The 144,179-nt window shown below is 36.8% G+C and overlaps 7 protein-coding genes, 1 long non-coding RNA gene and 2 other non-coding genes across 14 annotated transcripts; 4 read left to right on the forward strand and 6 right to left on the reverse strand.

Annotated features, from left to right (window-relative positions):
• Nucleotides 1–21,409: 21,409 nt before the first annotated feature.
• On the forward strand, nucleotides 21,410–26,809 carry LOC126689152 (potassium transporter 1). 3 transcript variants are annotated; one of them, XM_050384208.1, is made up of 9 exons: nucleotides 21,410–21,628; nucleotides 22,238–22,481; nucleotides 23,048–23,293; nucleotides 23,819–23,869; nucleotides 23,959–24,219; nucleotides 24,319–24,371; nucleotides 24,470–24,584; nucleotides 24,666–24,920; nucleotides 25,018–26,809. In XM_050384208.1, exons 1-9 carry the CDS (start codon nucleotides 21,584–21,586, stop codon nucleotides 26,022–26,024), a joined length of 2,277 nt encoding a protein of 758 aa, XP_050240165.1. In that variant the 5' UTR covers nucleotides 21,410–21,583; the 3' UTR covers nucleotides 26,025–26,809. The 3 variants fall into 3 exon arrangements, with proteins under 3 accessions (XP_050240165.1, XP_050240172.1, XP_050240179.1); XM_050384215.1 differs by having other exon boundaries at nucleotides 23,992–24,219; XM_050384222.1 differs by having other exon boundaries at nucleotides 23,090–23,293.
• Nucleotides 26,810–41,151: 14,342 nt separating this feature from the next.
• LOC126689169 (protein CHUP1, chloroplastic) lies at nucleotides 41,152–44,720 on the forward strand. Of its 2 annotated transcripts, none has more exons than XM_050384242.1 (5): nucleotides 41,152–41,956; nucleotides 42,053–42,369; nucleotides 42,457–42,568; nucleotides 44,233–44,364; nucleotides 44,441–44,720. In XM_050384242.1, the coding sequence occupies exons 1-5, from the start codon at nucleotides 41,330–41,332 to the stop codon at nucleotides 44,480–44,482; spliced, it is 1,230 nt and encodes a 409-aa protein (XP_050240199.1). In that variant the 5' UTR covers nucleotides 41,152–41,329; the 3' UTR covers nucleotides 44,483–44,720. The 2 variants fall into 2 exon arrangements, with proteins under 2 accessions (XP_050240199.1, XP_050240193.1); XM_050384236.1 differs by having other exon boundaries at nucleotides 41,166–41,956; nucleotides 44,434–44,720.
• Nucleotides 44,721–45,623: 903 nt separating this feature from the next.
• On the reverse strand, nucleotides 45,624–46,196 carry LOC126689179 (uncharacterized). Its single transcript, XR_007644442.1, has 2 exons — nucleotides 46,024–46,196; nucleotides 45,624–45,921 (listed from the first exon to the last, which is right to left on the reverse strand). It is a non-coding gene; the product is annotated as an uncharacterized LOC126689179 (long non-coding RNA).
• A 7,221-nt stretch (nucleotides 46,197–53,417) lies between these two features.
• LOC126689183 (6-phosphofructo-2-kinase/fructose-2,6-bisphosphatase) lies at nucleotides 53,418–67,686 on the forward strand. Of its 2 annotated transcripts, none has more exons than XM_050384265.1 (23): nucleotides 53,418–54,013; nucleotides 54,115–54,178; nucleotides 54,535–54,830; nucleotides 55,059–55,277; nucleotides 55,582–55,791; nucleotides 55,901–55,996; nucleotides 56,239–56,337; nucleotides 56,453–56,482; nucleotides 57,699–57,752; nucleotides 60,927–60,980; nucleotides 61,076–61,153; nucleotides 61,251–61,342; nucleotides 61,419–61,476; nucleotides 61,578–61,652; nucleotides 62,197–62,244; nucleotides 63,097–63,194; nucleotides 64,573–64,648; nucleotides 65,137–65,199; nucleotides 65,348–65,439; nucleotides 65,604–65,675; nucleotides 65,783–65,846; nucleotides 65,932–65,997; nucleotides 67,446–67,686. In XM_050384265.1, the coding sequence occupies exons 1-23, from the start codon at nucleotides 53,822–53,824 to the stop codon at nucleotides 67,521–67,523; spliced, it is 2,274 nt and encodes a 757-aa protein (XP_050240222.1). In that variant the 5' UTR covers nucleotides 53,418–53,821; the 3' UTR covers nucleotides 67,524–67,686. The 2 variants fall into 2 exon arrangements, with proteins under 2 accessions (XP_050240222.1, XP_050240229.1); XM_050384272.1 differs by having other exon boundaries at nucleotides 53,419–54,013; nucleotides 65,607–65,675.
• A 1,067-nt stretch (nucleotides 67,687–68,753) lies between these two features.
• LOC126707828 (RING-H2 finger protein ATL63) lies at nucleotides 68,754–70,066 on the forward strand. Its single transcript, XM_050407619.1, has 2 exons — nucleotides 68,754–68,857; nucleotides 68,953–70,066. Exons 1-2 carry the CDS (start codon nucleotides 68,754–68,756, stop codon nucleotides 69,893–69,895), a joined length of 1,047 nt encoding a protein of 348 aa, XP_050263576.1. The 3' UTR covers nucleotides 69,896–70,066.
• Nucleotides 70,067–78,591: 8,525 nt separating this feature from the next.
• Nucleotides 78,592–78,665, reverse strand: TRNAI-UAU (transfer RNA isoleucine (anticodon UAU)). The gene has a single exon. It is a non-coding gene; the product is annotated as a tRNA-Ile (tRNA).
• Nucleotides 78,666–87,731: 9,066 nt separating this feature from the next.
• Nucleotides 87,732–87,840, reverse strand: LOC126693253 (small nucleolar RNA R71). The gene has a single exon (XR_007645247.1). It is a non-coding gene; the product is annotated as a small nucleolar RNA R71 (small nucleolar RNA).
• A 13,183-nt stretch (nucleotides 87,841–101,023) lies between these two features.
• LOC126689198 (zinc transporter 6, chloroplastic) lies at nucleotides 101,024–107,066 on the reverse strand. Its single transcript, XM_050384285.1, has 2 exons — nucleotides 106,154–107,066; nucleotides 101,024–101,631 (listed from the first exon to the last, which is right to left on the reverse strand). The coding sequence occupies exons 1-2, from the start codon at nucleotides 106,865–106,867 to the stop codon at nucleotides 101,317–101,319; spliced, it is 1,029 nt and encodes a 342-aa protein (XP_050240242.1). The 5' UTR covers nucleotides 106,868–107,066; the 3' UTR covers nucleotides 101,024–101,316.
• An 8,076-nt stretch (nucleotides 107,067–115,142) lies between these two features.
• Nucleotides 115,143–116,171, reverse strand: LOC126708012 (uncharacterized). The gene has a single exon (XM_050407851.1). The coding sequence runs from the start codon at nucleotides 116,169–116,171 to the stop codon at nucleotides 115,143–115,145; it is 1,029 nt and encodes a 342-aa protein (XP_050263808.1).
• Nucleotides 116,172–141,428: 25,257 nt separating this feature from the next.
• On the reverse strand, nucleotides 141,429–143,458 carry LOC126689204 (probable N-acetyltransferase HLS1). The gene is made up of 2 exons (XM_050384298.1): nucleotides 142,985–143,458; nucleotides 141,429–142,836 (listed from the first exon to the last, which is right to left on the reverse strand). The coding sequence occupies exons 1-2, from the start codon at nucleotides 143,156–143,158 to the stop codon at nucleotides 141,853–141,855; spliced, it is 1,158 nt and encodes a 385-aa protein (XP_050240255.1). The 5' UTR covers nucleotides 143,159–143,458; the 3' UTR covers nucleotides 141,429–141,852.
• Between the last annotated feature and the right edge of the window lie 721 nt (nucleotides 143,459–144,179).

The following is a 144,179-nucleotide window of genomic DNA, read 5'->3' on the forward strand; positions in this document are numbered from 1 at the left end:
CGATCCGTCCGTCTTGTGGACTTTCGATTGTATCCGTCCACATTGTGGACTTGAGTCATCATCCCTATGGGATGGTCCGTCCATCTTGTGGACTTTATTTTATGTCCGTCCATTTAAGGACTCAGTGATCGTCCTTGTAGGACGATCCGTCCGTCTTGTGGACTTTCGATTGTATCCGTCCACCTTGTGGACTTGAGTCATCATCCCTGTGGGATGGTCCGTCCATCTTGTGGACTTTATTTTGGGTCTGTCCATTTTATGGACTGACAGTGATCGTCCTTGTAGGGTGATCCGTCCATCTTGTGGACATTTTGTGTCCGTCAATTTTGTGGATTGAGGGCGATCGTCCTTGTAGGGCGATCCGTCCATCTTGTGGACTGCATTTATATCCGTCCATCTTGTGGACTTGAATGATTATTCCTGTAGTATCTTATCATCCCCGTAGAATGATCCGTCCATCTTGTGGACTGCATTTGTATCCGTCCATCTTGTGGACTTTATTTAGTTTCTGTTAATTTTGTAGACAATTATAATGACATCCAAGTAGAAGATCAAAGTAATATCTGATTATAGAAATGCGTAAAGGAAAAAGTGCCTTCCCCCCTTTGGGCTTAAAAAGGGCACAACAAAATTGTAGCAAAAAGACAGTTAAAAGAGAAACTTATAAAAAGCTCAAACAAAAACTGGTTGCCGTGTCACTACTACTGGTAGTATTTCCTCAAATGCTCGGCATTCCATGGATGTGGCAGCTTCTCTCCATCTGTTGTCTCCAGGTGGTACGTTCCTTTCCTTTTCCATGACGTAACTCTATAAGGTCCTTCCCAGTTGGGGCCGAGTTTTCCCTGTGCAGGGTCTTTAGTTGCACCCATGACCTTCCTGAGTATGAGTTCTCCAACTTGGAAGTTTCTATGTCAGACCCGGGTGTTGTAATGTCTGGACATGCGATCCTTGTACCTAGCGATCCTTTGCTCCGCCACCGACCTAACCTCATCTATCAGGTCCAGCTGTAGCCTCAGGGATTCGTCATTCCTGCATTCGTCATGGTTGTGAACCCTGTAACTTGTGAGTCCAACTTCTGCTGGGATGACCGCCTCGCTCCCGTATGACAGTCGAAATGGCGTCTCTCCTGTCGGAGTCCTCGCCGTTGTCCTGTATGCCCATAATATGCTCGGCAATTCTTCGGGCCATATGCCCTTTGCCCCCTCGAGCCGAGTCTTGATAATCTTTAACAGGGATCGGTTCGTGACTTCAACCTGGCCATTAGCCTGAGGATGGGCGGGTGATGAGTAATGGTTTTTTATTCCTAGCTGAGTGCAGAAATCCCGGAAGTGGCCGTTGTCGAACTGCCTCCCGTTATCTGAGACAAGAACTCTTGGAATACCGAACCTGCATACGATGCACCGCCAGACAAAACTTCTAATGTTTTTTTCTGTAATGGTGGCCAAGGCTTCCGCCTCTACCCATTTTGTGAAGTAGTCGATACCCACTACCAAGAACTTCAGCTGCCTTACCGCCGTTGGGAAGGGTCCCATGATATCTAGTCCCCACTGAGCGAACGGCCATGGAGCCGTTATAGGGGTTAGCTCCTCAGCTGGTTGTCCGATGAAATTGTTGAACCTTTGGCATTTGTCGCAGCTTTTAACGTAAGACTCGGCATCCTTCTGCATGGTTGGCCAGTAATACCCAGCTCGTACCAGTTTGTGCACTAACGAGCGCGATCCGGAATGGTTCCCGCATATTCCTTCGTGTACTTCCCTCATTACGTAGTCTGCCTCTTCAACCCTGAGACATCTTAGATAAGGACGGGAGAAACCTCTCTTGTAAAGAATGTCTTTTATCAAGACGAACCTTGCCGCTTGGACTTTTAGCTTTCTCGCTACCTCCTTCTCTTCTGGCAATATCCCGTCCTTTAAGTATGAAGTTATCTGCGTAGTCCAGTTTCTTTCGGAGCGTATCTCCTGCATGTTGTCGGGGTCTATTAGCGGAAAGATTTGAACAAAGGAAAGTACATTACCCGGTGTCATCATATGTTCTGCTGAAGCGGCTTTGGCTAGCCGATCGGCGAGCTCATTTTCTCCCCTGGGGATCTGGACGAACATTGCTTTTAACCCGTCGACTCTCGCCCTTACTTGATCAAGATATCTCTTCAACCTTTCCCCTTTGCATTCATAATCTCCGTTTACTTGATTGGTCACGACTTGAGAGTCGCAATGCACGACCACGCTTTCAGCTCCGGCGGCCTTGGCTAGGTCGAGTCCTGCTGCCACCGCTTCGTATTATGCCTCATTGTTGGTAATGGGGAAGTCGAGACGGACCATACATTCAATCTTGTCTCCTTCAGGTGACAGCAATACCATGCCGGCTCCTCCAACTCGCTTATTGGATGATCCGTCGGTGTAGATGTTCCACTGGGGGGGTTCTTCTGCCCCCTTGTCCGCGTCACGCGTAAACTCTGCTATGAAGTCGGCTACAGCTTGTCCTTTGATGGTCACACGTGGACGGTACTTGATGTCAAACTCACTCAATTCTATTGCCCACATCGTCAGTCGACCCGCGGCTTCAGGATTACTCAGTGCCCTTCGCAAGGGCTTGTCGGTCATTACGTTCACGGTATGGGCTTGAAAGTAGGGTTTGAGCTTGCGAGCCGCCGTGACCAACGCAAAAGCGAGTTTCTCCATAGCTTGGTATCTTTCCTCGGCACCGCGGAGCGCCCGGCTGGCGTAGTACACGGGCTTCTGTGCCCTGTCCTCCTCTCTGATTAAGGCCACGCTGACGGCCACCGGGGAGACAGCCAAATAGAGGAAGAGTTCTTCACCTGGTTGCGAGGGGCTCAGTAGAGGTGGTGAAGATAGATAGGTTTTTAACTCCTCGAAGGCTCGCTGACACTCGTCCGTCCACTCGAATGACTTTTTCAATGTTCGAAAGAAGGGTAAACACTTGTCTGTCGCTCTCGACACGAATCTATTCAATGCCGCTACCTTGTCGTTAAGGCTCTGTACTTCCTTCACGTTTCTCGGGGGGGCCATCTCCATTATGGCTCGGATTTTGTCCGGGTTAGCTTCAATCCCCCTTTGAGATACCATGAATCCTAGGAATTTGCCTGCCGTTACACCGAATGCGCACTTTCCCGGATTGAGTTTCATGTTGTAGGATCGAAGTGTGCCGAATGTTTCCTTGAGATCTTCCAAGTGGTCTTCCTCCTTCCGGCTCTTCACCAGCATGTCGTCGACATAGACTTGGACATTCCTCCCGATTTGCTGTGCAAACATTTTGTTCATTAGTCTCTGGTATGTTGCCCCTGCATTCTTCAGTCCGAATGGCATTACTTTGTAACAGAAGAGTCCTTGACTGGTTACAAACGAAGTCTTCTCCTGATCGTCCTCGTGCATGCGGATCTGGTTATAACCCGAGGAAGCATCCATGAAGCTTAGCAATTGGTGTTGAGCCGTCGAGTCTACTAGGATGTCGACCCTTGGAAGGGGATAGCTATCTTTGGGGCATGCTTTGTTAAGATCGGTGAAGTCCACGCACATCCGCCATTTGCCGCTCGTTTTCTTCACCATTACCACATTTGCCAGCCAATCGGGGTAGTAGACTTCCCTGATGAAGCTTGCCTCTTGGAGTTTGCGGACCTCTTCCGCTATTGCTTGGTCTCGTTCCGGGGCGAATACTCTCTTCTTTTGTCGGACGGGTGGAAACGAGGGCAACACATTCAACTTGTGTACCATGACCGAGGGATCGATTCCTGGCATATCGTCATGGCTCCAGGCGAACACATCCTTATTGCTTCTCAAGAAAGCTACGAGCTCTTGACGGATTGCGGGTTTGGCAAGCGTTCCGATCTTGGTGGTTCGATCTGGATTGGAACTGTCGAGAGTTATCTCCTCTAGCTACTCTGTAGGTTCTGCCGTCGTTCGGTGTTCTTCTATGTTCAAGGCCTGGATCTGGTCTTCCACCTCCATCATAGCTATGTAGCATTCTCGTGCGGCAATCTGACTTCCGCGTAGCTCTCCTACCCCATACTCCGTTGGGAACTTGATCATCAGGTGGTAAGTTGATGTTGCCGCCTTCCACGAGTTGAGCGTGGGTCGTCCAATAATAGCATTGTAGGCTGACGAGCAATCGACCACCAAGAATGTTACGTCCTTGGTGATTTGTTGGGGGTAATCTCCTACTGTCACCGATAACGTGACGGCGCCCAAAGGGAATATTCTACTCCCTCCGAAACCAACGAGCGGGGCGTTTGTCGGTATTAGCTGCTCCCTGTCAATCCTCATTTGTTGGAACGCCGGATAATACAAGATGTCGGCCGAACTTCCGTTGTCGACCAACACTCGGTGGATATTGTAGTCGCCTGCCCGCAAGGTGACGACGAGGGCATCGTCGTGTGGATGGTGTAGGCGTCTTGCATCCTCTTCCGAGAACCCGATAATGGGGCCTTCCCTTCTTGCCATCTTTGGCACTGTACCCGCCAACTGGACATTCTGTACCATCCGAAGGTATGTTTTGCGAGCCTTTTTCGACGATCCGGCCGCGGCTGTTCCTCCAATTATCATCCTTATGTCCCCTAATGGAGGTCTTGGTCGCTCGTTTTCTCGACGGGGGTGTTGTTCTTGTGGGGGTTGATCCGTTCTCTCCTTGCTAACGAACTTCTTCAGCTTCCCTTGTCGGATAAGGGCTTCGATTTGTTGCTTCAAGTCGTAGCAATCGGCCGTGTCGTGACCATGGTCACGATGGAAGCGGCAATATTTGTCTCTGGACCTTTTGTTGGGATCACTCTTCAGCTTTCCCGGAAACGTCAGGGATCCTTCGTCCTTAATCTGCATTAGGACTTGGTCTATCGGAGCGGTCAACGGGGTGAAACTTGTGAACCTTGCGCCCATGGGTTTTGGACGTCTCTCCTCCCTCCGATCTCCCATTCTTCCTTTCTTCCGCCCCTGGTCCTGTCGGGGATCCTCTTGTCTGTCTCTTTTCTTGGGTCTATCTTCTCGGGCTAATAGTGCGTCTTCAGCGTTCATATACTTGGTGGCCCTGTAAAGCACTTCCGACATGGTCTTTGGGTCGTTTTTGTATAGGGAGAACAAAAACTTACCCCCCTTCAGTCCGTTTGTGAACGCTGTCACTAGTATCTTGTCGTCGGCTTCGTCGATCGAGAGCGCTTCTTTATTGAAGCGTGATATGTAGGCCCGTAACGTCTCCTCCTCTCTCTGCTTGATATTCATTAAACAAGCCGTGGATTTCTTATACCGATGTCCTCCGATGAAGTGCGTAGTGAATTGAGCGCTCAGCTCCTTGAAGGTGCCGATAGAGTTTGGTGTTAGCCGGCTGAACCAAATCCTTACTGCGCCCTTTAGGGTTGTAGGGAACGCCCTGCACATAATTGCGTCTGCCACTCCCTAAAGGTGCATCAGGGTCTTGAAGGTCTCTAGGTGATCGAGAGGGTCCTTGATTCCGTCATAACTATCCATACTTGGCATGCGGAATTTACTTGGCAGGGGGAAGGAATTGACGGTTGCCGTAAATGGCGAGTCAGTCCGGTTGACAAGGTCGTTAAGATCATTGGACACTCGCCCCTTGAGAGCGTTCATCAGTACTTCCATCTGTTCCTTCATCGCCTGCATCTCCGCGATGATGGGTTGTGGAGCTGTATCCGTCACTGAAGGGATGCTAGCGTCCCGCCGCACTTGTTTGCTCGGGGCGTTACTCTCCTGTGGTCCGTCATGATTCCTCCTTTCAGCGCTGGTTCCTTCTTGATCCGCTCCTTGATTATTGACCGCCGCACTCTTTTGGTTTAGCTGCTCTTCTAGGTCGTGGTTTTGTTTGGTGAAGCGCTCCACGGCTGCGGCGAGCGTCCTGACCTGTCTCTCAAGGGCAGTCGTAGGGGCTTCCTCTTCTTGAGCGTCGTTAGTGGTTGCCATCGAGCGTGTGAGTACCATGTAACTCTTTTGTCTAAGAAGCGATAATGTGTTATGACGATCGTTGCTTCCCACAGACGGCGCCAACTGATGGCGACGAAAATTGTCACCAGTGGGTCACACCGTACTCGCGACTCGAAGCGAACCTGCACGACAGAAGCAATCGAAAGAAGTCCTTCAGAGAGCACCGGTGTGGTGCCGGCCAAAAGCTCTCCGACGGTCAAGTTAGATTTCTTCTGTTTACTTAGAGCGTTAGACAGGGTCCATTAAAGCGTACCTCGATTTCTGAGGGTGGCAGGCCTTTTATAGTGGCAAAGGGTTGACTTTTCTTCTTGGTTTCCAAATCTTTTCAATGTGGGACTCTAATACAAATTCCTCTGAGCGTGGTGAGCAAGGATTTCCATTTTTGGTTCTTAAGGCTTTTCTAGGCGATATGGACCTCGGATCATGGGCCCTTACTATGTCTGTCAGCAATGGGCCTTCAAAGTGCAGGGGATCATCTTTATACAGGCCCACTAGTTCTGATCCATCAGGCCCATTAAGGTAGGCCCATCAACTCTATATTTTACCATCTTCAAGGTTGTTAGTTGTACTTTAAGTAGCAATGATGTAATATCTCCTAACTTTATTTATGTTTTTGTGGTGAAATCTAATTTAAGTGAAATGTTATTAATTAAACGATAATTTGAAGATTATTTATTTATTGATTATTGTTCATAGGAACAACATCTTGTACACTCTTGCTAATTCGCAATCAGCAAAGGGGAAACAGTATCAACTTCTCAGCAATGGCATGCCTGTTCAACATTTGCAGAGGCAGCATACCAATGGTCCTGCCAGGTTCCAACTTTTAGTTCTCACCATTACAGGCTTACAAGTTACAACGCTCTAATATCTGCCGGCTAATAAGACTTGAGGCCTAAAAGTGATTAGTTTTAGAGATATTTTTGTGTTTATATATCAATTGACTAATATATATATATATATATATATATATATATATATATATAGGGGCTAAAAATCCGAAGGCCCAAAAAGGTATTGGACTTGGATCAAGTTCTACAACAATTTATTTATAGAGATGGGCTTCTTCACCTACGGTTGAACTTTAAACAATAATTCCGATCTAATGATTGATATCAAACAGGGAATTGGATAAAAATTAACAACGAGATAAGTTTGAATTATATTTTTACTTCCTCGGAATGACCGAGGATCCTTTACACTTAGTAAAAAAGTAGGGCTAAGTTCAAGTTGATTATGTTCTTTCTTCTCTCTTTTTCAGGATCCGGTCCTTGTATGTGGAGGATCTCTTTCCTTTTATAGTCCCACTACTTTGATCCTGGCCCTCCTCTTGGATGGTGGACGGTCTTTTTTTGGATACTTGTCCCATCCTACTTTTCCCTTCCTTTTGAGGCGGTGTTGGGTAGATAACAGGCTGTAAGACATTGTTCAGGTGTCATTTGGCCATTAATGCAACATGTTTAGTTGGTGAAGTGCATTTAATAAGGAGGTGATGGTAGCTTTTTTGGGAAGTTACTCCTTCTGCTTAACCAAGCTGGCTACTGCTACCTTCCTCAGATCAATATCCTTGGCTTGAAGTGGATCCTTTCCCAACTTTTTCACATTGTTCCTTTCCTAGCACCTTCCTCGGACTAGTTGCTTCTTTGGCCAAATCTTCTTTTCAGTCAATTTGGGCCCACTTGGGTTAGGTGAGTTGATGGTTGGGCCTTTAGGCTCCTCGGCTCAAGCCCAATGGGATCAATCTTTTTGACCTCCCACAATATATAGAGGGTTGGGTTTAAGTTACACTTGGTGCATGAGGAGGTGTCAATTCAACTATAAGGCCTTTGGCAATTGAGCTCCAAGTTAGTGTGGAGTTATTTCCTTTAATCCATTACGTAACAATTTATAAGATTATCCATACATTTAATTTAAACAAGATTCATGATTCATTAAAAAGTTCATATGATTAAAACTATAAATAAATAATCTCTTCAATTGTCACATGGTGAGTTAGAAGAAGATAAATTTTAGGGGTAATTACATGTAACCTACCTGTGGTTTGGGCAAAAATCACCTTACCAATCCGTGGTTTAAAAAGTGTCACTTAACCCACCTGTGGTATGTTTCCATCAATCTCCGTAACCCATCTTAAGCCCAGCCGTTACAAAAACACCTCTTAAACTCAAAACACAACATAACTTGAATCAAAACACCCAAAACTCAGAAACTTTTCGAGAGAGAGACCTGTGATGAGATCAACGTGTTCTTCGTGGTTTGGAGTGTCAGGAGGGGGAGAAAACGCAAGTTTTGCAACATTGAAGCTAGGGAAGGTAGTTTTGGTAAAGAAAATCAAGGTACTTGCGTCTGTTCTCAATTTTGGATTTTAGATTTTGTTCAAATGCCAACTTACTGTGTGAAACTCTAAATTTGTACTTCCCAAGAATCGTGTTTTGTTGATATGTCTTCATCAAGTGGTATTTTCTTGGGTTCATGTGGGCATATGTGCAATGAGCAGACTTGTATTTTGAGAATAAGTTTGAGTTTGTATAATTTTGGGAGGAGGTTCTTGGGTTGTAGCCGTTATAAGGTTGGTCCTAAGTGTCCTTTCTTTGTTTGGTTGATAACCCAACTTTTCCTCGTGGGAATGAAACTGCACCTTTGGCTCTAGAGAGGATGTCTAGGCTTCAGAGTGCTCTCCAACTTGCCAATGAGAGGGAAAGGATAGCTCTGGAAACAACGAATGCAGCAAGGCAAATGGCAGAAAAGGCTCTTGAAGAGGAAGCCAAAACCAAAGAGAGGGAGAGAAAGGCTTGAACTGTTTATGCAAAAGCTAAGGAAAAGGCCATGTTTGCTGAAGAGAAGCAGAGAATGTGGAAGTTTGCATGCATTTTGTCATGGATCTTTTTATTGTTGTTGTGTTTTGGCTTAATTGAGTTCTATGGAGTGAAGAGACTGAGGTTATTTCCCTGAAGTAGTTAATTGGTTAGTAGAGATAGTTATGGCAATGGTGTTAATGAATTTGCATTGTAATAGCACTAGCCTACTGATGTAATGTTTTGATGTGTCAATGAGTGAAGAATTGGTCAATTATTGAGTATTTTGTGCATACCATAACAACCATTCAATGAAAGAAGTATTGGTCTTGCCACTAGTCTCTGGGCATATAATAATGAAAGAAGTATTGGTCAATTATCAATGACCTGCGCATACCATAACAATCATTCCACAATCACAACTTCCATACACTCTGTATTGGAAAAATCTACTTGGACACAATCTGTAGCAGCAATAAATAAACTTCCATATAATCCGGTTTGGACAAATAATGTTCCATATAAACTGAATTGAATAGATACCACAACTTCCATACGATAATATCACAACTTCCAAATAATACCACAACTTCCATATAATACCACAAAATTTCATACCATAATAACAACTTGGAGTGTATTGTACCTTAACTTCTAATAAATTACAAAAAAACACATTCCAGGGTCAACTACACACACACACACACACACACACACACACACACACACATATATATATAAAATTACTCAAAACAAGGTGATTGTTTTTTACACTAATTGATAATTACAAAAAGTCAACAGTGGTCTTCACAAAAAACACTAGCTGCAGGCCCACATGTTCTCCTGCCCCTGCCTTTACTACCAATGCTGGCATGCGTACCCACTAGCTTCATTTCTTGTCTTCACTCTTTCCACCTACTGTATTCATTTTTGGTGGCCTTTGTGCAGCAAGTTGTCCTCTAGTCTTCGCACCACCAATGCTCCTATTTGCATGTGAAGGCTACAAAATAAAAAATAGATCCACTTGTTAAAAAATATCCTAGTCTACACAGCCATCCAGGAAAGAAGCAACTCAACTAAGTTACCTGTGAAAAACTTGGTAGGGTATCCCAGGTCTCCCTAGGTGTGTGAACCTTTGGCTGTGAGGAAGAGAACCATTCTGCTCTCCTGTGAGATGGCCTAGCTTGATTTCCTTGCTGTGAGGATGAAGGCTGAGTGGCAGACCTTATGTTGTAAATCTGGGTAGGTTGCTGGGATGGTGGCTAGGGTGCAGGTTGAGGTGTAGATCCAGATCTGGTACTAGGTGCAGGCACCCCTCCCCTTGCCTGCAACAAAACCCAGTTTCAGTACATGAATACCTTTGTAAGTTTAAAAACATGTTTTTTTTTTTTTTTTTTTGCCATTTAAATCCCAATTACTTACAGCTTTTTCTCTTTGATGCCTTTGTCTCGTTTGCCATGGTGTCTCCCCTGTGATGCCAACCTTGTACTCTCTTGAGTTATGCCATTTCTTTTTGCATTTCCTATACCTTATAGGTCTGTTCAGCCTACTTGCTTTGTAAGGGTTCCTAGGCTCATCAGGAGCCCTTTTTCTTTGCTTGGGTGGCTTGCCTGGTGGTTTGTATATGTGAGGTGCTAAAGGAGCAAACTGTCCAGTCTCAGCCCATTCTGACTGGCCAGACATGGGAGGAAGTACCTCATTGTATATCTCCATGTAAGTTTCTTTGTGGCAGCACAGGTGGGCGTAGTCTTATGGTGTTTCAATGTTTGTATAAATGGCTGTTATGGAATGTTTGCATGGAATGCCATTTAAATCCCAAGACCTACAGCTGCATGTCTTGTTGCTAAGATCAACTACATGATTCTCATACTAACAGGCTACCTCATAAAGGAAACTGCCAGCTGGGCTAGAACTAAATGGCTTGCTTTCAAGCTTTAATTTCTCCTACTTATCTTGTATGCTTGGACACAACTTTCCAGCATACTTCTCTATCCCTTTCCTTTTTGTGTAAAGCCTAGTCATAAGTCTAACCCTAATCCACTCCAACATTACCAAGATAGGATTGTCCCTAGACTTCAATAGAGTTAAAAGACTCACTCAAGTTATTTACCAAACAATCTGTTAAGGCCCTAGGAGTGAAGTGTGACCTTGTCCATCGTACAGGTGCAATGTTTGCAAGATACTAATATGCCTTTTCATTAAAATCCTTTATGTACTGCATGCCTCTCTCAAACTCCCTTACTGTTGTGGCAGCAACACACCTCCATAGTGCATCCTTTAGCTCTAATCCCTTGTGATCGACTTTGAAATTGTTATAGATGTGTTTCATATAGTATCTATGCTCCACAGTAGGGAATAGTGCCTCTATTGTAGGTATAAGCCCTTGCAAATAACCAAACATACAAACAAAACATGTTAGTTCAACAAACGAAGTAAACCATTCAAGTATAACTGAACAAAACTTTCATATCTTCTACCTATCAGAAATGAAGACCAACTGAAACTCCTCTGGCCTCCCTATGTCATCAGCAAATATTTCCAAAAACCATATCCAAGACTCCTTGTTTTCTTGTTCCACAACAGCCATGACTACTGGAAAAATGTTGTCATTTGCATCCTTGGCAATGGCAGATAATATTTTCCCACCAAATCTGTGCTTTATGTGACAACCATCTAAACTTATAAATGGCTTGCAGCCACCTAAAATTCCTATCGCATTGAACCTAACATACATCCTTTTAAATTTTGGTTGGGAAGTCTCATTAGCCATTTTTGTCTGTAGTATAACCCTACTCCCTTTGTCTACAGTGTTTATCATTTGTGCATAATCCCTAAGGACATCATATTGCAGTTGCTCATCTCCATTGATCAAATCCTTTGCCTTTCTCTTTGACCTATACACTTAGTTTACACTTAGGTCAACAGATAAATTTTGCATCAGATAGTTGTGTACACCACTCACCTCCCAATTTGGATTTTTGCTAAAATCCTTAATGAACTTCTTAGCAACATAAGCTGATGTTGCTTGGCTATTTTTAAAAGACTTGGGGCAAGTACACTCATCAGTCAATGTCTTAATCTGAAATGTTAGCTCTCCACTTATCTAAGATGCATAACATCTCCACCCACACTCATTCTTGCAATAAGCTGATATCTTGGTCCTCTTATTCAGCTTGAATTTGATATCAACTGGTTTTTTAATTGCATACTCCCTTAAGGCAGTTCTGAACACCTTTGCATTAGGAAACTTCATCTCCTTCTTTAGTACAACATTTCTCATGTCACTCTTAGCATTAAACTCTGGCTGCTTAGGTACCTGCTCATCATCAGATCCATCCATGCTTACCAGGTCATCCTCAAGAGCTGGCTCAGCCTACTCGGTTTCATCCCCACTATCTAAACCAGTCATGCCACTAGTCTCTGGGGCTACATGGGGTGCATTGCTTGATTCTGTGGCTGTATTGGGAGCATTGCCTGATGCTTGGGCTGTATTAGGAGCATCACTTGATTCTAGAGCAGAACCTTGTGGAGTTGAGTTTGGAGCAGCAAATATGTCATCACCAAAGCCCTCCCCCTCTAGGCCTTCATATAGTCAATCATCATTATCATCTCCTTCAACATTCTGTTCTTCAACCCTTGCACCAACCTCAACATCCTGTTCTTCAACTTTTGCACCATCCTCAACATTCTCAACATCTTCTTCTTCCTCCAATACAACTTCATCATAATCACTCTCCAAATCTATTTCATCCATTCCTTCATCACAACCTACACCACCCACATCACCACCTATTTCTGCCACTCCCTATCCATCACCACCTACACCATCATCTGCCACTTCCCCTTCATCAGGATGCTCAACTGCCAATGGCTCCATATCTATGTCAGTATAGATTATGATTTTGTTAGCTAGCCATGCCCTATGAAGGGTAGTCATGTTCACCACATCTGGATCTGTTTTTATATCTCTTAAATCATCCTCTAGATCACCTTCAGGAAGTAAATACCTATATCTATTGTGTTCTTTAAGAGCACCAACTAGATGGTATAAATCTTGAATTTCAAAGAAACTCAACTTGTCAGGATCAATCTCTGTCAATGTATGTACAGACCCACCCACATATCGTAGGGTTGGGTCCTCCACAAAACATCCCCCAACATGAATTTCAATGTCAAATGTGAAGTCAACCATTTGCAATTAAAATAAGTAGTTTGTTTACATACTAACATGCAGAAAACGACAACAAGCCAAAAGAAATAACAAGCCAAACATAGTGCTGTTTTGTTTTCATATAAAATTTATTTTGTTGTTGAGAGACAACACACGGACAAGGGACCACATATAGCACATGCAAAACCAGATTCCTAACAAATTCATAGGGACCACACTACCCATAGTTCACAAACAAGTGTAATCATTGACAAATAAACTTGATTCTTTTAGGTATACGCATTATATAAACAACCATAACAATACATTAGCTACATCCTAAGTGATTCTACATATAAATAGCAAAATGCACATTTAACATACACCCATTTTGAGAAAATTTTACAAACCCTATCTATGTGGGTGGGTCGCAATAAAAAAAATGCCATCAAGAACCCAAATGCAGATCAACAACAGTTACACATACCTTCCCTGGCTTCGATGTTGTGAAAGTTGTGTTTTCTATCCCTCCAGACACTCCAAACCACGAAGAACACGTTGGTCTCACCACAGGTCTCTCTCTCAAAAAGTTTTTGAGTTTTGGGTATTTTGATTTGCGTTATGTTGTGTTTTGGGGATAAGAGGTTTTTTTTTTTGGTAACAGCTGGGCTTGAGGTAGGTTACAGAGATTGAAGGAAATATACCACAGGTGGGTTAAATGACACTTTTCAAACCACGAATAGGCAAGGTGATTTTTGTCCAAACTACATGTGGGTTATGTGTAATTACCCCTAAATTTAAATTGGTTTGGAACTAAACCTTTTCATTTAAGTTTTCCTTTTTGATGTGTGCAGCATCATCTAGGGTCAGAAACGGCAAACATGAACGATGTCCTAATTCTTAATAGATAGCCGAGCAAACCAAGTTGGAGCAAGTGTCCTTCCTTTTCTTTTTTCTGGTCCATGAAAGCAATTGTTGGATATAAGTTTTCACAATCACTTTCCAATCTTGGAAGGCCAAGCATTAAATCAAAATGGGGACAATATATAAAAGACCTATAAATATTTGACGTAGAAAGGACACCTAACGTCACATCTCATGAGTTCTCACTCCTATACTTTCTTAATAAAAATACCGTAGGTTGGATCCCAATTCCCAATAATACCGGGAGTTGAGAAAAATAAACAAAGGTTTTTAAAGGCTTAGGATCCGTTTGGAATTCACTTAATTTGCTGAAATTGAAAACTTTTTGCTGAAAATACTGTAAATAAAAGTAAAAGTTAGTTGAAATAGTATAGCGAGACCCATGAATAGTACCAAAAAGTGTAGTGAGACTTATAAATAGTAGCAAAAATAATCTGAATAGCAAAATAAGTTGGCAAAAATAATCTTTAACAAACGGACACTTAAGATAGATAACCTTCCCTTATTCTAATCATGCATCTTGTAATTCAATCTCATTACCAATCATTATGCCTGTAATGATATGTGATAGCCGATAATTGTACTACTGCTAGAACCCAATGATACGTAAAACCTGGTTGTTAAGGATGATTTTTTTTAGCTCCTAATATATATCTTCTTATTATAATCTAAATTCAAAACAATTATATATTTTGCTCATATATTATTATGTAAACTCCTACCCAACCAGCTTCCAATATTTGTTAGGCTGATGAGTAATTTTATTGAGAAGAGAAGACACCATTGAGAGAGAGAGAGAGAGAGAGAGAGAGAGAGAGAGAGAGAGAGAGAGATTAGTCATAAGTTAACATCATATCTTTGGGACATGTTGGCATCATATCTTTCTCTTTCTTTCATTCTAATTTGATAGGTAACATCAAATTCTAGCATCTTAGAGCTTCTGCATCAATTGATGCATAATTTTTGCCATTTTGTAAGAAAAAAAATGTTTTTTCTATTTTACACACCCATTTTTACAAAACATCAACAGTAGTTTGTCTATTCTACACATTTATTCAATAAAATATTCTAAATCCATCCACCATTAACCTGATCAATACCCAACCACCATCAATGATCAATACCCAACCCTCCATCATCAACCCACACAGCTACCATCATCAAGTCAACCTCCATCATCAACCCATCCATCAAAATCCCAGCCACCATCAACCCCATCATGCCTACTCATCAAAACCATCAAAACTCACGGATCAAAATCATCAAAACCCACTCATCAAATTCATCAAATCTAATAGTCAAAACCATCAAACAAAGAAAAAGGATAGTGTGAAAGACCGCGCCCTTGGCCCGTTTTTTATGGTGTGTTGGGCCAAACTCACGTGAATGGGTGGAGTCATGTTATTACTTCTCAAAATGGAGGTTCAATTGATTATATTTTCCCCTTTAGATTAAGGTTTTTACAATAGAGTCGTCACTTATTTAATTGGTGGAATAAATAAGAAAATCATAATTGAAAAATTCCTCATTTTATTAATTTGAAATTGAATTTACATTGATCATAGGAAATTACATGACTTTGGTCCTAGATACAATCTAAGATAAAGTACATGATTTTGTTTATTAGTTACAATCTAGAAATTGAAAATTATAAGGATAAACATTGATTTATCAACCCTTGATCTAAGCTTGGAGGTTATGTTACAAGATAATAGGCACCCACCTTGCCTGGTGAAACCAATCTTCTAAATTATGGTGGCCAACATTCATATCACATCATCCAATATGTTATCAATCAATTTGCATGTTGAATTTAATGCGTGTGCATGTGATAAACCCTAATTCAATTTATTAAGCATTGCATTTGGATTTGAAAAATAAATTCTAGTGAATGTGTGCGGATGGTGATATTCTAGATTTAAGGATTTGAAAGAATTATTAAACAAACATCTTTTTCACGTTTTTGATGTGGTTTAAGATCAAAACTAGTATTATGCATGAACATGTGATGAGCAATCAAGAACATGTGAAGAACACATAAGAATATTCAAACATATTCAATAAAATTTAAATAATTACTATCATACTTTAATCTTAAATTCTCATCATGCAACATAAAAAAACAAGTTAGGAAAAAAGATTATACCTTCATGCAAGATTCATACGATGAAGGAGGAGACTCTTGATGAAGGTCCTAAGGGTGGAGGAAAAGAAGAGGCAGGAGAGGGAGAGTGAGTCTCACTCAATACCTTGAGTCTCAAGAAGACCAAGATATGACAAGACTATTCTATTTCACTAGAACTCAAGAGAGGAGAAGAGAGGGGGCATTTGTGTGCTTTGAAATGGAGGAGAGGGGGGTTTATATAGTAGTGGTGGAGAAAATATGAATGAAATGTCATTTAATGAGGGTTGACAAAGAATCATGAACTTAGACCTTATTTTAGCCTTTGGGGAAATCGAGTGCATTAAATGTAGAGATTGATAGGAGTGAGGAGCAAGCAAAATTCGGTTTTCCCGTAACTAGTGAAACAACTTGTAAATCTAATTTCAACAAATCATATCTTACTCAATTCTGATTGGAATTGTCTCATTCTTGTGCTCAAATTGAAGCCCCAGGAGTCTAGTTTCTGGAAAAATTAACCTCATTCACAGATTCAAAACATTCTGAGAGATATCAACAAAATGGTGAGCAGAGGTCATTTGTTAGAAAATAATTTCAGCACAATTAACATTAATAGATTCCAAATTAGTTTTCAATTAACATTAATAGGCTCCAATCACTCCCATTTCATACTTAATTAGTTTCAAATTTACCCTAATTAAAAGATAATTGTAGAAATTACTCATTGAATAATTAATGTTTGATTATCTAATTAATTAAGTATGTGCAACCTTACCATAAAATGTAGTCTTAACCAATCAAATTATGACACGCCATTAATCTCAAATTGATTATAATTATAACCAATTGGAATCAATTATTCATAATCACATATAGTTGGACTCAATTTGTGATATTGCATCTCGGCCATTAAAACTTGATTTGATAATAACTTTCAATCTAATGATCCGATTAGGGCTTATGACTATTCGATTTGATCGTTACAATATTAAAATCATTTTGGTGAAATGAGATTAAGGATCTAATGACCATAATCAAAATGCATATTTTCAAGGTGAAATTACCCTTTTTATCCTCCATGTGAGGTTAAATGCAGGTTACAAAATGGGGTGTCAACAGATAGGCGAGAGATCATGGCGATTTGATGAGCCAGAGAAATCCATCAAACAACGAGAACTCTAGATCGACGAGAGATCGAACGATTTGATGAGCCAACGAGAAATCCACTAATCAAAACCATCAAACAACGAGAAATCCAGAGACAATATCCACGCTTTGATTGGTGGTGGTGGTGAGATCCACGCTTTGATCAGCGAAAGATTAGATGGTTTGATGATTTGATGAAATGAGAAAAAGGGAGAGTGAGGTGAGAGTGAGCAACCAGAGACAAGGAGAGAGAAAAAATTACTAAAATATTAAATGCAAGTACTACATTAACCGTGCATATATGCATGGTTACTGTAGCAATTGTGCATTTATGCACAATTTTACATCCATTGATGTGGGTGTTTTTTGGGTCAAAATGTGTAAAATAAAGGATTTTTTGCATTTTGCAAGATTTTGCATCTACTGATGTGGATGCTCTTATACTGTGCCAAATAATGCATATCAATCACCTTTGCATTTTGAAGTTGCTTTTAGAGTTTAATGACCAAATCAGGAGGTTAGAAGTCCACACCAGAACTTTCTAAGCCTTCTTTAATTTCCATTATTATATTTTTGAAAAAAAAAATTAGAAACAAACACAAACATAGGGAGAGAGAATTTAATTCTAGCACAAAATCACATCACAAACTCTACTCAAAAGTTATAGCATATAAAATGCATGTGATACACAAAAAATAAAGCTCTTCTTTTGAAATTGTTTTATTCACAGGCGGAACCAAGGAGGCGCAATTGCCTCTCATATGTAATTATTATTTATGGTTGCCACATCAATAAGTAGAAAATTTTGCAATAGAAATGATAGTTATATATATATATATATATATATATATATATATGTGTGTGTGTGTTATTTTTTTACTAAGAATCAAAGTCTTTCCTTTTAATTGAAATCCAATATTCCATATACTATATCACATATCATAGCACTTTTTCAATCCAAAGTAAACAATTTTTTCCTCGTCACTTGAAACTCAAAATAGTGGATTCTATATTTTAAAACTTAAGATAATTAAATAAGAAAATTACTATTTTTGTCTTATTTCTTATGGCATTAGATCCCTATTGCTTCCAGCCCTACACTAACCTTTTTTCAATTAATTTATTGACTTTTTGGCTATTTCAAATTTTAGGTTTTTGCTATAAATCCAAAATTTTCAAGTAATTATAAAAAAATACAAAAAGAAAGATTGAATTCTACATATTTTTTTAAAGCAATCAAGACACCAAGTATGCATCTTTCAAAGCATATTGTGATGCTTTTAAAACTTTTACATTGATTTATTTTCCTAATTTATTTAAAATAATCAAATTAACGGGAATGAAAAAATATAAAACGAATTTAAAAATATGTAAAATTGCCAAGGGCAATGAAGTAAATCAAACTAGGTATGGAAAATAAATTACAAATACAATTACAATTTTTATTTTATTTTGTATGAAAATTACATTATTATATTACTCCATTTTTTATTTTTTTTATTAATACAGATGAATATTTTTAAGTTTAATTGCACTTTCAATTTTATCTTTTACTTTTTTTCCCCCTAAACTAAAGTCCTAACTCAGACACAAATTCTATTCCATATAATTCGGATTAAATATTATAAATTTAAAATTGGATCTAAAATTTTAATTTTAAATGACATATCACTAACAGGAAATAAAACTTTAAACGTGAAATGGACTATGTTCTCTCAAATTTTAGTGAAATGGAGAGGAGGTTAATATTATGTGTGTTATTCCTTGTAACAAATGTCCAAACACATATAATCACCAGCAATGTAAAAGTGAAAGTCTAAAAGATTGATACATGAAGTGAAAATTTAGCTCAGCTCACCTCAAAATAATACTAACTAAATAATAACAACATTAATTAATAATAATAATACACAAAAACAATCAGCTAAAAATAGTTTCAAGCAATTTAGAAAGGGTTATATTATTATATGCAAGGACACTTCGCTGCAACTTTAGGAGAGACGACAGATCTATCTGGTGGTCCTTACGTTTAGTTAACAAATAATTTTCTCTTACTCACACACACACACACAAAACCTAATAATTTTATTTCTTTCACCAAGAGCTGAGCAGGACTGTTGTAACTTGTAACACCCTCTTATTTTAATAACTAATCCTTTATTTTTGTTCCCTTTAATTTTCTTCTTAATCCCTGGCTCTTCACTGCAAAAATGAATTCGATATTATATTTGTATTTTTTAGTTTACTTTAAAAAAATTATTTTCCAAAATCATTCAAAATAAACATAAATTAATCAAGAATGTCCACAAAAGTAGTAGAGATTTGAGTTAAGAACGCCAAACTTCATCTACTTTGTATGTGAACTTGTGTATGAGTGTGATATTGCCACGTCCAATCTTTTGGCATCTATAGTTTGGTATAATTTTCAAGTGGGTTATTCATGGCAAACAGGATAAAAGTTATTACACATACTATTGCACACACATTTTAACTTGAAAATTCTGACTTTAGGTCATAATTTCAATTTTTTTCTTTTTCTTTTTTGGGTGTGTAAATGTGCGTATAATAAACACCACTCTATAATATATCTACTAATATTACTTGCACACATGATTTACATGACAGGTCAGTAGGTATGATTGAGGAGTAGGTTAGGACTTAGGAGTTAGGATGCCTGGTGCAGAAGAAGCTTGCAGCCATTTCGCATTTGTTTGCATACAGCTTGGTCAGTCAAATTTAACTAGAGTTCCTAAACTGAATGGAACATAGAGCTAAGAACTCAGAAAGATAATTGTTTTCTTTTCCTTCCCGGGAAGTTGGCTCTTTCTCCAAACTCCAGAATAAGAAAAGAAAATTTAACCATTCTAATGTTTCCACCAAATTGCTAAAATTTTAGATGAAAAATGCCCAAAATAATTTGAACCGGTTCTGTTACATGCCAAAGTTTTTGATATAGATCACAAGTCATGGTTTCAGCACGATCTCTCCTACATTAGAGAATAGTAAACTGTTGCACACTTCATTTCACATCCTTTTCATTTTCTACTTCTATCATATAGCATTAAGCAAGAAATTACTGATACATTAAAATAAATGAGAATGAGACGGCCATTTGTCATTGAAATGAAAAGTACTCATCATAAGTAAGATTATACACCAACATCAAGTGATTTTACTTGTATAATTAATATAAATATAAGCTCTTCCAAGCTCTTGTAGGAGTTGAGGTTGCTAGAAACCTAAAGTTTAACGAGTGATGTTATTACAAATTTTGCTGTTTGAAGCTTACAAACTAATGTATTAACTTTTAGAATGCAAACAAAAAGTAATTACAAATCTTATTTATTATGTTGTTGATATAGCACCAATCAAATTCATTAACACTTTAATTTGTAAGTTTTTATAAAAATTGATAACTTTTGGTAGTTGATTCACCCATGTTAGCTAGATTTTTTTTTTTTTTTTTTTTTTTTTAAACACAAGATAGAAATTTTATTCTAGTATAATTTAAGTACACATGTTGTGAAACTCCCTCTGAGAAACTTAAAATCCAACCCTTACCCCACCCCCACCTCATAAGAACTACTTCATACTTGTAGAGATGTTAGCTAGATAATAATGCCCAAGAGATGGTATGGAGAATTAAAGAAGCATATGAAGCAGGTGGATATGCACAATGGTTAATGATTAATGAGTTATTTACATTTTATGGATATGGGTGCTAATGATATCATTTTTTTTAAGTATGTTCTCATTTTGTTCAAATTGATTATTGACTCGTGTTCTCGTTTTAGGAGGATTCCTCTTATTATCATTTATTTTATTTTATTTTATAAAAGTCTTATTATCACTTTATAGAAGGCTTTTAACTTTTCCCTCAAAAAAAAAGAAGGCTTTTAACTTTATGATGCGATTGTTTTTCAATCATTTTTGTAAGGGCTATTAATAAATAAATAAATAAAACACAACAAACGAAATGGGGGAGACAGCTCCTGCCGCTCATATAGGTAGATTTTGGTCTTAAAAATCTGCAGTACTAATAAAATTTGCAAATAATAAAAAGACAGTAGTTATTACACAAAGTAAAAATATATATTCAATTAAAATGGTGAAATCAAAACATGATTTCACACTCAGAAAAAAAAAAAAAAAATTGTAATTTAAACTAAAATCATGTTTTAAAAATACAATTTCACAAGAAATATACACAGCCACATATGTATGGGACAAGATTTACATAATTAAAAAAAAAAAAAAAAAAACAAAAAGTCATATACCACTGCTAAAAAAGTACTACAATTTCCAAGATTAAAAAGGCATTGACTCATTCAAAGATTAGCAACCTCTTGGTCACAGACTTGCGCACACGCATCACTTGCCTCTTTGACTACTCACTGCTCCTCACTTCCTACATTCTCTACTTCTTCTCTCTCTCATCACTGTTTATATTCTCATTCTCATCCTTCTTCTTTGCCATTATTATTCTCTCTTTATCTCTCTAAAAGCCATGAACCCCTCTGAAGAATTTGTAGAACAGGGAACATCTCAACAGGTATGCATCTTTTCGTGCCCACTGAGCTATTAAAGCAGTAATGATATTTCAATGTCAGTGTCAATTTTTTTTTTCCTCTGGGATATTTTCTTTTTTGGGGTTGAAAAACTATATAGTTACTATCTTGGGTTTGTTTATTTATTATTTTTCTTATGAGGTCGGCATTTAACGAACCTTGTGATGGGTGGTTATTTCTGGAAACTTTGAACGCTTGGAAAGAGTTTCTGGGTCAAATGATTCTGTGCTAGAATTAATGGGGTTGTTTGAAATGATCATGTTTATGGATAATGTGGGTGGAAAACTAATAGAAGAATGGGATTATCATATTAAAATTGAGTCCTATTTTAAATGTGGTTCTAACAAGAGTTTAATTGCTGAGTTATATAGTATGAACTGGTGAATGTAGAAGGAGGAATACTGTATTCTGCAGCATTTACTGAACTTAGTTCAGGATTTTAGGACGTTGTTGGCTGTTTCAGTTAATATCTGATGATGCTGATCCATAAAGAAGAAAATTTGATGTGAACACTATTGCCTTTGCCTAATCATTTTCTTTCTTCTAACTAAGTTTATCGCTTATATTTTAATGAATTGAATGTCTTGAACCAGAACTTGAGAAGGGTGTCCTCTACAACAGTGCTTGCATTGGCTTATCAAAGTCTTGGAGTGGTATATGGCGATCTCTGTATCTCCCCTCTCTATGTTTACAAGACCACATTCTCTGGGAAATTAAGCCTGCATGAGAATGATGAAGAGATTTATGGGGTGCTTTCCTTTATCTTCTGGACAATTACACTTATTGCTCTCTTCAAATATGTATTCATAGTGATGTTGGCTGATGACAATGGTGAAGGTATAACTTTGTCATTCGTTCAATAATCAATTACTTAAATTTGATAATACGATTGAATTCATGACTCAAAAATTTACTCCTAGTCCCTCAACTTTACCTCACATACCAACAATTGTCAAGGACTGAAGGATATAAAAGATGTTATGACACCATTATCTGGGAAGGTTCACTTCTGGACCTGATTCTGGTGACCACTACATGTATGGAGAACTTGCATATTGCTTTGCCAAGCCCTGAAAATGAGTGATTTACTTTAATGTTCTAATTTTTCTTTAATCTTTTTTCTCTTATAAATTTGGGGTGGTACATAGCATGCTGTTAAAATTGATATATAGCAAGCTAACTGCTGCTTATTTATATGACAGCCTTCTCAACACTGAACAGAAGCACCATGTGCTTTTGATGCATTACCAAAAAATTGTGGCTGAGAATTTTCTCCTGTATGGTAGATTTAAACCTCAATAAGGAAAGCTGTAATCAGTTAGATATTATTGTTTGAAACGCGATAGCAATTTTTAGGCAAAAAAAGAAAGTTTATCTTTGTCAACTTTTAACTAATGATGCAGGTGGTACATTTGCATTGTACTCTCTTCTCTGCCGACATGCAGGACTAAGCATTCTACCCAATCAACAAGCTGCAGATGAGAAGTTGTCTGAGTATGTAACAGACAGATCTGCAGACACCTGGCAGAGTTCTGCTCTGAAGTCATTCTTTGAGAAGCACCCAAGGTTTTGCAAAGGGCTGTTGATTTTTGTACTGCTTGGAACCTGCATGGCTATTGCTGATGGAGTACTCACTCCTGCAATATCAGGTAGCTGGATTTAGTGTAGCTGCTCAGCCTCTAGTGCTTTTTACTGCATTACTGTTATTTGCTCCATCATTTGAATTTTCTGACTACCCAGCATTATTCATATCAATTCTTCAATTTTTTTTTTATCCATATTCATATCAATTCTTTAATATGTGGATTATTCTTAGTTGCATATTGTAAATATGTTCCAGATTTTGAGTAATGAATTTATTAGCTTTTCGTGTACCAATTTTATTGTTGCTTTGTTTTAAGACTGCATGATATCTTTATTATCTTCATTTCATTAAATAAAATGTGCATGTACGCTCTTAATAAATCCAGCTCTAAAGCACATACTTCTTTCTAAAACATGTCATGTAACTGTGATAGATCTTGCTACTATATTTCATTGTGTGATATTTTGTATCTACATCTTGAAATGTACATTTTATATGAGAGTCGAATACGTGCAGGTCTTTCAGTTTCATTTCTGCTTTACTTTCCATAAATGCTCTTATAGAGATTTGTGTGTGTTTCCCCTTTCAGTTCTTTCAGCAGTTTCAGGCATCAAACTGAAGATCACAGAACTCCATGAGAGTGAGTCCAGCTCAATACATTGCTATCTTCCTGTTCCCTTTAAAAACTTCCACTGTCTATCAATTCTATTTGAATTTCTTTTCTTTCAGATCACATTGTTATTATCTCGTGTGTCATTTTAGTGGGGCTTTTCTCCCTTCAGCACTACGGAACACACAAAGTTGCTTTCATGTTTGCTCCAATTGTCACAGCATGGCTTCTTTGTCTTACTGGCATTGGGGTATACAACATATTTCGGTGGAATTCTCATATATTTCATGCACTTTCTCCAATTTACATGTTAAAGTTCCTTAAAAGCACAGGCATTGAAGGATGGGTATCATTAGGAGGAGTGGTTCTTGCCATCACAGGTAACTCTTTCACACTTCGAATATGGCTATTGCCATGTATTCGTAGTGAAAAGAACTACTGGAACTATTTTTAAACTTTTACTTGGAATATCATCTCAGGTGTGGAGACAATGTTTGCTAATTTGGGCCATTTCTCTTCACTCTCAATTAGGGTAAACCCAGACTCTAGTTATTGTATGGGACATGAACACCTTTGCTCATTAAGTTATTGTGAAATTCATTGTCTTAACACTTGGTTTTCTAATCCCAGATAGCCTTCACATTTCTAGTATATCCCTCTTTGCTTCTTACGTATATGGGTGAGGCTGCATTCCTTTCTAAGCACCATGAAGATATTGAGAGAAGCTTCTATAAAGCCATACCAGGCAAGAACATCTTAATGTGCCAATTAGTTTAATGTGATTCTTTCCCCATCTCTTGTGTAAATACCATTATCTTCTATGCAGAAACTGTCTTTTGGCCAGTGTTCATAGTAGCTACTTTTGCGGCTGTGATAGGGAGTCAGGCTGTAATATCAGCTACTTTCTCCATTATAAGCCAGTGCTGTGCATTGAATTGCTTTCCCCATGTTAGAATCATCCATACTTCCAGTAAAATATATGGGCAAATATACATACCTGAGGTCAATTGGATGCTAATGTGCCTTTCTTTAGCTGTGACAATCGGATTGAGGGACACAGGCATGATGGGTCATGCATATGGTATAAACCTAAACCACTGAGTATACTTGCAAGTTGCTGATGCTCTTTAGGCCTTTTGTGTACATGAATGAATGTGGTTGTTTTCCTGACTATACAGGGCTAGCAGTGACTACCGTTATGTTTGTGACAACTTGCTTGATGGCAATGGTGATGATAATAGTGTGGAAGCAAAAGACAGTTACTGCTGTTGCATTTCTGTTGGTGTTTGGATCAATGGAACTACTTTACATCTCTGCATGTATTTTCAAGGTACCTGAGGGTGCATGGATTGCGCTTACAGTGTCTTCTATCTTTATGGCTGTAATGTACATATGGAATTATGGAACAATGAAGAAACACCAGTTTGATGTGGAGAACAAGGTTTCAATGAATAGGATAGTGTCTTTAGGGCCAAGCTTAGGAATGGTCCGGGTCCCTGGAATTGGACTTGTATACACTAATCTGGTAACAGGGGTACCAGCTGTTTTTGGACATTTTGTGACTAATTTACCTGCATTCCATCAAGTGCTTGTTTTTGTTTGCATAAAATCTGTTCAAGTTCCCTATGTTTGTGAAAAGGAACGAATTCTCATTAGTAGGGTAGGCCCAAAGGAGTGTGGCATGTTCAGATGCATTCTGAGGTATGGTTACAAGGATCTGCAACAAGAAAATTACAATTTCGAAAACAGATTGGTGTCTGGACTTGTACAATTTGTAGAAACTGAGGACGAAACTGCATCAAAAGCAACTGATTTTTGTGGAGAGTTTGGAAACTCAGATATTGAAGCCTTTGATTCTTCAGTGCATACCATCTCAATTTCATATCCTGAAGAGGACAGAGTGAGATGTTCATGTGATATTCAAGTGATGACATCTGATATTGGTCGTGTGGAAAGTTTTCTTCTTAAAGATGAGTCTCTGCAGATTTTAAAAGCCAAAGAATCTGGCGTCACTTATGTTTTGGGGCATTCCTATGCAAAGTCAAAGAAACCATCTTCCATTTTTAAGAAATTTGCCATTGATGTAGTATATGCTTTTTTAAGCAAGAATGGTACAGAGCCTAATATTCTCATGAAGGTGTCCCCTACTTCTTTGCTGGAAGTTGGTATGATTTACTATGTCTAAGTTCTAAAGAAAAAGTTCACTTCTTGCCAGAGGATCTTCCCCACAAGTGTTATTTCTTTTCTGTTAGATTATCTGTTACTGATCTTTAGGTTGACATGCTACACTCTATCTCAGGATGTAAATTATGTATATAATTTTATCTTTTTGATAAATGAACACCACATAGCAGAACTGGCACTTTAAGAAAAAATTGTACATGATTCTTTTAGGGACAAGGAAACAGAAACGAAGTAGTCCCATAGTGATGGTTGTCGGGGTCAAGTTTTGGAAAGGCTAAGTAAAGCAGAAATTGGTCCAATCAGCCCCAGGTTCAATAAATGTAAAGAATAAGAGAGACATGCCCAAAATTCACATTACTTGCTGATTAGAAGCTAGTGGTGCATCACAAAGAAATACCCAGAGGTGCTACCTCAAAAGGGAGAAAAATACATGAAAATTCCTCATCTTTTCAAGAATGGTTAATTTAGCAGAATGGGAAAATAAAATTAAGGGAGGTAGTAAGGGAGTTAATATAGCTGATGACAACTGCAATTTGGAAGAGTTTGTGGCGAAGGTGATACAACTTAACCTACACCTTCAAGAATGGTTACTGACACTGATTGCTCAAGACAAGATGGAGATAACTTTATGGATTTCATTGGTCTACATGGAGGCATGGAGCACAATCAACCAATATCACAAGAACAAGAACAAGTTTTAATTTAGATCCTTAGTTGTATTTGACTATATGATTTGGGGCCCTTGGGTAAGAGATTTCTAGTAATATTGTTTAAGTGTTGTGAAAATTTTTGTTAGTACGACTAAAATTTTAAGTTTTTTTCTCAAAAAAATATATTAAGTTTCAAATTTATTTTTCAAATTTTTATATCTCTTAAGGTAAAAATTTTGCATCACAAAATTACTTTAATATATTACTCAAAAAATTGATTGGTACATTCAAATACATAGTAATCGCCATTAATATGAAATTAACCAACTCATATCAATTTCAAAAAGGCAAAGATATGTTAGAATTATTTTTTATTTTTTATAAATCAATTAGAAATTTTATTGATAAAAAAAAAAATAGTATTTCGTTTATACAACATCACTAGGAAATGCTTGGGTCTCCTCTAACCATACGTGATCGTTATTACAATAACTTACAAACTATGCCTACCAATGAATTTATGAATCATAGATAGTTTTTTTTGTAGAGAAAAATAAAGTGAATAGTTGAAAGTTTCTACTATCCCTATAAATATGTTGTTGGGTAGTTATTATGAGAAACTATATTGTATATAAAAATAAAATAAAATAAAAAAGGCGAAAATATTTTTGGATAGTTTTTTAGTATAAAAAAATAATCTTTTTAAGAGTGTTAAATAAATTGATTAAACCAAATTAAACTAAAGTGATGAAAAGAGAGTATCAGGAATTAAAACAGAAAACCACCAAACCACATAAACTAATACAGATCTACCAAAATAAAGAAAAAAAAATCAGCCCAAAACATAATTGAATTGTATAACATATTAAAATTGATGGTAATTTTTTGTAACACTATTGTTTAAAAATCAAATTTGATGTGGCAACCAAAAAACACTAACAAAAATATCCATCAAAATATCTATTAAACCAAATAAAACTAAAGTGATGAAAAGAGAGTAGTAGAAATTAAGTAGAAAACCACCAATACACATCAACCAATACAGATCTGTCAAAAAAAAAAAAAAAAGAATTAAAAAAATCTGCCCAAAACATATTGAATTGTATATCATATTAAAATTAATAGTAATTTTTGGTAACACTATATTCTTTACAAATCAAATTTGATGCAGCAATAAAAAAAAAACACTAACAAAAATATCCATCAACATAGTCTATTCGTATGTTCATACAGTGGTGTGGTTTTAATATTCAAAAAATTTAAATAACTCAGTACAATCTATAAAGGCTATAGTTTGTATTACGCAATTAATCAAATAATTAGAATGTATAGCAAAATACATATTCAAATAGTGTGAGAAACTCCAAGCCACTTCCAAAACTCAAAATAAACCAAAGTAATGATGTGAGAGACCACACCTCTAGTGTAGATATTTTATTTTGTAGCCATTAATAACATTTGGTCATCGACCCTAATAATGAGCTTGACATATGTCAACCAAGGGTAATTGAAGAGTACTCATTAGTTTGGAGGTAATCATAACTTAAAAGTGTTCAAATAGCTTTGAAAACGATACGGAAAAATGACATTTTCTCTTTTCTTTTTTTTTTTTTTTTTTTTTTTTTTTTTTTTTTTATATCATAAATTTTGATCTACAATGAATTGTTGAGTGATGTTTGTTACATTGGAAAGAAAATATCCTTGGATTCAATTTGAATATAAATTATGTGCATTTTGGATTGAAAATGAGGGAGTTATGGTTGTTTTAAGTCGGACCAGCAATGCAGTCAAATTTAGGGTTTTGTGTGTGTGCGTGTTAGGAACCATGTGCGTGCACCCACTCTAGAACTTTATATCTTCATTTTTAGGGGCCCAAAGCTTCAATATTCAGGTTGGGCCGCCCCCCTAGACCCTTAGGAATGTCCAAAATCCTTTAAAAAGCTTCAGCAACACTAGTTTACTCATATAAATAATTATCTTATGTTTCCAAACCAAACCCTAGTTAGATAGAGTTTATTTTTTTCCTCCATGTTTTCTAAAACCCTATTTCATCTTTTCAAAACCAACACAACACACTTGCACATTAATGTATTCAAAACCTCTCTCAAGTAGTATTCTAAGGCAGAAACTTGTTTTTCAATTCGTTTTTTAAAACTTTTTCAATTATAATCTTGTTCTTAAGTTGTGATTAACTAAGTTCTATTGTGTTCTTTATTTTCTCTTGTAATTGACTAAGTTCTCGTGATCCTAAGTAAGGTGAGTATTCTTCCCAAGAATTCTTTCTTTATTTAATAAGATTCACATGAATTTCTTAACATAGTTTTTCAAATTATTATATTTGATATGCTTGATTTTTTTTTTAATTCATTTTGATATGTATTAATATGATTTTGGGTTGATGTAATTTGTTCTATTTGTTCTTGTGTCTTTATTTTGTTCTTATGTTAGATTAACATGTTCTTGGTGTGATGTTAGTTTGAATATTCACATTTGTTTTGTTTAATGATTGTTATGATCTTTGTTTGATGTCTTAACATGATTACAAATTAGTTATATTCGGTTCTTAGTTTAGTACTTAGGGTTTCTAACATGTTTCTTTAGTTTTTTGTATTAAGTTGTTTGATTAGATGCAATAAAATGTGATTTTCCAGATTCTGTGCTAAAGGATGCACTCGCATCATCGAGCATGTGCGCGCAGGGTTACAACCCTGCATACACATGGTTAAGTATATGTACGCACCCCTGTAGACACCATATTTTGTATCCCTTACAACTTAGGCCCCCGTTCCCCAATGATGCCCAAACTCTAAGGCCCAAGGCCAATTTAGAACCCAATCAAATATCAAATTGACTTGAGGAGTATTAAAATGGAAAATATAACCTTTTAAATGAGCAAAAATCTATTTTTGGAAATAAAATGACTAAAGTGACTCTCAGCCCATGTACGTTGGCAGTAGCTTGCGTACGTGAGCCAAAGCATGCGTACGCAGGCACACTTCTACATACGTAGCTAGGGTTTCAGAGACATAAAAAAGACAAGTTTTTTGCAATAATAGCTAAGGTTTGGAATGAATCCCACATCGCCTGGGAGCTGTTCCAAACCCCTTTGTTTTCTACTATATAAAGCCTTACATGATATATTTTCAAAACACACAAAAATCCCACAGGAAAAATTATAAGATTCACTAGAAAATAGTGAATCAAAAGGGTGTTTTTCACAAAACACTCTCAAGTCAATTTTGTTTTATTGGGACCTTTTCTAGCCCCAATCCTTTTAGTTTAACGTTGCTAATCACTTTCTTATTGGTTTGTGAATAGACTTGACTGAAGGGAACAGTCAAAATCAAGCTTGAAGAGTTTTTCTTTGAGGTATTAGTTCAAACATTGCTTTTTCCTTTTCGTTCCTTTTTATACTTTTAATTCTTCTGTTTGTCTTGTTTTCTTGTTCTAACATGTTTTGATATGTTTTTTTTTTTAGTCTAGCTATACGTTTTTATATGTTTAAAATGTATGTCAGGGTGTTAGATTTAGTGTTTTAAGCTTGGTTGCACTTTTAGGGTTTTCTGGGCAAGAACTTCTTTTTTTTTTTTTTTTGCTGAATTTCTAGGCAAGAACTTGTGTATGCATAATCTTGCCTTCGCACGCAGGCTTGATTATACTCATTCAGGCTTGTTCTTGTGTGCGCAGGCCGCTGCCCAGAAACCCTAATTTTTATTTTGTTAATTCGTTTCTGCTTTCACATGTTTGTTTGTTTAGCTTCTTTTCCCATGCCTTTATGCTTTCAATGTCTATGTTTCACATGTTTAATTGCTTGCTTTGTCTCACATGTCAAAATTAGGGTTTAATTTGTATTTTCTTTGTTTCAATGCCATGATCATTCATTCACATGCCCATGCATGATGCCATAGGTGTTGAGTTGCTTCAAGGTGAGTAAAGGTAAGTCATACATTCACATTCACATGCATATGTGTTGTTAAGTTTTGTTTGATGAACATGTACATGTGTTGTTGTGTTGTGTTTAGTGTTTAATTGATAAATGATGTACTTGCTGCCATGAACACGTATGCATGCTTTGCCTAACGTACGCAAGCTGCTGTCCATGTACGTGAGCTGAAGGTCATTTATTTCCAAAAATAGATTTTTGCATATTTAAAAAGTTATATTTTCCATTTTAACACTTTCCAAGTCAATTTGATATCTAATTGGGCTCTAAATTGGCCTTGGGCCTTAGAGCTTAAGCATTATTTGGAAACGGGGGCTCGAGTCGTAAGGCGTACAAAATGTAGTGTCTACAGATGCCCCTCTTTTGATTCGTGAGCTTCGTTAACGAAATCAAAAGAATAAGAGACAAAATATTTTGTTTCGTCGTACGGCTCGAGCCAAACCCATGCCCACGACACACATCACGCTTACATGGGGCGGGGTGCAACTTCGAAGAGCTGTGTGGGATTCGTATGTTCGAAATCCCACCTTTGTTGCTCAAGAAACAAGCAACGACAGGTTCACTGTCCCAAAACCTGTTTTGTCACTTGCAAGCAAATGGTGAGTGACTCGCTATCCTAGAGTCACAAAAAAAGAAAAAAGAAAAACAAACAAAAGTGCTTTTATGAGCTAATCCAACAAACAACAAAAGGTTATAGTCTCTGTGTTGTCCATCCAAGGCTCTTGCCTCAAACTTCTCCGGGTGACTTGTGCCTCTTGTTTTCTTCACTTATTTCTCTACCTTTTTTGGTGAGGCTCTTGCCTCAAGTTGACCTTGGCCTCTTTCTCTATCACTACCTCTACCTTTTTTTTATCGTGCCTACATGTTCAACTCCCGCAGGATATGTGCACAAGTAGTCTTGATTGTTGGATCTACTAGGGATGGTGAAAACTCGCTGAGGAGTAGGTGTGCATAGGGAGGAATCTTCTGCCTCTTTCATGACTTACTTGGGGATGAGAAACTCACTGAGGAGTAGTAGGAATGGACTCGCTGAGGAGTAGTGTAGATGTGTGATCCACTGAGGAAGAATCTTCTACTTCCTTCATGGTTTACTAAGGACTTTGAGGAAGAATCTTCTACTTCTTCGCTGGGGATATTTTTTAGGTGTATTGGACTCATTGGGGAATAATATTCTGCTTCCTCACAGGGGATACTTTAGCTGTACCTTATTTACTAGGGATACTTTGGGGAAGAATCTTCTGCTTCCTCACTAGGGATTGTTTAAATGTGCTTGGTTCCATCGGGGAAGAATCTTCTGCCTCCTCCATGGGGATGATGCTTGATACTTAAACCATTGAGGAAAAGTCTTCTACTTCCTTACTGAGGATAGTGTTCTTGATATGCTTGATCCATTAGGGAAGAATCTTTTGCTTCCTTATTGGAGATAGTGTTCTTGATTTTGTGTGATCTGCTGGAAATGGTTTTGGGATGTACATGCTTCATTGGAGGAAGAGTCTTCTGCTTCCTTTACTGCTCACTGGGGAGTCCTTTGATGATTTTGTGTCTAATTGGGGCAATCTTGAGATTTTTTTTTTTTTATTTACACCATTCATGACTAAACTACACGTAGTTTAGCCATCAAATGTGTTCCCACCTTTTCATTTTTTCTCCAACGGTTACCAACCGTTTCTTTTTCTTCTTCATTCTCTTCATCTCCCTCATCTTTTCACCTTTTCCATAACTCTTTTCTTTTTTCTCTCTACAAAAACCTCCCACTCCTCTCTTTTCCTCTCACTTTTTGACTCTTTCAAACTCCCTCATTCTCTCGTTTTATCTCCAAACTCTCTTCATCTCCTCCAATGACACCCAAGGCCAAAAAGACCTCCTACATCCTTTCCTCTGATGCATTCCACCTCACCTGTTGGAGTGGGGCAACGAGGTTAATGGGGCCTCCACCGTTGACATGATGGCCAGAGAATCACATTCCCATGGTTGAATTTGTAAGTTTTCAATTTTTTTTTCATTTTCAAGTTTCTCTTTGATCTTTCATTTTAACGTGCTTTTGGCCATGTAAATGCTTGGGTTTTGCTATGGGATGGGTTTAGATGAAAACCTGACACCTTAGGAGGGGTAGGAACATGTTTAGGATTGATTTTGGATGATGTATGTGTGAAAATGTCGAAAAATTGCTTTTGTCTGTGCTTCTACGTGCGTGGGCTCGGGCCTGCGTATGTAGCTTGGATTCATGCGTACGTAGATCTGTTCTTGCATTCGCAGTCTGTTCTTAAGGCTTTGTGTACATGGGAATGGGCCTACGTACGCGGGGTTCTGTCTGCATACGTAGGCTTTGACCCGCGTATGTGGGGCACCTGGCAGAAGCCCTACTCTGCTCATTTTCACTCATTTTTCAACCGTTTACTTCCATATGCAATCCTAACACCTTTTTTGTCATTTTTGCACCTAAATATCATTGTATCCTTCTTTTTTATCTTCATTCTTGCATCAAAAACACCATTTTTCATCAATTCTACTTGAATCAAGAATCTAATGTCATCCTCTTCTTCTTCTTCTTCTTCTTCTTCTTTTTTGGCAGTCAGCATCCCCTTTTGCTAGTAGGGGAAGCACGAATAAGGTGGTAGAATGGTACTACCTTCTCATCCCTGAAACTAGGGCCTACATCTAGGAAGCGGGCTTCGAGCCTATCATCGGTCTTTTTCCAGAGAGGTCTGCGAATGCTACCTTGGTGTAGTGACTCATTGACAGATGGTGGGATACTACCCACACCTTTCATATTGCTAAGCGGGAGATAACGATGACTCCCTATGACTTCTACCACATGACCGGCCTTAGCTTCGAAGGGGCCATCATTAACTTGGATGATGTGTCAAGCATCTAGCTAGGTCTCGACATGTTGGGGAGGAATTACTCCACTGAGACCATCCGCTACTTTGACTTGGTGTTGGATTACATGCTTTTCCTACAGAGGACTACGAAAGAGCGTGTCCATATGGCTAGGGCTTTCCTTCTTCACTTGTTGGGGGCTTACCTCTTTGCCAATGGTGGGCAAACGGTGTCTTTGAGGTGGTTGACTCTCTTTCAGGACTTTGGAGAGGCATGGAGGGCTAACTGGGAGCAAGCATGTCTTACCTATCTTTAGTCCACCTTCGACACTCTCAGCCGGGACACATTGCGGCAGCTTGTGAGGCCTTGGAAGCTCCTTGAGGTTAGTTCTCTTCCTATTCCTTGCATTTTCCTTTGTAGTTTGTAGTCTTGCGAATTGTATCATCTTGCAAACTATACCATTTTGTATTTAACCTGTGGCTTGTACTTCTTTTTGCAGCGGTAGGTTGTTAGGTATGGCCTCATAACTCTGGGCACCGATCTAATTCTGAGGGAGTTCCCTCGAGTGAGGGCCCACCTTGCTAGGTTGACTTCAGATGAGATAAGTTTGTTCATGCTTCTTCATGCATTTCCCTTAGGATGCTTTTCTTCTAACCTTGTATCATTATAGGTTAACTGGACTCCATGGGTTGGCTAGCCCATTCCTGCTTCTCGAGACTTAGAGCCTGCCACTCTCATTGCTTCAGAGATTACCCGTCCCTTTAAAGGAGCGGGCTTAAGGGCATTATACCTGGTGAAAAGGGTGCAGTGCCAGTTGGTGGGTAGGGATGACCCACAGATTCCAATGGACCCTCCTGAGTTCATGCTTGCCCCACACTCCATGACCAATGCTAAGTACGACTCATGGGGGAGCAATGTTCCTAATGCCAAGCGGCTTCTTTAGGGGTTGGACTATGAGGAGTTCAACTTCACCCGTCTTATGCCTTCCCTTACTACTTAGGTATATGTTCGATCTCTTCTTCTTTTCTTCTTTACCTTGTTTATTGTGACTTTTAATGGTGGAAATCTGTAACAAGAGGAGCTTGCTGCCAGTGAGCTCATTGACCCTCCACATCTCCCTTGGACGGTCTATGCTTATGGCCCTAATGGCTTTGCTCGGGAGCATGCCGTGTCCCATAATCCTAATGTCATAGGTTATCATTTTCCTCCCAACAATTAGGCGGTGAGTTCTTCATTCCCTTTGTTCTTTCTCTTTTTTCCATTTCTCTCTTTCTGGTTCGGTCACTAACCCTTCTCTCTTTGAATTGCAGTCCACTATCCAAGAGCACGAGGAGTTGGTATGGCTAGCTAGGAATCTCAAGCTAGAGGTAACCAACTATTTAAGGAACTCGTACGGTCTTGGAAGGGTAGCCTATCCAGGTAGTGGTGGTGATGATGATGATGATGGAGGTGATGAGGAGGATTCGGAGGCGACTCCTAACTATCAGTCAAGGAAGAGACGACACCATTGATTACCTGTAGTCAAGACATATAGGCATACAACACACAGCTTTCTTTTTTGCTTTTATTTTATTTTATTTTATTTTTTATTTTTTTGTTATTTCCCTTTAGCAAACATTTGGATTTAGTTTGAGACAAAGGATTGTACTTAAGAACATCTTTTTACACTTATGCCTTTAATTGGGACTAGCACTTAATTTACAAAGATATATGACTAATTGTATGTTTCTATACAACTTTGCTTCTTAGATGCTTGAATCTTGTGCTTGGAATATGTCTTGGATGATCCCTTAGGTCATAGGAACCCTAGGAATGCTTTGAAGTAAAAATTATGCTCAAAACAAGGGAGAATGAGTTTCTACCAAGTGCCATGCATACATGAGGATGGGCCTGCATACGCAGCTTTGACTTTGCGTACGTAGGGTTGACCTTGCATATGTGGGCCGCGAAACAGAGGAAACCCTAATCGCCTTACTTGAGTATAAAAGTAGCTATTTGAGTCTCAAAACCCTCACCAACGTATTTTCAACCCAGAAAGCCCCTTTTTTGAGGTCCCCTAATGGCAGAAAACTCTCCACTTGATGTCTCGGCTTGGATTAGGAGGCTTGGTCCCTATTTCAAGGATTCCATCGCCCCCTATGGTTTTTCTTGTGTCTTTCCATACCATTAGGGTGGATGAGCCTCTTCTTCGTGCTGCTGCCAACTATTGGGTTCCTTCTCGACATGTGTCAACACACCTCCTCAAGACTTTTATAAATAAAGGCCCTCCTTAGTCTTATGGAACAAATTCAAGCACATTCATAAGTCTCGAAACTCTACTAAAATCAAGCTCTAAAACCTCTCAAGAACTTCAACTTTCGAATATGAAGAACGTTCGAAACAAAATCATTCAAGTCATCCTTCTAGAAGTTCACTGGTATCAAGCTCAAAAGACTTCATAAACACTAAAAGACTACAAATTAGTAAAGCTCTATGAACCCAAGCCTCTAAAGCCCCAAAAAATTTCCACTACAAATATTCAAAAGAGATAGAACATTTGAAGAACATTCATCCAAATCATTCTTCCAAGTCTCAAAGTTCTACTGGAATCAAGCTTTCAAAGCCTCCAGAAACTTCAAAGACTTTGATCTTTTGAAACTTCATTGGATTTAAGCTCTGAAGTTTTGAAGAACTTTCACCACAAAATTTTGAAGATCAATAACATTCGAAGAACACGAAGAACACAAAGAACCTGAAGAACAAAAATTCTCTAACAAGCACACAACTAAAGATTCATCGCAACTTCATTCCAAACACCTTTCAATCCACTTTCCAATGCAAGTGGAGGACAAATTGTGTTCAAGTCAAGATTACATCAATGCAATACTTAAATTGAAGGCTTTTCCAAACAGATTGAATCAAAAGGTTATTCTATTCGTATTAGACTCTTAATATAAAGAATTATACTACAAATTTGTCAATACAAAAATACATTTGTGAAACTATTTTGATTGTTTGATTTCTAAACGTGAGATTTTGTGTTTCCAGTGCTACCAACTTCTCCTAGGCTATGGAATCTTTTTTCCTACTCTTGAAGGCAATTTTGGCCCCTTAGATAAACATTGTTTATCTGTAGGGCTTGTAGGTTTATTTGTTGGGTCTAGGGAAACACTTTCTTCTTTTTTTCATGGACGATTTAACAAGAGATTGGGGCCGCTTGCCCCTTTCAAATCAAGAGGGTAGTGGTTTTTGTCTTCGCAAGGATTTGGGTTCGGATGAGTTCATTGTTGCTGCTAAATTCTTCACTAAGTGAATCTTGAATACTGAGGCGATTGCTAGGACTCTCAAACAATTGTGGAGTTCTAGGAATGGCTTCAAGATTAATGATTTAGTTAATCATATAGTCCTTTTTTATGTTTGATAACAAACTCGAAACTGATCAGGTTTTATCGAGTGAACCTTGGAGTTTTGATAAACGCCCAATGGTTATTCAAAGCTATGATAAGGATATGAATATTTGGGTTTCGGGACTTACTGTGGTGCGGTGAGCACTTCCTTCTTTGCTGAGATTGTGCATTCCGCTGATGCATACTTGTTTGCTGGCCCAATCTTTAACGACTACAGTTCTGTTGGGTATTCCCTTCTCCTTGTTGAGGAGAAGGTAATCATTGTGCATCCTGATCTTATGATAGTCGCTAATGGTCCTAACGAAGGACTTCTTCAGGCACTTGCAAAGAGGCCTGACCGCAACACAACTGCATTCAAAAACAACAGCCGCATCCACATTCCTGATGGACTTCCCCTAAAAACCAGGCTAAGCAACCATTGAGGGTCAATGTTCTCTTTCAGCATATACAGAATATGCTCTCAAGTGACACTGCTGTGATTGTTTAAACAAGAGACTCCTGGTTTAATTGCCAGAAACTCAAATTACCAGAAAGATGTGGGTAAGCAACAAAGTCAAAACTCTAGCATAGTATATTATATTTGTATTAGTTAAATTATAGCTACACGATCAGAAGATGAAATAAATGTTGGTGTTGCAGGTATGAATTCCAGATGCAGTATTGCTCAATCGGTTGGTCAGTTGGTGCAACCCTTGGCTATGCTCAATCAGTACCAAATAAGTGCGTCATTGCTTGCATTGGCGATGGGAGTTTCCAGGTTAGCATGGTTCCAATATGCTTCTTAAGTAGGAATATAAAAAGGACAAGCAATGTTACCTATCTATTATTTTACCGAATCTTAAAGAATTATATTTTAGAAAAAAAAGGCCAATGTACTGGGAAATTCATATGCTTAATAAATTATCTACTATTGTTGTTAACTGGTGGTTCCAAAACCAATATGTTCTGGCCGATAGATGACAGCACAAGATGTCTAAACAATGTTACAATGTGGGCAAAAGAGCATCATCTTCCTAATAAACAATGGTGGATACACCATGGAAGTTAAAATCCATGATGGGCCATACAATGTGATCAAGAACTGGAACTACACTAGGACTGGGTTGGTGGATGCACTCCACAATGGTCAAGGATAGTGCTGGACAACAAAGTTCAGCATGTGTTTTAAATAATGCTCATAAGTTTGGCTTAGTTAATGTTTGAATGGTCACATGGGAAGTCATCTGACATTGAGTCGTTGTGAAGAGGAGCTTATTGAAGCAATTGAAACAGCTAATGGGGAGAAGAAGGACTGCCTCTGCTTCATAGAAGTGATTTTTCATACCAGTAAAGAGTTGCTTGAATGGGGTCCAGGGTCTCTGCAGCCAATAGCCGCCCACCAATTCCTCAGTGAGAGAACTATGTTTCAGCTGATTTAAGTCTTTTTCTTTTTTTTTTTTTTTCTTTTTTTTCTTTTTTGAGAAACTGCTGATTTAAGTCTTGAAGTTAGAATACGTGCATATTAGGTATTTTAACATTTTGTCACAAACAAGTCTTTTAGACTTTAGTACAAGTTTTCATTTTACGGGTAGTTGAGGATAGATAATATATGCTGAAATGTTATTGAATGAATGAGATAGTGTATGGTTATTTCTCTATTTTGAGCATATTCAATGTGAGAACCGTTTGCATAATTTGTGTGGCTTTTTTAATTGGAATTGAGAACACCTTTTTTTTTTTTTTTGGAGAATCTAATCAGAATTGAGAACCTAATTACAATTAAGTCTTACATTAGAGACTGTCCTGAGATTTTACCAAGGTATACTGTTTGATGTATATTCTGTGTTCTTGCCTCAAGTTCTGTTATCTTGCTGAGGGGCCAAGTAGTTTCGGGCCCGTACTCCTTAGTTAGCCCAGTTTCTTACACTTTTTAATGAATCCAAGCTTTGCACTAAGCCCTGTTATATCAGGTCCATGACTTTAGACGGGTTTTGTAAAACTTCTGTGATTTTTAACTTCCCAGAGTTACGAGACTGAACCAAAAAAAATATTTCCTTAGCTGCAAGCAAGGAGGCTTTTGTGATGGAGGTGCAGGTAAGGGGTGGTGGAATCCTAAAATATATGCTGTGTTGGAGTCCATCTTACTTGGATTCTCCTAACACACAATTGAGCACCCAGATTTTATGGGATTCATAGGTCTCTTCCAATGGAATAGTACTTAAACAGAGATTTATATGTATGCATGATCACTATTCAAGGGATTAACATGCTTGGTTGGAGAAATGTTTCATAGGTTTCAACCTAAGGATTCAATGAAGCATGCATGCTGGGTGTTTCTCACAATTGGAAGTGAGCATGTTCAAAACATCACATGATCGAGACTGGCACAGGTAGGCATGATTGTCTGTGGAAGCATTTCTTAGATTCTAACTTTTTTCAGTTTCTTAGTATTTCCAATTTTAACTCCCAGATTCTTTTTAAACTATATTGGCTTAGATGTGACTATGCCAAGGTTTGCACTTTCATGCTATGAGGCAATATGTATGCAGGTTTAGGGATAGCGGGCTTTTAGACTAGTAAAAGCAGTGCAATCAATAATGAACTAGGCAAGCTTACGCTTGGGGAGTTGGAGGCAACGACCTCAATAAATATCACAGCCTTGAATTGTCGAAACTTTATTAGAAGAAGTACGACCTCATGAACAGCATTTTTCTCTGATTAAATCTTGACAGACGATTTCCCTATGTCTTGGGGCATAGATGGCACATACATGAAATTCCTACCACAAAATTTTCTCTCTATCTTGCCAAAGTAATGATGCAATATTCTGTGATATATATATATATATATATATGTAAAACCCTAAGATAATCTGGTCCCAACACTACATTTATATTTGCACCTACCATGCTAATAAGATTTTTGAGCCTTCAACAAGTTGTTAGTCACTTAGCAAAAAACAGGCTGTTAGTCAATCACCCTACAAGGTTCCCTTACCAATAGGCAACAGGGAGGTCATATTAAGAGCTACATGACCTCTAGAGTCTAGAAAGTAAAGGCCAAATTCTAAACCTGTACCAGCTACTGCTCAATTTTTAAGGCACTTTTTCTTTACATCTTTGAATATTGTCCTTTTTAAGGTTCCAAAGATAGATCTAGTGCTTTTAGAGTCTAGACCCTAGTAATTGCACCTCAAATTTAGATGTTTAACTAACACGAGTTGAGGGCCATTGAGCAACCTCTCATTTTAAGTGATTTTAATCTTCTTCACTACAATTATAGTGCTGCTGAATTATCTTTCAGATTCAACTACCTCAGAAAGCAAAATTTCGCCATCAAATTACTTCCTATTATCTCCCTTAAATAAACAGCCTCCTCATCATAATTTGTTATGTAATGCCACCAATACATTAAATTTGTAATGTATAATGTATCAGATAATAGTTATGTTTATATTTAAGGCCTTCTGACTCAATAATGATCCCTTAGTAAAAACCTCTGCACAGTTGCAAATGGGAAAAAAGGAGATTAAAAAAGAAATATGGGGTGGGGGTTGAGAACAAATACCAAGTAAATATCAGGAGGATCTCATTCTGGTAGGCTGTACTCATCCAAGCTTTTTCTTTATAACTTTTTCACTGTCAGCACCCTTCAATATAATTCGTTTCTCACCGCCCTTTTCTTTTCTTTTCTTTTTTTCCCATTGCTTCACTTCACAAGCAAAGAATAGCAAATGCCACTTAAGTCCATAGAGAACACTGTGCATCAGTTCACATAAGATCGCCTTAAAATAAACGTCATAAATAAAACCGGGTTTGACCTAATGATTTCAACATTCCAGTCCAGGATTGACACTTGGACCATGAGGATTTGAAAGTTTCATACATGGGAGGTTGGAATTTTGCAATCAGTCATATATTTCATTTGTTATTCGGGCCATGTTTCAAAGACTACGTGTAAAATATTAAAAAAGTAAGGGTCTATGATCCGGTCAAACATAAACCATAGTAGGCTTATGGTTTTGTACCTTATGACATGATTTTAATAGCTAACAAAACCCGTATTAATGAAAAATAGATCCAAGCAAAAGGAGTGTTATGGTAAATTCCACTTAAGAAAATTAATGTTGTACCTAACTTGATTTCCTCAAGAATTAATCACATGCAAGCCACCCAAAGTAATCTTTTCACCTAAACTGCAAATTGAAAGAAGTGCAACTGTGCAAGAAAAAAAAAATTTCCCCATTTAACACACCAAAAATTGCAAATGTCCAAAGCATCCTTGTGTGTGTAGACTAATGTACATCACTATATTGTTTAGTGTTTACCGCCCAAAGCCAAAACGCCATTTCTAGAATATCTAGGGGCATTTTCTTTAATATCACTCCTGAGTCCTGAGGCTTAGGTAAACATGACAACCTTGCTTAAAAAGCAAGATCATAAATAAAAGAGGAAAGAAGCAACAATTGGGTGTGACTCCTAGTCCTATGTCTGTGTCATCCTTCCAGTGAAAGACTAGCAGAGACAGAATGCCACAAGAGGACGATGAATCAGAGATCAAGCTTCTCAAGAAAGAACTTGAAGTGTCTCGGGCCACGATTGAACCATTGGAGAAAGAGAACCAGGAGTTAAAACAGGAAGTAAGCCGTCTAAAAGCACAAATAAGTTCCCTTAGAGCACACAATAATGAGAGGAAGACCATGCTATGGAAGAAGTTACAGAATTCCTTGGACAGCAACTATACAGATGCATCTCAACACAAACCATCAATTTTCATGAGTGTATCAGAACAACGTCCAGGAGTACCAGAAAAGACGAGTGCCGGAACAGATATCCCAGAAGCAATAGCAGAGAAGAAAACAATAAAGGTACCAAACCCACCACCAAGGCCTCATTCAATCACTCCTTCCTTGCCTAAGGAAGTAGTGAAAGGAAACACAGCACCACCAACACCGCCACCACCGCCACTGCCATCAAAATTGCTAGCTGGGTCAAGAGCAGTGCGGCGAGTGCCAGAGGTTATGGAGTTATACCGTTCACTAACTAGGAGAGATGCCAACAAGGACAACAGAACCAATCCTGCAGGAACTCCAGTAGTTGCGTTTACTAAGAACATGATTGGAGAAATAGAAAATCGCTCATCATATCTTTCAGCTGTAAGTATGGTAGCACTAGCCAGCCTATTCTTCATATTTATTAGTTTATCTGAAAACTATTCTGACACTAAATATGCAATGCAAATTCATGGACAGATAAAATCAGATGTGGAAAGTCGCGAAGAATTCATCAAGTTCTTGGTTAAAGAGGTAGAGTCTGCAGCTCATAGAGATATATCTGAGGTAGAGTCATTCGTGAAATGGCTAGATGAGGAATTATCATCACTGGTTGATGAAAGGGCAGTACTTAGGCATTTCCCACAGTGGCCAGAACGTAAAGCAGATGCACTAAGGGAGGCTGCTTTCACCTACCGAGATCTAAGGAGCCTTGAATCTGAAGTTTCACATTTTGAGGACAACCCAAAAGAGCCTTTGGCCCAGGCTCTAAGAAGAATTCAAGCATTGCAAGACAGGCGAGCATGTATAAACTATTATATATACCAACTTAGTAGTTTCATTCCACACATAGATTAATTACATGATCATATTTCAAACTACAGGTTGGAACAAAGCATCGACAATATAGAAAGGATGAGGGAAAGCACAAGCAAGAGGTACAGGGATCTCCTAATCCCTTGGGAATGGATGCTGGACACAGGCCTAATTGGTCAGGTAGGCAGCACATAGCTGATCTTTTTTTACCCCAAACCTTTTGAGGTTCAATTGATAAGAATGCCTTACCAGTAAGAAAATGATTGATAATAACTGGTATTGCAAATTAAACTAGTAGATATTTATCAATCAGGGTTTCTTTTCTTTTCTTTTCTTCTTCTTCTTCTTCTTCTTCTTTTTCTTTTTTTTTTTTTTTTTTTTTGGGGTTCCTGTAATTTTTAAGGTACAAACCAAATTGTCCTTCCATTTGACAAATAGGAAAGTGCAGTAGTCCCTGCCAACATTTATCAGTCAATAAACCTCATAAAAAATAACCTCGACAATAGAAAATGAGGACAATCGAAATTGTCTAATCTATTGCAGTAACTAGCGGTCAAGCACATGACTAATAATCGGAAAAAATTCCCCTGGACAAATGATTAGTGTCAAAGGATGCTGGGACTTCATAGCTAGCTGACAAAGCTAGAATGACTTGATGGCCAGCATCGACCCTTTGATACAAACTGATACAAGGCAGCCATGTAGACATCTATATCTTCATCCTAATAACCTACACGAAAGTTTCCAAGTCGGCCAATCATTTTATATAGGCTTTTCAATTTTTTAATGGGTGCCAATCATTTTCTATAGCTTGCAATTAACAGCAGGTGTCATTAAAGAGGAATTTAACGGTGCCATTGCATTGGGGAGTAACAAAAAACTGAAGCTCACACCAATTAGGAAAAGGAATTAGAGGATGCCTACTCTTTCCTTGAGTGCATTCAACCTCGGATCCCTAGGGGTGGTGGGAGTGACACTTCTCATTGGTGTCTCAAAGGGAATGGCAAGTTTGATACCAGGTCCTATTATAATACCATTAGGGGTGCAGCTATATCCATTTTTCCGTGGAAGGGTGTTTGGAAAGCTAAAATCCCTAAGAGGGTGGTTTTTTTTGTGTAGACAGCGGTTCATGGGCAGATCCTTACATTGGATAATCTTATGTTTAGGGGTCACATTTTGGTGAATTGGTGTTGTATGTGTCATCAGAATGAGGAAACTGTGGATCATCTTCTCCTCCATTGTCCTATAGCTCACTCTTTGTGGGTTTATATGTTTCAGATCTTTGGGACACAATGGGTCATGCCAGGCTCTGTTGTGGAAAGCTTGGTGTATTGTTAGAGTTTTTGGCTGGAAAAATTTAATTCAGACATTTGGAATATGGTTCTGACTGTTTGATGTGGATTGTTTGGACGGAAAGAAATCGGCGCTCTTTTGAAAATACCGAGAAATCCTTGGTTCAGTTACAAGCGCTATGCCAAAAGACTTTATTTGATTGGTCTAGGTGTTGGGGCTTCTCGGATTGTTCCACTATCTTGGAGTTTATTTCGTCTCTTAGTATTGCTCATTAAGTTTATTTTTTATGTTTGTTGCTGTTTGTTTGTTTGTAGCATTTCTTTGTGTTCACCATCATGAACACCTTGTACTTGCTTTCTTCTATTTTTCAGTTTGATTAATAAAATTCTTATTACTTATCAAAAAAAAAAGGAAAGTTGATTATCATAAAAACACTCCCCCTAAACCAACGCACCTCAACAATAACGGAAACCTTTTATGTATTTTTGGGGAAACCAGGTCTCCAATTAAGCAAAGGCAAATAACTGTAAATCCAACTTCATTCTTAGCAGATGAAATTAAGTTCACTAAAGCTGGCCAAGGAATACATGAAAAGGATAGCTAAAGAACTGCAGTCTGATGAATGCTCAAATGATGACAATCTTATGCTTCAAGGAGTTCGATTTGCATATCGAGCACACCAGGTAAAATGGACTCCTAACTTTTAATGCTAATCATTAATCTGTAGTCTTACTAAACTTCAAAACCTTCAGTTTGCAGGCGGTTTTGATGCAGAGACCATACAAGTATTTCAAAAGCTAAAGAAAGTCGGCTTGGGTAGTGACAAATGATTACACGCATGGCTAAACACCCCAGAGATGTTAGAAGAATGTGGAAATTATCTAGCTGTATACTATCAATCTACCAGTGTGAGGTTAAGTACCATACAAGTTAAATTAGCTATTTAATATTGGAAATATTTGGTATATATCAATTTAGACAAGGATAAGTTCCAATATGATAAATCTGAGTTCTAGTATTCTAAGACACGTTCAAAGTTTATTATTCAAAGCTGTAGCAGGGCAAACCCTTGTAAGGCTTGATGAAGCTAGTCCTTCCTAAAGTCTAATGCACATATTACAGCTGCACAGACCTTACCACCCATATTAAGATGTGATCTATTTACTAATGACTCAAACAAAACAACTACCCCATTCCTTCCTTCGCTACCAAGGAATAAACTAACTGGAAATCATTTACAAATGCATGAATGCACACGCAACATGTCCTAAATGATTTAGATAAAACCACCAGGCAAGCTCAATTGCATTTCATATTTTCAAATATATATCAAATTAAATTCTCTTTTGCATTTCATATTTTCATATATATATATCCAGTCAAATTCTCTTTTGGTAACAATATATTGGAATGGAAACCTTGGTACAAAAATGCTTTGTACACACAGAATCATTAGTCTTAAGGACAAATCATGAAAATTTATGCTAGCCCATGTAGCTCACTCAGCTACCAAGAATTCAAAACTGGTTACCAATTACTGAAATCTATATTTAAACTACTGTATAAATGTTTACATGGAAAAGAAAAAACCGAACTATCCAAAAATTCTAGAAATACATTTATGAATTGGTTCATCCGGCTCAGAAACAATTTTCAGGTTTGCCAAACAACCCTTTAGAACACCCTAAGAGCCCAGTGCAATGTGAGGTTGTTTTGTCAATTAGATTTATTATAAACACATTCAAATCCAAATCTATAAGATCAGATTCCCCTACAAACATAATAGAAATGGGCTTTGCATTCTAATTCCCATTCCATCTTATTATGGCCATAGAATCAAAACCTGTTATTTGCAACAATAACACAATCGCATTCACATAAACAATACTATCAAACTCAAAAAAAAAAAAAAAAAAAAAATCAGTTCCATCGACATGGTAGATTCATAAAACCCATCTCATAATGCAAATATCAAAATCTTTAACAGAGTCACTAACAAACAAAAGTTGTTAAGGTGTCCACAAAACGTTGCCAAAAGTTTCACAAATAACCCTAAAACGAAAGCTAAATTATAAAGCTTCAAAAACCAAAGGAACAGCCAGAAACGCCGATGAAGAGGTTGATCGAGGCAGTTGCTTGTGCATAGCGATGGTGATAGTGCTACACTCTCGCTTCTACTTGGATCTCTGTCTCATCTTTCGGCGCTTCCTCTTCAACCTCCTCATACGCTTCTTCTTCCACTGTTAAACAAATCAAAATGCAATTAACATTTGAATCAAGCGAAGGGAAAATGTTTCATCACAAAGCAGGAGAAGTATAACATGGCACTGATTTTTGTTTACCTTGGCTCTCATGGCGACGGAGTGAGAAAAAAGCCCTAGCCTTGCTTCTTCGTTTAGCTCTGCGCAGCCGCGAAAAATGAAGACTCTGGAACAAGCGGAATTAGGGCTTTGGAAATGGCTTTAGTGATATTTATATGCAAACCCTACTTTTATCTGGGCCGGGGTTGCTTTTGGATAGGGCCCACAGAAAAACGGGCTTTCAATTTCATGGGCTTTAGTTTAAGTACAATTATAGATTTTGTCGCTTTCGATTTACCAAAAACGACAGTCGTTTCCATTTTCATTTTGTCAAGTTTATATTTTGATTTAAATTGGGGTTCGAGTCTTTTTTTTTCTTTTTTCTTTTTTTTTTTTTTTAATTTTGTAGGAGGACAAAAAGACTGGCCCATGCTAAGCCCAAGCTGAGCACACCCGAAGTTAAGGGCAGCCCAAGCCTGGTCAATTCTGATTAGGTGAATGTCGAGCTGCAATACATTAGGGGTGCAACCCCGGCAGAAATGCCTACACAAAAGTCTATTTTCACTGAGAAAGCAAAGTAGTGTCTTAGGGAAGTTCGTTAACTGAACATAAGATTCAGTGTTAGGCACAAGTTACTAATAAATCATTTTGATGGCAGGATCGTGGGCCTCACTCCTGGTACACGATTAGACACATTGGAACAGTGAACTAGACGCAGAAAGCCACTCGGATCCTAGGAGTGGAGGGACCCACACATGTGCGGAATATTCTATCATCATGATGGGTCCACTAAGAGGAAAGTATAAAAAGTAGAAGAGGATCAAGGTAAAGGGGTTGGAACAAAAGCTAGAAGAGAGAAAATATGAGAGAAGATAGAGAAATAGCATTTGGGGAAGGTGACCAAACTTGGTCATAAAAGGGGGGTTCTTGGTGGTAAGCTATCCTCCTCAGATAGGTACGCTTGGAGCAAATGAACATTATAACACCATCATCAAACCATCAATTATAAGCCCATCTATTTCTGGGATCTCTCATTGTGAGCTATACTCAAATAGTTAGTTGGGGAATCAAGCCCAACAAGCCTACGGATCACTAGGAGGAACCCCACAAATTTATAATTCATTTTTTAGGGAGGGGAATTTGAACTATGTACATTTTTATTAAGAAGTGTCAATTAAGCAAAAAAAAAAAAAAAAAAACTCCACAAAGTAATGGCATCTTTTGTGATATCTCAATTATATGACTCCAACCCACCTTTTCATTCTTTACTATTTACTTATCTTCAAAAAAATAAGGATTGTGATGATACATTGTGAATAGCTTGAGAAAGAAATATGGTCAAAATTGTATATTGCCTTAGGGTACGTTTGGTACATTGAATGTAGATTACATTAGGAATAGTAATCTTTATTACTGGGAATAGAAGGCATTGTAATGGAATAACTATTATTATTCATAAGTTTGGTTGTTACATATGGAAAACTTGTAAAGATGATGTATAAGGAAACTTTATATTTTTGGAAATATATTAATTTTAAAACCTATTATATATACTAAGGAATAGCTATTACATCCATTTTAAAGAGGAATAACTATTCTTCAATTTAAAGAATAGTCATTCCAATGTAATAACTAATCTATGTAATAAAAATGCAACCAAATGACCGAATTGTTATTACACATGAATAACTATTCCATTACAGGAGCTATTACAGCATACCAAACATACCCTTAGTCCTTAGGTTCTAGTATTTGTTTCAGCTTTTTATATATAAACTTATTTTGCTTATTTGTGTATAATCAAGTGCAATTAATATCCACACACACACACACGTGTGTGTGTGTGTGCGCACGCGTGTGAGCTTGTTTTCTTCTTCATTCCCTCTCTAGCCTCCTTTGGCCCCTGGACAAGGCCCTCGAACGATTGCCTCCAGGGCTTATTGATCCCTCTGCATGTGGCTCCTCCATCCTGACAACAATATACTAACTTTGGGTTTTCAGCTAAGTTAGTGATTCCCACAGACGGTGCCAATTGTGCGAGCTTGTTTCCCCAAGGTAACTCGTTAGCCCTAAGGACATGCCCTCAATTTATTTATATAATGTGGGTAATAGGATTCCTACAATGGGAAGCCCCCTATGGCCAATCTAGCAGCCCAAATGATTGAGTTTTTGGTCTAGCTCGTATCCTTCTACCCCTTTTTGTATTCCCCCTAAGGAGTCCCTAAGTTACTGGTGAGCTTCTCATCTTTTGTTGTTCCTCCCAATTCTCTCTTATGTATGTCTCTCACCTTCTGTCCCCCCCCCCCTTTCTTTCTCACTCCTTCGGCCCCTATTTATAGACTTCCCTTAATGGGGTAGTCTTGATGGTGGGGAGGATTTTCAAGTGGGTGGGGCCCTTCCGGAATAGATTCTTGACCAGATGGGACCCACTTTTCAAGACAAATGTGACTATTTCAAAACTTGCACCTGCTGCCGATTGGTTCTTGGCAGAAGATTTCCCCCCAGGCATTACCATGCCGAACAGTTACATCCCCGATATGTAACTAGCTTTTGGACTAGAGTGGCATACAACCTGTTATTGGGCTTGGGGTTCTCGATTTACTGAAATTGATGGGCTGGGCCTCTATGTCACGCTCGTGCAATGGGCTAGGCCTAAATACCATGCCCGTACGATATATATATATATATATATATGAATGAGAAAGAGAAGATTTGCTATTAGTATTATATAGAAAGCAAGAGTTTGAAACAAAGACTAAAATGATAAAGCAAGTAGAAGACAAATAACAAAGACTTTATTACTTGGGAAGGCATTCAAAAAACTTGAAGGTTGGACTCTATATTGAGTTCTGCCTTTCTTCTTCAACATACAAGCCTTTTATAGGCTATAGATTTCAAATTACATTACAATCTATTTTACAAACAATAAAATAAAATAATAAATATGTGTAAATTTTGAAATAATCAAATAACTAATCCATTAGAATAAAAAAAAAAACTCATGTAAGATGTGGAAACGACCCGTCATCTTCTTATGGGTGGGGTTCCTCCTCTTCCTAAGATGGTCCCACCCATTCCGTAGGCTTCTACTAAACTTCAATATATTTTTTCCTAAATTTCAAATTCTAATAGTTTTGAGCATGACTAAAATTATTTATGGTTATGTGAACAAAATCTTCCATGTTAATAACTCACAACTTGAATGCTTTTAATTAAAAATTTACATCTTGAGAGAGAGAGAGAGAGATTTTAAGGAACATCAAAAAGATTGAAAAATGCTCAATAATTTTCCGCAATAATTTGATTTAAAGTTCACTAATAATATGTGTAGGGACACGATTGTTCACGACCCAAGAATGATATTGGGCTCGCATGTAAAAAGGCCCGAACAATATAATTTGTAGAGTGTGGGCTTGAAAGGCTGGACCTTGGTCACTAGACAGCGGTCTAGTCGTGATTTTTATGGAAGCTCATATGAGGGTGGACTTGGCGTGACTGATAAAACCTTTCCTCAATGCAACTTATGGGGTTTTTGTCCTCGGACCCCATCCGAGGAGCTTAGTGTTCTTCTCATTCTCCCTTTTCTAGGACTTCATCCCTCCCAGGGATCCCCTTCCACCTTGGTTCTTCTTCCCTTTTATACTAGTAGTTACTTCCCTTGCAATGTCCACGTGTAAGTTCTGCCTTCTGGGATAGAGACTTGTCCTATCAGCCCATACCTAAAGTGGTTGGGAGTAGACGTAAAAGTTGAATAGCATGGTGGAGAGCATGGGCCTGTCAGACGCAGAGTTCTTTATTACAGTATTGGCAGCTTTTTCACTTGTCTTGTCCTTACATTAAACTCGTCCTTTTTCTTTAGGTGTCTTGTGAGATGCTGAGCGTGAGATCGTCCTTGGTAATAGGTCTTCTCTGCCTGGGTCTTGGGCCCTTAATGTAAAGTGGGCCGGGACCTCAAATTCCCCGGCCCCACAATATGGAATTTGTAAATAAATTTGTAGCTCTAACATTTTCCCTTCTTTTAAAGGCCACAAAAATATTTATACATCTAAAATTTAGAAACAAAGTATACAAGCCCAAAACAATTAGCCCAACAAAAAAAATTGCCGATAACAAAGCTAAAAAAAATTAAGCTCAGTTAACCAATTTTACTCATAAAAAACATAAAAAAATAAAAAAATAAAAACCTTAGCGACTAAGTAGTAATAGAGCCAAGAGGTTGGAACAGCCACACGCAAACAATAGCAAAAGTGCCCCCACTCCAAATCCTGATTTCGTGCTAGGGCATTATATACAATTCTTTGTACAAAAATAGCAATGTAGCAAAAACAACACAACCATATCAAAATCAGAGTTGTGCCTAAAGCTTTAACACAACTCCCACTAAGTCAAGCCAAGCTTTTTTTTTTTTTTTTTTTTGAGAATCAGTCTAGCCAAGCTAAAAACTAAATACATTCGTAATAGAGCATTCACAACAAAGTTCTCAAAAAATATAGCTTTTAGCAACTCAAAAACCTATTTTATCTATTTTAACAACTCATTTTACAATACAACTAACATTAAAGGTACTATTTTAACATACAACATATTAAAATAATATAAAAAATACAATAAAATAACGCATCCTAATACAATATACAATAGCCACATCCAGTTTTAATTTAAAAAAGAAAGAAAAAAAGTCACAACCAGCCATGGTCAGCCATAGCAACCACTGCCTCTACCATTGTTCCATTAGCTACAACCACCACTATGGCAATTACAACCCACCACACAAAAAAAACAAAACCGCAACCCAACCACCGCCAACAACCAGTCAACCACCATCACAATCACAAAATCCAGCACCTTCCTCTTCCACCAATATTAAAAAAATTAAAAATTAAAAAAACCCACCACCTTCCTCTTCCACTATCATCACAAAACTCAACCACCTTGCTCTTCCACCATCGTTACAAAACCTAAACCATTGTCACAAGCAGAAACCACCACCATCTTCAACAACCCACGGCAAACCCATTAAAATCCACACAACCACTGCCACAACCCCAACATACTCGCAATGAAAAATGATGGTGAAGACAACCCATAACCATACAACCCAACAAAGCTAGAGATCTCACTCACAAAAACCCACACCAACGGCGACGACAACGACAAAACCCAATCTAGCCACCACGAGTGACGATGGTGGCGATGGAGCCATGAAGAATAGATAGCCTTGAAGCTTTGGGGGTTTGGTTTTAGATAGAGAAAAAAGGCTCTGGGTGTGTGGGAGAGGGGAGATGGGAAGGGGCTGGAGGCATTAGAAACAAAGAGGGAAATGGTACTTAAAGTGAAAAGACAATAAAATAATATTTTTTATATATAACTTCTAACTACGGTGAGTTGCTAACTTGCTATAGATAGCAGATCGCTATAATGGAAGATTCTTAGGTACTCCCAGAGTACGGAGAAATTGTGCTCTCTCCTCTTACATTCATAGTGGATCCCACCATGAATTTAATGAGTGGACTTTATCATGAATGTGAAAGGAGGGAGCACCATTCTCTATGTTCTAAGAGTACCTAAGGATCATTCCTATGTAGCTAGAAGTTAAAAATAAATAAGCTTGGCATCTTTGCTGTAGTATAGTTTTTAGTTTTTGTGGTGTTAAAATAGCTTTTAAGCCATTTTAACACCTTTATTGTGATTGCTCTAAAATCATTCACAATGGAAAATGTTATCCTATCCTATTTTATCATCTCGAAAAGTTACTTTATTAATTATACTATACCATTTTATAACACACCCAATATCCCAACTTTTATTTTCTTATATAATATATTAAAATAATATATTTACACAATAAAATATATTTATGTCTCTCTCTAATTTTTGTCTCTCTTCCTTTCTCTCTCTCTCTCTCTCTACCACTTATCACTTCCATCACCACTGTGAAGACCTAAAACCCCAACACAGTTTATCAAAAAAAAGAAAAAACCCAACACAGAAACTCACCCCAAACCCCAAACAAACCCAACATAGAAACTTAACCAACCATTAAGAACAAAGCCACCCACCTATCCACCCAAAATTTCCAATCATCACCCACCGATCCATCATCAACAACACCATCACCCACTGATCCACCATCAACAACACAACCACCACCCACTATCAACAACACAACTAACAACCAACAACCACCACATCACAGGGCCACCACAGGAAACACCAAGCAAACCCACCAAACTCAGCCCCAAACCCACAGTGCTACCACAACCCACGGCCCACCACACCGATCCCACCACCAAAACTCAGTCCCAAACCCACGGCCAAAACTGATTAGTCAACCTATCACCACCCACAAACCAAATCCGATTTGCAAACCCACAACCATGCCGATCTCGCCGCCACACTGATCTCACCGCCACAACAACTACCAGATCCTTGACCATGCTGATCTTGCCGAAAGAATCCTACAAACCAACAACCACGCCGAAAACCCATGAACACGTCGCCACAAACCACCATACCACGCCAATCTCGCCACAAAAAATAACCAAAAAACAGTGTCGGAAAGAGTAAGGGAGAGTGAGGGAGACGAGAAAAAGACGGTGAGACCAGAGAAAAAGAAAGAGAGAGAGAGAGAGAGAGAGAGAGAGGAGATGAGCTCCGTTGAGCCTTGATAAAGAGAGACCCGTTGAAAGAAAAAGATAGAAAAAATAAAACTTGAAAATGAATAAAATAATAATATTTTGGTTTACAATTGTGCTACAGTGCCATTGTACATTACAATGGCACTGTAGCACAATGCCAAATTTTTTTACATTTTTCCATATTTATCCTTCCGACAGTTGTGACAAATTGGACCTGAATGTTAAATTTTGGTTACATTTGGCATATCCCTAACCCATTGTGAGTGCTCTAAGTGATGTAAAATCTACCAGGGAAACGTAATAATGCAAATATATTAATAAGTGATGGAAAATCTACAACGGAAACGTATTTATGTAGATAACTAAGATATATATTAAGGAACATGAGTATAACAAGAAATGTTAACTTTTTTTTTTTTTTTAATGAAAAAAACAGATTGACTTATATTGACGTACCTTTTTTTAACAAGAAATGTTAACTTCGTAGAGGGCAAAAAAGATTGACGTATTTTTTTTACAGGACGTGCTGAATGACTGTGTATGTCCTTACGTATTTTTTTTTTGTTTAATTTTTAAATAAATAAATTTTGGAGATCCGGATAAAAAGAAAAAAAAGAAGATAAGTGTCACATATAAAAACACGTGGCAGAAAAGACCGATAGGCAATGCAAGGTTTCGCCTAATCTGAGCTGTCCACGAACGAAGACGAAAACTGCCAACGTGTCAAATAAAGAAAGCGAATGCACAGTTCTCACCCACCGCAAGCGAGTACAGAGTAAGCCCAAATAGGCGAAGAATAAAGAGTCGGAGTTCGTGGTGGCTCGTGCCGCGTGCGTGGGGTTGGCCCGCCCTACCCTACCCGACCTCCAACTCCAATCACTGAACCATCCATCATCCTTCAGCCCCTACCGTTATCGAAACCAAAACTAAAAATTGTTTCTCTCCTTTCATTTCCATCGCTCAATTTGATTCCTCTTTCTTTTTCTCTCTCTTCTCTATCCAGATTTCAAAACAAAACAAAACAAAACAAAAAGGAAAAAGCAGACCTTAGAATATGCATCGTTAATTCATGGACTAGTTTAGTCTATAGAGTCCAGTCTGATAAAATTAAAATCACCATGAGTTCGAGACGAATATCCAAAAGCAAAAGCAGGGTTTAAATTTGGTTTTGGTGAATTGAGAGAGAGAGAGAGGGAGAGAGAATGGGAACTGGAGCGTCGAAGAGTACGGAGGAGGGTGGGTCGCAGGGAATGGGGGAGGAGGAGGAGCGAAACCAAGCCGGGGGGCAGTTGTATGTGTCGTTGAAGATGGAGAATTACAAGCGCAAAGGAGACCTCATTCCTCATGTCTATGGCTCCGTTCCTCTCGTTGGCTCTTGGGATTCTTCTAAAGCTGTAATTCTCTCTCTGTTTCTTCTGTTCCTTGTGTTTAATACAATACAATACAAAGAAAGTGCTACTACTTGTTTAATTGTTTTGATGATTGTTTTGGTTAGCTTTCGATGGAACGCGAATCCGCGTCATTGTGGGAATTGAGCTTTGTTGTTCCTCCTAATCACGGTAACTAACTAATGTTTTGCTTAAGCATTTTGGAATTACTACTTACTTTTATTGCTTTTTTGAATGAATAAAAAGGCGTGCATGCACAATACACCTATAATTAACTACCTCTATGTCTGTTATATGCTAATTCATTAGTACCCAATCAAGAATAGTAGTATCCTCCTCAATCCATTGGACAATACAGTTTCAAATGGTGAAAATGAGTGAAAAGGAAATAATAGAAAGAATGAATATAGAAATATATATTTATTTCATTATTCAAATATTATAGCAAACAATTAGGCAATATTCAATATTTATTTGAGGGGGGGTTTTGGCTTGTTTATTTGCTAATTTTTTTTTTTTGGATGTAGAAACTTTGGACTTTAAGTTCCTTTTGAGGCCCAAGTACAGTAATGTGCCTTGTATAGTTGAGGAAGGTCCAAACCGACAACTCATTGGGGGTACCTTGCAAGGGGATGCAAGGTTGGCTCTATTTAGGCTTAATGCTGATGAAGTTCTAGAGTATCGGGTGTTAATTCAAGCCGATAGGGTTTCGCCATTTGATCTTGCGGCTAGTTGGAGAGCTTATCAGGAGAACCTTCGGCCTTCAGCTGTTCGTGGTATTCCTGATGTCAGTATTAATTCAGTGCCAGAGATGAATGCCGAGGTACAATTTTGACTTACCACTGCACTAATGCTTTGCCATTCTAATTTGTTGGAGAGGAATTCTGATGCAAAACAAATTTGAGAGTTGTATTCATGCCCAATGAGCAATGAATTCAGTTAAACTGCAATCAAACAATGGAAAATGAGAACTTGTTCCTTTTACAACAGATTATTTTATGTTAGCTTATGGCTTTTATTTGAAACGTCTTATATTCTCTATTCTGTGCAGAATGGCTCTTCAGCTAGTTTGGAACTTGATCTTGAACATTATGTTGTTCCAGCTCCAACAACTTCTGCCAATTCAGGTTTTTTTTATGCAGCCAATAACGCAGAGACTCCAAGGTCATTAACTCTTGCTGGGGTTTTCTCTAACATGGATGGCTCAGGGAATGTTTTACATCCCTCTAAGGATGGTAGTGTTTCTACTGATCGCCCTGCAACCATAAAGGTTTTTCTTGTTAACCTATCTTGCATATAAGTAAATTGGAATTAGTTAAGGGTTTTGAAGTATTAGTGTGCTATATTTATCAACATTCGAACTTCAGGTTTTCTTTGGTCCATAATGGAATGGAACTATCATATTTATGTTTGACAAGCTAGTTGATTCAATAGCAATATGATGATGTTGTTTAAAGTCAGATAAGACACTTACAGTTGATATGTCTGTTTAGCTTGAAGATGTCTCCAGATTTTTTTTTCTTCTGTAAAATATTTTGTTTTGGATCTAATGTTTTATCTTCATTTTTACATAGGAGATGGAGGTAATTGTCCCTGATTCATCCAGGATTTATTCAGGTTCTGGGGTAGTTGAATCAAAGTCAGTTGGGACATTTTCGCCTTCGCAAAAGCAAGATGGTCATAGGGGACTCCTTGTGGATAGGGGTGTTGGATCTCCAAGGCTAGTTAAATCTGCTAGTGCAAGTACTTTCACTGTAGATCTCAGAATGGATACAGAAACGAAGGTTCGTAAAAAAATGTATTTAAAAAAAAAAAAAAAAAATTCTTTCACCTGTGAAGATTGTATAATCCAATCAATTGCTTTTTCTCCCCCCTTCCCTTTTAAATTGTTAGAATTCAATGCCGGCGGCTGCTGGAGCTGTTGCAGCTGCAGCTGTAGCTGATCAGATGCTTGGACCAAAGGAGGATAGACATTTGGCAATTGTTCTGGTATTTCCCTGCATGTGTGTTTGTTAGAACCATTGAAAACATAAATCACTGTTCTCCCACTATCTTAGTGAGATTGAAATTCAAAGCTGACCCTTAAATAGCCTGAAAATTGGATTTTGGTGGTAATTGCCATCATCAGTTCAGACGCTTCATAAAATTATTTCAGAAGTACTACTTATTAAAAAATAAATTTAGTAGTACCGTTGAGAATGAATAATTCTAACTAGTTGCTTGTACTTTAGGTCGGTTTGCCAGCTCGAGGCAAGACATTTACTGCAGCTAAACTTACCAGATATCTCCGCTGGTTGGGTCATGATACCAAGCATTTCAATGTTGGAAAGGTCATTTAATCTTACCATGACTACTCTTTTTGTCCTTCAGACCTCAAGTTAATGGGGAAACATATAAAGACAAAAATTGTTCTAATTTGGTTTTTTTTTTTTTTGGTTGCAATAGTATCGGCGGCTTAAGCATGGGGCAAATCAGGTACATTTCTGCCCTTTCTTCCACAGTGATATTGCCTTCATCAATATAAAATTTCTTTTGCCTATTCTTCTTCTAAGTTGTATAAAGTGGGATGTGGTTAATTTCAGGCTGATTTTCTGGCAATGGAAGTGATTATTATCTGTTTTGTGGCTTAATTTTGGTCAGATGAACTCATTTGACATAGTTGATCTCATAGTGTTATAAATAATAGCCTGTTCCTTCTCTTCCTGTCTACTGTATTTCTTTGTTCCTTTAAAAAAAAAAAAAAAGAATTTACTACGATTCTCTCTTAGACTTGTTTTGTCATATTCTACTAAGTGAATGGGGTCTGACAATATGTTAATTTCACACATTTGCACAACAGTATGTGCAAGGCATAGATGATAGTAGAAACACTACTTTCAGAATTCTTTATCAAATAGCCTATGGGGCTGTGTGGAAAATTTTCTACGTGGTATCAACAAAATTTGATTGGGTTTCTGGTCCACTTCAGAATAATCCTCTTCAAGTATATGCAGAGGAATGAGGAGGGAAAAAGGGAATTGGGTGGTGGCTTGGACCTAGGAAAACTACGGGTCTGTTTTATTGCAAGACTAGGATCTCTAAATTTAAAACAAGAGGGAGTTGGGTTGGCCTGTAATTATTATGGCCATTTAAACCAAACTGGTCCAATTTTTTTTGCAGGAAGGAATCTTATGTTCTTGGAATGTCAGAGTTTTCGTAGTTTAGGAGAGAGGGAGCCCAATTTTTCTCCAACTGCTGCATCCATCAGCAGAGGGAACCTAGGTTTTTTCGGGAGGAATTGTCCTGTATTTGAAGGGAAGAAGTTTAGTTCCAAACCGGTTGGAGCTATCTTCTTCCAACCCATTATGTGGCCAATGAAGAGATCCTCCATGTGTAGTTTTAGTCATATGACTTTTTTAATGAGTCATGTGACTTGTTTAAATAATACACATGGGTAGTCTTGTAAATTGCCATGTAGTGGGTTGGAGGAGATTCCTCTAAACTAGTTTGGAGCTAATTTTTGTCCTATTTAAAATGTCATTTTGCCATCAAGCCAATTTTTCCTCTTTGAATGTCTGTTTTTTTTTTTTTTTTTTTTTTTTTTTTTTTTTTTTTTCTTTTTCCTTGCTTTCTAAAAGCCTGAAGAAGATTGCAATAGTTTTATGAAATTTCTTGAATTATTCTTGATGGATGACTCATTTTCTTGGTGCAGTCTGCAGATTTTTTCCGAGCAGACAATCCTGAAGGCATGGAAGCACGTAATGAGGTGAATATCCATGAGAATGATTTATTGCTTTGGGTGGATCATATGATTATCTGGCCTTTTTATTTAAAAAAAAAAAAAAAAAAATCTCGTGTCAGGATCATTAAAAATATGCCACCTTTTCTGTGAATGAATGAGTTATTTAGTTGGACTGAATGGTTAATTTCTAAAAGTTTCTCTGGGATTTGAGCATCTATTTTGCCACTGATATAATGGTTAGAAATTCTAAAGGTCATGAGTTATTTTCAAATCTCATGAATAAGCTACGATGGTGGGGACACCAGATTAATGCTAATTGATTCCGTTAGTCAGTTAGTGCAGATTGTGGGATTTGAATTTATTTGAATTTTATTTTGAGGGTTTTAAAGGATTTGGTTACTGTTTTTGCTATGATTATGTAATGTAATTTGGGATCCTATTTATAGGCCCCAGAGGAAACATTATGGGTATGTTGAATTTGATGAATACTTTTGAATTGAGATTTTTCTCTCTAGCTTGGTGGTGATTCCAAGCAGTATTAGGTGGTGAATTCTAGGGTTTAGGCTAGCTCTAGGGGCCAGTTTGGACGGAGGGGGAGTAAAGGGGAAAATAATCTAATTTCCGGTCAACTCCCCTCTATTCCCTTCCCGCCCCCTCCATCCAAACTGGCCACTAGGTGATGAAGTCTAGGGTTTGTATTGTTCTTTCTTTCTAAATCCCTTCACACATTCCTTTACAAACCTTATGTTGTATGATTTGATTGCACATATGAATGGGTGAATCCAATCGAGGAAATTTTGGCATCAGTTGCATTGGAGAGTGTCCTATGGTTGTTTGTGGAGATCCTTTCTTACTATTTCATATTTGAAATCTGAATTTTGTAAATGGCATGGCTTGATTTGAAGTTAATTGAGTGAACAGTGGTGGAGCCAAGTTACCCCTATCCAACACCCCCCCCCCCCCCAATTTTTTTTTTTTTTTTAATTTTTATATATATAAAATGTGTGTATATATATAATTTTTTTTCAAAGTTTTTAAAGGTTGGGTCTCCAAAAATTTGAGGCCCCCCATCCCCAAAAATTTGAATTAACCCAATGATCAGTGGCCTCCAAAAGCAGTTTGCCTAAGTGCTAAGAAAAGAAAGTTTTTAACAAAAAAGTTCTCTTTTTGCTTAAGTGTTCACTTTGTCATAGTTGTTATTTCCATTAAGGCCACAAGGGTTATATATTATGTTTTTATTTAAAAGAAGGAAAAAAAAGCCAAGAGCCTTGTGGTTTAGTGGTACTATTTGGTCTCCCCCATGGACAGCACCTGGGTTCGAATCTTGCTTCCCTTTTTTTGAAAATTTTTGTTTGTATTGTTTGTAGCAAAGTACACAGCTTTTTAGCATACTTATTAGAGTTTAGGTAATCATATGTGTATATATATCAAAGTTGATAATCTAATATATAGTATATTTATGAGTTATGACCTAATTTAACATTAGAAATTGTGTATTTTTTATATTGACACACACAGTATTGTCTGTAAGTTTCTTGAGTTTATCTTGAGTGGTTTATCAATACCATAATTATGCAACCCCCCCCCAACCAAAAAAAAAAGAAAAAAGAAAAGAAATCAAGATTATTGGCTTTGAACACTGGCACGGTAGTAACAAAATAATCAAGGAAGGAGGGAAAGGTGCAAATATGCTGTGAGAGGCAATGTTTACACCATTCAGCTCTTTGGCTTATGTTGTTGAGGTGGTGTTTGGACGGAGGGGGTGTAAATTCCAAGCAGTATTAGGTGGTGAATTCTAGGGTTTAGGCTAGCTCTAGGGGCCAGTTTGGACGGAGGGGGAGTAAAGGGGAAAATAATCTAATTTCCGGTCAACTCCCCTCTATTCCCTTCCCGCCCCCTCCATCCAAACTGGCCACTAGGTGATGAAGTCTAGGGTTTGTATTGTTCTTTCTTTCTAAATCCCTTCACACATTCCTTTACAAACCTTATGTTGTATGATTTGATTGCACATATGAATGGGTGAATCCAATCGAGGAAATTTTGGCATCAGTTGCATTGGAGAGTGTCCTATGGTTGTTTGTGGAGATCCTTTCTTACTATTTCATATTTGAAATCTGAATTTTGTAAATGGCATGGCTTGATTTGAAGTTAATTGAGTGAACAGTGGTGGAGCCAAGTTACCCCTATCCAACACCCCCCCCCCCCAAATTTTTTTTTTTTTTAATTTTTATATATATAAAATGTGTGTATATATATAATTTTTTTTCAAAGTTTTTAAAGGTTGGGTCTCCAAAAATTTGAGGCCCCCCATCCCCAAAAATTTGAATTAACCCAATGATCAGTGGCCTCCAAAAGCAGTTTGCCTAAGTGCTAAGAAAAGAAAGTTTTTAACAAAAAAGTTCTCTTTTTGCTTAAGTGTTCACTTTGTCATAGTTGTTATTTCCATTAAGGCCACAAGGGTTATATATTATGTTTTTATTTAAAAGAAGGAAAAAAAAGCCAAGAGCCTTGTGGTTTAGTGGTACTATTTGGTCTCCCCCATGGACAGCACCTGGGTTCGAATCTTGCTTCCCTTTTTTTGAAAATTTTTGTTTGTATTGTTTGTAGCAAAGTACACAGCTTTTTAGCATACTTATTAGAGTTTAGGTAATCATATGTGTATATATATCAAAGTTGATAATCTAATATATAGTATATTTATGAGTTATGACCTAATTTAACATTAGAAATTGTGTATTTTTTATATTGACACACACAGTATTGTCTGTAAGTTTCTTGAGTTTATCTTGAGTGGTTTATCAATACCATAATTATGCAACCCCCCCCCAACCAAAAAAAAAAAAAAAAGAAAAGAAATCAAGATTATTGGCTTTGAACACTGGCACGGTAGTAACAAAATAATCAAGGAAGGAGGGAAAGGTGCAAATATGCTGTGAGAGGCAATGTTTACACCATTCAGCTCTTTGGCTTATGTTGTTGAGGTGGTGTTTGGATTCATCACGTGAATATGGTGACGAGGGACAACATATAGTTGCTCATATTAAATGTAATTAGGTGTATCATACACCAAGACTAATTTTTCATAATAATGCAATTACTAGTATTTTTTTTTTATAATAAATTTTGGACAAATGGTAATGTTCACACCATATTAACCCTCTTCTTTCTACATAGTTTTAATGTATCACATGCTACTAGGTAGCAGCCTTGGCTATGGAGGACATGATATCTTGGATGCAAGAAGGTGGCCAGGTAAGTTCTGTGGTGTAGATTCTTTTGATCTTTTTGTGGCTTCTGCCTGATCCTTTTTTTTTTTTTTTTTCCCGACAATCCTAATTTGGTTTTAGGTAGGGATATTTGATGCCACAAACAGTAGCAGGAAACGAAGGAATATGCTGATGAAAATGGCTGAAGGAAAATGCAAGGTACCATGATCACAGCATGGAGAATTATAAAGGAATCTATGTCTGAAATGTAATATAAATAATTTGGCTTGTGATACATATTTTCATTTTGATGCAGATTATTTTTCTGGAATCACTATGTAATGATGAACGCATTATTGAAAGAAATATACGCCTTAAAATTCAACAAAGCCCTGACTATGCGGAACAGTATGATTGCTCTTAAACCAGTTGTTTCATATCTTGATTGAAAGTTATGTGCCTAATAATTTGTGTCCTCCCATAGGCCAGATTTTGAGGCTGGATTGCAGGACTTCAAAGATCGACTAGCCAATTATGAAAAAGTAACTCCCGTAAAATGAATTAATACAAATTGGAAGTAGTGAGATTTGGTTGTAAGAATGCTAACTGTCATACTAAATATACATTGTGCTCCTCTTACAAGGTTTATGAGACAGTTGAAGAAGGGTCTTACATCAAAATGATTGATATGGCCAGTGGACACGGTGGTCAAATACAAGTAAGTTTGCTGACCTTGTTAGTGACTATATCAAAATTTTGTATGCCTACTAAATGTACATTGGGCTTTTAGCTGGCACTATGTTTATCTGTTAAGAATTGCCTAAGGATAACATACAGGTGGGCCGAATCATGTTTAATTGCAATTCCTTGTTGATTATGGAGAAATTTTGGATGTGCCATTAGTAGCATATTGTTTGTTTTAGTGGTAGACATAGTTGATGCGTTCACTTCCTCATCTGTAATGATAGCTGTGCATGATAACTTTTTGTCATGTATTTAATTAAATTTAAATTCAATTAAATAGTACTTTAGTACATTGCATTGGCCTCCTTGCCACGTGGCATGATTGGCATGGACCAATACTTGTCTACTTAGATGTTTGTGCTTTCTTGCAAATTGCCATTGTCATTTTTCTTGTTTTTAACTTTTTTCCCTGAAAATCCTTGGTTTAGATCTTCATCTCTTTATTCTTCCTAATGTAATTGGTGTATAGTGTGACTTATGATTTTTGATCTACTAAAGACCTTTTATCTTTGGTTCAGGTGAACAACATCAGTGGTTATCTTCCCGGGCGAATTGTATTTTTCTTGGTATGCTGTCCTGTGAAAGACATGGTCCTAGCATATTATATATCTTCTGGATGAAGGATTTGTGATCTTGAGAATCTTTTTTCATCATGTTTATTCTTAAGCATGCAATTTGGTCTACTACAGGCTAACTCTAATCTTAGTTAATATTTGTAGTACAAAATCAGATTGACCAAAAAAAAAAAAAAGGTGGATATGAAACCCACAATAATAATCTTCCATGCTTTTGCTTTTTGTTGCTTTGCATGTGTAGAAGGCATCTAACACATGGCAGGGCTGATATTTGGATTGATAATGGTTGTGAAAAGAATTGTCTTATTTCAGGCTCTTAAGGAACATCTGTCTTAATGGTTAGACCATGTAAACAGTTGTATGCCTCTTGGTTGCAAGATAGCTTTAGGATGTACTGAACACCACGTCTATATGTTACCTTCCATGTATTATCTGCCACATGTGATGATCATTTGGCTGGGAGTAAGGTCATTTTTTGGATAAGTAATGTGGTTTGAATAAGATCATATGATGAGAAAAAATGTGTTAGTCACCCTCACAGATGCAAATATATGGAAATTGTATTAATAGCAGAAAATAACATTTATAAACTATGATGATTTCCATACAATTTCTATGGAAATTGTTTTACATCTATACTTCTTCTTAAAAGCTTCCTACATATTTTCTATGAGATTTCTTTCACTTAATTTGAGATTATGAATAAGGAGCGACTAACATCACCAAAATAAGTTTTAATTGAGTTTAGAGTTCTCTTTGTTAGATGTAAGATCCTTTTTTCCTGTTACTTTCTTTGATTAAATATTTATATTTTGGAATGTGTTTTCCTTGTATCTGTTGCAGGTAAATACACATCTCACACCCCGCCCAATTTTACTTACTCGGCATGGGGAGAGTAAGGATAATGTTAGAGGCAGGATTGGGGGTGACACTGCATTGAGGTATATCTTTGTATTAGTGGTTTGATAATCTTTTTATTAGCTTTAATCTTCTCTAAAAATTTGCGAGTCCATGAGTAAATTTCCACACTTCATATTTAGAAAATGAAAGCTATTGGAATTGTCTTCCATCTTGGACAACCTAAAATTTTTTCAGGTTTCTTTAATTTTCATCTGTTCACATTTCACACTGATGTGAAATTCTTAGTAGCTGTACTACAAATATATATATATATATATATATATTTTTTTTTTTTCAAAAAGTTTTCATAAATGCTAGAAAAACAGGTCAGAACTATGTGAACATGCAAGAAACCGGAGATTGATGATATTGCTATAGTGGGACCCGCAGGTTCTGCAGAAATTTTCTTCATGGGAAAATTGATTACAAGGATTAAGTTTGTTATCTTTTTTTTTTTTTTTTTTTTTTTTTTTTTTTTTTTTTTTTTTTTTTCTTTACTTGATTGGATTTAATGCTAGCTCTCCCACTAGGAACTACTTGGACACAGAAACCCATCTCATAGCAATTTTGAGATTGTACATGAATTTGCTGAAATCTATCTTTGGCTAATAAAAAGCCTTTTTTGCACAGTACAATTTCCAAAGGTCGGAAATTTAGCCTGTCTTTGATACTGAGAACTTCTCAAGAACATAAATTTGATTAATGAATGGAGAGAGGATAAAAAGTAGAGTGAAATTCATTGGTGCAATTAATTGGTTGGGTTTGGTTTTCATGGTGATTAATATATATATATATATATATATATTAACTGTTAGTGACAATAATGGCACCTAAGAAAAATACATCAATCCATAGTTAAAAAAAAAAAAAAAGAAATCAATGGGCTTGTAAAAACTGTTAATTGCATAAAATTTTATTTATCAAGAAAAAATAATGATTGTCTTAGGGTTGATTCTTATTTGGCAAATGCTACTCATAAATGCATTGAAAACTGAAGGTCATATTGGTCAGCTGCTTGCTCAGAACCCAGAAATTCGTATGACATGCTTCTTATTCAATGTTTCAGCTGAATATTGAGTATAGAATTATTACAATGGCTTGACATTGCCAATGGTTACATTACTTGTTTTGTTTAACCCTAAATTCAATTTAAATTATATATACTTCCAATCATGTGTACCTTATCTTCTTCTGTCATATGATTAGTTATTTGGCTTTTTGCCCATCATAACTGCTACCCCTGTCCATCTAAATCTAGGTTTCATTTTATTTTATGCTGAGATGTGTTTATTTGATTTTGATCCACTCAGTTGTCTAAGTTATGTAATATAATTTTGTTGTGAACTTGGTTCTTCAAAAACAATTAGTTTTATATCTCAAATGTGACTTACCCGTCTATACTGTAACTTCTTTGTGCAGTGATGCTGGAGAAATTTATGCAAAAAAACTTACCAACTTCATTGAAAAGCGACTCAAGTCAGAAAGGGCTGCTTCTGTAAGCTTCAACCATATGCATGATTGTAATGTTTACAAATTTTGGTTTTTACTCTGAAGCAATACTTGTATGTTGATTCTTTGTTTATAGAACCGTAGAGGATCTTACCCACTTTTCCTTCCCTTTGGTCAATAAACCTTCGAATAATCTACTTGCATCTCTAACTCCTAACAGCCGATAAATTTAGGAATGTAAGTATGATTTGGTTAACATTTTGGAATTAGTTTTCTTGCTTTAAGAAACAAATTGGTAATTACTGTTCCAAGATGTTAACCATGCAGTAATATAACTGTTGAGGCCTCGGGGAAGCTTTATTCGTACCCTTTGGGCTTCAATGTCTAAAATAGGTGACAATACCTGGACCATAGTCTTGGGCTTGAATGAGTAGCCTATCAAACTATTACTTAAAAAATGAAATATGTCTATTAATTTTTGACTATTTATACTTAACTAAGTGCTAATTTCTTTTTGGCTTTGTTGTGGTTTAGATTTGGACAAGCACATTGCAACGAACTATATTGACAGCTAGTCCAATTGTTGGATTCCCTAAGGTATGTCTTGATCCGTAGGAATGTCATTTAGCCTATTCAGCCTTTTAAATTATCTAATTTCAGCTGACTTTGGTGGGTGATAGATGGATCTAGAAATTATTCTACAGTTATGTTTGAGAGATTTTGTGTTTCTTTACATTTTTGGTAGATACAATGGCGTGCACTTGATGAGATAAATGCTGGAGTTTGTGATGGAATGACATATGAAGAGATAAAGAAGAACATGCCTGAGGAGTATGAGTATGTTGCAATTTTCCTCTCTCTATATAGTAAAGATAAAATAGTGCATACACTTTTTTAATCTCTCAAAATGAAAATTGGTCAGTAAATTTTTGCCGGTATGAGTGAGTAAACTGCATTTGCAATAAAGTGTGCCGTGGATAATTATGTCATTCTCACAATAGCAGGGCGCGTAAGAAGGACAAGCTGAGGTATCGGTACCCTCGTGGGGAGTCTTACTTGGATGTTATTCAAAGGTTTGTATTTCATAGTTCTAATGATTCATGAGTTTTCTTGACTTGACTTTGAATACATGGTTTTCCAACTTGTTGAATAGTACTAAACATCCTCCACTACATTGCAGGCTAGAACCTGTAATTATTGAGCTTGAACGACAACGGGCACCTGTTGTAGTGATATCTCACCAGGTTTATATCATTTTGAACTTGTGCTTGTACTGTTTTTTTTTGGTTTATGATCCTTTTAAACTTTGTTATTGCTTTATTCTTGCAGGCAGTATTGAGAGCATTATATGCTTATTTTGCTGATAGGCCTCTGAAAGAAATTCCGCACATTGAGGTAATATGGCATGTAGCATTCTTTTTACAGTTCTCTTGGCGTGTTCTATGCATATCTTGTGCATATATTTTGGGGCAAGAGGGATAAGGATGTTGGTACTTCACTATGATAGATATTTGATAAGAATGTTACATCCTTATTGCAGTCATTTGTTGAGTCATTTGTCTCAAATTTGGGTTTTAGTAAATAATTATCAAATTACTGTGTTTCTAAAACTAATCTTAAAACTTTGCGAGATTCAAAAAAGTGAGCTGAACTCAAATTTTTGAAAGTTGAAATCGTAAATTCTACTCATGCTTTCATGCTTAGATGGCAAGGGTGACCTACCATTACCAGTAAAAGGGAAGGGATGCCACCTCTGAAATAGTGAGTTGAACTCATGAAATCGTGTCTTCAACTCACAATTTCAGTTCAAACAACACCCAGTTGCCATTTCCTTATGCCATTTTTGAAATCTCTCTCTCTCTCTCTCTCTCTCCACTCTAAACCTTCCCACCTACCACTCATTTCAACCACTTGATATCTCCTTCACTGACATTGTGACTGGTAGAGATTCTTTTCCAAAGGATGGCAGTTGTGGCAGGTGCATTCACTGGTGGCGACCCTAAACCATCTGGCTCATACCTTCTTAAAAAAAAAAAATCAGTTAGCAATTAGTATAAATCAAACAGCACAAACCCATTGCAACCTAGGTCCCAATAGTGGGACCAATAAAAAATAATGCTACAAAAGCATTCTTTTTTAATCTTACTAAGCATCAATAGCAAGCTTGGTCCCAAACCTGCTTCGAACACATTGAGCCACAAAGTATAGATTCAAGGGAAGAAAAGACCTGTGATCTCAAATCCAAATCTTGATTGGGAAACCTATTTTTACACTTGGGGAATCCTGAGTTTGTGAATTGATGGGGAGAGCTTTGAGGCTTTGGTATCTGCCAGAGTGAGAATGCTAGAGTAGACATTGAAGGAACTTTAGAGCATTTTTTGAGGCGCCCAAGTCTAAAAACCTGAAAGGGAGAGAATGGGAAAAAGAGATAAGTTGGAGAAAGAAGAAAAAGTTTGGTGAATTTAATTTAATTTTTTAAAATAAAAAAGTATGTTTGAGATCCCAGCCTTTTAGTTGAAATTGTTGAACTCAAGATTTCAGAGGTGGTACCCCTCCCATCTCCCTCCTCGGGTCCACCCTTGCCCTTTGAGGAAGAAAGTGTGGGTTCTTAAGATTTTTTTTACAATCACATGATTTTATTTTATTTTTAATTAAAACATAACTAAAACCAAATGACTCAAACTGTCTAGTTGGTGGTAAAATCTGAGAATTGTGAACGCCAATCAGAATCTGGATTTTGATACAATGAAGAAGCTGTTCTTATAAGCTGGATAATTCTTTGTACTTTGCTGAGTGTATATTCTGGAATTACATCCTAATTAAATAAGTATTATGGTTTTCAGGTGCCGCTTCATACCATAATAGAGATTCAAATGGGAGTTACAGGCGTCCAAGAGAAACGATACAAACTCATGGATTGATTAAAATTAACAAGCACTTTTAGTTTTTGAACTTTCTAACTCAAGAAATGAGGCAAGTTTCCATTCTTTTAATTCTCATTTGTTAACAAGATGTAACATCAGCATAAATGTGATACATGCATTTATAATAATAATCATCAATCCTAAAGTGTTTAAATTTTCATGCGCGGTCTTATTGCTGTTTAAATACTACTTGTTTTCCCACCAAGCGTTTCAATTCATATGTAAGAAAAGGAATCCTAATATGAATGAGATAAATACTTTCTGAAGAGGGTCACAGATCTGTTGCCATCCTCCTACTTTCAATGCTTTTGTTTTGTTATATATGGTGTATTCCTCTCACTCCGCAAAGTCCAAAATGCAAACGCGGTTTGTGTCTCATATGGTTTTAGTGTTTTTGCTGTAGATTGAGATATTGTGTACGTATTCTGATTTGGAGTTCAAATTTTTTTGTCCTCTCCTTCGACTTATGTTTTATTTTATTTTTGAGATTAACCATTATTGGCTAACGTATTATTTGAGGAATCTATAAAGAAACCCAGTTGAGTCTGTCACAAGTCACAACTCACATGTATGGTACGTTGACACTGTATGGGTCAAGGGTTGGAGTTCACGAGCCTGTAACCTACATTAAAGTTTGATAATTTGCCTAAAACATGCATCAGAAAAAGGTTGAAGCTATTAAAAGATGTACAGTATTAGCAGCTGACTGTTTGTTGTAGGGTCAAAGGGAAGACAGTGTGTGGTCACTGGTTAGATTCACATGGGACCCCTGATACATTAGAGACACTCAACAATTTGTTAACATATGTGATTGACTTATCACTCGTGATTATGAGCGGTAGACACTATCTGTCCATATAGATCAAAGTTAACAAATTATGAAATTGCGTATTAGAATGGGTGCGTCCAAGGCCAAAATATGGTCTCCTAGTACAAGTAGAATGGTCCCTCTCACCCTACCAGAACCACACAAGAAATACCAGAACCTTTTTTTTTTTGGGGAGAAAAAAAATACCAGAACCTAATAAAAGAATAAACAAAAATGACCATATGTTAGACCTTGGGATCCTATAAAACCCACTAATATAAACAAATATTTTAAAACAGCGCATGAATCCAATAACCCCACCCACCCTCATCTGCCGTCGCCTTCACGAGTCCTTCATTTCTGCACATCTCTTTCTCTCTCCTCTTTTAAGTGCATGAGTCTCATTACCTCCTTGAATGATGGGATTCTTTTTTGACTTCAATGTACCTACACACAAACTCACATTACATGAAAGAGAAAAGAGCGAGCTATTGGGGGTGTTGCTAACTGTACACGCAAATGTGTAGTATAGTCCAGGGCACAATCCCCATATTTTAATCCCTTATAACAACGACTTTATTTTCACGTAAACGTTCTCTCAGTCTCATGCTAAATAAGAAGAAGAAGAAGAAGCAGAAGATTCCATTGGGTATTCTTATACTTTCTTATATCCCCAACCTCTGCATCACAAACACACACACACACACACACACACACCCCCACCATTCTTTACTTACATTTACAAGTCACAATGTTGAGCCCTCCTGACTCTCCAAACCAAACCAACTCACTAAGTCGCGTCTTCAAGAGCATATTCTCTTACGACGGAAATGTCATGCTGGCGGCCGTAATATCTCTACTACTAGTAATTCTCTTGGTCTTGCTTCTCCATGTCTATGCAAAATGGTTCTTGGCTCAATCCCGGGACCGAAGACGACGACGCTCCATAACCGTCTCACATGTCCTCGGCCCCTCTCGTTTCCACCATTTCCACACATTCAACTTTGACACCTCTCTCTCCAACTCTTCAACAAAGGGTCTTGATGCATCGGTCATTGCTACAATTCCTTTGTTTGTGTACAAGTCGGAGGAGCATAAAAATGGGTTGGAATGTGTTATTTGTTTAAGCCCTTTTGAGGAAAATGATGTAGGGAGGGACTTGCCTAAGTGCCATCACGGTTTTCACGTGGAGTGCATTGATATGTGGTTGAGTTCACATGCGAATTGTCCTATTTGTAGAGCTCTAGTGGTGTCTGAGTCTGAGGCTAAGGTCTTGGAAGCACATCAAGATCATGGGAATTCAAGTGCGGAAGTTAGTTTGGAGAGGGTTGAAGTGAGTTTGAGTGAGCATGGGAATTCTCATTCTACATTGGGGGATATTATAATTGATATTCCAAGTTGTGAGAATAATCGGACTGAGAATATTGGAGTGACGGGTGATTCTCTATCAGTATCTTCTCCATCTTCATCTTTGGGTTGTTCGTTGAAGAGGATGCTGAGCAGAAATAAATCGGATCGCAAGGTTTTCCCATCGTCTAATGCGAATCAATTGGGTGCTTGATTGAGAGAGAGAGAGAGAGAGAGATCATTGCCAATGTCAATAGCCAGTTCTAGTTGTATAGATTTCCTGGAAGTTATTATATTTTGTCAGCGTTTTCTCTTTTGATGATGCTACCTTTGTGAAACTTTTCTTTCGGATAGTTCTAATAGTAAGATCTTATACTTGTGTTTATTTTTCGCTAGTACTCATTTGGTTAGTGCTAGTAGCCAATTTGGCGATTTGACTGGTCACTCTTAATTCGTGACTCGTCATGGGATTTTGGGGTTTTATTAATTTTGTGCACTAAAATTCGGTTTGGGCATAGTACACATTATGAGTGGCATTAACTTTCATTTTCCAATAGAAATCCGTGATCATACTTTTATGTGTCTCAAATTTGAACACATTCCGAATTTGCTCAAATTTGAACACATTCCAAATTTGCAATACAAATTATGTGTCCTTTGAAGTAGGGCCATCCCCTTTTGTTAGGTAGCAGTGGGAGAATGGGGAGCTGGGTATTGAACCAAAGATTGCATAATCATTGAGCAATTACTTGAACCCCAAGAGTATTCTGCACACTTTTTTCTAAGAAAATTTTGTCAAGTTAATCACTCTTAAGGTATTTCCTAGCAAAGAAAAAAAATCACTATTACCTAGCAAAAAATAAAAAAACAGTCTATGCTATGGGATCTATTGTTAGTGACACGTATGTTGAATTTTGTGGTATGGGATCTATTATTGGGGTGAATCACCCGGATCTTGAATCAGCTAGTTGGTCATCAACATAGGGACCCAATTAATTCTCCAGATGAGTTGAAAAAAAAAAAAAAGAAAAAAGATTTTGGTGTTGTGGCGCGAAACATAAAAATAAAAATAATTGACATGTTTGTACCAATAAATTGGTAAGAGTTTGTATTTTACAGTGCCTATGAATTTGTATTGTGATACAAAAGGATGGAACTAATGTCGTGGACTGGACAGAAGGACAAAAGCAGTTGTACAGACTTCCATGATATCTGGTCAATGTTTTTGAACCTCGCAATCGCATCAATTATGTGAAGGAGAATGGTCAAATAACTACTGCAATGGTGGACGTGCTCAACATTTAATAGCAATCCTTGCCTGGATCTCTGCCTCATTCAATCAATATATGGTCCCCGTATATGTGTGGCTAGTGGCTACTGGCTACCTCTGAAAAAAATATCTATATTTAAAAAATATAAATAAAAAGAAACTATGGCAGAAATACTTTGAATCCCGTTGAATCTTCTGCTTTTATTGTGGTGGGATATGAAAGCACAAACTGAGGAAATGATGAAACTACTGTTAGCAAATAGCAAATACCCAAATAAGGATTGGCTGCGGAAAATTGTTTCAGTACTGATTCTGAAAATCTTTAAAATGGTCGTGTTTAACATCAGCTTATGATGTGCACTTCTGTCATGAATAAGTGTAGTAACATTTTTTTTTCACTTGATTGAGGTAGCATGTTGTGAGTGATGGATAGTAGGAATAATGTAATAGGTTCATATGAAAGTGTTGTCCACTAGTCACCTCTTATTATCTTTAAAAGTTCTAGAAGAAGTTTTGTGACCCATTACACAAGCTGAAGGAGACCAATATGAAAAGTAATTTTTCACTTTCTCATGGGATAGATATCTTACAAGAAAGAAAGGAAGGAACAGAAAGCGAGAGTGTATGGAAAAAACTGCATATATGATCTATATATATTCTGTATGTACAAAACATACACAAAGGCAATTGACTTAAAAGGGCCTTATTATGAGTAAAAGGATAATTGAGGACATCATAGGGACTTGCGTATAGATGCATTTGAGTACGTTTGTCAAATGCAGGTATGTTGAGTACAACAATTATATGCAAACATCCCCCTTCAAATATCGCAAGTGGAGTGTGGAAACAAGATTCTGGTAAAGGTCTCAGCAAGTTGTTCAACAAAAGGAATCGAGTGGAGATGGAGACTGCCTTGCTAGAAGTCATGGCAAATGAACAGTGACCGCTTCGGGAATTTCTTTTTGAGTGGTCATTAAAAAATTTAAATTTAATAAAATTAAAAAAAAAACTTGAATATATTGACATTGCAAAAAAAAAAAAAAAAAAAAAGCACAAATACATAAAGTTTAAAATTTCATTTTGCAAGTTTTCATATTTTGAAATCGTATTAAAGTTTCACTATCAATACTATCAGTTACATCTTTTTCAATTAAGACAACCAAGCAATCATCAAACTACTAATTTCCGATTCAATTACTAACATATTGCCTAAATAAGTAATAATATAAACACCTATAAAAAAAGTAACAATATAAACAAAATGCATTATCTTTTTTTAAAAATACATTACATAAATCTAACAAATTTAGCTAAAGACTAAAGCAAACACTAACAGACTAGCTGTTTGAAAAATGAGCATTTTTTATATATAAAAAAATAGCGATTTTAAAATATGCACTTTGAAAATACAATTTAAAAAATCACAATTAAATGTTTGATTTGGGCTTTTAGGCTAATTTTTTTGCTTGGGCAAATTTTAATAAGTGCTATGTCTACAATATTTTCAGAACACTTCTACAACAAAGCTTAGGTAGTAAGTTTAAAGTTGTGATTTTCAACTATGGTTTGTTGGTTTTAATTCCGTGTCAAATTTGATTGTATTTTATCAATCTTTTCCCTGTATGTTTGTGGGATTTAATGTAAAGGTTGAGTGTGAGAGTTTGATGAAGAATTATGAAGACAATGAAGTTCGCGACTTGCTCACGACTGACTCGCGGGTGGACAACCCGTGAAAGGTCACGTGAGAAGCACATGCTGGAAACTGAACATTCTCTTGCTAGGTTGTATTTTGTGAGTCACTTTGTGACTTGCCAAACCTGCAAGTGACTCGCTAAACTCTCTACTTGGATGATTATAAAGAGTGCTTTCCTCATTTCATTAGCCACACTATATAAGCCTACATTACTCACAAAATTGTAAGGAGACTTTTAGAGAGAAAACCCTAACAATACACTTGAGGGTGAGACATTGTAAACCCATAATCATCTACACAATTTTTTTTAGTTTTCCTTTACTCCTACCTTTCTAATTACAAATTCTTGAGAGGTTTTTAGCCCAAACATTTACCTCATCCAATTTGAGTATTGAGAGAAGTTTTGGTGTGTGTGGAAAGCATTAGAAGGAGTCATTGATTGGCGGATGCAATTTGGAGCTAATTGCATGATCCAGATAACTAGTGAAGACAAGACTTGGTAAAGTTCATTAGGAGCTGGAACTCGAAGCGTTCAAGTACATTGAGTAGATTAAGCTTGGAGGGTATTTTTAATATCCTTGTACTCCAACTTTATTCACTAGTGGATCATTTCGGCTTGGTAGGCCGCGGAGAGGTTTTTTATTGAGTACTTCGGTTTCCTCTTCGATAACATGTGTTGGTGTTATCTTGTGTTTGCATCTCTCTTTTCTTACTCTTTGTGCTTTATATTTATTGTTTATTGTTTATCTTTATGCACTAGAGAGTGGTTCCGGTTTATTGTGTTTCATTTGCTCTTGTTTCGTATTTAGTTAAGTAGAGTAAAAACAATTTAGCCGTAAATTTAAAATTGGGGTCTAAACAAGTTATAGTGTATTACACTCTTGAGCTTTTAGTAAATTTTTACTAGTTTTAATTTGAACCTATTATTAAAATTATTTTTTTGTTCACTAGTAACAACTTGCTACTTCGTATTTATTATGAAAGTGTTGTGGACATAGCTTTTTTTGCAATCTTTTTTGTTCAGCATTCAACGAACTAAAATTTTGAAGAGATTGAATTTTATTTTTAATGGGCTCAAATTTTTATTTAGGGTGGTCAAGGTTTTTTATTTTATTTTATTTTATTTTATTTTTTAAGGGTGGTCAATGACTCACATTAATTTAAAATTCAATTTTTTTTAATTAAAGATATTTTAAAAAATATTTCAGGTCAAGGTGGTCATGTGACCACCCTGAGTAACACTTGGCGTCGTCCTTGCAAATGAAGTGGTAGTCAATCTTATGTTTACTTTGCTAATGGAAGACGTTGTGTGCAATGTGGATAGAACTATGATTATCATAGAAGAGAGGAGTGCCGGTGGTTTGAAGAGCACCCATATCAATGAGAAGCAATTGAAGCCACAAAAGCTCATATATAGCATTAGCAAGGGCACAATACTAAAAAAGGTAGGAGGGAGGAGGTCTTACCTAAGTGAACCTTGAAGATCAAGGTCTAGTGGAGGCTCAAACAGTTGTAATGGAGCTAGATTTAGGTTAGATGAGCCAGATGGAGGGACAACTGTTAAGCTATATAATCTATAGCAAGTTTAGAAACAAACTTATGGGTAAAGGGAAATGGAAGGATTAGTGAATATGGAGGCAAGGATGAGGGGGATTGAAAAAAGTGTGAGACACTAGAGAAGGTCTGATGGGTTCTAACAACAATAATCTTTGAGTGACACTATAACTATGAAAACGACAAAGGCTAGATTGAGGCTTAGGTTTTCATGTGAAGAGTAACAAAATAGGCACATGAGGAAGTAGGAGCAATTTCAAACCGGATCATGAAGAAGTTCAAAAAGGGATTTGTTATGAGTGATGGGTTAAGGGAGACAGTTGATAATATGGACAGTAGTGAATGCGCCTCACAATATAATCGATCAGGTATAGAGGAGGAGATAAGGAGGGTGCGGATGGTATCAAGGATGTGGTGGTGTTTGCATTCGCGCGACACAATCATTTTGTTGTGAGGAGCAAGGACAGGACTAGTAAGGGACAATGCCAATTTTGTCCAAAAAGAAGAGAAATGATTTGTCATTATATTCCTAAACACTTTTTGAATGAAAGATTAATATTAGGGGGAAAATGTGTTCGAATCATTTTATGAAAAGTGGGATAAATATGCAAAAGTTAAGACCGATACTTTAAAAGATAGACCTAAGCGTATCAAAAAATAATCATTAACAAAATTGAGTAACAAGATTCCCTCTAAATGGGAAATGGGAATTGGGGTTGGACCATTAATATTAAAGTGTACAAGATCAAATGGTTTGGAGGAAATAGATTCACTTTCATCAAATGGTAAAAGAGTTTCTTTTCCAAGATGACAAGTGATATAACCAAAGTTTTGAAATTTAATTAAACTTAGATAACTCTGAGAAGACAATAACTAAAGGCAAGATAGAGACACATGACCTTACCTAAAACGGAATGCCATAAGTTTGAAGGGAGAGTGGCAGTAATGGTGGAGGATGTTGGATAAGAGGGAACCTGCAAAAAAGGAGAGCTCAAACAGGTGTCTTCCCTAACAACCTGTCTTAAGAAACAGGCCCATCCATGGACCCTACACATCACAACCACGATTAGAAAAGTGTATCTCAAGACCAATTTCACATAGTTATCTAGTAGAGCGGAGATTGAGAGAACTTCGAAACAAGGTATGTATCACGAATGGATAGTGCGAGTAAAGGAACAAAACCAAGGTGACTAATAGGCATGTATGAACCATTAACAGTATATATAATAGGGTTGGAAGTTAAGGATAGTTTGTGAGCCGTATTGGATATCATGCGATTGCAACATGCAAAGAATAAACTAGGAAGAGTTACCCAAGGTGACTAAAAAGGTTGTGAAAGAACAAGATAAAGCCTAGTGGATTAGGGTCTTAAAATCAACTGTAGTGAGCAAAGGAATTGAAGGAAGAGCAATAGAATGATTGAGTGAAGAAGGATCAAAGGTACTAATAAAAGCAGCCTAGTTTTGGGGGGGGGGGGGGGGGGTGGTGTTTGTGGGGGTGTCCAGGACCAGTTCCTCTAATGTCTTTTGTGACTGTAAAAAACAACATGACGAATGTGGTGAGTTCCAGTTAACTAAACTGGTAAAGTATCTTGTCGTCAAAAGACTATATTGGTGATTATCCATATTTTGTAATACCTTACAATATCTCTTGTTGCCAAAGGGCACTTGAGGAACTAGTCCCAAAACACCTCCTTAATTATAATTTGTTATGAAAAAAAAAATCATTTTTGATCCCTATATATTTAGGTTCTAGTTATGTAAAGTCTCTTCCAGTGAAAAGAAAAATCACTTTTATAATTCCTTGTGAGTTGAAAGACACTGTTGGTATGTCATTCATATTTTGTAATACCTTTTAGTTTGTTTTTACAAATGATTTTTTGAAATTATTTTTAAAAATATTTTCTTTAATGGAGTAGAATTGACAATGTGAATAATATACCAATATAGTGATTTCTTTTCCAAAACAAATTATAAGGTATTACAATATAAACACACACACCCTAATATAGTTTTTTTTTTTTTTTTTTTTTTTTTTTTCCCTTCTTCTTATGGGTACCAATATAGTCTTTCAACTTACAAGACATATGACCAAAAATCTTGTAACTCAATAACATAATCTGATCTCTTTTATGGGAAGAGGAACATGGCTCAATCCCCCCCCCCCCCCCCCAAAATGGTTGTAATGATCCTATTATTTTCTAACATAAAATAAAAAACCTTACAAGAAATATGTCAAGAGCCTCTTCCCCCATTATTGTAACTATAGGAGAACAAAGTTCGTCCCATTCCAAACCTGGGCTGAGCACCATTAGCCATGGGCCCATCCCATGAATGAAAGTCCCGAGCTAATCTACTCAGGTCATTGTTCTTTGTAGCACCCGAGTAGACATCCTATATCCCCCGAGGAAGAGAAGTAGTGCCTCAGAGGAGTCTGCCAATTGAGCATAAGATTTGGCATCAAGTTCAAGTAATGAGGAAATCATGCTAGCAACAGAACAATGGGCCCTACCTCTGACATAGGATTAGACATGCTAGAACAGTAGCCTAGACTTAAAAGACCACTCAGTCATCGCGGTTGGAGGGACTCACATGCCAATGGGATATTCTCTCATCATTTTAGGTCCACTAACGAAAGGGTATAAAAAGGGGAGAAGGGGTTAGGTCCAAGGGTTGGAGCATCTTTTAGGGGAGAGAAACACGAGAGAAAGAGGGAGAAATCATCAATCGTTATTGGGGAAAGGTGTTCTAGATTGGAACACTTAAAGGATACCTTGGCTGCCTAATATCCTTCTCAAGCAGCCATAATTTTAGCTATCAACCATCTCACAACGGGTTCTATTCACCAACCACCAACCAAACTTCTCTTTAGACCTCTCATCGTGCGCTATACCCTTAAACAATATACAAATTAATTGAGGGTCTAGGCCCAACGACTCAAATAATGTTGTGAGTTAGGTCCCCATAGTAACTATTGAATTATTTAATTAAAAAAAGGGTAAAATACTATTTTGGTCTCTAAACTTTATCAAAAGTTTGTTTTTCATCTCTAAACTTTAAGAAGTTCTTTTATTGTCCTTAAACTATTGAAAAGTTCTTTTATCGTCCTTAAACTATTGAAAATGTTTTATTCATGTCCTTAAACTTTACCAAAAGTTTTTTTTCATCCTTAAACTATGAAAAAAAGTTCATTTTTAAATCCCTTTTTTGTCTTGAAACTATTGAAAAAACTCTTTACAAAGTTTAGAGATGAAAAAAGAACATTTTAAAGTTTAGAGACAAAAAAAAAAAAAAAAAAAATTGTAAAGTTTAGGGTCTAAAATAGTATTTTATCAACAAAAAAAAAAAAAAAAAAAAATATTACAAGAGATAATCAGATAATGATCCAAGAAACATGAGGGCTAAGGCTTGATCATGGCATTTCGAACAATGTTGCAAAAATTAGCACAAGAAGTCTTGAACTCTGACAAAAAGAAATTAGCACTATATGGTCTATTGTCTTTTTGGTCAAAAGTTGAGCATTGTTCAATTCCCAAACTCCTAATTGAATAACTTGATTGACACTCAAAAAAAAAAAGTATGAGTTATGGGTTCTTTTCCTTGTTAGTTTTTATGGGTATAATAGGGGGAAATTTGCAATTTAACATGATTTTGAAGCTATGTTGTAAACCAGAATCTCGAGTTTGGTGACAAAAATTGAGGCTCTCAAACTCAAGTTTTATTGCTGGCATGGAAGATTTAGCCACATGGAACTCAAGTTGGAGAGACTCGAGTTCCATAAAAGCAGATTTGAAGAAGGACAAGGAGAAAAGGAGAAGAAGAAGAAGAAGAAAAGAAGATCCGAATCAAAAAAAAGAAGAAGAAGAAAACTTGGAGAAGAAAACCGGATCTGAAGAAGAAGAAGATCTGGAAATGGAAAACGCAGGCGATGTAGAATGCTAAAGAAAGAAGAAGAAAATCTTGAGATGGAGAAGACAGGTGATGGAAAATGCCAAAGAAGAAGATACAGAGGATCCTGAGATTGAAGAAGAACGTGAATTGCACAGGAACTCGAGTTTCACGTGGATATTTTTTCCACATCACCTTACCATTACTTGCAACTCGAGTGTTAGAGACTTGAATTCTACATTGAACTTGAGTTTTAGAATCTCAAGATGCTAATTTGCTTAATAGTTTTGCAAACTTGACAACTAATTAAAATGTTTCAAAAATAATGCTAAATGCAAAAAAAATAAAAAATAAAAAATTCGGTATAATAGATTCCCTGCTTTCTGAATCGGACGAAATGCATATGAGTCTGCTGCTTTGTTGGATTTGGGCCTGTTATGGTCCAGAGTCATAAGGCCCTATTCTTAAAGTGTAACAACAAAAAAAGGACCCAAGAAGCTGAAAATTGGTCCCGGCGGGGCTCGAACCCGCGACCTTCGGCTCATAAGACCAACGCTCTAACCAACTGAGCTACGGGACCTTGTTGGCAACAATAAGTTTTGTTAATTAAATATTCAAATTCTTTTTTTTTGCCTTATCCATATCAGTCGAAACGAATCAAACGATCGACCACTTTTTTTTGTTTTTTTAGCTTGCATGTGTTAGTTATTTTTATATTATTTTATGTATGTTGAACCCGCTACTAAATTGAAATCCTTCTAAAAAAAACATTTCAGTGTTGTCATGTGATTATCCAATTCTATCAACAATAAATATTTCTAGGTCATTTTTCTGACCTGAATCTTATCAACCTCATTGATCATGACGAAACTGCTCTATTCTAATTTTTTGATAAATAAGTATTCTATGCTAGTTCATTAGCTCTTTAGTATATATATTTTTCATTAATTGCCAAATGCCTTGGTGAGGTTTTTTTTTTTTTTTTTTTCCTCAAGGATTATTCCTTAAAATATATATATATATATATATATATATATATATATATTGCTCACACTTGCAAGTGCACTCAAACTCTTTTCCCAATTTACTTAGATATGTCCCCTTCTATTCATAATATTAGCTAATTTTAGGTGTGAGCCTTTGACTATGCAATTAACCTAAATATATTCACTTTTGACAAACGAAAGTATCCAAATCTTTTTGAATATCTGACTATTCATTCGAGTAAATGCAGTCCCCCTGCCCACACACCCTAAGTTATTACAGGGAAGAATGCTTTAGAGGTGACCTCAAGATATTTATAAGATAATTTGAATTCAGGATCTCATGAATATCACGAGGCCTTAGAAATCACTTAATACATTTTATGGCTTCCAAACATATTTAATAGATTTTCCTTATACGATAAATATGTGGCAATATATTAATGTCATGGTGAATAAAAAACTTCAAAGTAAAATATGTTAGGGATTAAACTTTGATTGTGGAATAAATAGAGGTGGCAAAATCTGACATGACCTACGAATATGACACGAAATTAATAGGTTATGGGTTTAGGCTTAACAGGTTTGTGTCATATTTGGGTTGACACGACAAACTTGTTTAATAAACGAGTTGTGTTCATGTCCAACCCAAAGAACCTATTTGACTCGTTTAACTAAATAGCATTTACTAATATATCCTTTAAAACCTAGGTATATAAATTTATTAGTTGTTGTGGTTTATTTTGTTTGACATATTGTGATTGATTATTTGTAATATTAAGATATGATTAATTTTGAATGATTATTTATGATGCAGTTACTCATTAGTTCTGAATTTTATATTAAAAAGGTCTATTTGTTTGGTTTTTCATAGTTCAAATCAATTGAGTTAATACTAAAATTTGTATTTTTTTTCTCGTTTTCCTAAGATCTGATAAATAGATCGACATGACTGACCCGTTTAATAAACAGGTTGTGAACTCTTCACAATATTTTCTTTTATAAAAGCTATTCTTTCTAATGGCCAAATTATAAAGTTCCAAAAATTATATATATATATATATATATATATATATATATTAATAGCCAAAACTTAGAAAATTCAATTAAATTTTAATTGGGTTCTCAATTTTACGCTACGTGTCCCATTTAATTTTTATTTTTGTGTTATGAATTATTGTGTGTAAAAATTGAAGAGTCCAAATCCAATTAGATTCTAAATTGGATTTCAATTAGAGTCCAATTTTTCGTCACATGTCAATCTAAGTTTTTAATTTTTGTGGCAAGTAAATTATTTGGTGCAAAAACCAAAGAGTCTAAAACCAATTAAATTCTAAATTATATATATAAATTCTAAAATATGTAATGAGAAATCATTACATATTTTTTAAATGTATGGTTTAAAAAAAGTGTAAGCTAATACCATATATAATTAGAACATTTTCTTTAAAAAAATGTATAATTTGAACTGTATAATTGTGATTGTTTTTAATTGTACCCGTACATATGCACGGGGTTACACACTATAGATACCTATTTTTGTGAGACATTTTTTTACAAGCCCAATTCATGTATTATGTTTTATTTTATTCTTTTAAGCATAGCCCAAGCCTATGCGACTTATTGGGGAAATTGAAGAAGTGTAGTTTGGAGGGTATGGGTCGGTTTCTTTCGAACCTTTTGCATGAGCCTAGCCTATGCTTACTACCAAGTGGGTAAGGGATACTAGTAGTACCTCAGGCTCATGGAGGAGGTCTTGTACCTAAAATTTCCACCCTAAAACAACTTTTATACTCTGACTGACTGTGGCCAAAATTTCTGCCTAAACCCTTTTTTCCTTTAAAAATGGTTGGCTCTTATTGGCCAACTTCAGCTGCTAGCTCTCATTCAGGTGAGCCCCCTAATGGTCTAAAACAACTTAAAAAGGGAAGCCAATGAGGGTTTAGTCAAATTTTTCCCAAATTATGCATAAAGCAAAGTAACTCTTTTACCCAACTAAAGTAAGTCTGAACCAAACATCAACTTAGCACCTTGGAGGTCCATAGCCTTATCCTTTAGCCTAAAAACTAGTCATTAAGGACACCTAAAGGTTGTTATAAAACTCACCCTTCAGCTTAAAACAAAGGGAATGAGGTTTTCTTCTGAGAGAAACACCCAAAGCTCAATAAAAGAGTCTCTCTTCAGCTAATAAAACAAAGCCCATGTTTTAACCATAGAGCTGAAACTTTAGAGTAAAAGCCCATTCAGCCAACTAAAATTCTCACAATTCTGATCCTTGGGGGTGGAAATATGGGTACAGGGGAACCTTCCCTCTCTTCCTCACAACCTCTCTCAATTTCCTCTTCTTGCTGATTATGGTTGAAGTTTCAGACCTGTGTACTTTTTCTGCATTTTCTTGTATTTCAGTTATGGCATTTTGATTTCTCTCTTATTAAAGCACCATTAGCCTTTTATTGATTATACATTTGGAATTTTGGGCTTAACTCTTATTGAGGTCCAAAATATTACAAGTATTGAAATCCAAAACTAATGAGCCCTTAAGGATAGGAAAGACCGAATCCGTGAGCTAAGGCCCATTTAAAATGGGTAAAAGGAATCCCAAGCTCATGAATAAGTAAGCCTTGGGCCTTAGAGATGGAAGAAAAAGTAGAGGAAGCTAGGCCTAGCCTCTATGAGAAGAACCCCCAAGGAGCCCAAAAAGAGACTAGACCAAGATACCGAAGAGCTGCCAAAACCAGGGAGGGGATCCTTGGGAAGTGCAGGAAACAATCAGCTGGGAGTTGGGCAGCTCAGGGAAGCATGCTCATGGGCATAAGGAACAAAGAAAGACATGTCCCATCAGCCGCCTGCAACTTAGAAGAAAAGACATTGGAAATAGCTGATGGCTTAGTGATAATACCTTAAAATGTATACTTGTTATATATTTATGTGGGTGTTATCTCCTTATTACTATGCTTAATTTGTATAATTAAGCCATGATTTGCATTAGTTCCTATTATTTATTTTTACATAATTTCTTGAATAAGATGCTATTCATTGTGTGTAATTTTTTACTTTCAGGAAATCATGTGAAAAAGATGAATTTACAGGAATTTGTGAGAGAATGGAGGCCAAAGGACTATGCTTAAATGTCTAAAGAGGTGCAGCTGGAGTGCTTGAATCGTCTACCATGATTGGAAGCTTCAAATAAGGAAAAAAATCAAAGAGGCAGAATTTGAAAAGGAAAAATCTGATTTGAGCATTGATCAGTATTTTGGGCGTATCTCTCTCCTCAAAAATCCAATTGACACAAGGTTAGATGGGTTGGAACCGTGACTTAGATATATACAACTTTCCAGTTTTGAGTTTTCTGAAATTCTCAATTTTCAAAGGCCTAAATTAACTCACAAAAACCTGGACAGAAATTAAAAATAGAAAAAGTTTTATTTTCTTTGGGACACTTAGACATTAGGGTTTTGAAGGGAGGTTGGTAGAACGAATTTTGGCAAGGAAAACCTTGTATTTTTCTTTCTCTAATGGTAGCCTAAACTCTTTGCTAGGGCTTGGGGTTATGTTTCTTCTATATGGTATGAATATTCAATGTGATTTTTTCTAGGATTTTATTAACAACATATTTGATTGTTCAATTAGATTTCTTTTGATGTATTAGTTCTTCCATGCTTTCAATAAGTTCAATCATGTTTTTCTTATTGTTTAGAAGAATTTCTAATAGTTTCAAATAGAAATCAGGTTTTAAAATGAATGAGTTTTTTCTGAAAACTTTTCTAACCGCATTATTAATCGAGGTTATCATGCGTTCTTGGATTGTCTCAGTTCAACCGAATCATAAGTTTTTAATTGTATAAGAACAATCAATTATGAAATAGATATTTTCTTAGATCACAAAGAATTTCATATTGATATAGGGAAACACTCCGATGCCCTAGTATTTACATTATTGATTTAAATTAGTTTTTATTATTATTCTTGTTAACAATCACCAAGCAAAAATATTTTTCTTCTTCACCCAAATTGTTATTTAATTATATTGTCTTTGAATTTACCCTGCTCCTTGTGGTTCGACCTCGGTACTCCGAGAATTATATTGCTACAATCTCCTACACTTGGGAGTGAACAAGCACTTAGGAACCATCACCTATGAAGGGAAGCCTGGTACCTCGAGAAGAGTAGTAAGGTGAACCATAAAGGAAGGTGGCAAGGGATCTTACAGTCTAACAGGGGGGAATCTGCCTATTTAGAGAGAGAGAGAGAGAGAGAGAGAGAGAGAGAGGATAAGGCAGCCAAAAGGGGGGGGGGGGGGTTTGGAAAGCCTTTCTAGAAGTTTTGGAAAAAGAGATTAAAAGTCAATCCCTATAACCCCCCAAAAGAGGAAGGTCAGCTGGGGACTTTTTGGAGGGAAGCCTCAAAAGAAGAATATAGTGAGAAAATGAGGAAAGGACCAGCCACTAATGTTACTGACACAAAATTGGTTTTGGTACCCAGAGTAGCAAGAAGAGGGATCTCAGTCAGGCCAAAGGACATGCAATAAGAAGAATCAACATCAAGGCCTTAGGACCTTGATGTGTCCTTTTGAAGCCTTGAGAAGAGGACGTTGGCTGACACATGGGAAAGCCAAGGTGTATATTTAGATTTCCAACAAAAGCTATTAAAAAATTCAATAAAACCAGGTATTATCTTTGTAACCAATGGTCCAAGCCCATGGGATCCCGAGTTAGTAGTAAGGGAGAAATGATTTGGTCGGTAGGGGAGTGGTTTCTGGTGAAAGGAGAATCCCAAAGTTTTCCCTTGGTTCATATATTTGCTTGGAATGCATAAACCAATGGAAAACTTAGTTTCTCCATGTGCATGACATCTTCCCACAATTTCCTCTCAATTGTCATTTTCAATCAAAGCTGTCATCCATTACATTGAGTAGCCCACCCACTCCTTTGGCTTTTCAAGAAGGAATCTTTCATTTGTAGCTAAAGTTAAATGCCCCTTTTGAGTTATAATTGCCTAATTAAGCTAAACCTCTGCCTAATGCACTTTTTAAGATTTCAGAGGACATGGTTTTACCCAGCAGACCAAGGACGACCTTGCTTGGGGTACCAGACCATGTCTACTATAAAAGGAACACTAAGGCATAGTAGAAGGGATAGGGGGAATAGGGATTCAAATGGAGGAAAAATGGGAGAGTTCAGAGGTTCAAAAAGATAATTCTTAGAGGTTTAAGAGCCCAGCAAGGGAGAGAAAAGAGCCAAGGGGGAGGAATTTGTCCCATATCATTGAGATCATTCAAAATATCACTTAGTCTCTAAAGAAACATAGGCCAAAACATGCACACATTAGATATCATTCTCTCTCACAAAATCCTCCTCACTTGACTATCTTGGAAGGCAATGCCCAAGCAAAGCTACTTGGACTTGCGTTCCAAATCCCACAAGTCTTGTACAAAAGCACTAAGTCTATGAGAATTGGGGCCAGGATCCTCGTGACTGACTCATTCTTATGAATTTATTTACATATATGTATATATATTAGAATGTATATCCTAATCTGAAAAGACTAACAATTATTTGAAGATATGTGTATGTTGTTCTTGTATAGGACCTATAGAGGTAAAGGGAAAGGAAAAAACTCCATTGCATAATAAGCTTGGAGAAAGATCCTATAGTTCAAGGAATTAGAGATTCTAGGTTCCATGGATTACAGACCTAGTACCCCTAGGAGCCATGACATCATGTTCAGGATTCAATGACATCACGCTCGGGGAACCAAGTGAAGGGACTCTTTTAAATGTTCACACAATAAAAGATAAGTCTTAAATATTTTATTTCAATCTCCTTCTTATTGTGAATATTATGAATAATTATTTTACTTATTTCGTAAGAGTAAATGGTCATTTTATAACACTAAAACACTTATAATGGTATTTTATTGATTAGAAGGAAATCACATTTTTGCCTTGAGGAACTTTACGTGACTTGCGCACAAATTGGTTCATATAACGACTCCAATAGGCCGCGAAGAACCAGACCCAGTCCAACCATCCATCCTTAGAGGCCCAAAATCCCTTGTCATCAATGGACTTGGGTACTTTCCAAAAAAGGAACCCACAACTCTCCACAAATAAATTTTTTTAAAGAACCCAATGGGAGATTTGGGCTAATTTTGCATTTTTGGCCCTTGTTGCAAAAACGTCCCCGACATTTTGGTGACTTCGCTGGGGAGTCAAGTAGTTGAAACAAGAGAAGTCATATCTTTGAAGATGCTTAATCAACAAGAAATAGTGTTTCTCATGCCAACTTGCCATTCCAAGAGGAGTATGATGCTTCACTTCAGCAAGAAGAACATTATGAATTCCAGCAAGAAGTAATTGGTCCATAGCTTGTCAAGTTACTGTAGATGATCCAAAGTTTGCAACAAATCTGCTCTAACCTTGTAGAAACCATCCAAGAATTAAAGGACATCAAGGATGGAGGGGGAACTAACTCTCTTATTCAAAGCTTGAAAATGCAAAAATGGTAAGCCGCAAGTCTAACTGCAAAGGGAAGGAAGGCAGTAACCAATAATTAACGAAGCGAAGTTCTAAACATCAATTTCAACCCAAGAACTCCCAACGACAATGCTAAAAGCTCATTGATGTGCATGAAATATATACAATAAAGTACTCGCATATCTACATATTTAGCCTTACTTTAATGTTATTTTGTGACTGATTATATAATATCTTTGTGTTGTAGGTAACAAGGGCTTTACATGCAAAGTGGGGCTAGGCCAATTGAATCAAGCCAACTTATATTCAGCCAGACATGAATTCAAGAAAAGACCAATCCAATTAAATTTAAGTCCAATTGGAGCAAGGAATCAAAAGAAATTTGCACCAAATCCAAGTCCAATTCGGATTAGGATTCCAGACTGCACATCAGTTAGTATTTTTGGCATAACTTTCGGCTCAGATGTCCAATCAAGATGATTCAAGTTGGGCTGAAAAGTTAACTTAAAGGGATACAACTTTGTAGTTTAGAAAAAGTCCAAATTCTGAAGTTAAATGGGCCAAAACTGTCGGTTAAGTGAAGCCTAAAAATCTGGGTTTTTCTGCAAACGGGAATTCAACTTGTAATAGGATTCCTTGACCTATTTAAAGGCTTTTTAGGGCAAAATTCAGGGAGGCGGAGGCTAGTGCTAGGGCTGAGGGTTGAATGTATAGAGAGTGCGGCTACTTCTTTGGTTTTCTTCTATGACAGTTAGTTTTATTTTATTTGTCTAGCTTAATGTTTAGTATTTTAGTTTTGTGTTTCCTTTCAATTACCATGTGTAGCTAAATTTATAATTAGGGTTGAGGATGAAACCTTGTTAAGGATTTTCAGTAATATTTATGTGATTTGATTTTTCCCACAATAGTTATTCTTTAATGATTTAAATTGTTCTTGCTTCATATCAATTGACTAAGATGGGATTCTAGATATGAGTTCAATCATGTTTTTCTCATGATTTAGGATTTGTCTTAATTAATTGAATGCTTGGTTTATTAATTCTTGATTATAAAATTGGATATCGCTTGTGATTTGTCTGTCAATGGATACAATTTATGATTTGATTTTTAGAATTGGATGTATCTTGTGATTTGTTTGGCTACGGATACAATTGATGATTTGATTTTATACTTAAGAAGCGAAGAAGAACATGCTTTTGATTTTTAAAATAAGGATTTTAATGATGATATTTTCCATGATAGCAAGATTGATTTCTAGATTATCATGCAGTGGTTGGGAAAAATTATGATCATAAATATATGCTGATATGATTTACAAGGCGGATCCCAAAACCTTAATTCCTTTCTCTTGATTGTTTACATCTTTTTATTGCTTTATATCTTTTGCTTAGTTTAACTATTTGCTTAATTTTATTATTTGCTTAGTTTATTTTATTGCAACCAACCAATTTTTATTTAAACTAGATTAGGATTAATTTGGTTAAGGTTTAATTAATTTTCCTACGTTCATACAAGTTCCTGTGGGTTTGATCTCGTTCTTGTCCAACTATACTTCGTACGGTTCGTACACTTGCGAGTATTTTAAAATTTCACAACAAGTTTTTGGCGCCGTTGCCGGGGACTTGGTTAGGAAAATAAATTAGGTCTTAATCGAATTTTTCCTTCTACTAGTTGTAGTTAAAATTTATTTATTTTTTAAATTAAAAAAAAAAAACAAAAAAAAAATATTTATTTCTTTGTGCTTGGTGTATGAGAACTTGGATACGTGATAAAGAAAATTGTCTTGTTAGTTTTGATTATCCATCCATAATGGGAGAAATAGGAGATGATTCAAAAACTCTTAGGGAGTTGTTCTCACCCATAACCACCAACCCTCCACCTTGCATAGTATTGCCTGCAACCACTGCTGCACATTTTGAGTTGAAGCCACAGATAATCCACCTTCTTCCTACTTTTCATGGATTGGATAGAGAAGATCCTTATATCCATGTGAAGGATTTTCTTGAGATTTGTGCTACTTGTAAGTTTCAGAATTTCACTGATGACACTGTTCGCTTGCGTTTATTCCCTTTTTCCTTGAAGGATAAGGCAAAAGCATGGCTTAATTCTTTGTCACCTGGATCTATCACTTCATGGGAACTGTTGGTCACAAAATTCCTTTCTAAATTTTTCCCAATGGCCAAGACCAATGCTTTGAGGAGAGAAATTGCAGATTTTTATCAGGATGAACAAGAGAAATTTTATGAGAGTTGGGAGAGATTTAAGGACTTGATCTTAAAGTGTCCTCATCATGGTTTTGAAACATGGAGACTAGTACAATATTTTTATAATGGTTTGACTCAAACAAATCGTAACATGATTGAGTCCATGAATGGTGGTGGAATTTTGAGTCTTAGGGATGATGAGGCATACAAATTTCTTGAGAATCTATCAGAAAGCTCACAATAATGGGATTTTTCCAATTGTAGAGAGAGATCTGCCCCTACAATTAAGAAAGGAGGATTGTATGAAGTCAGTGAAGATTTAGACATAAAAGTTAGGTTGGAAAATCTCACTCGTAAGGTTGAAGCTTTAGCTTTAGGTAGAGGGATGAATTCTGTCAATAAAGTTCAGAGTGAAACATGCTTTATTTGTGCAAGTCCTATGCATACAACACAAATGTGTCCCTCCATATCTGGTTACCCTGATTTTTATACTGAGCAAGCAAATGTACTAAATAATTATGGAAAACCACTTGCTAGTCCATTTTTGGAGACATACAATCCAAATTGGCAAAATCATCCTAATCTCTCTTGGAGGTAGAACCATTCCCCCACAAATATATATGGACAACAAGTGCATCAACAAAGTCAATTTTGTCCACCTACTCAAGCATTTCCTCCCATTCCTCAATCAACTCCTCAGTTTATGGCACCACCAAGACCACAATCATCTTTGGAGAAGTCTCTCAAAACTTTCATGCAATCAACTAGCCAAGCCATTCAAGAGATAAAAAGTTCCACACATTTGAATACTCAAGCTATTTCGAAGTTGGAAAATCAAGTTGGCCAGTTAGCAACCCAAGTTGGAGAGAGGGAAAAAGGAAAGTTTCCTAGTCAACCTATACCTAACCCAAAAGGGCAGTATGCAATTAATGGTTCTTCTAGTTCTACTCATGCACATGAATCTGTTCAGTCTATTACTACCCTTAGGTCTGGTAAGCAAGTTGATAATCAAGTGAAAATGCCAGAAGTGGAGGATGATGAAAATATTGTGTTAAAGGAAAAGGGAACTCATAGTTCACAGGATGATCATAGAGAAAAGAAGGGCAACTCAACCTCAATTCCAATTTAGGATCTTAGTTCTCCCCTTGATAGGAGGTTTGTTCCTAAAGCTCCATTCCTTCAAAGTTTAATCAGTCCTCAGAAAAGTGCACAATTTGGAGATATTTTAGAGGTTTTTAAGCAAGTGCAAATTAATATTCCATTTCTTGATGCAATTCAGCAAGTTCCTGCTTATACTAAGTTTCTAAAAGATCTTGTGACAATGAATAGAAAGACAAATGTCCCTAAAAAGGCATTTTTGACAAAGCAAGTTAGTTCAATCATTTAGAATAAATATCCAGTGAAATGTAAAGACCCTGGATCTCCTACAATTTCATGCAGGATTGGGGATCATCTCATTGAGCGAGCTTTGCTAGATTTGGGGGCAAGTGTGAACCTAATGCCATATTCAGTATACTTACAGCTAGGTTTGGGGGAGTTGAAACCCACAACCATGACACTTCAATTAGCTGATAGGTCTGTGAAAATCCCTAGAGGTATTATTGAGGATGTGCTGATTAAGGTGGATGTGTTCTATTTTCCTGTTGATTTTGTTGTGTTAGACACTGAGCCTACTCTAAATGCCAGTACACAAATCCATGTCATTTTGGGTCGCCCTTTCTTAGCCACATCCAATGCTTTGATCAATTGTCGGAGTGGTGTGATGAAGATTTCTTTTGGGAATATGACTGTTGAGCTTAATATTTTTGACATAAGTAAGCAAGTACTAGACAATAAGGATATATGTGAGGTTAACATGATTGGGAGCCTAGTCCATGATACTTTCCTACAATCAAGTTGTGAGGATCCCCCAAAGGCTTGCTTAACCCGTTTTGATTGCAATTTGGATACTGAAAAATCAATTGAGGAGGTCAATGCATTGTTGGATTATGTTCCTCTCTTAAGTATTGATAGCTGGTAGCCAAAAGTGGTCCGTTTCCCACTTTCTTCATCCCCATTCCCATCTATTGTAGAACCACTAAAGTTGGATGACTTTTGGGAACACCAATTGATAAGTATACTTCAAGAGCATAAGGAAGCTACAGGTTGGAAAATTGCTGATATTAAGAATATTAGTCCCTTTGTCGTTATGCATAGAATTCACTTGGAAGAGATTGCTAAAGCCTCCCAACATGTTTTTGACCCAGGTAAGTTACAATCTCATTGGACTAGTCCATTCATAATATGCATTATTTATCTCCATGGTGTTGTTGAGGTTTGGATGGTCTTGTTTATCAGGATTGATCTCCAGTTGTGTTAAATCTTTTTGCCAAAAAAAAAAAATCTTGTTTATTTTCTGATTTTAGATTAATCTTTGTGTTTAGTTTCTTGTTTCATTTTATTTTCTTTTGTTCTAGCTGATATTTGACAGAAATTAAAATTTATAAAAATCAGCTTGATCAAGGTACGTCTCCTCCTTCTCCTTACCTTGTTTCTACTTGATTTTCTCATGTTGCATATTCATATTTTGCTCTCTTTTCATTCAAGACATATATTTGAGAGTATCATTTTTAAGATTGTGGACAATGTTTGGTTTAGGTTTGGGGGGGATGTATATAGATTTCTATCTTTTCTTTTTGTTTAGTTGTGTTAAAAATTTAAAAAAAAAAAAACAAAAATTCTTTTGCCTAGCTTGAGGTTTATGTTTTGAGTTCATTATACTACTCTTGCTTAAAGAATTTCATTGCTTTCATGCCCAATTCATTACACATGCATGTAGCCGCCTAGACACAACTTATTGTTGAAGGATAAAAATGATTAGAAAATCTTGATGATAACAATGTGGAGACTGTAACCCTTGTGAGTTTTGAGCCAATCATTATTTTTGGAGGGTTATTTATTGTTTCTAATCTTAAAATTCATTTGGAAGTGCGTAACATATTTCTCTTGTTGTAGTCTCATTGTTTTTTCTTTTGGCCAAGAAAAAAAGAATGATTTTATGCCACACTTGAATCTTTTGAAGTCATTGATGTTGAATGAACTATACTAGTCTTTGAGAGATGAGATTAGGCCATTTTTGTCTACTTTGAGCCATATATGTATTTTTCTTTTTTGATACATTATCGCTAGTCACCCCGTTGAGTCTTTTAATTAGCCTTTCTTTCTTAAATCCCTTATCCATAGTGTTTCAAGATGGAATTTGATCAGTTTGTTTCAATGTGGTGGTTTGTGTGAGAATTCAAAGAAGAAAAAAAAAAATTAAAAAAAAAAAAGTGTCAAAAAGAAGAAAGTAAAAAGGGTTCTCATCAAATTTTGAGAAGTGAAATGTAAGGAAGAAGTACTGCTTTGAAGAAGAAGAGTTAAAAAAAAAAAATTGTTGAATGGAAATTCCAAAAAGAGTTGACATTCCGACAAATCTTGAAAACACTTCTTATTATTTACCTTCACCCATTTTTATTTCATTCCCTTTGCTTTTACCTTACATTACGTCCTAATAAAGTCCTTATTTGATCTTGAAGATTGTATAGTTCAGATATTGATATGACTGAGAAGAAAAAGGTGTGGTATGAATATTTTTGGCATCCTTTCAAGAGACTACTTGTTCTTTCTTGATTAAGCGTTTTTCATGTGATTTATATGTGAGGTGTTTGATTTTGCTTACATTATTCCGCTCACATATATTGTTGAGAGTGTTACACCCCATTTCAGAGTGATTTCAATTGTTGAGTGATAACACCGGAAAGATTTGAGTTGAAACATACTTTCAAACAGAGATTCGAGTCAAGTTTATTCTAAAACTAAGAGTATGTTTGGGTTGGCTACCACTTTTCACTCACATTGAGTTTTGATGGCATGAGAAATTTCTTTAGCATTTGTAGTGTTTTTGAACTTGAACTAATCCTCTTTGCAAAACGCAATTGAAAAAAAAAATGTTGGATTTTCTTTGTTTTATTTATTTTAGAATTCATTCTCAGAATTTTGTGGTATATTCCCTGCAAACCCTCACGAGACTACAACTTGTCCACTAGTGTAAGCTAGGGGTTTAAAGGCTTGTTGCATACGCTAAATGCAATCGAAAATTCCAGTGAAAGTGGATTAGTTAGAATTTCCTTTTTCTTTGTTTTTAATTTCTTTGTTTTGTTTTTGAGCAAAACTCATTGTCAACATCTCCTTAGCATATGTCTCCTTTATTGTTGAGTCTGTATTTGTTGTCGGGGTTAGCGCTGAAGCATATGGGGGCTGTTATGGGTGATTAACTCATTTTGGAATGAGTATAGTTGACGCTGTGTGTGACCCTTCCCAGCTAAATATTTTTTGGTGTCATTGCTAAATGAATTCTTCACCAAATAGCCAAAGGCCATAGCTAAATGGCCCACCGCAAATCGCTAGATATTCCATACACTAAGCCTTGAGGTAGCGACATACTATACACCAAGTCTTGAAGTAGTGACATTTCATATGCCAAGCCTTGAAGTCATACGAGCGATATACTATCCTCAAAGAATGTTTAAGCTAAGACTTTAAGCATTCTCTTCTCTAATTCATCTTTTTTATATATCGCTTAAACCATTTCAATCCTTCAAGTTTTTAATCAAAATATTTTCTATAAGTCGTTTGTGCTAAAGCTTAGCCATGACTATCGTTTACTAATACAAATCATAATTACTCTAGGGGACAAAATGGAAACCTTCTCAGACCATTCGATAAAGAGGGAAAGCCGGACTCGATTCCTTCTCACCAAAGCCGTGACACGCTCATGCACTCTAAGCCATGACAAGCTCACGCATCCAAAGTCATGGACGATCCGTGCGCACCAAGCCATGACGTGTTCATATATCTCAAGTCGCAACAAGCGCATGCATTCCAAGCCATGCCAATGCCTTAATCATTCTTGAATTCAAGATTATGCTTGAAGAGGGAAGCGCCAATGTTGCCATCCTCAAGAAAATTATTATTGTCACTCAACTCTTGTAATTGAAATCCGCAACTAAGCCAACTAATAAGAAGGGTTTGTGGGCGCATCTTTGAAGAATTCTTTGCTAGACCTCGCTTTAGATATTGAAGTCAAAAAGCTCAAAAATCACATGCTAGTTCATGGAAATCCATTCCAAAGATCTTCGAGTGGAATCTTAGTATAATGTGGAAGCTTGGAATAAGCGGCATGAAGGCAAACAAGAGAAATCGTTGTGCTAGGGATGCAACAACCCTACACCGACGTCTTTATTGCTTAACCCATCATTATCTCAAAGTTAGAAGCCAAGCAAGTAAAGTATGGATCCGCTATTTGCGGTACCATGTATCTTCGACAAAGAGGCTAATCGAAGCATGAAAAAAAAAAAAAAAAACCCCTATTTTGCTGGGGATGAAACAACCCTATACCGACATTTCGATGTTTAGCCTATCATTGTCCCAAAATTAGAAGTCAAGTCAGCGAAGTATGAAGTCACGATTTGCGGCATAACAAATATTTGACAAAGAGGAATCATATTCTGCCCTCTATATAGCATATTGGAGGACCTCCATTTTCAGAAGTTATTTTTGAGTCATATGGAGAATACTAAGGGAGGAAGAAATCCCACCAACGACTCTTGGTATATCTTATAAATCTTCAAGACATGAGTGTCCTAAAGTGTTCCACACTTGGGGCTTGATCTCGTTGGACCTATCCATTCGCCCTTGAACGGGTACATTCAGGTCTTTACTACCACTAAGTAATTCATTAAGTGGCCGGAAGCAATTCCACTCAAGAAAGCAATGGGAGTGCCATAGCCAACTCCATCAAAGAGCATATCATTCGTCACCTTGGCATCTCGCACAAAATCATAAGCGACAACAATATATCTCACTCATACCAATTTTTGGAGGTAAGCCCTATGAAACATTAGGAAGCCGATGAACTATAATATTATCCAAGCATGGTGAGACCCCTACATGCGAAGGTGCAATGCCTTCAACAAGGTAGGGAAAACCAATACCTTCTCCTGATGGCAAACCTTGCAAAGTAGCGAGAAAGCCTATAAATTACTCTTAAGATGAAACCTCTACATTTGAGGGTGAAAATACTCTCAATAAGGCAGGGAAAGCCAAACACATACTCTCTCAATGGTAAGCCCTATCAAATGGTTAGGAAGCCAATGAGACATTTCATTATGACGATACCCCTACTTGTGAAGGCATAACTAGTCCTCAAAAAGATAGGAAAGTCAATACGTTCTCAAAGGTAAGCCTTATCGAATGATTAAGAAGCTGACAAGATGTCATATCATTCATATGTGGCAAGACCCCTACTTGTGAGGATCCAACACCCTCAACAAGGTAGGAAAAACCAATATTTTCTTAACAGCAAGCCTTACAAAGCGGTAGGGAAGCCAATATAATATCTTAAAATTCAAGCATGGTGATCCACTACATGCGAGGACATAGCCAACCCTAAAAAAGGATGAGAAAGCTGATGCATAAACCTTGTAAAGTGGCAAGGAAGTCAATGAACTATTACCCCATTGCCATATGGTAATCCGCTATATGCAAGGATAAAACTCCTCAAGAAAATAGCAAACTTGTCATTCTATAAGTTGTTTTATGCAAGAATGTGATATCCTCAAAAGATGACAGTGATACAAGTTTTATTCAAGCCGGTGTCTGTGAAAATGCAATCAACCTCAATGAAATGGTGACAAACAAGTGCACCATATCCTACAATGTGCAAAAAATGCAGCCCATATATGGGGACTTCTTGAAACTAACAAAGTAGCAACCTAATACATGTCGAGAATAAGTCGACTACCAAGCGGCGAGCCAAGTCTCAATATATATGAGCCGCTGTTTGCAAAACCAAACCTACCCGTCAATAGAGCACTAAAAAATAGTGCATAGCTAGTGAGATGTGTGCTTAGCCAAAACCTATTTGCAAAGACATGACAACCAAACAACATGTCTACTAACTTGCCCTTGCAAAGGCAAAATCAAATTCACAATATATCTAATCAAGCATGAGCCATTCTCAAGAGACTAAGTGTGTACAATCTATCAAAGGTATGCTACTCAACTACAAGGTATGCATAGTCTTTTCAAGCAAGTTTTCCTCAACATATCAAAGCATTCATAACCGTATAGGGGCTATTTTCACAACAAAAACATACTCATAGCCTATCAAAGAAAGGTACAAAGTCATTCTCAATATACAAATTATAAGCCATATACAGCCTTGAGGTACAAATAATTTTTTCATTCCAAAATACAAAATTTACATCCAAATGTCATATATGTTTGTTTTGTACAAAATGCAAATTGTGTCTACTAACCATGACAGTACAAACTCAAAGTGGTACCAATACAACTAGATAGGAGTTGTTCTATACGTAAGTGGGCTGTCCACAAGGGTGAAATACAAGAGAAACTGCTTCCAAGGCAGCAGCCCATATTACACACTTCAACTAGTTCGAAATTTCAAAACTTGGGGCTCAATGTAAGACAATCAAATAAAAAAAAAGGAAAGCAAGAAAGGAGGCAAAGGAAAAAGTTGAAGTAATGTCGTAGTCCCCATCCAACATCACCATCTTTGAGACATTGGTTTGCAGTCACTCTCTTCTTTACTTCAAAGCCACAAGTGAGAGATAGACCAAAATGGTTCAAAGTTACTAACGACTGCCATGGTACCATCTATTGTAGCTCTAAATTGTTGTTCGCAGAGGCTTCAACCTTTGAAAATGATACATTGGCAATGGGATTGGCCTCGGGAATGAAAGTGCCAACGACGGCATCATGATTGTCTACGCCTAAGTCATCTTACAAGAAACCATGCTACAACACACTCAACAATCCCTATTGGCATGAAAAGGGCTTAGCAGTGAGTTTTGACTCGCCACAACAAATTTTAACTTGCCAGAGAAATTGCGGCTTCATTCTCAAACAAACGGAATTGCTGTTTGTGCATCGACAATTGCATAGAAGGAATAGTGGTTGTAACATTGCCACAAACATAAGCATCTTTGTACCGGATGAACAGTACCATGATTAAACAATAGACGCTCTATGAAATCATCAATCTCGACACCAACACTCTCTAGTAACAAAGCTATGGAACACATTCTTTACTCAATGGTCTCAACACTTGATGCTTTACAATTATCAAGCGGCCAAACAAGCAATGATAATACTCCAAACATGAAATTTCTTGCATATGAGTAAGCCTATGCTTCTCCAACACTCGACATCCTTCTTTGGTCTTAAAGATGTCACGTCTTAATGCATACTGCTTGGAGCTAGGAAAGGGAAAGCCGTTGAGAGCGCCCCTCCTATATATAGTCATTGGCAACTTTGGCTTCAACGCTACACAATCAATAACACCTTCAAGTGTCTTAATGTTACCGCCCATCCCAATGGTCTCAACCAACTATTTCCTCATCATTACAACAAGCACAAAGCAACAACTTGTGGCCTTATCTTCTGCTTGCATTTGTCACAACTCACAGGGACACGATACAGGGGGTTGCCATGCCCACGTAATGGCTATGCCTTATCTCTATACTACATCGGCAAGTGATATCTTCACTCCATTCTACCTCAAATACGCTATCCCAAGGTAGCTAGTAATATCGCTCATCGCTCATTGTTGTGGATTTGTCAAAACTAATCTTGGTAAACATAATCTCACCAAGATTACCAATAATCAAGCAACTCAAATATTGAAGCATCCCCGTGGTCCAATTTGTATAAAGGTTCAAGATGACCTCTCATTCATCATTATTTTCCCCTATGTGCCCAAGTCAAAATTATAGTTAGTTATTGACTCATTCTACTTCCAACACGATAGCCAATTCAAAGTCAAGCATAGCCGCATTGCAAACTAAGTTCCATGCCTTGCAACTATCAGAATCAATGAAAATTGGCTTCAACATGAGCTTTTGGCTTTAATTGAAAAAAAAAAAAAAGGCTCAACCTCATGAATCAACGCAATGGGACTATCATTAAGCCATTCTACAAATTTAATTGAATAATATGTCCAACATATTAGCAAGCACAACCAAGAGATAGCCACAATGAACAAATCAACTCACCAAGGTCAGCGACACATTTGCCTTTATCTAATATGCTAAAAAAAACGGGTTCAGAAATTTATTGCCAAGATCAGCAGCATATTCCTACAACGTAACCTTGCTCCTTAGCAAAGAAGGTGTTAAGGTCTAAAAAGTCACAATGTTGCACGAAGGCCCAAAATGGCATAGAGAATTGAACTCCATAAAAAATAAAATACTTGAGCTTGCAATAAAGAAAAAAAGATGGTAGGCCCAAATCCATTAAGGGTTTTAAGAAGGAACCCAAACCCACAAATGGGTAAGCCTTAGAACTCATGAAACAAAGGGAAGAAGAAAAACCTAGCCTGCAAAGGTCAGAAAATCTCTAGGGAGCCCAGTGGTAAGAACTGGGTCGAGATACTTGGGTACTGCTAGGAGCTCAGGATCCTCGGGACGTGCAGCAAAGCCAGGGTTGGATTAAGACAGTTCAAAGAGGGTGCCAAGAAACACAAGGAACGAGAACAGATATGTCCCTATCAGCCACCCAATAATGCATAAAGGAATAAGAATGCTTGGGAACCAACAATTCATGAACAAGGGGTTGGTACCTAGGGGAATCCAGAAAGAAGAACCATGAAGGGAAGTGGTTGGGAAACTTTCAACCTAGCAAGAAGGAATTAGCTTACTTGGGAAAAATGACAAAGGGAAAGGCAGCCAAAAGCTGAGTCTGAAAATGTGAGGTTTAGAAGCCTTAAAGGAAGAAGGACCAAAGGTCAGCTCTCTAAGGACACCCCAGAATGGAAAGTCAGCAAGAGACTTTTGGGGAAGAAATATCAAAAGAAGAAAATTATGAGAAATGAGAAAGGGACCAACCACCAATGTTGCTAGTACAACATTGGTTCTGGTACCCAAGGGAGCAAATGGGGGGAATCGGTGGTACCTCGGGAACCCTAGGATGACACTATAAAAAGGGGTAGCAACTATCAGTGAAGGGCATTCAACAACAATGAATTAGAGCAGAATCATTGAGAAAACTCTGTTAGAATTCAAAAAAGAAAGAAAAGAGAGGAACATATCGCATGGTATTCTTAAACAGCCACTAGAGAACACATTTAGATTTAAAGGGATTCAAACTTTGCAAGTCTTAGAGGCTTGAAGAGTCATCTAAGTCTGCAATTTTTGAACTTATTTGGACCTTATAACACGTTCTAGTGAGCATAATGTATTACACAATTAAGAAAGTAATGAAATATTTTACACTGTCTTAAGGACCCTTAACTTTCTATTTTGTGTCTTTCTTTACCTCATTGCCCCTTTACTGTTTCTTATTGTTCAATGCATATATTTCTTGTTTGCTAGCATGTATATGTTGTAGGATTCGTGTTCTATGCACCATCTGGTTCGTAATCAGCCTATTTAGCTGCGGTGAACCAAGCCCAGTCCCTTAAAACAACAAGTAAAGGGCCCTGGGTCCTTATTTCTACTTGGGCCTGGGCATTGTCCAAAAAGCACCCACACAGAAGGTTATTTTCTCTTTGTTGTAGGCACCGCTTTACCTCCATTGGTACCAACAAGCTCATGGCCATGGGAAGCAGGTTGTCGTGGACCTTCTTTGGTCGACGTCGACAAAGTTTCCTTGCTTCATAGGTACTAAGCTCTTCAAATTTATTCTTCCCACCAAAAAAGATCTCTTTTGTTTCACTACCATCATCTCATTGCCAAATGTGGGTTAAAGCAATTATTCATAGCTCTTGAAGAAAATAACAAAGAATAGAAGAAAATATGAAAGCTGTATTGCTAGGGAGGCAAAGTGGCATGAATCAAAATAAGAAAAAAGAAAAAAAAAGGGCCTATTGAAGCAAAGTGGCGTGAAGGCCACTAAAAATGAGAAGAAAAGAGACAAGGAAGAAGCAAATGATGTGTTGGCTAAATCCTAAATGAAAGAAAAGTTACCTGATGCAAAACTTAAGCAAGTATAAGTAGCGTGAAAGTCCAACGCTTTAAAAGAAGAAATGCTAAAGCCACTTATGTAGTATCAAAGTCAAAGGATACAAAGGAGGAAAGCCAAAGTCACCAAGGTGTTAAGGAAGTGAAAGTTCCTATGGTAAATGCTAAAGTTACCATTGCAAGTATGAAAATAAAGACTAATGAAGAAAAAAAAAAAAAAAAATTCTAAAGCTACATGTGGATATAAAAATCAAGGAACATTTCATGTTGGACCTATTACTTGGTTACAACTTGACTTTCTTGGACTCATGGCCACGACATCTCTACAAATGGGCTTCATCGACCAGTATCTTCTTAAAAAAAAACAGTTGGGAAAAATTAATTCCCAAATCTGTGACATTTACAAGCAATAAGAAATATCAACTACTCACATACATGCCGCAAGTGCCACATGTGCTTGGGGGCCTAATGTTGATACCCATTTTCGTGACACATTTTTTTACAAGCCCAATTCATGTATTATGTTTTATTTTATTATTTTAAGCATGATCCAAGCCCATGCGACTTATTGGGGAAATTGAGGAAGTGTGGTTTGAAGGGTATAGGTCAGTTTTTTTCGGACCTTTTACATGAGCCTAGCCCATGTGTGCTACCAAGTGGGCGAAAGACACTGGTAGCACCTCAGGCTCATAGAGGAGGTCTTGTACCTAAAATTCTCACTCCAAAACAGCTTTTATGCTTTGACTGACTATGGTCCAAAGTTTCTGTCTGAACTCTTTTTTTTTCGTTAAAAATGGTTGGCTTTCATTGGCCAACTTCAGCTACTAGCTCTCATTCAGTAAGCCCCCTAATGGTCTAAAACAACTTAAAAGGGGGAGCCAATAAGGGTTTAGTCAAATCTTTTCCATATTATTCATAAAACAAAGTAACTTTTTTACCCAACTAAAGCAAGTCTGAATCAAACATCAACTTAGCATCTTGGAGGTCTATAGCCTCATCCTTTAACCTAAAAACCAGTCATTAAGGACACCTAAATGCTGTTATAAAACTCACCCTTTAGCTCAATACAAAGGGAATGAGGTTTTCTCCTAAGAGAAACACCTAAAGCTCAATACAAGAGTCTCTCTTCAGCTAAAAAACCAAAATCCACATTTTAACCATAGAGCTAAAACTTTAGAACAAAAGCTCATTTAATCAACTAACATTCTCACAATTCTGAACGTTGGGGGTGAAAATATGGGTACAAGGGAACCTTTCCTCTCTTCGTCACAACCTCTTTCAATTTCCTCTTCTCGTTGACTATGGGTTGAAGTTTCAGACCTATGTACTTTTCTACATTTTCTTGTATTTCAGTTATGACATTTTGATTTCTCTTTTATTAAAGCACCAGTAACCTTTTGTTCATTATACATTTAGAATTTTGAGCTTGACTCTCTACAAATAAACATTTCTAAAGAACCTAAGGGGAGATTTGGGCTAATCTTGTATTTTTGGCCATTGTTGCAAAAAAGTCCCCGACACACACTAATTGATATAATGGAGAACTGAATCATAGATATGGACTTTGAGACTATCCTTCGAATTATACCATGAATTGAATGGGATAAAAAATAATAATAATAAAAATTCCACTAGTGGATTTTGTATATGTATCAACAATTTTTTAAAGTTTGAACACTCCTTGCCCCTAGGGAGAAAAGGCTATTAATTGAATCAAGACTTTAATATATGATTCTTAAAGACACAGTCCAACTCACCCTCCACAAAGCTTTAGCCATTCTTTTTCGACTTTTATCATGTCTGATGCAATGATGCATGTTTGTGCACTTCCACTTAATGTTAGAGATTGGAGATTACATTTTATAAATAAATAAATAAAAAATAGATGTTGGAGATGACAAAGATGGCAGAGACCGGAAGAATGATAAAAAGCCAATATTAAAACAACTTTAGATAAAGCATTATTTGGCCTGGGATGCTTTCGTTGCCAATTAATGTTAACCCATTTGGTATTTACATCTGAGACACTTTGCAATGCAACTGGTGATGGTTAACGTGACAAATTATTGTCAAACTTATGAGAAGAGAGAACCAAATGAATTGTCATCTTCTTCCCAATCAAAATTATAAATGCGAACATGACGAAATTGTTGACGTATATTACTCAAATCAATACCTTCCTAAAATCAGTTTTTTTTTTTTTGGGCTCCAACCTTCCTAAAATCTGTGGAGAGGTTTCATAAGAATGTGCTTTGCCTGCTCTGGCTACCAACTCGAAAAGGGAATTTCCACTTCAGTGGGTTATATCTATATAATATAATTATGTAATTAACATGTAACCAATTGTCATTGCATGTCTAATTACAACCGAAGATAGGGAAAAGTTAAGCAATTTCTCATTGTCAACACCACCACTTGTTTGAATGATAATTTGACTATCTACTTTCCCTTATATGTTTGTTCCCGAGACTCCAACATGCTACCAGTGGTTTTGAAATGTATATTGTCTATCATGGAACCCATATGACTTTTTCTATGCTTACTAAAAAAAATTACAGAATTTCAAGGCTCAAGCCCAAAGCGCAAGGATAGACATCGAAGTAGAGCCAAGAATTAATGCTATATAAGATGCCTTTTTCAACCATAAATTGGAAGTCATCATCTTGTTGTGGAAGAAATCAGCAGCAATGAGATCCACTAGACCCATGTATATGAGTATACCCGAAGAGAAAGACCCCAACAAGCCCTCCATGATCAAGGCCTTAGGGCTACTGTCATCGTAACCGGTCACAGAGAATAAAATCATTCCCAATACTATCCCCATGGGTGTTGTCACCGCGAACATGAAACACATGTAGGCCGTTGTTCCAAAGCTAAATCCTGCCTGTAATTTTCACCATATAGCATCAGATCGCTAATATAATATGTATATGATCAATAAATTATTTGCGTAACTAGTTGTCCTCAATAATAATTGTTTGTTGTCTTCTAAATATTTCTTAGTTCTGCGGTTCCAGTTAATAGGTGCCCTTAGGACAGTTATTAATAAACTATTTTAAGAAAATTTTAACAACACTTTCATGAAAAATATAAAAAGCCATAAAAAAAATTAATTCATTTTTTCTTTCCCCATAAAAAAATTTCTAAAAATATTTGAGAAACCAATGTCCTTAGGGGCATCCGTTAACTTTTCCCATATTTCTTAGGCCCTGTTTGGTTGTGTGGTTCAAATACACATTTTCATATTTTAAATATTTTTTACACATATTTCAACACACTTTTTCACCCATACGAATATAAAAAACACTCAAAAAATATTTCTCAAACTCCTCTACCAAATGGGCCCGTTTGGTAGAAGAGGGCCCGTTTAGTCACTCAAAAGTGAAAACATTAATTTTACAACTTGCTACCGTAAACTCTAAAAGTAACACTCAACTATTGGAGCTCTAAGAGCATTAGCATCCGAGGATTATAATAATAATAATAAAAAAAAAACTATTTTACATCCTCAAACATTACTTTATCTATTTTACCAACTTATTTTACAACCTACATCTCAGTTTTTATTTTTACATACAACCCAACAAAATAGTATAAACTACCTACTAAAATAATATAAAGTACTATTCTCTCTCTTTTTCCTCCCACTCACTTTTTCTCTTCACACACAACTACAAGATTAAAATAATATATTTATTTTTATAACCTATGAATAGTAAAGTTGCATAGGTTGCAAATTTTTTTAAGTTTAAAAACTCGGATGGAGTGGGTTTTGGGTGGCTCGGGTTGTAAAATAGCAACTAGGGGGTGTTTACACCTCCAATGCTAGTGTTCTAAACATTTCTAGCATTTTTTTATTCGCCTCTCTCTCTTCCTCTTTCACTCGATTACACAGATATAGAGGAGATAAGCTCTACAACTTGCAAAAGTAGGGCTTCTAGCGATGCGATTGGGAATTTGAGACCAAGATTATGGAGGCGGCGTTTTAATGGATATGGGTTTGCAAATTTATTTGGTGGTGGTTGTTGGGCCAATGGGGTTGCATTGTGAGTCGTTAGGTTTTTGTGGGTGGTTGGGTCGATTATTTTGGCGGTGGTTGTTAGGTCGATTTTTTTTCTTTCGATTTTGGGGTAAAAGACTAGATTTGCCTGGTGGTGGTGGTGGTGGGTTTTCACAATGGTGTTTGATTTTGGGTTGATGGGTTTCATGATGGTGTTTACTTTTTGTAGTGGTGATGGGTTTGAATTTTGGTTTGGGTATGATTTGGGTTTTGTGATGGGATGATCAAGTTTAATGGGTTGTGGTGGGGTGGTGTTGGGTTGGGTGGTGGTGGGGGGATTTGGGGAAAAGTGGCGGTTGATTTTGCCGTTGGGTTCAATTGCTACCATTGGTGTGAGTAGAAAATATATTATTTTAATGTGATAGAGTGCCAAATTCAAGATTGGGATGTGGGATATATTATCAAGTGAGAATGTAAAATAGGTAAAATGGTGTTTTGAGGAAAATGCTTTTTTTTTTTTTTTAAATAAAATTTTTGCATTCCCTGGTTGGGAATGCTCCTCTAAGATATTTAGTTTAATTTTCTTAAAGAAAACTAATTCCCTAAACAATGTAATAATTCAACGTAGTTTATGTATCACACGATTCCCCCTCCTATTAAATAAAAAAAGAGAGTTTCATATGTGACATTTATTTAAGAAGCAGACATAATCCTTTCAAAAAAAGAAAAAGAAAAAAGAAGCAGACATAATATACCAAATATACGGAAGAATTTCTCACAAGCAAGGATCAATATAAATGTTTAAACTTTAAAGTATACCAAATATAGTATACAGAATAATTTCTCACAAACAAGGGATCAATATAATTGTTTATTATCTTCCTCAAAAAAAAAAAAAAAAAATGTTTACTAAAGTATCTAAATCATTTCAACCCTTAAAATATTTATTCTAAGGTAGACTTTGAATCATTCAGACTTCATTTCCTCTCTAATTTTTTTCAATATAAAGACAAAAAAAAAGGGGGGACCAATTCTTTTTTTCTACGAAAGGAACCATCAACCACTCTGTTAGGCAATTTACTGATAATCTAGTGTCATAAACTCAAAAGATGGGTCCTACATGTCTTGCCATTTAAAATGTTCCCTCGGGGTCCTTGTCAATATTCAGAAAATTTAATCAAACACGTATCTATGTGCGGAGTTTTCGTTGTAATTTACGTCAATACATTGACTATTCTATCCACCAGAAAGTCCATGCCGTCGATAATACAATTCTAAATTATTTTTATTTTAGCCAATGGATTCTAAATCCCCAATCACACATTCTTACAATGAAAGTGAAATTTCCGTAGCCTTTGTAGTTGTACTCGGGTTAAACAATGTATTATAAATCCGGTTTAAAACACTAATATTACTATTTTCGTGTGTATTCTAATAAGTTTTATTGTTTACTCCAAAAAAAGAAAGTGTATTTATCTTACATTGGTTGTGTGTGTCTAGTGTCCGCTGTTTATAACCCTAGTCTACAATTACAAAGGATAGACCCTTTTGTAGTTATATTTTGGTTAAATAATGTATTATAAACCCGATTTAAAACACTAATATTACTATTTTTGTGTGTATTTTAATAAGTATTACTTTTTACTTAAAAAAAAGGAAAAAAAAAAAATACAAAACTGACCCTCTAACTTTCACTGTTTTTCATTTCAAATTTCTAACTTTCAGTTTTGTCAATTCAGTCCTCTAACTTTCAATTTTTGTCAATTCAAGGCTCCGTTACAACTCAGTTAGTGCTTACGTTAGATATGCTTGAAACAATGCCATTTTGCTCTTTATTTTTTTAATTCAAAATTAAAAGAAAATAAGAGAAGTCTAAAAAAAAAAAACCATTAAGGGGAACGACTCCCTTTAATCAAAACAAAAGAAAAGAAACAAAACAAATCCCTAATGTAAATCAAAACAGAGAAATTTTGAGAGACCCAAATCCCTAATGTAGAGAATTTGGGGAAAAGGAAGAGAGGCTGGGTCGGATTTGAGAGAGAGAGGGGGTCGGTGGTTTAAGAGAGAGAGATTGAGTCCGTTTGAGAGAGAGGCTGAGTCGGATTGAGAGAGAGAGAGACTGAATTAGTTTTCTGAGATGAAGGTGATTGAATCGGTTTTGAAGGTGACTGAATCAGTTTTGAAGGTGATTGAAGTCTTCTCACTAGACTGAATCGGATTTGAATACGTACACGAGGCTCCTTTCGGCCTCTACGGCTCGATTCCCTTCATGATCTCGCATGGCAAGTCTCACGAAACTTCTGGATTCTTTGGCTAAATGCGGCGGAGATGCAGATCAATGTGTTGACGGCCGGTTGGGACGCGGATTCCGAGATCTCATTACTATCGGATAGGTCTAGAATCGACACATTGTGGATGAGCGAGGCCGGGATTGTTGATGCTTTCTTCTTTGTCAGTCCAAAGTCTAAAGATGTGGTCAGATAGTACACTAGTGTGACTGAAATGCCTGCTGCCTCAATTCTTTTTTTTTTTTTTCCCCAGATTTTTCTTATTTTTTAATTTTGAATTAAAAAAGAAAAAAAAGAAAAAGAAAAGCAAAACGGCGTCGTTTCAAGCATATCTAATGGCAGCACTAGTTGAGTTGTAATGGAGTCTTGAATTGACAAAAATTGAAAGTTAGATGATTGAATTGAGAAAATTGAAAGTTAGAGAACTGAAATGAAAAACAATGTCAATTTTGCATTTTTGCCAAAGAAAAAACAAAAAGGTTTCCATTAGGTATTTACCGACGCCAAGACAAAATCCGTGACCATCAGTGACATATTTGTATTTCACAATGTCCTGCTAACCTTTTCTTTTTCCTCCCCAAATCTATTAAAATACCAGAACAGCTTTTGCCCTGACCTGACATAGTGACATCAACTCCTACCCCTAAATGCACAATTACCACTCACACTCACACTCCTTTGTACTACACTAGGATGTGATTCAATTTCTATCATCCTTTTTATCTAGCTTTTTAAAAAACTAATTTTTCCTTACCCTTTTTTTTCTTTTCATTTTTTTCAAAATACAAAGTATTATTTAGCATATTTTCAATAAAAAACTAAATAAATGGTTCCCAATACAGACACAAACTCAATCACAAATCGCTAGAGATACTAAGATCACTATAAATAATCATAATTTTTTGTGTCAGACTTAATAATAACAAATTAATTAGAAAAAAAAAAAAGTTAACAAATACCTTAGTAAATTAATTTATTAAATATTTTAAAATACTTTTTAATGGAAAAAGAAAAAATCCCGTCTCTAATGCAATCTAATCAGTTTTTTTTTGGGCTGGAAGCAATCTAATATATATTTGAGCTTTCAAAGTTATTAGAATTAGGGATTTGGGTATTACCTGAGCAATGCAACCACCAAGACCCATGCCTTCAAAGATCTGATGAAAGGCCAAAGCAGCAACAAGAGGCTTAATTGTACACTGATTCTGAGACATCCCCATGGTAACTCCAATTATGACCGAGTGAAATATAATCCCAATCTCCAACACCTGCGACACCAGTCTCTGCTTCAGCTTCACCACCTCATCGACTCGCTCCTGCTCATTCACCACCTGCACCACCATCTCCACCGATTCATTTCTCAACTCGCCCCCATACAATTTCTTTTCATTTTCCCGATCATGTGTCCCCACAGGAACGTAGCTCTCACTGGGACCGTGACCGTGACCGTGCTCCATGTGTGACGAGGCGGTGATGTCCACCAAGAGAGCGGTTAGAGCCCCAATCAAAGTGACCAATCCCGAGAAAGGGTAGTCCTTCCAGGGGTGTTGAGATGCCACCTGGCAGTCGGAGAGAGCGTCAAAGGCGTCAGGGAGGACGTGGACCAATGAGGTGGAGAGAATCACACCGGCCGCGAAGCACTTGATTAGTAGCACCGCCTTGTCGTAAAGGGGTTTGCCTTGGAAGTAACGGGCTAATAGTACTGGCAAGGAAATTCCTATGACGCTGGTTATGAATATCACCACAATTGATATCCACTTCAGGTGCTCCGCGGCTCGTGAGTCCCGGCACGCCAGGGCTCGACCAACATCGCCCGCTACGCACTTGGGCATGGCTAAGCCTCTCAGCTAATTAATTTAGTCTGAAGAGAGAGAGAGAAAGAGAGGGGCTAGAGCAAGGCTCTCGTGTTCGGTGTATTTGTATTTTGTGGACTTTTTGTTGTGAAGTACTGAAGAAGAGGAGAGATTGTGTGGTGGAAAAAGTGGAGTCCACTGTGGGAAAACAAAGAGACAATAAATAAGAGTGGTGTTTTGAATGGGGTCCGTGCAAATGCAATGTAACAACGAACTTTCACGGCTTCATTCTCTATTGGTGGTGATTTGTTATCAAATTGGAAAAGTGGCACAGGCATTTGTCACGACTTTGGTCATTACTTGCGTGGTTGCACATATGTCTAGTGATTCCAGATTACTTTTCATCAAATATAACTCTTCTATCACCATATATTTTGCGGTTACTTTTCTCATAATTTGATAACATATCATATATGCAGGATGGAACCAGAATTTTAAGTTAGAAAAGATATAAGTAATATATTATAAGTCTATTTAAAAAACTTTATATACTACTTTCGTGTTTGTGTGTTCTAATAAGTACTATTGTTTTTTTTTTTTTTTTTTTTTTTTAAATAGGGATGTTTATTCCACATTAGTTGTATATGTTAAAGTTTCAGTTCCTATAATCCCAAACTACTATTACAAAAGTTAGGCTATTTTGTAGTGGTACTCTAGTTATGTAATATATTATAAGCTTGTTTAAAAAACTCGTACTATTGTTTCCTCAAAAAAGAAAAGAAAAAAAAACGTTTATCTCACATTGGTTGTTCTTAGCTACTACTATAAAGGTTAGGTCTTTTTGTAGTGGTATTCTGGTTATATAATTAAAAAACTCTATATACTACTTTTGTCCACATTGGTTGTGTGTGTTAGAGTTTTAGTTCTTATAATCCCAAGCTACTACTATAAAGGTTAGACTCTTTTGTGGTGGTATTTTGCTTATGTAATATATTATAAACCTGTTTAAAAAACTCTATATACTACTTTCGTGTTTGTGTGCTCTAATAAGTACTATTGTTTCCTCAAAAAAAAAAAAAATGTTTATCCCACATTGGTTGTGTGTGTTAGAGATTTAGCTCTAATAAGTAATATTGTTTCCTTAAAAAAAAAAAGTTAGAAAGGACAGGAGTATAAGCAAATAAAATTTTAAAAGAATTTTGAAATTTCTTAATGTTAGTATTATCAAACATCTATGAAAAGTGAACTCAATGTTCTTTCAAATCTCATAAATCATTTATAATTGAATCCAAATTAAAGGTTGAGGCGATATCCTTTTCAATGTCAAGACATATGGACTAATAACTTCTTTCTCTACCACTTATAATTTCACATGTGATTAAGTTGTGGCAAAATGTATGTTCACATTTTTTTTTTTATCATGCAATGAATCCATGTGTAAGTGATGCAAATACATGTGAAAATTGTGACAAAGTATGCGATTGTAGAAACTATTTTGTTTTTTTTTTTGGTGACAACTTGCTTGTAAGTCAACACATGAGTAGATTTTTTATTAAGAGCATTTGCATCAAATAATGCACAATAGAAAATTGATTCAATTTTACACATCCAAGTTTCAAAATTACTCACATTAGTCAAGTTAAATATGTTTAAATTTGTAAAGTTGTTACAATAACAATGTAAATTTACACTAGCATTATTCATTTTGCATTTAGTTTTTATTATTTCTTTACATATCCCAATGATGAAAGAAGATAGTAGACAGTGGTTGTTGTGTGTGAAAAAAGAGAAACAATAATTTTTTTTTAATGAAATAGAGTTTAGAATAAATAATCTAATATGAGTATTTTTAAAAAGTGGTTATGTAATATAAAATAAAAGAAGATTCTAATGCTAAAATAAACATATATTTTTGTACAAGCTAATATGAATACTCTAAGAACTAGTGGTTGACCTATATGTAAATGAGGAAATCCAATTACAAATTGGACAAAGTTTAGTTAAAAAATTGGTTGTAGTCTAAGATTACAACCTTACTCAATATCTTTTTATTGGAGGTGAATTTTGATAAATCCACCATTAGATTACATATTTTTCTTATATCCTTCATGCTTACAAAATTTCTAAAAAATTAAAAATTAATAGTTATGTCATCAATAAATTGTTTAAATTGCAAGTTTTTGTAATTTAAAATTATGTATAAAATATAAGTTTATAAGTCATATAGTAAATAATATCCGATTAACACAAAATTTGATATATATATTGAGAGTGTAAAGAACATGTAATTCAATGATTAAAATTTTAAAATATATAGTAATGTTTATTTTATTGAGTAAGGTTATAGTCATAGGCTATAACAAATTTTTTAACTAAACTTTGTCTTTACAAGTTTTTATTTTTCTTTTTTCTTAGAGACTTTCAATATATGGTGTCTGTTCTTTATGATAGTTCTTTATCGTTAGACCAAGATACCAATCAATTTTTGGTATAGACGAAAATTGAACTTTAAATCTCCTATTCAATTATTAGAGAATTTATTAGATAAACTAATTATAACCAACAACCCAATTACAAGTTGATAAGCAAGTAGTGGGATAACGTGTAGTCAAGAAAAAAATTGGCAGCAGAAGGATTGCTATCAGATTAGTGGTGACGCGTGTAATTCCCATTTTTGAATATTTTTTTTTATAGCATAAAAGGTAGGTCATGCGAGAAAGCATAGATAAATTAGTAAAACAAATAATGTAGTCCTTATCTGGCTAATTTATAGTCAAGAAAAAAATTGGCTGCAGAAGAATTGCTATCAGATTAGTGGTGATGCGTGTATTTCCCATTTCTGAATATTTTTTATAGCATAAAAGGTAGGTCACGCGAGAAAGCATGCATAAATTAGTAAAACAAGTATGTAGTCCTTATCTTCCTAATTTAATTCAGATTTTCTAAGATAATCTACAAATAAATTTCCTTAAATCCTAACCACTTTTATATGATTTAAGTGTTTAGATTTTACCATATTAGCAAATAAAACAATTAAGATTATTATTAATAGAATGTTAATATGGCAAAATTTAGACCATTAAAAAATTAAAGAATTATTAAAATTTAAGAAAATCTATTTAGTAGAGTAGCCTAAGAAATCTAGAAGATATAAATTCTAATTTATATATAGATTATGAATTCCTATTTTCACTTTTAGGTTACAAGTTACATTATAATAATTTTTAGTGAATGGTTGGTACCGGCATAATTCTTCTCTCTCTCTCTCTCTAAAGTTATTGTAGTAGAATTTTTTTATTAAAAAAAAGAAAGGAGCCCTCTAAACAAAACAAAACAAAACCCTATGTTTTTCCGGAATGACAAAGAGTAACAGTATTTTATTTATTTATTTTTTTTGAGGAAAGACAAAGAGTAACAGTAGAATGGCAAAGGTCAGGTAAGCAACCGATTTTTATTTTTTATTTTTTTATTATTTTATTTTTAAAGGTAAGCATGTGATGTTGGAGGAAATACTAAAGGACGAAAAAACTTTTGACAAGTATTAAGGTTTTTATTTTTAATGAACGTATTACGTTTCTAATAACCACAGCATTTCCTCAAAATAATAATAATTATAACTACAGCAAGTTCTTTTATAATTAATAATTATATTAATTGTGTAAACATTATATAATTAATTTCAATTTTCTTATAACTTTCATATATTAAAAAATAAAATCTACTAGACTTTTGGTACAAATATAAGGCTATACGGACATTTTTTTAGTTTCAATTTTGATACAATCTTTATAAAATTTATGTAAACTTAAAAAAAAAAAAAAAAATTCTGAAATGGATATAACATCTAGATTAGAAAAACAAAAACAAGAGAATGGTGACCCAATGATGCACTAGAGCAGGAGTGACTGTACATTGAAGCCAAGATGGTCACCGGACCATCCTGACATTGAAAAAAAAAATTTATTATATATAAATTTTATGATCTTTTTAATTTTAAAAAAAAATTGTGACCACCTTAAATTTTTTTAAACTTAACACAATAAAACTTTGGACAAAGTTTTGGCAACAAAATTGGTTGTAGATGAAAGATACAACTCCACTTAATATTTTTTTATTGGATATGAATTTTGACAAATTCAACATTAGATTTCGTTTTTATCTTACATCTTTCATGCTTGAAAATTTTCAATAAGATTAAAGATTAATAGCTATGTCATTACTCAAATGTTTAAATTTCGGGTTTTGTTAGTCTAATATTATACATAAAAAATAAGTTTATGAATTAATTAGTAAATAACATTTAATTGACATTAAATTTGACATATCTATCTATCTATCTATAATATAATATAATATAAAAGTCAAATCCTCAAATTGGAGGATAAACACAATGGTGACACGTGTCCTTTTAACAATGCATTTAACAATGACACATCTATCTATAATAGATGTGTCCTCAAATTGAAGGATACACACAATGATGACATGTGTCCTTTTGACCATGCATAAAATAATAAATTTCACCATTGTAATAAATATCCACTCCAAGCTCCTTTAAATACTCTAGGGGGGGGGGGGGGGTTTAGTGAGTAACCTAAATGGCTAGTCTTAAAAAATTGTGACCACCTTAAATTTTTATAGACTTAACACAATAAAACTTTGGACAAAGTTTCGGCAACAAAATTAGTTGTAGATGAAAGATACAACTCAACTTGATTTTTTTTGTTGAATGTGAATTTTGACAAATTCAACATTAGATTACGTTTTTTTTTTTTTTTTTTTTTTTTTTTTTTTTTCTCATATCTTCCATGCTTGAAAATTTTCAATAAGATCAAAGATCAATAGCTATGTCATTACTCAAACGTTTAAATTTCAGGTTTTGTTAGTCTAAAATTATACATAAAAAATAAGTTTATGAATTAATTAGTAAATAACATCTCATTGGCATTAAATTTGACATATCTATCTATCTATCTATCTATCTATCTATCTATAATATAATATAAAAGTCAAATCCTCAAATTGAAGGATACACACAATGATGACATGTGTCCTTTTGATAATGCATAAAATAATAAATTTCACCATTGTAATAAATATCCACTACAAGCTCCTTTAAATACTCTAGGGGGGGCGCCCGGGGGGGTGGTTGGTGAGTAACCTAAATGGCTAGTCTTAAAAAATTAATGTGTACACATATTTTTTTTTTTTTTTTTTTTTTTGATGAAAGACGATAATATTTCAAAACTAAAAACCAAAGCAAGGTTCAGTACAAGACCTGATGAAAGACCTCCCACTGAGATCTCCCTCAAATACATCTATAATGTCCATAGGCGGACTATCAAAAATAAGAAAATCAGCATTTAAACTAAAACTCATCCTAGCTAAGCCATCAGCACATTGGTTAGCTTGCCGGAAACAATGCTTAATACTGACATTTTGGAATAGAGAAATTAGATGCCTACAATCATCTAAAATAAGGGATATAACATTATTAACATAACCTGTATTCTGAAGCACATCAACAATGGCCTTGGCATCCATCTCAACTTCAAGACTGCGGATGTTTAAGTTGCAGCACAGTTTAAGCCCCTCACCCAGCCCCCACATCTCAGCGACAAAACTACTAGTGATCCCAATGCGCTTGCTAAAACCCGCTACCCACTGCCCATCCTCATTCCTTACCACTCCCCCACAACCAACCAGACCATGAGGCTCACTGCAAGCCCCATCTGTGTTCAACTTCCTCCACCCAAAGTCAGGTCTCTCCCAACGAATGCTCCTTAAAACTCTACGGGATTGCAATCTAGGGGCAGCCACATAATGCACATACTCTTTAGCTTGATACACAATATCTAAAGCCAAGTTAGAACTCCGACCTTTCCTATTGAAAACAATATCATTTCTACTTTTCCAAATGGACCAAATAGCAAAGGGGAAAACAATTTCCCATGGGATACCAGAATCATTGCCATTCTTCCTAACATTCAGAGACAACCAATCCACCACATTCTCATGCCAAAACTCATGATTAGCAGCCGTGACCCCTAGCTGATTCCACACATGTTTCAAGTGGGAGCAATCCCTCAATGCATGCAAAATAGTCTCATCCCCATTACAGCAAACCGGACACACTTCATCTTGAACCACTCCTCTCCTTCCAAGGCAGACTTTAACACCGATACTATTGTGGACACACAACCAAAGAAACATTTTAATTTTTGGCAGCACATCTGCCTTCCAAACCCAGCTGCAAGAAAAAACAGTAACATTTGCGGACTCCATTGCCATCCCATAAGTGCTTTTCACATTAAAGGACCCATTAGGTGATCCGGACCAAACCAACTTGTCCATGCCTTCACCTAAAGTTGAGATGGGAATTGCACAAATTAAACCCTTAACTTCATCAGGTAAATCAAAGGTTAGTTTCTCCCAATCCCACCCCACATCAAGCATAAAATCTCTAATTTCCAAAAGGTTGGCTTCTTGGGAAATAGGACATTGAATCAATTTTCTAAGGGGACCCCCATTAGTCCAATTGTTATGCCAAATATTCAAAGAGCTATTCTTTGTCACCAACCATCTACATCCTTTATTAAAAGTGTCCATCCCTTTCTTCATAGCAGCCCAAATAGATGAACAAGGAAGTTTGTCCGCATTTGCCGTTACTCTCCTTCGGTTGTTGCAATACTTCAACTTCAAAACCTTTGCCCATGGAGCCTCACCCTCCGTATGAAATCTCCAATTAAGCTTGGATAAGAGGGCTACATTCCTACCTTTGGCTGTTTGCAGCCCCAAACCCCCTTCCTCCTTTGGTTTTGTCACCTTCTCCTAACCAACCCAGCGAATCTTCTTGGCTGTGTTTGTAGACCCCCAAAGGAAGTTCCTATTAACTCTATCCAACCCTTCCAGAACCCTTCCCGGAAGATAAGAGCACTGCATAATGTACGACGGGATGGCAGCTAGAGAAGACTAAATGAGAACTCCACGGCCCGCCAAAGATAAAAGATTTGCCTTCCACTCGACAACTTTTGCTTCACTTTATCCAAAATAAAGTTATAATCATACGAGGAGGAGCCCGGCTGCTTTAGCGGAAAACCAAGGTACTTACCAAGATACGGCGTAGACGCAAAGCCCAAAATATCACAAAGGGATTCTCTAGTATCCCTATCCACATTTGGAGAAAAATAAACCCTTGACTTAGCTTCACTCACCGTTTGGCCAGACATACTGCAAAAAGTATCCAAAACATCTCTAATGGTTGAACAATTAACTCCATCAGCTTTAGCAAAAAGAATTAGATCATCCGCAAAGAAAAGATGCGAGAAAATAGGGCCCCTCTGAGAAGCCTTCACTGGCTGCCATAACTTCTCACTGCACTTCTCTTCAATCAACTGCCCAAGAAAGTCCATACAGATGATGAACAAATATGGAGAAATCAGATCCCCTTGTCTTATACCTCTAGAAGGAAAGATTGGGTCAAGAGCTTCTCCATTGAATAAAATAGAAGTAGAAACTGTAGACACACAACTCATAATAACATCTATGATGTCCATAGGCAGATTAACATGAATAAGCATATCTCTAATAAAGCTCCACTCTAACTTGTCATAAGCTTTTTCCAGGTCAATCTTAAGAGCCATATATCCGGTCTTTCCCTTCTTTTTCCCAAGGGAGTGAAGAACCTCTTGGGCAATAATAACATTGTCAGTCCCTTTACGACCCGGCACAAAGGCCATTTGCATAGGAGAGATGAGTTTGTCTAGGTAAGGCCGCAACCTTGCCACAATAATCTTAGTAACCACCTTATACACTGTATTGCACAAACTAATTGGCCTATAATTCCCCAAAGTTTCCAGCCCCTGAATTTTTGGAATCAAAGCAATGTGGGTACTATTTAAAACCTCTAGAACTCTTCTATCAGCAAAAATCTTTTGAACCTCTTCAATCACAGAGTTGCCCACGATATGCCAGAAGTTTTGGAAGAAACCCGCATGAAGGCCATCAAGGACCAAAGGGCTGCCTTTACCTCATCTTCAGAAGGCCCCCCACTTATACTCTCCTTCTCCAACTCCGAGAGCCTAGGCTGCCATTGTGAGCCAGCGGGATCCATCCTAGGCACCGAAGATAGAGGATAAGAAAATCTGATCATAGCCACTCCTAATGAAGTCTTTTATCTCCCTCTCCTCAATAATCCACTCCCCCACTGAATTCTTTATAGCCATGATTTGATTCCTCTTACGTCTAACCAAGGTTGACACATGATAAAAGGTCGTATTACGGTCCCCTTGAATCATCCAATTCACCCTAGACTTTAAAGCCCACAACTCCTCCTCCGCCTAAGCACAAGATCCAGCTCCCTAAGAAGCTCATCTTCCAAATTAACCAGAAACTCCGATGGGCGTAAAGCTAGAGATCTTTGAATACCATTCAGCCTCGACATCAAGTTCTTTTTCCTAGTGAAAATATTCCCAAATTGATTTTTATTCCACTCCATCGCCTTCCGAGTAAAACAATTAATGGCATTCACCAGCCCATCATTCCTTTCCCATGCCTGGTGCACTAAAGGAAGAAAGGAAGGATCCAACATCCAGCCAGTTTGGAACCGAAAAAGCCTACTCCTCCCATTTTGGGTTCTCGGCTGCAACTCCAGGAGCACAGGACAATGGTCCGAGTGACACCGAGTCAAATGAGTTATTTTTGCATCAGGGTACAAAACACACCAGTTCGGGTTAACAAAAAATCTGTCAATTCTCTCTTGGATCAAAGCTTGAACCTCCCTCCTATTTGTCCAAGTGAAACGGGGACCCGCGAAACCAATATTCATCATATTACATTTATCCAAACACTCTTTGAACAAAAGAGACCTATTCACACTCACCCCCCTACCCCCAAATTTATCCTCACTAAGGAGAGGTTCATTAAAGTCACCAGCTATAACCCAAGGCATATTATGTAAATCAGCCACATTCATCAGATTTTTCCACAAAATTTGCCTTTTGGCATTCCTAGGACTAGCATACACAACAGATAATAACCAGCTAGTGTTTGTGAAACGTACCTTCACCTCCGCATGAACCTTCTGCTCAGTACTGGCGAGTAAGGCTAAATCAACTCTGTCAGCATTCCACAGAACCCAAAGACCCCCTGCATAGCCAATGGAGTCAATATGGAATGCTCCATCAAACGGCAACAAATTCGTGATCTCCCTAGTTCTATCACCCCCTACACGGGTTTCCATAACAACCAAAATTGATGGGTTGTATTTCTGCACCAAATCAGTAACATGCTTCCTAAAAGAGGGCTTCAGAGCACCTCTACAATTCCAGATGATAACATTCATAATAAAAAATATTTACAAAGAAAGGGGAAAATTTAAAACTGAGACTTCTCAACCCCGCCTCTAGCTTCAAACTCCATCCCCTCCGTCTCACAATCTTCCATAGCACATTGGCTAGAGATATTTGAAGCCAAAACTCCCCCAACCGCTTGAATACCTCCATTGGAATCGGAATCTCCGCTAGAAGGTAGCTCCCTAAGCTCAACACTTGCTCCCACACCGATCTGCTCGCCCACTAAATCTCCTTGAGTAGTGAAAACTGAAGAAGCCCCAATAACCTGATCAGCCTTGCTCGAAACTTGGTCAGGACAAAAACCCAGCTCTCCTGAATCACCCCTCGACGATCCCGCATCGGCAGTGAAACAAACACCATTACTGCCACCCAAACCACCGAAGCGGAACTGCTCATCACCATTTTCGCTTTGCCCCTCAACCCCAACCAAAACGGCACTAACCTGAGCTTGTTTGAAACCAGATCGGTGTGAGCAGAGCGCCCCAATGGCGCTGCCTTGATCACCATTGTGTGATTTTTTACGAGCTGCCCCTTTCTTCCCTTTGACTGATGAAAGCCTCTGTGAACTTGGATAAGCGCTGGACCGGTCTAAATCTTGACTTGGAACTTTTCTATTCAACATCAAACGTGGGCTTTGTTGGGTCTGGGCCTTGTCCTCCTGCCTAATGCTTTGGACCACAGAGGCAAAGCGGGCCTTATCCACAAAACTCTGAGGAGACATCTTCCTTTTAGACTCTCTATTAGACCCATCAATCACAGCAGCCTGATTTGCAATTCCCTTCTCCACGTATTCATTTGTTATGGTATTTAACCCACTACCTTGCCGAGGCAATGTCCCACCACTCCTCAACGGTTTTGTACTATTCTTTCTGCGCTCTACTACAATCCAAGGCCCGTACACCTCCTCCCACACATCCACCTGCTCAGTACTTTGCTCAGAATCACACATCACACCACTGGTCCCCTCCCCACGCCTTGCTTCGTTAGGACCATGCGCAAACCGTGAGCTAAAACACGTCTCACCCGCCTCCTTCAATCCGGCCTCCGAGTATGATGGTCCTTGCCGGACAACATGAGGGCAATGCCCCTTACTATGACTTAAACGGCCACACTCAAAGCACATTTTTTGAATTCCTTCATAACAAATCTGTTGCTCGAGCTTTCCTATCATAATAGCAGTAGCTAGAGGTTTCTCCACATCCACTTGCACACACAGCCTTGCAAACCGACCTCTAGTTTCCGACGCCGTAAAGGTATCTATATGGAGGACATTTCCAATGGCTTTCCCAATGAGCTGCAGCGCCTCTGCATTGTAATATTCAATGGGAAGCTCGTTTAATCTAATCCAAACAACGATGGAGGAAACAGTTGCTAAGGCAGGCTTAAAATCCGGCTCCCATGGTCTAATAGAAAGAAAATGGTCTCCGACAAACCACGGACCTTTCCTCAAAACATTTTCATAATCTTCACTTAAGGACAACCTTGTAAGGAAGAAACCATGCCCCAAATCCACACAATCTAACCTCCCTGCCGGTTTCCATAGAGCCAGTAACCTACCTTGAATGAAATTTAGCCCCACACTCCGACCGTAAACTTTAACGATAAAAGTGCTTGTCCACGGCTTACGGATTCTTTGTTTGAGTTCCCTAGGAATTTTAACAGCTAACAGGCCTTGCCGGAGTGTTTCAACCTCCCCATCCGACTCAACCTCATCATCCATTCCATCTTCAAAGCTAAAAGCTTGTGCGAAAGCCCCAGGAATTTCTCCTAAAAGTTTGTCTCTGAACGACGCATTTTGATTCCATGGTACACCATCACAGTTTGGTGAAGCAGAGCCAGAGCTATGCCCTTCACCGAAACCAGCATGGCTCACATTCTTGACCTTTTTTGTGCTACGTACAAGTTCCTCTTTCTCCTCACGAGAGAGAGAGCGTTCCATGTTTTTCAATGATAAGGGTTATGTATCAACTTTGTTTGTCATCTCCAAAGTGTACACATATTTCTCATTTAAGTGTAAACAAAAATAAATAAATAAAAACGTAGATGTCTTTTTATATATATATATATATATATATATATATAATTACACCTATTTATTATCATTCGAAAAAAAAATTATTACCATTTTTATTTAAGTGGGTTTTACTATTACACATCATTTAGGGGGATTTTAGATTTGAGAGAGTTTCAACCTATAACATCCGCTCCTAATGATAATTATCATCAGACTAAGACACCAATAAGTTTTTGGTATAGACGAGGATTGTACTCCAGATCTCTTATTCAATCATTAAAGACTTTACTGGTTGAGCTAACTGGAACCCACAGGAGGATTCTAGATTTAAACACACTACACTTACACTTTTTTGTTGCATACACTTATTTATTACCATTTCTATTTAACTTTTAGGGGAAAAAATGAATACAAAATAAAAAATACAGTGATTTACGTCATTTTGTGTTCAAAAGGAAAAAAAAAAAAAAAGATTTACGCATTTAAAAATTATATATGAATTAATACAATTCATGGTTATATGTTCGTTTGTATTACCAAAAAAAAAAAAAAAAAAGAACCGTCAATTTAATAGTTTGTATAACCTATAGTTATAGTAAACGGGTAGTTACATTCAACAAAATAGTTAGTGAGATCATCATTTGTAACTCATAACTCTTCGATTTCTTACATCTGTGTAACTCATAAGTACTCATCTCCTCTCTCTCTCTCTCTCTCTCTCTATATATATATATATATATATAGATATATGGGCTGGGTTCAAGTTACACCTAATGTAACTTTAAGTAATGTTACACTATTCAATATTTTTTAATTAAATATAAATTTTGACAAATCCATTGTTAGATTACATTATATTCGTATATTTTCTATGCTTACAAAATTTCAAGGTGATCAAAGATTAATAGCCATATCATCAATAAATTATTTAAATTCAAGTTTTTGTAGTTTAAAATAATGTATAAAAAATGAGTTTATGAATCGAATGATAATTAACAACCAATTGAAATGAAAATTGGCATGAACGTTAAGAACATATAAAACATGTAACTCAACGGTGGGATTTTCAAAATATGAACTCTATAAAAAATAATTGAGTGGTGTAACATTGCTTATAGTTACACCAGGTGTAACTTGAACCCAACTCTCTCTCTCTCTCTCTCTATATATATATATATATTAATTTTATTAATAAATAATAATTGCACTATATATAACAAACTAGATTATGAATTCCAATTGCAATAAAAGTATTCTCACAAAGGTACAATAGTTTATATCTTTTGTCAGCTTTTTTTCTTCTTCAAGTTATTTAATCTTTTCTTCATATTCGATCAATCTTCTTTTCATTTTTGAGTTTATTTTTCTACTTTATTTGATGAAGAAAATAAATAGAAAGCAGTTAATCTTAACATTGTTGTTGATGATGTTCTTCATATATAGAAAGTCACCAAGAAATTAAACAAATCCTAAAGTCTGGTAATAGAGACAGACATGGAAATTGTGAGATTCCACTTCTCTTGATACTAATGAAGTTCTATTGTTTGTTGATGCTCTCAAAAGGTAAGCTTCCAAGTACTTTTTTTTTTTTGAATATTTTTTTTTTTTGTTAAATAGAAAATTTGATGCCATTGGTGTTATTAACTATCGGCTTGTATACTTTTTTTTTAGAAGCTTATATAAGTGGTTAATTGGAAATAGCTCAATTAGTTTTCTCATTCTATTATTTACAATTTATGCTTTCAAAGGAGGGAAAAAAAAAGTAATCAAATTTAGTCACAAATTAAAAGAGGACAACATAAAATAATACTAAACGTTTATATAACAATAATAATATATTTTCTTTTAAATGAAGAATAATTTTTCTTATAACGTATCTACCTATAATATTTATAAATTAATAAATAAAGAAAAAATCATGCAAAACATGGGCCAAAAACTAGTGTTTTAAAAATATAAAGAACTTGCAATTAATAGTTAGATTTTCAAAATATGTAATTGTAGGGTCATGTTTTTCAGCCCCGACCCAATATGCATGGGACCTTAGACCAGTGAGCCGGTATAATAAATTTGTAGAGAGTGAGCCAAAGAGCTAGGTTTTAGTGTATGGACAACTGTCAGCATGGTGTTCTTCACGATTAAGCTGAGATGGACTGAGTTTACCATAGAGAATTGGTCCTCGGCACGGTCCGAGGAGCTTTTTTTGGTGCCTCTGGTGTGTTCGGGGGGTCTCAGCCCTGCCTGTCTATCTCTCTCTCTCTCTCTCTCTCCCCTCCCCCCCCCCCCTTATTTATAGTTGTTTCCTTTCTGCTGAATGGGGTTCCTAGGGTAGGTAATTATCCCATCAGCCCTCTCCTCCAGTTGTTGGGAGTGGTTGTAAAGGCAGAAAGGCATGACTATGTCAGGTATAAGGCACTGAATGAAATCATGGCAGCCTTTCCCTCTAGCATTTCCATTTTCTCTGTTGTCCTTTTCTGCTTTAGTACTTTTTCTGTTCCGTGGAATGACCTAGAGTGTCACTACCAGTGGCAGGTTGCCCCCTTTGTCCTCGGCTACATCCATGCCGAGGAGGGTTCTTTCCATGGTCGAGGAGGGGTTTTTCCTTGGACTGGACCATTAGCTCAATGTGGAAATTGACGTGGACCTTTTGGTCTTTTACCCCCTATAATAGCCCCTCAAAATCCTGCTGTCCGGCTCCTCGGACGGAGATGAGGGTTTTGGTGACATCGGGCCTATGTTATGGCTTGGCAAATCTTGCCCTCCATTAATGCTAGAGCCTCTTTGCTTGCCTGAGGCACGTTCCTGGCCGGGAGACATTCTTTTAGTTTATCTAAGCCGCGTTCCTACCGTTTCGGTGCACGAGGCGCACTTTCATTAGGATCTCTTCACGAGGTGACGCAAATCTAACGGCTGAAGACTGCTTTGGAAACTAAGCGAGATTTATCTCGCTTGTAATTCCTTCTTGGAGATTTGGGCGAATTGATTGCCACCAAGCTTGCCCCCTATATTAGACATATGGGGGGAGATCATTCTCCTTTATTCGCAGACCCTTGAGTTTTTCAGGTTTCTAACTCCCCAAATGTTCCCAAAGTCCCCACTATGAGAGTGATTGAGATTTAGGGAGTGAAATGGTCAAGGATAGGGTAAGGGCGAAGGAACCAAACCCTCTTCAGAAGTCTCGAGTGTCTCCGAGATTCAGAATGGCCCGGTCAAGGCAAGGGAGACAAAGGCTAAAGATATTTCTCCCCCTCGACTGGACAAGAAAGAAGTCTCTCTTCCTTCAGCCAAAATCTGAAGCAGGTGTAGGTTACATCAGATTTTTGGTGCGACAAAATCTGGACTTTCATCCGGCGCCGTGCGTCACGCATGTGAGGGTTTGGGTTTCCCATCTCCGGTACCATCCATACTTGCTCGATTGTTGCTAGAGCAAGTATGGAGATTTGGCGTTCCTGCTTCTTCTTCTCTTCCACCGTCGGTGCCATCCATACTTGCTTGATTACTGAAGGAGCAAGATTGAGGATTTATCGTTCCCGTGTACCCCTTTTTATTATTATTTATATTTAGCTTCTGATATAGGCTTGTCTAAGCCTTTTTATGTACATTGTACTTTTTATTTATTTAATAAAAAGACGATTTTATTTCATTTTGCATATCCTTTCTTTTCTGCAATAATTGTTTTATGAATGGATGTGCTGGTGTCTTTTCTTTCGAATAGTACTTAGAACTGATGCCATTGATGGTAAAGAGTTGTCACTCTGAACTTATCAAAACTGACGGGCATAGCAACGCCGACTTTAAGTGAGTTAACTATATAAGACTAATCGGGAAAAACAACCGCATGTTCTGTACTGCAGACAAGGTGACCGCCCGAGGACGTGTAACCTAAAGTAAGCTGTCCGAGGGGATCACCGGGTACTAGGGTTCCTTTCCACGTTTCTGATGATATTTATAACTTTAACTTGCTTTAGGCGTTTGGTCCGAGGACCGAGGCATGATTGAACTTAGCTTGAACGCTTAGAAAGGTACCATCGCGTGTTAGTTTCCACAAAACCTGAGGTCCGAGGATTACGCAAGACCTTTGTTCCGTCTAGGATTTAGGTTTTTCTCGAAGTAGCTAGTTTCCCCATAAGTTTGAGTTCAAGGACCATGTAAGACCTTAGTTCTGTCTAGTACTTAGATTCTTCTTGGAGTAGCTAGTTTCCCCATAGGTTTGAGTCCGAGGACCATGCAAGAACTTGGTTCTGTCTAGTACTTAGATTTTTCTTGGAATAACTAGTTTCCCCATAGGTTTGAGTCTGAGGACCATGCAAGACCTTGGTTCTGTCTAGTACTTAGATTCTCTTGGAGTAGCTAGTTTCCCCATAGGTTTGAGTCCGAGGACCATACAAGACCTTGGTTCTGTCTAGTACTTAGATTCTTCTTGGAGTAGCTAGTTTCTCCATAAGTTTGAGTCTGAGGACCATGCAAGATCTTGGTTCTATCTAGTACTTAGATTCTCTTGGAGTAGCTAGTCTCCCTATAGGTTTAAGTCCGAAAACCATGCAAGATCTTGGTTCTGTCTAGTACTTAGATTCTTCTTGGAGTAGCTAGTTTCCCCATAGGTTTGAGTCCGAGGACCATGCAAGACCTTGGTTCTGTCTAGTACTTAGATTTTTCTTGGAGTAGCTAGTTTCTCCATAGGTTTGAGTCCGAGTACCATGCAAGACCTTGGTTCTGTCTAGTACTTAGATTCTCTTGGAGTAGCTAGTTTCCCCATAGGTTTGAGTCCAAGGACCATGCAAGACCTTGGTTCTGTTTAGTACTTAGATTTTTCTTGGAGTAGTTAGTTTCCCTATAGGTTTGAGTCCGAGTCCTGTGCAAGACCTTGGTTCTGTCTAATACTTAGATTCTCTTGGAGTAGCTAGTTTCACCATAGGTTTGAGTCCAAGGACCATACAAGACCTTGGTTCTGTCTAGTACTTAGATTTTTCTTGGAGTAGTTAGTTTCCCTATAGGTTTGAGTCTGAGAACCATGAGACCTTGGTTATGTCTAGTACTTAGATTCTCTTGGAGTAGCTAGTTTCCCCATAGGTTTGAGTTCGAGGACCATGCAAGACCTTGGTTCAGTCTAGTACTTAGAGTTTCTGGTTTGGCCCTCGGCTTCTTTCTCCGAAGGGAATTTAGCGGATTGGACTACTAGGCCCGCTAGAATTAACCCCTTGTCAAGTGCATGGGGCACACATCTGATGTTAGAAGCCCCTAGAACCACGTTTCGCTTAGCAATCCTTCCCGCGTAATCAACGCTTCGAAGTGTGGACCTGAGTGGAAGCTGAGTTACGACAATGACGGTGTATTTTTGGAAATAATGGGGAGGCTTTCGTGTAGCTTGTACCATCGCCACAATGGTCTTCCTGAGGGACTCCTGCTGATAGGAGCTTGATCCCACCGTGGTTAACCATTGCACTCACTAATGCACAAGCTCTTCTCCATAGACGGCGCCAATTGTAGGGTCACGTTTTTCAGTCCTGGCCCAATATGCATGGGACTTTAGACCAGTGAGCCCAGTACAATGAATTTGTAGAGAGTGGGCCAAAGAGCTAGGCTTTAGTGTATGGACAATGATCAGCACGGTGTTCTTCACGATCAAGCTGAGATGGACTGAGTTTACCAGAGAGGATTGGTCCTCGGCAAGGTCCGAGGAGCTTTTTCTGGTGCCTCTGGTGTGTTTGGGGGGTCTCAGCCTCGCCTGTCTGTCTCTCTCCCCCCCCCCCCCCCCCCCCGCGCCCCTTTTTATAGTAGTTTCCTTTCTGCTGAATGGGGTTCTTAGGGTAGGTAATTATTCCATTAACCCTCCCCTCCAATTGTTAGGAGTGGTTGTAAAGGTAGAAAGACATGGCTATGTCAGGCATAAGACACTGAATGAAATCATGGCAGCCTTTCCCTCTGACATTTCCATTTTCTCCGTTGTCCTTTTCTGCTTTAGTATTTTTTTCTGTTCCGTGGAATGACCTGGAGTGTCACTACCAGTGACAGGTTGCCCCCTTTGTCCTCGGCTACATCCATGTCGAGGAGGGTTCTTTCCATGGCCGAGGAGGGTTTTTCCTTGGACTGTGCCCTTGGCCCAATGTGGAAATTGACATGGACCTCCTGGTCTTTTACCCCCCAAAGTAATTATATGTATTTGTTCAGTGAAAGTTGTAGCCTTAGGCTACAACTAAATTTAGAACTAAACTTTGTCCCTAAACTTTGCCCCCCTTAACAATATATTAAGCCCCTACAAACAAAAAGGAAAAGCCCAAGAAAATATTTATTGAACAAAATTTTTGAAAAAGATATAACTTGTAACGTTGATAATGAAACTATCATATAACGATTTCAAACTAAGAAAATTCGTAGAAGTAAATTGTAAGACTATATATTTGCGTGCTTGTGTTTTTATTTTGTTGTCAATATATGAATTTATTTTTTATTAGATTTTGTATAGTTTAAGTTTCATAATGGCACCTGGAAATTTTTTTGGAGCTGCCAATACACTAAACTATCTCTATCTCTCTCAAAAGCACAAGGCTTGAAACTCTTGCACCAAAACTAACAAGAGAGGTCATCATTACATATATATATATATATATATATATATATATATATGTATATATGATGATGATGATGTCGAAAAATCAATAGTAAATTGCACCAAAACTAACAAGAGAGTCCTCACGTGCTCGAAACAATACCTACACAACACGAAAAGAGAAGACCTCACAGAGAGCATCGGTATGGTGCCGGCCAAGTACCTTCCGAATGTCAAGTTAAAATTTCTCACAACTCTAGAGTGCTAGAGCGGGGTAAATTATGCGAATCTTGGTTAGTGAGGGTCTTGGGGCCTTCATAGTAGTAAATGGTTGACCTCTCTTCCTTGGTTTGGAAGTCTTTTCCTTATAGGAGTCCTCATAAGTGTATTTTGAGAATCCTTTCCTTGTAGGAGACTAACACTGGCCGTGGAGTACAAGATATTTCCTTATATACGCATACATGGAGGCCAAGCCAAAATTATGCCAGAACCATCAGTCTTGTGTATCTCTTTCAGCTTGTCACCGTCAGCTTTCTGTTTCCCCCAACTGACCTCGTCAGCTTAAAACAGCAGACTTCCTATTGTTGTCAGTGGGCACCAAAGAATCTGATGGTTTGGAATGTCGCTCTGTGCCTTCCCATCAATGAGTATATTTACAATTTTATCCTTATCAGTATCTCTCTCTCTCTCTCTCTCTCTATATATATATATCTATTATATATATATATATATATATATATATCTATATTTTATTTAGGCTAAAATGCAAGTTGCACCTCTAAATTTGGTTGAAATTCATTTAAATTTTCTAACTTTATTTTTATTCAATGGAATTTTCTAAATTTTAAATTTATTCAATTCAGGTGTTTTCTCAAATTTTTTTTATTTAAAAAATTTCCCTATAAAAAATTATCACTTGAAAATGTTCTATAAAAGTAATAAAAATATTTTAGAGATTTTTATGTAATTTTTTTTTCAAAACTTATAGGACTCAATTAAATAAGAATAAATTTAGAGGATTGTCAAAGGATACACTTTGCATTTTAGCCTATAATTTATTTATTTATTATATGGGAATCATTACATATATTAGTGTTTTTATAGTCTATTAGGTGAGTAGGATTTGCAGTATTATTGTCACACACAGAGTCACAGACCAAAACAAGCTCTGACAACTAGTAGGTGAGTAGCCTTTGAAACATGCCTTTTTGAAATTGTGTTTGTTTTTATAATTGCTAAATAAAAATGAGCTTCCTGACATTAAAATTGAGAATAGACCCCATTTCACAACTACTTAAAAAAAAAAAAAAAAAAAACTACATTCAAAATATTTTTACAATACTTTTACAAGAAATCATAAGTAGCAGGTTGTTATAAGTTGTTATTGATGGATAAAAAAGTAATTTCAGTGGAAAGTTAAAATTAGAACCAATAACAACTTACTACTTACGATTTATTGTGAAAGTGTTACGAAAAGTTGTGGATATAGCACTTCTCCTTATTAAGATAGCCAATTGTGAGAGGTGGAAAAAAATGGTCTCCATGTAATTAATGATGAGTAGAAATTGTCCATTGCTCACCATAAAGCACATCAATATGTTGTGAAATTTATTCTTCTGAAAAATGTGTGTTCGGTAAAAAATGACTAATACTAGAAGTTGGTCAAAATTTGGTCCAATGACTTATTGCAACATACCTAGTAGGTAACATAAATGATATGTTCTTATGCTAATATCCTACCTCGTGAAACATACAAAGATAAAAATTAAAAAAAAAAAAAAAAAAAGATTATGGATATTTTAAAGTTGGGTTTGGTTAGGGGTGCCTTTAGGGAATTTTTTTTTTTTTTTGAAAGGGATTTAGGGCATTTGTTAATAGTTTGTTTTAGGAAAGTTTTGATACTACTTTCATGAAAAATATAAAAAATTGTCAAAAAAGTTAGTTTTATATATATATATATATATATATATATATTCCTAAACTAAGTCCTTAGAATATCCGTTAACTTTTCCCTTAAAAGTTTAAAAGAACGGATCTCAAAGTAATAATTGAGTTTTTGTTATCCATCCTTCACTTCTTGGGTGGTTTTTGTAGGTTGGAGCGATTTCGTTACATGATTTGGAGCATCTCCAGCGGCTCAATGAGTTAAGCATAGAACTCATTTCAGCTCAACTTCACCATGCTCTTCTTGCGCGGCAAAGTATCATACGATTTCTCTTAGAATGACAAGTTGGTGTGAGAAACACCATCTCTTTGCTGGTTCCACACCTTTGGAGGCACCATTGCTCTTGTGTCAGCTTCTTGACTCCCCAGCGGAGTCGCCAAAATGTCGGGGACATTTTGCAACAAGGGCCAAAAATGCGAAAACGACTCAAATATCCCCTTGGGTTCTTTAGAAGTGTTTGTTTATGGAGAATCAAGCTCAAAATTCACAATGTATAAAAAAACAAAGGCTAATGGTGCTTTGATAAGGGAGAATCAAAATGCTAACAACAAAAGTGCAGAAAAAGCATAAAAATATAACAGGTTTGAAACTTCGACCTACAGTCACACAGGAAAGGAAATTGAGGGAGGTTGTGAGGAATGTAGTCCTCTTGGCTTTCATGTTTGACACTAAAGTTAAGAAAATTAATTGAATACATGATGTAAAATTAAACCATAATTAGAAGTTAATTTGAATTTTAATTGTGTTTTGACTTTAACGTAATAATATATATGATATAAGATTTTATTTATTTAAGGAAAATAATGAAACCAGGAGATATAGCTCAAAGCCGTGGAGTAAAAATTCCTTTATGGCCTGTTTGGAAGTTTAGAGAGAGAGGAGAGTAGAGGGGAGTAGAGGGGAGGAGAGTAGTGGGGAGGAGAGTAGAGGGGAATGATTTCCCTCCACCTTGTTTGAATGTTTTTAAAATTAGTAAGGGGGAAGGGAGTAATTAGCCATTCCTCTTGTTTGGATGTTTTAAAAATTAGGATGGAGAGGAGAAAAAATGATTAAAATAGACAAATTTACCCCTATTTGAAAATGGACTTGCAACATTGGTCTATTATTAATTTAGAATGGGTAAATTGGAAAATTTATCCAGTCAATAATTTATTTACTCTACTCTCCCTCCAAATCTCTCCAGTTTGGGGGAATTAAAAATAAGGGATTAGAAGTGGTTGAAACCTCTCCAAACCCCTCCAAACTCCTCCCCCTCCTTCCTTAAAAAACTTCCAAATAAGGTAATTGAATTACTCTCCCTCTCTCTACTCTACTCCCCCTCTTTTTTTAAACTTCCAAACAGGCCATTATTTCATCAAGTTGTCGAGGGTGATTCAAAATTTACTTGAGCAACTTAACATAAAATAAGAACTTTGTTTTCAGTTTATTATGATAAATGTTAGGCAAAATACATCTTCTTGTGCCCTAACTTAAAGATCACTTGCCTGCCATTAAAAAATGTTGAAAGGTTGTCAAAAATTTTCTAGCCCAGTACAAATTTTTACTTGGCCAAAGATTAAAAAGATAAATAAATAAATCCACCAACACTATTAAATTTCCCTTGTTGAACTGAGCTGGGGAGGTGAAAGAAGTGTTGTTATGGGCCTTAATAGATCTCAGCTTAGCCTAATTAGGCCTATTTCTAATATTGTTAGGTTTTAGTTGTCAAATTTCATTACAATGTAACTGTCAAGTGAGTTAGTAATATATTCATACGAGTTCAAGATTATTTGTATAAGAAGCAACTCAAGAGAAGTAGTTTGTGGGAATTTTTTACAGACGTTGATTTTTTTGATAATTTCTTAGAATCTGAAATTAGAGTAGGGGTTGAGTCTTTTTCCTTCTCACGCTAGGTGCGCTTTCTTTCTCCCTTTAGGGCGAGTTCTCTACACTCTACTTCTCACTTGGGGTGAGTTTTATTGTAGTATTCTAATTTAATCTACTGATTGTGAAATCACTAGGCCTTTTCTTAGTTCCTGTCTTTTTTTCTATGAGAGAGATGGAGTTAGACTTTATAGAAAGATTACAAAATATAACTTTGACCAAGGAGGAGGAGGAAGTTATACAGGTTGGGGCAACACACAGAGACAGAATCTTGGAGGAATGCCCTCTTAGTCTATTGGGGGGATTCCTCACAACACGACCATACTGAAGAGCTGCAAAATCATTGCTTAGGTCCGTATGGAAGATAGGCACAGACCTAAGGATTGTGGATGTGGGCGATGGACTGTTCCAATTCAATTTTACTGTGGAGAGCCAATTGAAGTAGGTGCTAACTAATGGACCATGGAGTTTTGAAATCCACCCACTTGTCTTGAGAAGATGGGAGAGGGGTATGATAGCAAGGTTGGTTACATTCACCTCAATGCCAATGTGGGTACAGGTGTGGGGGTTACCGTTTGATTTAATATTTGAGGAGACTGGTTGGGACATCGAGGCTGACCTGGGGCAAGTTGTGTAGATCAATAAGAAGGCCTTTACGTTGGAATAAGCTCGCTTCGTCAGGATTAGGGTTGAGTTACCCTTGGACAAACCTTTGCGTCGGGGAGGCTTTGTTGTTAACCCTGAAGGTGACAAGGTTCTCATAGGTTTCAAATATGAATGGCTTGTTGGTTTTTGTTACCGGTGTGGCATAATCGGGCATGAAGCGAGAGATTGCTCTACCCCAAAGGAACCAAGCTGGAGCGCTACTCCCTACGGGGAATGATTGAAAGCTAGTTTCTGATGGCCGGATGTAAATTCTAATAAAGGCAAGAATACTTCCCCTTGACGAAAATCAGGAAACTAAGTAGAGCACGTGCCAAATTCTGGCGGTGAAGGAGAGACAGCTAGCAATAATACTACTCAGAGGAATATTGTGATATTCTCGACCCATCATGATTCCCAGGAAGCTTGTATCCCAGATAGTGTCGTTGAAGCAACAGGTATTTCGGGATTTATCTCCGCTCCAAAGGAAACTACCTGATCCCATGTTGTCGTTTCCTATTTGGACTCCACACCCCATAAAGCCGTTTCACATTTCTTTGCATCCCATGATGCTATATCAGGTTTGGATGTGGGAATGACCATGGATTGGACACGGAGATGGTTACGCTACCCACAATTGTTGCAGAGAATCTCTTTAGTGTTTCCGTGGATTATGTTGATGAAACACAAGACCAGGATAAGGTGTTGAGGACTACACATGGAGTAGCACACGATTCATTAAAGACACCAACCACACGAACTAGGGGAAGAACTTGGTTGAGAATTAAACACACACACCCTCCCTCTACATTTGACAGTCATGGGGTTTCAACGTATGTGGGTTCGAAGCGATGTACTCAGGAGGATGCAACTTGCCATGAAGGTAACGGTGAAAAAAGAATCAAGATTGGGGTGAATAGTCTCGTATCAACAATTTCAACAGCAGAGGCTAAGGATCAGCCTCGCTGAGGCCAATGAATCTTATAAGTTGGAATTGTCAAGGGTTTGGGAACCAACGTGCAGTAGAAGTCCTCTCTCATTTAGTGAGGGAAAAAGCTTCCAAAGTTTTGTTTTTGATGGAAACAAAACAAACAGTAAATGAGATGCGATGGATTCAAGTCGACTTACCATACCGTTGCATGTTAGCTATACCAAGTGTGCGAAGATGTGGCTGACTGGCTCTATTATGGATGGAAGAGATTGATCTGCATGTACAAACATACTCGCCAAACCATATTAATGCAATGATACTGAATATGAATTCCACTTGGAGATTCACTAAGTTTTATGGCTGGCCTGACGAACAATGAAAATATGAATCTTGGGGGTTGCTTAAACATCTCCATTCAAGAAGTTCATTACCATGGTTATGTTGTGGAGATTTCAATGAGATCCTTAGTTCAAAAGAAAAGCAGGGAAGACTCCCTAAGCCACTTCGGCCAATGCAAGATTTTAGGGAGACATTGTTGCATTGTGGGCTTGTGGACTTGGGTTTTAAGGCAATATCTTCGCATGGAATAATGGGCATTTGGGTGATGCTTTGGTGCAAGAGCGGCTTGACAGGACCTATGCAACTTTGGCATGGAGAGATCTCTTTCCCCACGACAAAGTGAATCATATCCAAGCATCTTACTTAGACCATGTACCAGTACTCATATCTACATCCAAACCTACCAACCCTAGCAGGAGGAGGAAGCTACTAAGAAGATTTGAGGAAAAGTGGGCCTCTCATCTTGAGTGCAAAGTGTAATCCATGAGGCATGGGGAATGGAAGTCCCTAATGGGATCCCAATTTTTAGGTTGTTTGAAAAGGTAAAAAAATGTAGACTAGCCTTGGTAGATTGGAGTAGATTCACTTTTGGCAATTCAAAATTAAAGTTATAGGAAAAACAAGCAGCATTGGATGAACTTTCCTTGCAAAACGAGCCTGAAAACCTTCAAACAATCAATGCTCTGAAAACTGAGATAAATAACATCCTTCACCAAGATGAACTTTTTTGGCAACAAAGATCTTAATCCATCTGGTTACTTGCTAGAGGTAGAAATACAAAACATTTTCATGAAAGGGCAAGTCAACGACACCGCAAGAACCACATTTTAGGAGTCTTTGATATGAATGGAACATGGCATATATCTAATGACCAAATTGCTCAAGTAGCAGAGCAATATTTTTAGGAGTTATTCACTTTGACAAATCCCACGGGCATGGAAAGTGTGCTAGACTTGGTGGACAGTCTTATCACTCTCGATATGAACAACGCTTTACTCCAATGGTACACGTCAGATGAGGTTAGACGAGCCCTATTCCAAATGCATCCTTCCAAATCTCCAGGACCCGATGGTATGTCTCCTTTCTTTTTTCAAAAATTTAGGAATATTGTTGGGCATGATGTGACTGAGGCTGTTCTTTTAGTTTTAAATTCTAAGCATATGTTGCATAAAATGAATTATATTCATATTGTGTTAATTCTCAAGAAGAATGATCCCATGCAAATATCTGACTATAGGCCTATAAGTTTTGGCAATGTCATCTCCAGAATTCTCTCTAAAGTTATTATAAACAAATTGAAACATGTGTTGCCTAATGTTATTTTTGATGCCCAAAGTGCTTTTGTATTGGATCGACTCGTTACTAATAATATCACTATAGCCTATGAGTTGCTCCATTGGATGAGAAACAAATGAAGAGGCTAGGTGGGACAAATGGCAGTCAAACTGGACATTAGTAAAGCATATGACTGTGTGGATTGGAGGTTTTTGGAGAGAATTATGCTCAAACTAGGATTGGATTGAAGATGAGTTAGCTTGGCTATGGAAACAATAACTACAGCCTCTTATTCAATCCTCATAAATGGAGAACTAAAGAGATTTGTGACTCCTACAAGTAGAATTAAGCAAGGTGATTCGCTATCGCCATATTTGTTCCTTTTATGTACCGAAGGCTTGTCAACTTTATTGAGGAAAGCTGAGGAGAACCATTCACTCAAAGGAATAAAGTCAAGCCAAAATGGAGTTTGCATTTCTCACATTTTGTTTGTTAATGATAGCCTTCTATTTTGCTAAGCAACAATGGAGGATTGTCAAAGATTGTTAGACATCTTGGGTAGATATGAAGCTACATCAGGTCAAGCTATCAATAGGCAGGAGACATCCTTATTCTTTAGCAAGAATACACAGCAAGAAGTGAGGAGGAATATTCAATAGCTGCTAAGGGCTTGAGTTATGACTAAATGTGGGAAATATCTTGGTTTGCCGATGCTTAGTGGTAAGTCCAAGCTGGAGACTTTTCGAGAGTTTCAGGAAAAAATTTCTAAGAGAGTACTGGGGTGGAATCCTCATCAAAACTGTAGCATAGTTTATTCCCACCTATTCAATGAGTTTGTTCAAACTCCCAAAGGCAATAAGTGACAATATTAATTCCCTTTTGGCTAAATATTGGCGGGGTTAGAATCATGAAGAGAGGAAAATATATTAAATTAACTAGAGTAAATTATGCACCCAAAAGAAGAGAGGGGGGGATGGGCATTTAGGATCTTCATGCGTTTAGTCTTGCTATGTTGGCCAAGCAAGCGTGGAGGTTACTTCACAATACAAGATCTCTCTTTTATAGGGTGTATAAAGCGAGGTATTTTCCGGATTGCTCATTTTATGGAAGCTAAACTGGGAAATAATCCTTCCTTTGTATGGTGCTCTTTACTGGCAGCAAGAGCTCCCATTCATGCAGGCTCACGTTGGCAAATTGGGGATGGACGAAAGGTAGGAGGGGCAACTCATTTTCGGCTGCCAAACTCACTTGTCTTCTTGAATGCTCCAGCAATGGAAATGAAAGTCAATGATCTAATTGATAAGGATACTCGTCAGTGGGATAGAGGAAAGCTTTCTGCTACTTTTGATCGTCGGACATGTGAGAAAATACTAGCTCTGCCTCTCAATCAGTTAAGATCAACTAGTATGGAAGGAGAATAGATCCTAGAAATTCTAGGTCTGGCCTGCCTATTAAGTGGCCCTACGCCTAAAAAATCCTCACCCAGCTGAACATTCATCTGTGCAATCTCATGGTTCAATGTGGGGGAAGATTTGGAAATTAAATGTATTGTCGAAAGTAAGTTCTTTCATCTAGAAGGCTTGTTCAAACTGCTTACCTACACGAGCTAATCTGCACAAGAAGCAAGTTAGTGTCGAACCAAACTGTGAGTTTTGTCATCAAGAACCTAAGACCACTTGCCATTTGTTATGGAAGTGTCCTTTTGCATCGAATGTATGGGCTCTATTCAAGGGACGAACTCAGAAATGTAGAAATGAGGCCACTAACTTCTTCCTTCTCTTCAAACAGATGCAGTAGAAGCTTAGTGATTTGGAGAAGAGAGATGGGCAACCATGACATGAGCAATCTGGAATACAAGAAATAGATTTTATTTTGAGAAAATCCAAGTCCATCCGAAGGTAATCTTTGAGGGAGCTAGTGGTTTTTTGGAGGAATATCAAAGACTTATGGCTATACAGGTTTGAATGGATATAGTTGAGCTTCCCTAGGGATTAGGTAGTCATGTGTATTTCGGTGTTGGGGACCTAGTCTTTTTTGGGGGCACCAGTGCATGTAGTTGGTGTTCCCCCTGTGCTAGTTTTGTTCTTTTTTGTTTTTTGTTTGTTTGTTTGTTTGTTTTTTTTGTTTTTTGTTTTTTGTTTTTGTTTTTTTTTTTGTTTTTGTTTTTGTTTTTTGTTTTTTGTTTTTTTGTTTTTGTTTTATACAAGATAAAATCTCTACTCTAACCTAATCTAAGTGTATATGTGTGTGAAACTTTCTCTTGGAGACTTGAATCCCGGCCCTTGCCCCCCACACCCCACAAACACTTATACTTATGGAGTGACCACTGCACCAAGGGTGTGCGGTGGTTGTGCTAGTTTTGTTTAAACTAGCTTTATATGTAATTTTCATTCATTTTAATAAAGACTTTCTATTGATTTAGCTAGATATGGCAAATGGTTGGGTTGGGTGGGGTCATTTGGATTGTGGGCCAAAATAGGTTGGGCCAAAAAGGGCCATTTTAAATGGGTTGAAAATGGGTCAGGTCAATTGGGTTACGAGTCGAGTCAGTCAGGTTGAGTTGACCCATATTTTTCACATTAAAAAGAAAACAAATAAATGCCAAATTTTTAGAGAGAATGAATCAACTTAAATAGTTAGACTATTTGTTACTAATTTACTATTATACATGTAAGGGGGGGGGGGGGGGGACAAACAAACCAAAAAACATAAAAAATTTCCATATCCTTGCAATTCAGACAATTTTGGCTTTTGAGCATGACTAAAATTATTTGCATACTTTAAATTCAAATTTTACTACTGATATCATTTCCATAAAAGAAAAAAAAAAAAAAAAAAAAAAAAAAATACAAAACTAAATGTTGTGTGAGTGCTTTTTCTTTAGCACACAGGCCTAAGGATCTTGGGCCAAATGATTATAGTTTGGTGGACTGGGCTTTGGTTTACCACAACTAAAGAGCTGTTTAAGAACCAAGTGGTGCACATGGCATACTTCCTACAATACACATAAACTAGCAAACGAGGATATTTGTATTGAACAACAATCAAAACAGCAAAAGTGCAAAGCAATTAGGAAATATACAAAGTAATGGTTAGGGATCCTCAAATTAATAAGAGATACTTCATTAAATTTTCTTTATTATGATTACAGTGTGCTCACTAAGACGTGATACAAGGTTCAAGTAAGCTCAAAAATTACAGACTTAGATGGCTATTCAAGCCTCTAAGACTTGCAAAGTTTGAATTTTTTTGAATCCGAGTATGTGCTATAGTGGCTGTTTCTGGGATACCGGGAGATGGTTTACTAATTTCTTTGAGTTTTTCTGGATAGAAATTTCTCAATGATTCTATTGTAATTTCTGTTGCCTTCTTCACGATCCTTCCCCCTTTTTGATAGTGTTATTTTTAGGGTCCCAGGGAACTATTGATTCCACTGTTTTGCCCCCTGGGTACTAGAGTCTGTTTTGTGCCCATCGTCCAGAAGGTTGAGATTTCCCTGTTTCTCATTTTTTTCTTCCTTTTGGTGCTGTTTCCTCAAAAGCCCATGGCCGACTATCTATTTTGGAGTGCACTTGTTTCTATGTCACATTCCTCATGGTTCAGCTTTTAGCCGTCCTTCCTCTTTATCTTTTTTCTCAAATGGGCGGAATCCCACTCTGCTGGTTTGAAAGTTCTTTGCTGCTACTCCCCTTTTTATAACCCTTTATTCTGGTTCCTCGAGGTACCGTCTATTTATGCTGTGAGAGGTCACTCCAGGCTTTCTTCTTTTTCTTGTTGGATCTCTGGTACCTGAGAAGGACGTATCTATCCTCTGTTTCTTGTGTTCTTTTAGCTTTTTCTTTGAGCTGTCTTAATTCTCTCTTGGCTGTGCTACACGCCTTGGGGATCCCGAGCCTTTGGGTATCCCGACTCAGCTTTCTTTTTGCGTTGGTTCTTCTCCAATCTTTTGATTTAGGCTTCTTTTCTTTTTCTTCTTTCTTTTCTCATAGGCTTTCAGGCTTGTCTTTTTTTTTTTTTTTTTTTTTTTTTTTAATGGTTTTTGGGCTTCAAGCCTTTTGGGCTTACCACCTCTTTTCATTTTCTATGGCCCCTTGTGTTTATTTCTTTGGGTTTGGGTGCCGTGATTTTTTGGACCTCAACAAATGTCATAGACCATGTCAAGTTATCAGCCTTCTTAAGTGAACAAATTCCTATTGCATTTAAAATATTAATAAAGTTAGATTATATAGAAAGATAAACTAAATAAATAAAAAAACCTTTAAAAATAAATATAACAATTTAAGTAAAGAAGAACAAGTAAATGTTTTATAAGAATTATACCTTGATCTACTTAACATTTGTAGTAGATTTAGCACTACAAATATTCATACCTGCGAATTGTAGCTCAAATTGGCCAATTTCATCAGTATCTTCATTTAAAATACAATATTTTAATATAACTTAAGTGTATAATGAAATCAAATCAAACCTTATCAATAAAGAGTTAAAAATGTATAATTTCTATAACTCTATTAATAAATTAAAATATCTTCAAATCCATATAGCCAACTTTTAGTAGTCTTTGAAATAGAACTTAGTTACTTAGTAGTTAGTAGTCATAGTTAATGAATGTTACAATTAGAAGTAGAGCTTAATAGTTAGTAGTTAGTGCTATTTACTTAGTAGTGTAATCTGTGTAGACACTGGATAGTAGATGGTTTAGGCTTGAGCTTTCCTTTTGTATTTTTTTTCCTTTCATTTAACTCTTTATTTTTTATTTTTTAATAAATAGGGGGCACAACGCACAAGTTTATTGTGCCTTTTATGATAATGTTATGCACCTATGAATAGTCTAACACACCTTGACATGTAGTTTTTAAATATTTTTTAGAGAAAAAAAAGGGTTAAAAAATAGGCAGACCGTGGGTCGGGTTAGGTTGGCCCACAAAAACGGGCAGGCTACAGGTTGGCCTATATTTAATTCAAGCCAAAATCTGCGGGTTTGGGTCAGGTTAACGAATTTTTGGCCCATTTTACCAAGTCTAGATTTAGCTATAAAAAGAGAAATAGTTTGTGAAGATGTCAAACTGCCATTCAATCAATTAAAATCTCATGATTTGATTTCCTCTCAATTACAGCTTGATCGATTGAAAGAATGTGGTTCAGCCCATGATGAGTCCCTGAGAACATCACAAATTGTTGAGTCAGTCAGGCCCAAGCTCGTGACTGATTGATTATTAGGCATGATTATCACAGATTGTGTCCACCTCATCAATTCAGCAAAGTCCAGATTGGGCCAGATCTATATCCTCACGAACAGGGCCAACTCGAAAGCCTTAGAAAATCACACTAAAAGTAGATCGGACTCGCGGTAATTGATGGTTTATTTTCTGTTGGTTTTAGAAGGGTACCCAGAAATGTTAATTGAGGTAGGAAAAGGATAGATCATAGTTCTAATTTTATCAATGAAGAAGAAGAGTCCAGTGATATCTGCCTGGCCCAACTGAGTTTGTTTGGGCCCAAAGAGAGGAGGGCTGGCCTGATAACTATTGTATTATCTCTCTTAAAATTGATCCGACTACACTCTTCTTTATATTATTGCTTTATTTTTCTTTTGCCAAATAATTCTTTAGATTACTTCTTGATTATTCTGAGACCATATCAACATTTTTGCATCACTCAGTTAAATAGTCAACAACTAATTTCAGGAAATTTCCTCACAATGAATTAATTCTAAACTTATAATCCAATTTGCGTAACGTAGACAGAGAGGTATGACAGTGATATATATTAGACCCCCTTTTAGACCATAAACTCTTAATCAATTTGACATCGCAGCCATTAGTGGACGTTTGTCAAATTAGAAAGATACATATATGGAGGAATGAAGCTGCAAGATTCCAAAATTCCAATTAAGGTCATCATTTCATTATTTGACTTATCTGCCTCTCGGATTCTCATTTCCTTGGGAAGATCGAGATTAAATTGGTAGTATTCTGGAATTCATTTTGTACGTGGTCCACGAGGATGTTTTGCTCAAATGCCCTAACCACATAAAATAAATCTTTTGCTCGAACCTTCTGTGAAATTGTAGCAGGGAATACCCTTGGAGTTGTCTCCATGTATAACTTTTCTTTTTGGCCAAACACCCACATTAGTTTATTCTTGTGACTTGTGAGTTTCATGATTGCATTTTGTTTAGGACTATCGCCTAGGGTTTGAACTTTTAAAAGCAGACAAAAATTTACAAACCAGACAAGCTGGCTGATATATCTGTATAAACAATTAAATATAGGGTCTTAATTTATTCTCGGTGTGATGTTCAAATTCACGTGACTACTTCACACACATCTTGTTCTCCACCAACTTGGCTCCGGCTACATTATGCTTTTGATTATGTCATACATAATATAATATATTATTGTTTTACAAATGTGTCAAGTTCAAAATTGTGAGTACTACTGTCGAACTAGTTTTAGCCTAGGTTTGTTCGTTTGGGGAGGAGCCTATGGTTTCTTTTCTTCGGTTTCTCTCTTTTCTTTTTTGATAAACTGCTCATTACATGCAAAAAGATTCACGACAACTATTCGCGTGTATCTGACTCTTATTAATTTCGTGTGTGACTATACCTATCTCACTAAGTCACATCCTTTATTTTTACTACTACATAAAAGTCTAATGCCTTTTGTCTTACATGTGCTGTAGGGTAGTGATACGTGAGCTCTTCTCGACCATAAAATCAACAATTTTCCATCAATTGTCCTGTGATACGTGAACTCTTTTCGACCATAAAATCTACTATATACTATATACTATCATTTATTTTTTATTTATTTATTTATTTTTTCTGCTGCTTCTTGGTAAGTGCGGGGGATAGAACCCTGTGTAACAGGTTACAGGTTACAAAGAAACCCAAATCCCATTTGACTACGAGGCCATTGACTACTATATACTATCAATTAATATGATTAGTTGGCAGGAATTTAGTAGTTGTTTAGCCCCTAAGTCATATATTTTTCAAAGCTCTCAGATAATTACACCAATTTTCAAAGAAAACTACATGGGAAGATGCAAATTTCCAGTTCGCTTAGCATACCCATTTTCAAATTTTCACATAATTACCTACCTGTTGGAAAGATTAAGATAGGTCGTACGCTAGATCTAGAACTCATTGCAAAAAAGTAGTCCAACAGCTAGCTTTTGGTGATAAGTAAGTTTTGATCCAATGGGGAGGGGAGTGAATAGAAAGATACTATTTGCTTCATAAAACACGGTCTTTCAGTCAATTTTTTTACAACTTAGAATTAAATAGTACAGCAATTAGTTTTGCTCTATACCTCAATCATACTAAAAGGGTAATTATTATTAGGAACTTCTAGAGTACAATTACTTATGTGGTATCCTATACCAATAAAAATAAGTCATTTTATATCAACTTTTTTTGTGACGTACTTCTTAAACTTATATCATATTTTTGTATTAAATAATTTATTTTTATTGGTGTTGATGAATATCACATGATCAACCATGCTGTGAGAGCATGTAATTATAGTGGACACTATATAATTTTAAATTATGATATTAATTAGCTCAAAATTTTCTTGATAATTTTTGGGGTTCTTTATCATCAAAAAGTGAATTGAATAGTTTTGGCTGTGTAAATGGTGTCCATCTATATTTGATTTATTCTTGGGGATTTCAGCCTGCGTTTATAAAAATATTATGGCCTAGGGGTTAGAATTTCAAGCAGTCAGACAATGATCTGATTTATATAAGTGAGAACTTAATTTATAATTGGATATATATATATATATTTGTAAAAAGGCGTTGGATGGCATGGCTTCCATAAATTTAAAATAGATTATGTATCGTTCAATGTCAAAAGTCATGTTACCAGAAATTAATTAGCTAAATCATCTACTAAGGTTTAGAAGAGGCATTCCTGTGCCCAAATAATAAGTTAATGCAATATTACGGGTAAAAATTAATACAATTCTTTATGTGCAATATATTAAGTTCTTCAATTAAATTCAAATATATGTTGTATTGACTAATAAAGTATAAATAATTTTATCTTTTTAATGATAATTAAATTCAATATAACCATGTATGATTGAGGAACATAATGTACTACCTAAGGACTATAACTTTTTAGGTTATGTGGAGACTAGTTTATGTTTGATTTGGATTATAATCTGATCTGATATAATATAAAAGTGTTGAAGTTTTTAATAAGAGATTTTCTAAGATTTAGTCCATGAAGCAAAGACCTAGGTGAAAATTTTTTGGCCCTTTTCTTTAGCCCATTGTGAATCCGCTGTGTAGGATATAAATATCGTTGCTTCATATTAGGGTTTTGTGTATTGTTTGGGAGAGAAAACTGTACTGCTACACTTTGAATAATTTTTCTGAAAATAGTAAAATCACTACAACTCTGTAAATATAGGGGAATTACTGAACCACATAATTTTTTGTGTTGTATAAATGCCTCTGTGTGTATTATATTTTTCCTTTTTCTTTTTGTATCTCAAAAATCTAAGAATTTGTGTAAATTCCCAACATAACTAAGTTTTATCTCAATATTAATTAGATAAAGTTTAACTACAAAATTGGTCGTAGCCTAAGGCTACAACCTTACTCAATATCATTAGCATTACTACAAATTTTGAAAATCTAACCGTTAGATTGTATGTTTATTATACTCTTAATACACGTGTCAAATTTTGTGTAAGTCGAATATTATTTACTATATAATTTATAAGATTATATTTTATGCATAATTTGAAACTACAAAAATTTTCAATTTAAACAATTTATTAATGATATAGTTATTGATATTTAATTTTCTAAAAATTTTAAATATGGAAGATATAAAAAATAAAAAGTAATTTAATGGTGGATTTGTCAAAATTCATCTCAAATAAAAAGATATTGAGTGACGTTGTAGTCTAAAGTTACAACCAATTTTGTAGCTAAACTTTGTCTAGCTTGGATAATTTTCCCGTATATACCATCCATTTACTAGTTTGGTGGGATAATGCACATGTTAAACAACAAATCAAGAAAATATTTTAACCAACAAAAAATAAAAATGCAAGTATATATACCGGCATTATCATATCATTGAGGCCCTTAAGTAAAAACACCTGCTTGCTTGCACTGATTGCCTCCACTCACAGCACATTGCTGTTTGATGATAGCTCTGTGATTGGCCTTATTCCAATTAATCTTCTAGCCAATTAAAATTAGAATCAAAATCAGTGTCACCACTCACCACCAATATTGTTGCCCTTGTCATCATGCTAATCATCTTTTACAAACAGGGCACAATTAGGTCCTTTTTTTTAGTACATATGAGATTGGTCACCGCCTTTTTAGCACTCCATGACTAACTATATATATATATATATATATATATATATATATATATATATATATATATAAAGAGGCAGTTTATTTATTTGGCAAGAGAGAATGTGCACCTAACACATGCAACTTTATCTAATGCTAGTAACGATCGACCGTGACCAGTGACTACAAACCCTAACCAATGCTTTTTTTTTTTTTTCCCACATAAACTAGGGCTATGGATAATGTAGGATTCCGCATTTGACTGGCGAAAAATGCAGGAATATAACAATGAAGATAAGGGAAAGATGACAAAGTTCCAAGTAGTAGAACTAAGCTTTTTTGTTGGAATACATTAATTAAGTGGTCTAATTCCCCTATATATATAGAGACGTGTACTCAATTCATACATATATCATGTTTCCTTTGTTTCATCTGAACAGATTTCTCAGTTGTCAATCTGCTGTTATGGCATGTTAGGGGAGTTCGTCTCGATGGGAGTGGACAAAGGAGTTGAGGGTCCAGCTAAAACTTTTTACCTGTGGGGATAGGACAAAATTAGGACCACTGGGCTTTATTGAATAGTCTGAATCATGAGGCGAAAAATCTAGTTGTGAACAAGGATAACCAAGGTGTCATCTATTTAAGGAAATCTTTAGAGATCTTGTGTCACCGATGTGAAAGGAACAAGAGAAAAGTCCCCACCAGGAGAGATGGATGGACTTAACAAACAATACATGAGGTGGGGCTTGGTTCTCAGACAAAGAGAGGTCCAAGATATTTTTGGTTCATACCTCTCTGGGGTCTACAAAAAGAGCTCGTGTTGGTGGGGTTTTTGTCAATTCTTGGAGGCTGTTTCTCTCTTCGCTTTTCAAGGCCTTAATACACCACAAATCTTCTGGGCACGAGAGCAATTTCCAGTGTGGGATGTGATGTCTCAGCAGCGTGTCCTTACCCCCAACTTCTGTTACAATAACTTTACAGTCCTTAGACTTATTTTTAGCCATGTTGTGGACAAATTGGCACAAACTCCTCACTAGCTTTCCCGACAATGGGCCCTCCTGGTGCACCCCATACATGAAATAGAATCCAAATGGATGGAAAAAATCTGGTAGGGAAGGGAGTTTCAAGCATGGGAAATATTTATCTATCAATCTGGAGCTTTTCGTGTATATTAGGCAAGATAGAGGTGCTTTCCCTAGCCTTAGCTTGAATAGCTCCCCACTGTTCCATACACTTAGCATGGCCCAACTACTCGGAACTTGCCCCCCATCTGATCCAAATGATTCACCTCTAGGAAAAGCTACCCATGTTCCCAAGCTTAGATGATTCTCTAGTATGTTGTCTATGTCATGGGGAAAAAACTCTATGGAAGACATGAATTTTCGATAGAGGAATTCGGCTTGTTCTCTCTTCAGCTTTACTATCTGAACGTTGGATGAAATATGAAAAGAGCGATTGATGTTAACTGGGTTAACTAGTATAGCCGGAGTTCTGAACCTGATGTAGCCGAACTTGTTCGCAAAGAGCTTCACTGAGGCCTCGTTATCTTTCTCGGTGGCCATGTAAGCATAGTCAACATCGTTGGCAATGAACCACTCCTCTAGCCGACGCACTAGACTGGACCCAATCCCTTTTCTTCGATGAAGAGGTGCAACCCTTAGGCCTAGGATATAGCCCACCCTGGCTAGGTCCTTAGGATGCATATGAACTCTGACAACCTTTATAGAGCCTTGAATGACACCAACAAGTTCCTTGTCTAACTCAGCCACCTAACATATCATCAATAAGCAGTTCTTTCGATTAGACATCGGTACATGCTATATTGATATATAGCCATATAGGCAATAATTAAGGGTGCGAAGAAAACTATAAGATTAAAGAGAGATGAGAAGAATGAAAATGAAAAGAAAGCTGTACCAGCATCTTATACATCGGACTGTTTCGAATTCTACATATGGGGTCACCCATAGTATCCGTGAAGAGAAAAACGCGTTCTCCTGGCCCTACCTCGCATCTTCGCTCCAGATCTTCCACTTGAGTTCTATCGGATTGCCCTTCATAGCTTCGAATTATAAGCTGCTCAAATCCCATTCTAATCCAATACACTTTCACACACGCTCATAAGCACGCACCAAAGATGTATATATATATATATTTATATATATACATATATATAGCATGCAACAGAAAGAGGGTGGTTTCTGTATTGTATAAAGATAAGAATGAGAGAGCTCAGAGGCCTATAAAAGAAAATGCGACTATATTGATATATAGTATAATATATATGGTTTAGCAAAGCAAAAAAGACTAACTTTGCCTTGAACTTTCGTTATGATCATCATTCAATTTATATGGATGGAATGGGAATTGGGAATGTTCTCTATCATCACCATCAACCTCGACTTCGACAATAATATTAAGACAAAAGGTGATTAAAATTAGTATGTGCATTTTGTCTCTAGCTTTTGCTATTGTTAACCAGAGAATTAAAAGTCTCTATCCACGTTAGGATAACCTCAGCCTCACGCCATAATGCACGCCTAAGACTATGTGTTGTTGGCCGAACCCGATTTGTTAGCCAATTAATTAACATATTTGATTAATCCATGTATAAAATTTTAATGGTGTCCTTTCTTTCTATACATGTACACGTATCCGTATCTATCAAGCTTATTCCGATGTGTACCATAAATATCTTTGAATTAATCTAATCGTGGACTAACGAGAAAGAATATTCTAATATCAACCAATCATAACAGGGTGGCCGTAGAAAGATGCACGTACTTTACCTAATTTATGGTACTGCGTGTACACCGTATGGTGCATGGTAGCTAAAAAAAAATATTGATTAATTAGTGAAGAGGATTAAATTAATTAATTAATTTTAAGGAATCTAGTGTTTGTTTAGTTTCATGAGCTTTATGGAAGGAAAGAAGTCCCTTTCTGTTCCCACTGAACTTCTTGATTTTACATTATTTAAACTGTGATTTGTTTCTTGTAAGCTGTATGAGTTTAGGTGGTCCATCCTCCTTTTAGACACTTAGATTCGATAGTGAAAGTGAAACCCCACTAAGTACTTGCCTCACTTTCTTCTATTAAGTACATTTTTTAA

Source organism: Quercus robur, chromosome 1, assembly GCF_932294415.1.
Source record: "Quercus robur chromosome 1, dhQueRobu3.1, whole genome shotgun sequence".
Taxonomy (NCBI): Eukaryota; Viridiplantae; Streptophyta; class Magnoliopsida; order Fagales; family Fagaceae; genus Quercus; species Quercus robur.

Excerpts from the sequence above, each read along its gene's own strand:
- LOC126689152 (XM_050384208.1), top strand. The coding sequence starts at position 21,584 with ATGAACCCCTCTGAAGAATTTGTAGAACAGGGAACATCTCAACAG. Across the intron at positions 23,294-23,818 it reads ACTCACTCCTGCAATATCAG|TTCTTTCAGCAGTTTCAGGC; the intron begins GTAGCTGGATTT and ends TTCCCCTTTCAG. Across the intron at positions 24,220-24,318 it reads AGTGGTTCTTGCCATCACAG|GTGTGGAGACAATGTTTGCT; the intron begins GTAACTCTTTCA and ends ATATCATCTCAG.
- LOC126689169 (XM_050384236.1), top strand. The coding sequence starts at position 41,330 with ATGCCACAAGAGGACGATGAATCAGAGATCAAGCTTCTCAAGAAAGAA. Across the intron at positions 41,957-42,052 it reads GCTCATCATATCTTTCAGCT|ATAAAATCAGATGTGGAAAG; the intron begins GTAAGTATGGTA and ends ATTCATGGACAG. Across the intron at positions 44,365-44,433 it reads TTGCATATCGAGCACACCAG|TTTGCAGGCGGTTTTGATGC; the intron begins GTAAAATGGACT and ends CAAAACCTTCAG.
- LOC126689183 (XM_050384265.1), top strand. The coding sequence starts at position 53,822 with ATGGGAACTGGAGCGTCGAAGAGTACGGAGGAGGGTGGGTCGCAGGGA. Across the intron at positions 55,997-56,238 it reads GACATTTGGCAATTGTTCTG|GTCGGTTTGCCAGCTCGAGG; the intron begins GTATTTCCCTGC and ends CTTGTACTTTAG. Across the intron at positions 61,343-61,418 it reads AGCCCTGACTATGCGGAACA|GCCAGATTTTGAGGCTGGAT; the intron begins GTATGATTGCTC and ends GTCCTCCCATAG.
- LOC126707828 (XM_050407619.1), top strand. The coding sequence starts at position 68,754 with ATGGGATTCTTTTTTGACTTCAATGTACCTACACACAAACTCACATTA. Across the intron at positions 68,858-68,952 it reads CTAACTGTACACGCAAATGT|AAGAAGAAGAAGAAGCAGAA; the intron begins GTAGTATAGTCC and ends ATGCTAAATAAG.
- LOC126689198 (XM_050384285.1), bottom strand. The coding sequence starts at position 106,867 with ATGCCCAAGTGCGTAGCGGGCGATGTTGGTCGAGCCCTGGCGTGCCGG. Across the intron at positions 101,632-106,153 it reads TTGGTGGTTGCATTGCTCAG|GCAGGATTTAGCTTTGGAAC; the intron begins GTAATACCCAAA and ends TGAAAATTACAG.
- LOC126708012 (XM_050407851.1), bottom strand. The coding sequence starts at position 116,171 with ATGAATGTTATCATCTGGAATTGTAGAGGTGCTCTGAAGCCCTCTTTT.
- LOC126689204 (XM_050384298.1), bottom strand. The coding sequence starts at position 143,158 with ATGGGATTTGAGCAGCTTATAATTCGAAGCTATGAAGGGCAATCCGAT. Across the intron at positions 142,837-142,984 it reads GTCCGATGTATAAGATGCTG|GTGGCTGAGTTAGACAAGGA; the intron begins GTACAGCTTTCT and ends ATGATATGTTAG.